Source organism: Pectinophora gossypiella, chromosome 26, assembly GCF_024362695.1.
Source record: "Pectinophora gossypiella chromosome 26, ilPecGoss1.1, whole genome shotgun sequence".
Classification (NCBI taxonomy): Eukaryota; Metazoa; Arthropoda; class Insecta; order Lepidoptera; family Gelechiidae; genus Pectinophora; species Pectinophora gossypiella.
Window position 1 is genome coordinate 7,647,234 of NC_065429.1, and position 144,179 is coordinate 7,791,412.

Consider the following 144,179-nt stretch of genomic DNA (forward strand, 5'->3'; position numbering starts at 1 on the left):
ATTTTGTCTGTGACGCACTTATTTAGGATTTATTTACATTTCACGACATTATGTACAGCGTAGAAGCGCCAATGCGCCGTGTAATTATCCTAATAATATAATTATAATTAAGTATAAATAAGGTAATTTTGTAGTAAGTATATTTATACAAACAGTGAACAATATCAAAACATATTTCACCCATCATTCGTCATCTCGCAGAACCTCGGACACTTACAACACACTCACTCACAAACAGACCACACTCTGGTGCTGATGCAAGGAGTCAGTCAAGCATGTGCACGGCACGGAGGAGTGGCGAGTGTGTCCTTAGGACAGTTGACATTTTTCTCTCGCCATAAATATACAATTGAAAGAAAAAAGAAAATATTTATTATTAGAAGACGCCACTTTTTTTGACGTGACTTATTGTAGATTTTCCGCAAATGTCATGAACTACTTGTCCGGACAAATGGGGAGCGCTGAGGGCTCTCACCCGGTGACGACGCCGCGCTGCAGTACAATAATATCAAAAAATGCACAGAAATGGCGTGACGTAAGCTGAAACACAACAATTATGCAAGATGGCACAATTTTTTATAGGATTTTACCTCTTTTATATAGTTTTTTATTCCTTTATTGTCTTTGTTTTTGATAATGACTTGGTCTTCTTGTAAAATATATTGCTGCTTGCACGAGAACCGTTCGCTAATAACAATAATACTAAGTAGGTACGTAAGTATACCTACAAAGAAGGCATCGATATACTCGTACAAAAACGAGCCAACCCAACGAGCGCCTACAAGCGCCTGTTGTCGTAAATTTTGTACCGCGTAAGAGCCCTCAGCGCTTCCCATTTGTCCGGCCAAGTAGTGAATGTCTTAAACGGCAAATCTAGAGGTACAATAAGTCATGTCAAAAACAAACCAACAAAATACTGAAATAGACGCAAGTGTCTTAACTAAACACAAACATCGTTTAATGTATTCAGTGTTGTTGCGTTGTCTGAGCACTCAGCCGGCGCCGTCAGACAATGGTGCTTGTGTAGCGGGGCGGGCAGGGCGGTCGGGCCTCGGGGAGCACGGGCGCAGCGTCAACACCAACGAATGTAACAAATTATAATGGAAAGGCGGCGTGAAGGGCTGACGCCGCGGCTCACACCGCCGCGACGCGGATACTTGCCACCGAACAGCGTAGGTTTATTTTGCCAAAAGTAAAAATATATTTATATAGCTTTACGCCTGTATCCCCTAAGGGGTAAGCAGAGCTTTATAGTTATAAACCCACTCGTTCCCAGCTATATTTAAGTGCCATGTAATAGGGAACAATAATCGTTTCATGCGGAAAGCCACGGGAGCTCCGTGGTTCCTTCGCAATGAAAATCTGCACATTGACCTAGGTCTGATGAATGCATGGGATTAACTGTCTAAGAACTGATATTAGGCAGCTAAATTACTCAATTGCTATTGTTTTTTTTTTCAAAGGACGTCTAGGGCCCTGTGCCGAGGTTTTTCTTGCAGCTTCTTTTCCCCGGCTATACAGGTTGTGAGAAGCTGCAGTAGTTTTAGGCGGATGAGACGTTCGTTATGTGAAAATCGACGATTCAAAGTGAAACGTAAGTGCGATAGTTTTTGTTACAGTGTGCGTGACGCCCCCCAAAGTGGCCCCCAGGTACTGCCGCCCTCACCTCCGCTCATCTGTTATTTCATTACCTCTCGTGTCCGCCGCCCGCCCCCGCTTGTGTACCGTCACGCTGCAAACATCCTCCACACGCCGCCGGCTGTTGGCTGCTGACAAGATGCGATCTTGTTTGTATTATACTAATATTTGTATCACGATTACTTGTTTGTTGTATGTTTTATTTCTCGTCAAGTGGACGGCGAGTGGGCGGCAGTAATTGTTTACGACAGGATCACAAATATAGTAACGTACACTTCCATAAAAAATCGAAACATCTCCAATTTGGTCAATGTACGGTTAATATGTATATACTTTGAAATCATGTCACATTACTTAACTTTTTTGACAAATTAAACCGTAAGTCTCATTCAATGTCAAATATGGGTAGTATAACGGGTGTTAGTGACATCGTAACGAATACTCAGAGGGATGATTCAGACCATGATTCTGAGTTAATATTAAGTGGAATTTTCCGTCGCACAATTCATGTTATTTTTTTAGTTTTTTTAATTATTTTCAATTCTATACTTTTGCGATGGAAAATTCCACTTGATATTAACTCAGAATTATCAGCTGAATCATCCCTCTCAGTATTCGTTACGATGTCACTTACACCCCATACAAGTACATACAGTAGCCATACAAGTAGATATGGGTGTTAGTGACACTGTAACGAATACTGAAGGGGATGATTCAGACCATGATTCTGAGTCGATATCAAGTGGAATTTCCTGTCGGAGAAGTCATGAAAATTTTAGAGCTTATTTAAATTATTTTCCGTTCCATACTTTTGCGACGGAAAATTCCACTTGATTTCAACTCAGAATCATGGCTTGAATCAACCCTCAAAGTTTTCGTTACGATGTCACTAACACCCTGTATATGATATTGCTCATGACTGTACATCCTAGGCCATTTAATTCATCATCCCCCTAGCATTATCCCGTTTTCGCAGGGTTCGCTTACTTAAAATGAAGATTTGACAGGTCCGGTCTTTTTTTTACCATTGGGGTAGTTAGAGGTACATCCATCTACTACATATATCATCATTTATATCTATTCATCAATATTTTTTTCATTTTTCCTCGCCTTATAGTTGTCTGGAAATGTCTAAGCGATAAGGTCGCCATGCCATGTACCTAGTTTAATAGTCTATTGTAAATATTTCTTTTATTTTGGTGCAATATGGTATATTTATTAGACCACAACTTACGAACATGATTACTAACGAACGAGCTTTATGTTGTTTTTTTAGATTAGCCGTAAATGGCATTTTTAACTACTTGGCCGGACAAATGGGAAGCGCTGAGACTCTCGAACAGCACACGCATTGGTCTACGATAAGAATGCTGGATTTGAACCGTAACGTCTTCGCATTTGAGGGTAGATTATTATTCAGATGACGTCATACTCATAACAAACTCATTTTGGACATTTCGTAACAAAGTACGCTTACGTTATATTCAAATTGTCATGTCGTGTCGCGCCGTGGGGAAGGTCGCTTAGATGCAACGATTGTTTACCTGCATACATCATATGTAAACGGCCTCTGTGGTCCAGTGGATGAGCGTTGGGCTCACGATCCGGAAGCCCCGGGTTCGAATCCCGGTGGGGACATATCACAAAAATCACTTTGTAATCCCTAGTTTGGTTAGGACATTACAGGCTGATCACCCGATTGTCCGAAAGTAAGATGATCCGTGCTTCGGAAGGCACGTTAGCCGTTGATTCCAGTTACTACTTACTGATGTAAGTAATCGTTACATGAGCCATGTCAGGGGCCTTTGGCGGCTCAATCATAACCCTGACTCCAGGGTTGATGAGGCTGGTATTCCACCTCACAACCCACACGATAAGATCATTTGTATAGCATACATGTTTATCACTAAGGGCCGTCAGCGCTCCCCAATTGGCCGACCAAGTAATGAAAACCATTCCAGGTCACATAAAATCAGGAATAGGAAATGAAACGGCATTTGGTATTATATATTTCTTATTGATAAGTATCTATTTGGTTTTGTTTCAGTCAAAATTGTTCTACTTAGATTACAAGTACATTAATAGTAATATCGTAATTTACAGTCGATAAACACCACAGGTCACATAATCGCAATAAATTCATTTATTACATAACTCAACAGCCTCCGTGGTCTAGTGGTAAGAGCGTTAGGCTCACGATCTGGAGGTCCGGGTTCGATTCTGTGGTCTGGAGCTATATGTTAGTGACGCCGAATACTGAGGATGATTCAGTCCATGATTCTGAGTTAATATCAAGTAGAATTTTCCATCGCAAAAGTATGGAAATGAATAAGAACAATGTTAGCCATGACATTGTATTGATTTATTATCTTTTGTCATTTTATATTAATTTATTATCTATTCTTTTGTTATCATTTTCGACGATGATATTAAATTTATGTTGGTACCATTTTATATTGTGTCTAAATGTGTTGCACAACTAAATGTGAAATCATCATCACCAGCCCATTAACGTCCCCACTGCTGGGGCACGGGCCTTCCCTATGGATGGATAGGGAGATCGGGCCTTAAACCATCACGCGGGCCCAGTGCGGATTGATGGTTATTAACGACTGCTAATGCAGCCGGGACCAACGGCTTAACGTGCCTTCCGAAGCACGGGGGAGCTCGAGATGAAAACTTTTTTTTTGTGGTCACCCATCCTATGACCGGCCTTTGCGAAAGTTGCTTAACTTCAACAATCGCAGACCGAGCGCGTTTACCGCTGCGCCACCGAGCTCCTCCGTTTACCTCCGTAAATGTGAAATAAATGAATCTAATTTATTCGTTTTCCGACGGAAACTAATCATGAGCTGAATCATGTCTGTCAGAATTTTGTACGATGCCACTAATTGTATTTTAATAACCGTCCCAATATACATAACTTAAACGGTATATCAACTTATTTACCTATTTACAATATTATTATACACTTCATTTGCGTATAAACTAATGACTCAACATACACACATGCATACAACATAATCACAGATATCACAAGCTATAACCACATATACCGGGTGTTAGTGACATCGTAACGAATACTGAAAGGGATGATTCAGACCATGATTCTGAGTTAATATCTAGTGGAATTTTCCGTCGCAAAATTCATGAAATTTTGAGTTTTGTTTTTAATTATTTTCAATTCCATATTGTGCTTTTAGCTGCATAGAACCCAAATTTCAATAAAAAAAACAATAATGACAAATTATCGAAAATTTTCGATGTAATGGAGACAACAGCTGCTCGAACGGGTCAACGGCCACACGCACCGCGCCGCGCGCCCCGCTCCGCACGCCCCGCTCCGCGCGCCCCGCGCCGCACGCCGGCGGCGCGGCGGCGGCGCGGCCTACAAAGTAGGCACTACGAACCGATCCTATTTCTTTCTCTGTCTATCGTAAATTATAAATTTATTTTATTCTTATTCTTAAATGGACGGATAATCAACAGGCATAAAATTTATGGAATACACGTCAATTTTAAGCAGAAATCTAAAACAACCGACAGAATTAAGTTACCAGCGAGATACCTTTTTGATTCGACCGGGTTATTCATTCATTTACTCATAGGAATCAGGGCCATTATCTACCTAAAACAGTTGAAACAGTAAATAATTGTATTCTTTGTTGTCATTAGAATAACTAACAACCAACTAACACAACCACCACAGATTAGGTAATTAGTTACCTACTATGTCAACCATCCACCAACTTAGTATGTAAGTACCTACGCAAAACCTCGCTACACAAAAATCGAAAATAAATAAATCTTTTAGATCAATACCCATTATTGTTACAAAGCAAGACCTATCGGTACTATCGCTAGTATCGATCTAAATGTACTATCACTACTTTCGATAGTTTAGACAATTTTCAAGTTCAACAATTGATAATCTACCTATCGATAGTTCGGCAACTCCGCCGCGTAGGCAATGTCGGCATGTTCTAAGAAAAAAATTGTCCGAGTGGAGTGATCTTATTTTTCTTGTTACATGTTTGTACCGTACCGAGGTACTAAGTACTAAGTTATTCGTAGTTTTAAATCTCATTGTTAAATCATCAGTAAAGAACTAATTAAACCTATCCTGTTCTGTGTACAATATTCATGTAACGGCTACGTGCTTACATAAGTACCTAGTAGACGGGAGCAACGACTTAACGTACCTTCCGAAGCACGGATCATTTTACTTTCGGACAATCAGGTGATCAGCCTGTAACGTCCCAACCAAAGGCCTTATAAACAGATTTTTGTGATATGTCCCCACCGGAATACGAACCCGGACCCTCCGCATCCCATCGCTCAACCTCTGGACCACATAGGCCAAGAAGGTTATAAGACATAATTAAAGGATCCTGGGACGCAAGACCTCCGAGTTAGGGCTTGTTTGATCTGTCTTGATGGATACTCGGACGTGAATAGCCTCACGGATCAAGGGCAACGCGCGCCAATAAAGTAGGCATTACGAACAGATACTAGGTATTTCTTTGAGTTGATAGGTATCAAGTGAAGTTTCCTGTCGCCAAATTCATAAAAATAATAGATTTTTTTCAGTCCCATATTGTGTTTTAAGCTGCATAGAACGCACATTTAAAATAAACAAATAAAAATTACTAATTATTAAATTTTATCAATGTCATCAATAATAATAATAACGTATCTACAACTTCAGCTATGCGCAGGTGAATAGCCGGCGCACGGGTCAAGGGCAACGCTCGCCAATAAAGTAGGCATACGAACAGATACTATTTCTTTCTCTGTCACTTGCACCATAAACATACTTCTCTCTCTCTCTCTAGTCGTCGGCTCGACTCGGCCGCGGCCGGTGCGTCGTCGGCGCCCTTAGTCGGCGCCTTTGATGCTTTGCGCTAACGCCGCCGCCGCGCGCTTCCGCTCAGTCGAATACTAAGCTTGACCCGAATCGCGTGATGTTTTTCGAGGATATTTTTTTCGTGTTTGTGAGTGTTTGTTTCATTCTGTAAATGAGTAGTGTCGATTATGATGATAGATCATAGACCATTTACTGCGCAAAAGTATGGAAGATTGTTGATGTTTATTAAAGAGCAAGGTGTTGTGTTTGTGAGTGCGTGTGATACCTACCTACCGCGGAGGAAACGCGATGTTGCATACCTACGTGACGTGACATGTTCTAGGGTACCTACCTAGGTACTTCATCCGAAGGAATAACAATTAAGGTAAGGCAAGAGTAGGGTTTTTATTGTTAATAAGTTAGGAACGTTTTAATAACTGGTAGGTAGGTACCGTGCGTGAAAAATCGTGGCAGTAGGTGTTCTACTTCAACAAACAACATTTTTAAACGTTGAACCACTACTAAGCATCTAAATACAAGAGAATGAAAACTCCTACCTAGATATCAACATCGTATCTCACACGCGTAACGTAGCCGCGCGTAAGTTTAGCGTCTGTGTGGCGCGTTGTTCGACTTACATTGCGGCACAGTAAAAATTGAAAATCTTAATTAAACATTTGCGACAAGAAAAACACCCACCATCGTTTTTAGTACAATAAAATAGGCGTTCCATTTTTTTTTTCGTTACGATGTCACTAACACCCTGTAGATGCTAATTCCTGTAAACACCATCTAATTTTATTTTAATTTATATCTGTCATTTTCTTAACCGCCGAAAAGGAAAGGGACGGGTAATCGACAAGCATAAAATTTATGGTACACACGTAATTTTTAAGCACAAATTTAAAACAACCGTCTAAAAATTTTACATTGGCCAATAACCCAACATAATTAAGTTGACAGCACACGTCAAACGGTTTACATACCAGCTAGATACCTTTTTGATTCGCCCGGGTTATTCATTAATTTACTCATGCTTCCTGAAATTAAGAGCTGTCAATCATCCGTCCCTTTCCTTTTCGGCGGATAAGAAAATGACAGGTATAACTTAAAGTAAAATTAGGAGGTGTCTGCAGGAATCGGGGCCATAGTAGAAATAGACTAAACAGCAACTTCAGCACAGCCCGGACACTGCGTACAAAAATCTCGTTCTTATTTCGTGCCGGCTAACGCGTAAGTGCGAGCGAGCCAGAAAGTTCGCGCGCGCTCCCTTACTCTTTAACGGCTTACGGCCACTAGGAAATGTGACTATGTGCCCCAGAGGGGGTGAGGTACGTCTAGCTCGGCACCGGTGCGACTTGGTGTCCGATCTATACTGCTACATGTAAAAGAATCGATCGACTTAATATCGACTGTTACATCACTATGCTAATAAACGTCACAACACTAGCTTACGCACTTTGACAGATCTAATTGTTTGCAGCGCATTGAAGTAGTAAAATGTTATCTTTATTGAAATATAAACACTTATTGTACGGTCACGAGCATTAATATGTATACATTTTGGTACCATGTCACATTAACTTTTTTGACAAATTGAACTGTAAGTCTCACTAAATGTCAAATATGTTAGTGCGACAAGGTTCTAAAGTGGGTACATGATATTGCTCATGACTGTACTGTCGTTTTGTTTAATAATACGTAGTATTTAATTCTATCAAAATTAAAAAAAGCGTTTTGGCAAATATTTCAATAAGAATTTTGATCAAATTTGATTAATAACTTATTTAAAATTAATACAAAATATATATGCGCAAATTATCTTCTGATCGCATGTGGCTCTGTACACCCCATTAGGAATTACAAGTGTGACAATACAGGGTGTTAGTGACATCGTAACCAAAACTTTGAGGGATGATTCAGACCATGATTCTGAGTTCATATCAAGTGGAATTTTCCGTCGCAAAAGTTTTTTTTTTCTGTAGCATAATCAATGTCCCACTGCTGGGACAAAGGCCGGATAAGTATGGTGCTGAAAATAATTAAAAAAAAAAAAAAAACAAAAAATTTCATGAATTTTCCGAACGGAAATTCCACTTGATATCAATGGGTACTGAGGGGAACGATTTAGCTCATTATTCTGAGTTTGATATTAACTCGGAATAAAGTGGAATTTTCCATTGCAAAAGTTTAGAATTGAAAATAATTTTAAAAAACGCAAAAAAATCCTGAATTTTCCGAACGGAAATTCTATTTCATATCAACTCAGAATCATGGTCTGAATCATCCCCCTCAGTATTCGTTACGATGTCACTAACACCCTGTATGTACGTATACAAAAATCACAATTTACACATATCAGATCACAGGTTGACACTAGAATAGTTATGACAGAGGTAGTAGTGGTTATTCCCTCATCAACGCGCTACGCTCCGTCGGGGGTGGGCAGCAGTGACGTCACTCGGAGTCGCTGTCCAGGCAGATCACCGGTTCGTCACTCTTAATCCTGTGAATAGACGAATTGTATTATCATTTGTAATAGTTAATATTTAATTTGTAAAAAGTTCTATCAAAAAGTAAACTAAAATAAATATATAAGATTCGTGGAGGCGACGCCACAGTACTGCCCCGCCGAGACCGTTTCACGGGCGATAGAAGTGAATTTAACTGCCGTACGCACCAGGAGCGCAGCCGGGCGGCGGCGGGCCCCGCCGGCGGCTCCAGCCTGCCCCCCGGCCGCCACACGCGGATGGCCGCCTTGCTGCCCACCAGCCACATGAGCGTGTCTGTGTCCGGCACTGCCGTCCACACCTGCGGGTGTCATCGTCATAATTATGCAAAAACGCCTACGAAATAACGCGAAACACAGCTTTAAAACATCAATTAAACATTTTTTTTTTAAATCACTTTTAGGTGATGACTATTTAGAAGACAGGAATGTTTGGGAATCACCGCCTGGACAAAAATTGGCAACCATTTTTGAAAAACAACTAGGGTTATGTGGTGGTTCTCTATTTTTACTCATAATTTTTTATGTAATAATTTAACATGGCATACTGTTACTTGTCCTATTATTAGTTACGCATAGTATTAATTTGTAATAACCTTTTAAGCATACTTTTGAAACTCATAACTACTATAAGCATAATAATTAATGACAATAATTATATATACTTAAGCATAATTATTATAAGCATAAAAACTATACTCCGAATAAGAAAAGTTTTGACACAACTGAACATTTTCGAAAGTTACTTTTTCCTTAGCTACTTTTGGTTCATGATTGTGACTTTATATATTTTTTGATACTATTTTTTTTTTTATTTCATGTTGTTGGTCATCATTCAGTATATACTTTTCGTGTATAAGATAAACATGCTAGCGGCGTAGCATGCCCGATATCAAAGCAATTCATCTAAAAAAAGCAATATTACAAATATTTTGATTTGATTTGCTTTTTTATACGAATTGCTTCGACGTGGCCCTTTCAACTCTCCTGTTCTGAAAACTGCCAATCTAATCAAGCTATTATAGCTTGATGTGAATCATACCTGGGCGTAAACCAGCGGGTCGTTGCACAACTTCTTGTAGTACTTGTCGGAGAGACATATGTCGCGCGGCGCCACAGCCAGCCCCGCCGGGGCGGCCGCGGGCTGGGCTGGCGGGGTGCTCGGGTTTTGTTTCGCTATAGTCTGTACACCAAAAAGGAATAATTTGTAATACATACACACATAAACTCACGCCTATTTCCCACCGGGGTAAGCAGACTATGGAATTCCACAAACAGAAAATTAAGTCGAAAATTTTTGACTCGGATGGGACTTGAACCCGCACCTCTTGTCAAGCCGGGACGAGCGGGTTGTGTCCTTCTCCTGTCCATTGCTTCCTACGCAACCGTCAAGTTTCTTTTTTAGAAATCCCTTTCTAGAAATTCTTAGTTAGAAACCCCTCACCTGCAGCAGGCTCCCAGTATCACCTCCCGGCTTATCGAGATTATCAGGGAAGGCTATCTGCCTCGTGTTCCCGGGGCTTCCGGGGGCCCAGTACGTAGGGCTGCTGCACGGCAGGCAGGGCTCCGCCACCACCACGCCCCCGCCGTGGCCGGGGACTACAAGCAGGGGGGCGCCGCGGTCCAGCCGTAGCAGGGTGAGGGTGGTAGGGTTGCGGCCCTTCATGAAGTCTGCGACGGATATTGGAGCCCCCGACGACGCGAGGAACTCCTGCCAACTCATGTAGTTTGGGCCTCTGCTTGAAGATGGCGGGGACTCTGCAAAATATAACGTTTATTTTTATTGTAGAATAGCTTCATTAACGGCTGAATGTGCCTTCTGAAGCACGGATCATCTTATTTTCGGACATTCTAGTGATCAGCCTGTAATGTCTTGACGAAACCAGGGATCACAAAGTGATTTTTGTGATATATCCCCACCGGGTTTCGACCCGGGGCTCTCCGGATCCTGAGTCTAACGCTCAACCACTTCTTCTTGTCGTTTCGATGGCATTCAGATTTTTTCAGCCCAATATTTTGCCACCCGGACAGCATTGCAGCCGAGCAGCTCAACCACTGGCCCACAGAGGTCGTTGCTTCAGTGATAATTTCATAGGAAGAAATAATTATAAGATTAAGCTCACTTGTCGCCGCGGCTGGCGGCACCTCCGTGACCGTCACCAGCAGCACGGGCGCTTCACCGCCTGCGCACGATACAAATACATTATATATTTAGATAAATAGATATTTTCATTATAATTTAATTAAATACAGGATGTTAGTCACATCGTAACGAAAACTTTATAGCGATGATTCAGACCATGATTCCGAGTTGATATCAAGTGGAATTTTCTGTCGGAAAATTATTGTTTAGTGTTTTTTTTTTAATTATTTTACGACGGAAAATTCCAATTGATATCAACTCAAAATAATGGCCTGATTCAACCCCCAAAGTTTTCGTTACGGTGTCATTAACACTGTATAATTATTAATAACAATTTTATTCATTTTTTTATAGTTTTTTTTACCATACCAAGCTCAGCGGAATGTATTCGAAAGCCACAATTACTTTATTGTAACCGCAGTAGTGAAGAAGTACTTAACAATAACTAATATTGGATGCAACAATGTTACTCACCACAACTCGTAGTTATCCCGATCGGCTGGACGATGTGGTTTTGATTCAGGGTTTGCGCCTCAGAGCACTTGCCCTGAGTCTGGTCAAAACCCTGAGCGACAGGGATCTGGCTACTAGATCCAGTAGAGTTTAGAAGTGTATTTTCCGAGTCTAGAGTATTCTCAGTGTGTACATAAACGACGGGTGGTTTAGCTCCAGAGTTTGTGGTGACTGAGAGTGGTATCTCGAGTAGACGTGTCGGTGGTATCTGTGGTGCCGCTGTCGCTGGTGGTATCACTGTCGCAGGTTGTGGGGTCACATTGGTTACCCACGGTGGTTCTTTCAGGACAGTTGGCGGGAGTGCTGCTGGTTGATCCAGCTTGGTTGTCTGGTATGGGTTGGCGGGTGGTTGTGCTAGAGACTGCACGGACTGTATTATAGGACACCACGATTCCAGTGGAGGGTCTACCGCGTCAACTGGAGCTTGTTTAAGTGGTGGAAGTGGCGGCAGTTTTGTATCTGGTGGAGATTTTGAGAGGTCTATGTCATTGGAGAATTTACTTGGTATCACCCGAGAAGGGCTTACAATAGGTTTTACGTCTGATGATGTTGCAGGCGGGGCAGCAGCGCGTGGACACACTGGCTTGGAGGGCGACACGGATCGTTGCCATGACAACGGCGAGGGTCTCACCCTGGATTCGTTTACTTTAGATGCCGTCAGATCTTGTGTCAGATTAGTGCCGGGATGTGTCATATTGCTCAGAGATGGCATGACGTTACTAACGGAGTTTGTCAAATTATCGGATTGCATTGGGTTACCAGTGGGTTGTGTTAAGTTACTAGCGGGTTGCGTGATATTGGTAGTGGGTTGCTGGTTGGTGGTGGGTTGTTGGTTCTGCGCGACAGTGACGGTGAGCCGCATGGGCGACTTCTCCCCGGTCCGTGTATCGGCCAGATCCACCAGCAAACATGTGGGGCTCACGTAAGTCCGAGCCGCATTGTTCGTCTCTACTGTGTACGTTGTCTGTGTCGATATCTGCGTGACTGGTTGGTTCTGTGTAACTGGTTCTTTCTGTTGGGTTGATAGTTCCATCGGGTTGTTTTGCTTTAAGATGTTTTTGATGTAGTCCTTTGTTGGTATCATATCCGGTACTGTGATGTACCGAGCCTCGAGGTCATCTATGGATGATATGGTCTGTTGGATCGGTGAATGCTGTTTTACTGGTTTAGGCGGGTGAGGGGTTTTTTTGACAGATGAAGATTTTTTGACCTGTTGACAAGTAAACAGTTTATTTAATCACTGAAATGGAAATAGCCCGGACGTTATGTACTGGTACTGGTCCGGCCTGAAATCATATCAGGCTATCTCCCTTCCACTCATTAGGACGAACGAAATATATTATTGGTGCTAATTTCTGTAAATACCACCTAATTTTAAGTTATATCGTCATTTTCGTATCCGCCGAAAAGGAAAGGGACGGGTAATCGACAAGCATAAAATTTATGGAACACACGTCAACACCTGGTGCGTATGTTTTTTCTTTCAAACATGTCTCTGTCTACAATCACTATACCTGCTGATAATCCGCCGTCCCCGCCGGCAGGGTGAAGTACTTGTGATACTGGTATCTCTGTCGCAGCCACTCCTCGTAGTCGTCGGCCCCGCCGTCGCGGTCCGCCTCTGGGAGGGCCGGCTCCGCGGGGGAGGAGGGCGGGCGGGGGCGAGGCTGCTTCCTCTTCTTCTTGTCATGTTTCGGATCTTCCTTGGATGTTTTCTTATCAGTCGCTGTAGATGATATACCGTCCGATATATATCATTGTGTGTATATTATCATTTTTTTTGTGAGTGGCGTCCTTTTATAATAAACTTTTTCTATTCTATTCTATTCTATCACTCACGACCTACATAAACATGTCTACGCCCATACAATATAGGATAACACTAACGTCTACTTATAGTTCGGTAACTCTCCGCTCCGCACCAATTCGTATCTAATCTACACGAGTATACAGGGTGTTAGTGAGGGGGATAATTCAGACCATTTTCCTGTTGGAAAATTAATGAAAAAAATAAATTTTCCGTTCCATACTTTTGCGACGGAAAATTCCACTTGATATTAACTCATAATCATAGCCTGAATCATCCCTCAAAGTTTTCGTTACGATATCACTAACACCCTGTATATAAACGCGAAAGGTCACTAACTTTCTCCCTCGTCACGAAATCACAGAAAGTACAAGTTCTAGGAGTGTCAAATTGTGCACGGGGGTTCCTTTTAGGTCGTAGGTGTTCATTAAGACGGGATTTTGTGTAATTGAACCCCTGAGGGGGTAGAATAGAAAGTGGTACAGTTTTAATAGTAGGAGTTTCAAGCTAACAAATTGCGGATAACGACTAAGTAATACATTCTTTCTTTTGATTTGCCGCTACAATTTAACGTGATACATTTTTTAAGTGTTATCAAAGCAACTACTCACGCGTGGGTGCTGCGTCAGCGGAGACGGCCCTCGATCTTTTCTGCACAGAATAAACATCATTATTACAATATTATCAACATACTCTCTTCTAATATCTGTGAACACACTGTTATTGTTACAAATACAGTGTTGTATGTGTAAGTGCATGAGTATGACAATGTGCGAGTGTGTGTGTGTGAGTGAGAAAGGGTGAGTAAGACAATGAGAAAATGTGGGTGGCTATGTGAAAGTGTGTAAGTGGCTATGTGGAAGTGTGTAAGTGACTATGTGGAAGTGTGTAAGTGACTATGTGTAAGTGGCTATGTGGAAGTGTGTAAGTGACTATGTGGAAGTGTGTAAGTGGCTATGTGGAAGTGTGTAAGTGACTATGTGGAAGTGTGTAAGTGGCTATGTGGAAGTGTGTAAGTGACTATGTGGAAGTGTGTGAGTGACCATGTGAGTGTATGGCAATAGGGATGTATAAATGATACCGAGGTGTGAGTTTGAGTGTGTATGTAAAAGTGTTTTGTATAAGTGAGTACACACTTTCCTGGCGTCCCTGCGAGTGAGCAGGCCGGCCACGGCGTCCCTCAGCGTCCTGGCGACGGCGGCCAGGCGCGTGGGGCCGGCCGCGGCGGCGGCCAGCGCGGCGCGGCAGCAGCAGTCGCACTCGGCGCCGGCAGGGTGCTTGTAACTGGCGGGCACACAAGGGTATTTACACGTCATAGTCTCCAGGGGGAGTGGTATACGGTCAGCAATCGTCAACGTCAATCAAATTATATCAGACATGAATATTCAGCAAAGTCACAAGTGATCCGAATACGACTTGCGGCCACTTTTGATATAGCGTCCTTAGATAATGTGATGGACCGTCATGGTCCATCATGTTGGAAAGGACACAATCTGGAGTCTCTCTGTCGGTTTGCACGACATGAACGTGTTTTATGTTCTCGTTTGTTCCTGGTTCAGCGTCGAAGCTGACGATGACATAAACGATGATGAAAATGCTGAGTGTTGTATAAAATAGATTTTTTAGCATTAAGATGAACCGTGCTTTGGAAGGCACATAAAGCCTTTGGTCCCGATACGTACTTACTGACGTAAGTACGCAGTGGTTACATGAGCTATGTGAGGCCAGGGCTACCTGTGCAGGTCCCTGGGCGGCTGCGGCGGGCGGCCGCTCCTGGCCCGGGCCCGCGCCCGCGCGGCGTTGACGACGAGGTGCCGCCGCGCCGCGCAGCACGCGCTGCGGCCCGCCGGCGCCGGCGGCGGCTGCTTCTCCTGCGAACGTACCAAAGCCCAACATCTATTTATGTATTTCTAGATATATACATTTCACGACATTACACTGCAGAAGCGCCAATGAAAACTTTCATAATAATATAAGCACGCAGATAGAAATATAAGCACAAATTAGGTAACTTAATTTATTTATTTACTACTACCACACACAATACGGCATTACAGTAAAATACTAATGCGCTGTACAGGTGTCAAAAACAAACTATTATTAAGTAGGTATATAACAAATAATAATAATTGTTTTGAGACAGTTATTTTGTTTGTCAGAAATGAGACACATCTCTATTTTGTAATATAATACCTAAACAAAACGAAACGTTAACATATCTAGCTTCTTCTATCGTTTGCATTGTGAGGTGCTTGACCTGATGGGAGGTTTGTCAGGTTTATTATTGAGCCGCCAAGACCCCTGACATGGCTCATGTAATTTGAATGTTGCTGAGCGTAGTTGCTGTGGAGTACCCCAGGGGAGCATTTTGGGATCAATATTATTCTTATTATTTCTACAATCAAAACCCATAAAGATAAAAATAGAAAATAAAATTCATTTATTTCTGAAAGTACAAGTACAAATTCGTGGAAAGGACTTGCGTGCGTGCGTGCGTGCGTGTGTATGTCTTCTTCACATACGAATAATCTTTATCACATACGTGTCAGTCACAAAGACACCCAAACATCATATAAGGGAAATAAAGAACACAACAGGTAGTCTTATTGTCATAAAAGCAATCACTTCCGGGTAGCATTTGTGTATACAAGACACTTGGACTTACCTTCAATTCCACAAGTATTTCCTCCAACTTCGCTTCAGTCAAAGTAGCTCCCTCCATCTCTGCGGCGGTGTCTGAAACATTCCCGAAACATCACACAAATGTGACAACACAAGAATATGCTTATAATGATTACGCTCCATCGAATAGCGTGTGTAAAGAACTGACATCCTATATTAAACAAAAAAGCAACAGTAACAGTTAGTTAAAAATAACAGTTTTGTTTAAGGTTTTATTATTATTATTGTAAATTAACTCTTCTCATTTTAAACAAATAGACGCACAGTCACTAAGGAGTTTTTTTTAATTAATATAGACTCACGTTTTTCCACAATATTCTTATTTAAAATTAAGTATATCTTCAAACACGTTAGGAAAAAACTGTAAACATCCATATTCATTGTTTAGGTACTTAAGTATATCTATTACCGATTTCTCGAGATATCAACTCTTTTTTAGATAGTATTTTTAAGTCTATTATAATATTTCGTTACATAATAATTAGGTTAAGTCGGGGGTTTTGAGTTATTTTATTCTTTTTCGATGATATTTTTACCGTCGTGGCGTGGGTATTTCTTTTTCAAAATTTTTAAATTGCTTAATTTTAATTTCAAACTTTTTAGAGAGCATATACGAATTATAGTCTATATAATGTGTAGGTAAAACAATAAGTGTGATTCATCCTACCACACAATATTAAGTTCCTTATTAAATATTATACAGTTGCTTTCTGTTGGTTTTTGTTCAGAATTGGTGTCAATACTCTTGAGACTATAATATTTGTGTTTGAACTCTGAATTCAATGATGATATAAGCTGGGAGTACCTCCATGCGGTGAAGGCGGAAACAGTTCCTAAGTAATTCTGGCTAAAACTCCCTAAAACACTATCAGACAATACGTTATAATTTTAATAATATTGCAATATAAACGTTTCACACTAATATAGCAGCGCCCCCTAGTGAGTTAATATCATAAGACTTACCTTAGACCATGCACCAATCAACTACGAACCCATTGCTGAAAACCGCATTGAAATCGGACAATTCGTTCCGTCGTGGGTAAAAAGTGGAAGAGGTACAAGAACTTCATGGACAAAGAACGTAAGAGATGGCTGAAGGTGTACATCACAGACCAACGCGATATTCGCATTCGATGGCACTTGAAGAAGAACCGTGTGTATGTAGAAGACTTACTTGCTCCGGTGGCAGCGGCTTCGGTGGCGACGGCTTCGGTGGCAGCGGCTTCGGTGGCGGCGGCTTCGGTGTCGGCGGCTTCGGTGGCAGTGACTTCGGTGGCGACGACTTCGGTGTCAACGCCTTCGGTGGCAGCGGCTACGGCGAGGGCGGCGAGGGGGCCGCTGCGGACCAGCGGCGCCGGCAGACCCTGCATAGACATTTATTTATTAGCAACCCGCCCCTTGATCGTGGTCGTCATTCTATGCACAAAACACTTCTAGGTAGATTAAGATATTAAAAAAAACTGCTTCGATCCTGACTCACTTCTCTTGCTTCCTCCACATTCATCAACCGTTTCATGCACGCACGCAGATTCAGAGGATATTAAAAAAAGAAATAAAGCAAAGAGGAAACAAGAGGAAGAGAAGAGTTATTAAGATATTGTTTACACCTACCCTCAATTCTTTCAGTATTTTCTCCAACCTCTCCTCAGTCAATGTAACTTCGTCTGTCTCTACAGCAGTATCTGAAACATCACAACATTGAAGATAACAAACATAACATACTAGTCATGTCAGGGGGTGTCAGGGGCAGGGGGGACGGCTCAATAGAACCTCTTGACATATAGATTTGGAGAGCATCGACCATACAACCTACACGAGACAAGGAGCAAACACAAAAAAAAAATGGTAAAATTTTTGTATTGCATAAATCATCATCATCTCCCTAGCGATACGCCGTTCTTCAAAAAAAAAAGTGTTATTATAAATTATTTAATATTAATATTCGCACGCTGTATGGTTGAGTGCTGGACTTTTTTTGATATAATGTATATTTAAGATCTTTTGTACCACTCTAGAGCGAATAAATTTTATTTCATTTCATTTCTTCACGCGGTCCACATACCTAGCCTTTTACGACATTTTTACGGATTTAACGACATGTCACCATGATAACGGTCCACGGGATCAGTGGTCTTTTGGTAACAGAGACCGTTGGTCTCTCGATCGGGAGGTCCCAGGTTCGATTCCCGGTGACATCAGTTTGTCATCCCTAGTTAAGTTAGGACATTGCAGTCACCAACACAATTTTACTGACTTAATCTTTGTAGTTGTTACATGAACCACTTCAGGGGCCTTTGGCGGCTTAATAGTAACCCTGACACCAGGGTTGATGAGGCTGGTAATCCACCTCACAACCCACACGATAGAAGAAGAACCAATCAATCAATCAATAATACTTTATTGCACAACAACATATACAAAGGACATAAACATACGAATAAAACATAAGCACAATAGGCGGCCTTATTGCTAAATAGCAATATAAAAAGAAGAAAAGAAGAAGATATACATATAATCATAAAAAGAAGACTCACTTGCAGCGGTGTCCGTGTGTCTCGTAACTGGCGTGTCACGCGGCGCAGGCGCATGAGCGGGGGCGGGGTGGGGGGACAGCGAGGTGGGGGTGTCCCCGCTCGAGTCGGACGGTATCCACGACGAGTCCGCGCTGTCCGTCGTCTCCCCTCTCTACACACAACATGCGACGAGATGAAATCACTTTCATACAACCCGTGCTTATGGAAACCTCACAAATAAGGATAAGATTCTGAAATTTTAAGTCCAGACGGGATTCGAACCCGCAGCGGTCAGAGGTACATCCATCGCAAACCTCACCGAGCTTTCTGTTAGACCAACGTGATAGGTGGTCAGCCGTATCGCCGTCTATAATGGTCGAGCCTACTGTGTCAGTGAAAATTGCAGTCATTGGTACTAATATGTATACACTTTGAAACCATGTCACATTAACTTTTTTGACAAATTAAAACGTAAGTCTCATTAAATGTCAAATATGATAGTGCGGCGGGGTTCTAAAGTGGGTATATGATATTGCTTATGACTATACAAGTCTGGTCCCGGGGTTCGAACTGACACAAGTTATTACAGAACGACACAAGTTAATAAACAAGAGTGTCCTGCGAGCAACTTACACCATAAGCCGGGGAACGAAACGTTCGCAAACAGCATCTTCCTCACCTCTTCTGACAGCTGCGGGCTCGCCGGGGGGAGACTGGGGGCCTCGGGGGCGGGGGGGCTGGCCCCACTAGGGGGGGACCTGATCCAGCCAATCCCGGGCCTGCGGGGTTGCTTGCTGCGGCGTGTATAATCACGCTTGGCGGGGCGTGAGGCGGTTGATTTCCGAAGAAAAGCTGCGGACATTAAACGGCGTTTAGTTGGTTAGTTTCTTAATTTATGGAATAAACTTATTTTATTCGCACTCAATCCAGAATACCCTCCAATCAATTACTCCCCGGACACTCCATACAAACAACCTCGTTTTACACAGACACTACACATTGACGTTATTGTACACGCGCGTCTGTGTGTGTGACGTCTGACACCATACTATGCAGGTATAAACAAACTATAGACATACCACCTTTGTGTTGCGAGCGAGTAATAATTTCAATAAACTTTTTAAGGAAGTTAATCTTGATTTGTTTAACACTGGTTTTGCAGCGGCGAGGAGATTACTCAGTCAAAGATTTTTTGACACCTAATCTTTTTTTTATGTTCTCTCTTCTAACTTTAATTCGCCTGTGCACAACTCTCAGATATATTAACTAATTTAGGGTTATCCGTAGAAACCTGTAATTAGTTTTCAAATGTAATGTTATAAAATACTACCTTCTGTATTTTATAACTGTTGTAATAAAGTTTTTGATTTGATTTGTTATGCTAAAATGACATACCTGCCATTAAATCGTGGGGTAACCTCTGTACGAGCACGCGCGGCTGCCTGCACAGCTGGATGAGGTGCGCGTTGTGACGCACGAACCGGGCGTTCAAGGCGAGCCTGCTGACGCGGTCCCGGCTGGAGACATTAGCTGTTGCCATATCTACACTATCAACACGCTGACAAGTTGTTAATTCTTTAGCATGAAGGTTAAGTTCCTTCTCGCGAGCATTTACTACTTTTCTCATATCTGCCTCTTTAATTTCTACTTTAGACTCGATAGTTTCGTCTTCCAAGATGTTTGGTTTGATCTCTACATCATCTTTAAGAGTATCAGATTTATCGTCAGTATCTTCAAAGGAAATTCTGAATTTAATGCTTCGTGATGTGCTAACTTCCACTTTAGTTGGTCTTATAGTATCTTCTTCAATAGTTTTTCTTCTCTTATTGTAATCGGTATACTCATCACCATCGACTGTCCCAGCTTTGGTCTTCATTGCGACGTGTAGTTTATTAATTTTACTTTCAGAAGACTCGGCAGTAGATTTACCAGCAGTTTCAGTTGTATCATCTTCGTCTGTTCTACTTTTACTTTTCGTTGGAACGTGTAATTTATTACTTTTACTCTCAATAGAACCTTCTGTGTCTATGTCGGCAGCGGACGCTGCAATGTTTTGGCCACTGTTATCCTGAGACTCACATTTAATACTGTCAATTTGACAAATATCATTTGGAAGTGACACATAATCTTGAGTTTTGTCATTTTGTATGGTAATATTCTGAGCGTTATCACTGTGAACATCATCATTCTCATACAGAGCCTTTTGTGTGTCCTCATTCTGGTGTTGTCCAGCGACATCCATGTCGTCGTCTTCCTCGTCACTGAATATGATCATCGTCTGCACAGTCGCCGGGTCTAAACTTTCTAACACTGCAATACTTTCTGGTAGTACTTCGCTCACATTACTTGCATCACAATTTGCTTCCGTTCTTATGTCTGGGACATCACAAGAACTGTCGGAATCAATTTGTATACTTGGTATAGCTACATGAGGTGGTATAGTTGTTATATCGTTTTGTATTGAGTTCGTCCCGAACATTGCTTTGAAATCTATACTGGATTTTTCAACCTTCAACTGTTGATTTACTTCGGTATTGGATTGTGCTGATTGTGTTCCTATAGTTAGTGCCTTTTGTGTGTTTTCTTGTAACTGTGCTAGCTGTGCGGACTGTCTCCGTTCCTTGATTTCCGTGTCATCTGCTTTTGACGCTGTTTCACTTGTGTTTGTTATTGTATTGTTATCTTGTATCACTGCAGCGTGTATAGCTGAATTTCTACCCGTTGGGTAGTTGCTTTGGTCTCCTATCGTCTCTTTAACCATCTCTTGCTTTATTTCTTTTTCTGCCAAACTCTTCTCTCTATTACTAATTTCACTAATATTTATCTTGTCTATGGGAAGATAATAATATTTTATATTTCTACGTTTCTTTTTAACAGTGTCAGTTGCCGAGTCACCATCGTGTGTTGAGCCTTGTGTCTTCTCTATTTGGTCTAGCTCTTTGATTTGTGAGTCGATCTGTTGTTCCAAGTTCTTGAACAATTGTCCGACCTGTGTTTCGATGTTCGCCTCGCCCGCCGCGGTCGTGGCCGTGTGGCCGCCCGCGTCTCGCAGCTCGTCTATCATCAGCTTGTCATCATCATCGGACTCCATCCCCACCAGGTCTATCGTTTCCACAGCCTTCTCTACTAGGATTAAATCGTCCTCGTTATCTGTAAGTCATAAGCTACTGTAAGTGCCTATCTGGATTGAGAGATTAACTCTTATGCAACATTTTTTAGTATTTATGGAAATTAATACATACAGCATTGTAGAAAATTCTAATGCGCCATATTGCGTGAAATTATAAAGAAGTTATAGAGATGAAAGGCTATTGACCTCTGTCCAGCAGTGGGACGCATGAAGGCTGTCTATGTTATGTGTTGGGTTATTATATTGTTATGTATAATAATCAAACTCAAATCAAAAGTGGCTGCATGTAGCCTTCAGGGGGGCTAAACCACATCTAAAAACCAATATTGTTATTTGACATTTGTTGACATTTTATAAGTGCAAATGTCAAATTGCAACATCGCTTTAATACACAAATTGCATCACTTACCGGTGTGTGTGTGGTTGGTGGCCTCGTCCGCGGCCTCGACGGCGGGGCCGGGCGCCGCCCCCGGCACCTCCGCGTCCATCGCCTGCAGGTACGCGCTCAGCTGACCACAGAGAATCATCACATTATTACTGTTACGTCAAAAATAGTGTATTCAAATTCAAAACTATCTTTATTCAGTGGGTAACATAGTTACGCTTTGAGTCGTAATTTTTTACATAACGAATTTCTCATCCGCCTAAAACTACTGCAGCTTCTCACAACCTGTATAGCCGGGGAAAAGTAGCTGCAAGAAAAACCTCGGCACAGGGCCTTAGACGTTCTTTAAAAAAAGAAACATAAAATATTGGTATACAAACAATTAATCCCATAATCATAAACAGTTAATCCCATGCATTCATATCTTCTAAATAATAACTAACTTTATAATACCTTTTTTTGTAAAGTTATATAGGTTGTGAGTAACACAACCAGTATAGCCGGGGAAAAGCTGCTAGGGCCCTAGACGTTCTTTAAACAAAAAACATAAAATGTATGTGTACTGACCGGAGGCACGTATATCTCTCCCCGCGCGACCAGCTCCCGCCAGCATTGCGGCCGCGTCATCAGCTGCGGATACCTGCACCGACGTACACGCACCGTTACATTAACACTTAGTAGGCCTACCCCTCTACAAATATGAGTGTACAATTAATAACAAATACTTTGTTGCACAGACAGTAAACACAAAATCAACAAAAGAAAATCAAAAGTCAATCAATAACAGACGAATCTTCGGATTGATTTATAACCGATACATACAGCGGAAATAATATTATGTCGGAACCAGTCAACCTAGTAAGACTCGGATTTCCAGACACAATATTAAACAATGTGTTGTAGATTATTACATAAAAAATATGTTTATTTCTCTCACAAGCTTAAATCAAACATAGTACGTGTTAAGAGTGAATAATATACAGGGTGTTAGTGACATCGTAACGAATACTGAGGGGGATGATTCAGACCATGATTCTGAGTTAATATCAAGGGGAATTTTACGTCGCAAAATTCATGTTTTTTTTTTTAAAAAATTATTTATTTTCAATTCTATACTTTTGCTATGGAAAATTCTACTTGATATTAGCTCAGAATAATAAGCTGAATCATCCCCCTCAGTATTTGTTACGATGTCACTTACACCCCACACAAGTACATACAGTAGCCATACAAGTAGGTATGGGTGTTAGTGACACTGTAACGAATACTGAAGGGGATGATTCAGACCATGATTCTGAGTCGATATCAAGTGGAATTTCCTGTCGGAGAAGTCATAAAAATTTTAGAGCTTATTTAAATTATTTTCAGTTCCATACTTTTGCGACGGAAAATTCCACTTGATATCAGCTCAGAATCATGGTCTGAAACATCCCTCAAAGTTTTCGTTACGATGTCACTAACACCCTGTATATTGAATCAGGTGAGATCCTAATGTCTGTGATAGGCGGAAGCCTCAGATCAACATTTTAAAAGGCATCCGGACCTAAATAGGAACAGCGAAACAAAGTTAGAATATTTTAGAAATACCAATAGCCATGCTACTCGTGCGCGATGGTACCTGAGCGTGAGATCCTTCACGAGGGGCGGCAGCACTATCGGGTGTCGGCAGTACTCCGTGAGCGCGCGCCGCGCCGCCGCCAGCAGCTCGTGCCAGCGCCGCTGCAGCACCACCAGCGAGCTGGCGCGGCCTCTACACGCAACACTCGTCACACGTCACAACTCATCAGCGTGGTACGTCCCACTGTCGGGCACAGGTCATACAAGCAAGACATGCCCTCAGCACGAGTCCGCATGTAGCCTGTTACATGTTTCTGGCTTGACCCCTACATCGACTTCCTAACTCATTGCGTAGTAACACAAGCGCTAACAAATATTTTGTTTCAAATGCTATTAAAAATAAGAAAAATAAAAATCATGAATTTACTTCTTCTTTGTAGTTTATGTACGGAATGTTTTCATCCCCTAAGGGGATGAATTTCAAAAACTTAAAAAAGTAATTTAAGTATAATTTAAAAAGTAGGTTTTTTAGTTAGGTGGCCGAGAAATAAACGTTATGGCAAGATAATGCAAAATTTCCGTTTCCATTTAAATAAAAAATATATAACGTAACCACTCACTTGCTAGTATAGTCCTTCAACGCAGTGTACCACCACACCTCGGTGGTCCCGGGCGCGTGCAGCTGGTACTGCTGCACCAGCGAGAACAGCTCCGTCAGCGTCGACAGCTGCGAGTACTCCCGCAGGCTGTCCTGCTCGCACACACACACCGCGTCACTGCCTCGCCGTCCCGTGTGAGTGTATGTGTCATGTGTAGTGTACTGTGTAGCGGGCTCACCTCGGTGACCAGCTGGTCGTCCCCGTAGAGCAGCGCGAGGTCTATGGCCAGCCAGTCGGCGGCCCGCAGCTCGGCGCCGGCGCAGGCCGCAGCCAGCTGGTCCCCGCACGACTGCAGCAGCCGCAGCTTCTCCATGGCCACGCCGCGCACGCTGCCCCTGAGGACGGCGCTGGTCAGTAGCTGTCACGCGTGTGCCATGGTTAGGCGTGTGCCATGAGCCTCACCAGAGCTGCTTGAGCCGCGCGCGGCTGTAGTCGTGTGTGGCGGCCACCGACTCCAGCGCCGCGTCCCACTGCAGCCCGCCGCGCAGCGCCGTGTACAGCCCCGACAGCAGCTGCCGCACCAGCAAACACTGTTGGTTCTTCACCTGCAAGTCATCATTTATATATTCAGCCAGTGCACAGAATATGCACACACACAGACACACACACACAGAGATACACACACACATACACACGCACAGGGTCACGCCTGTAACCCCTAAGGGGTGGGCGGAGAAACACAGAATACATTATTGATTTATTTTCTCTTTTCTACAGATAACTGCAATTCGAATGCAGGTTACTTAATGCAACGGTCTCTGAATGCTTTATAAAAAAATAACACCACACACACAAAATAACATGCATGACTTTGTATCAGAGTCACTGTGGTCCTGTGGATCACCGGCTTGCTTCTCAATCGGGGATCGCGGGTTCGACCCCGGTACCAGACTTCCACCAATGAGTTATTAATTTATCTTAAGTGCAATTTTCACTAACACAGTTGACCATTACAGACGGCGTTACGACTCACCACCTATCACGTTGGGCTAACAGAAGGCTCGGTGAGGTGTGAGTACTTAGTTCATCTTGCGATGGACGTAGGTACTGTTGACGACAGGTCGACATGGCAATCGGGGCATGAGGTGAGCCGCGGAGGCGGGGTCGCCCCGCACACCCGCACAGTCCCCGCGGCGTCTTAGTCTTAGTGTCGCACGAGTCCGCATCGACCGCGTTTATCGATTATAATCTCGCTCACATAATTTATTACTATTGTGTTTTAAAAATGGCTACGGTTGCATCTTCGTCGCGTGTTCAAGCAAAAAAACCAATAATTGAAAATGAAAGATGGAAAATGAAATGGAAGATTTTATTATAAAAGTCGGAGATACCAGTGACGAAGATTCTTTAAGTTTTTGTAGCGATACGTTTGATGATTCAGATGAATAAATATTAACTTAAATGAAAACGTGGTATTATTTTATTCACATTTTGTTACATACATAATAAAAATATATCGATATTGAAAACGTCACGTCACTAGAGAATTGCCATGTCGACCTGTCGTCTACATTAGGTACATCTGTCTATCCCATTTTAGGATATAATCGTGCATTAACTTATCTTGTAAAAATGTGTCCTTACGTGAGCGCGCTTCGTTCCTTTCGGCCCTCCTCCCGCTAGCAGCTATTTATTAAACACCAAACGCCCAGGTAAGGTACGGTATACAAATTATATAATCAGTATATTAACATCATCAGTAACAATTTATTTGCTAAGTAAGCGCCCATCGCTCTGCAAACTATCCCCTTAGGGTATGATTTAAAAAAAATATATGTTATTGGTTGGTAAAAATTTTTTTAAATTGTTTTATATTAAAGTATACCTTTTTGTTCTGTTTTTCCACGATGATCTCGAATACACGGGGCAACTTCTGCAGGCGCGGCTCCACGTCGCGCACCCAGGGCGGCGCGTGCGCCAGCGCCGCGGCTGATATCACGGTGCCGGGGACGCCGCTCCACACCTTCACCTTCGTGGCCGCGCGGTACAACTGACACACACACAGTTATGTTCAAGTAAAGGACACTGCATACGGACTCAACATGAACGGGACGCCTCTGCGGTCCACTGGTTGAGCGTTGGACTCACGATCCGGAGGCCCCGGGTTCGAATCCCGGTGGGGACATATCACAAAAATCACTTTGTGATCCCTAGTTTGGTCAGGACATTACAGGCTGATCACCTGATTGTCCGAAAGTGAGATGATCCGTGCTTCGGAAGGCACGTTAAGCCGTTGGTTCCAGTTACTATTTAACAGTTTTTTGCTACCTCGTCCGCGTGATACTTATTTATCCCCTTAGGGGATGAATTTTAAAAAAATGTTTTTAAAACGGAATCAAGAGATCTTCAGTTCACGTCACTACAGATCGATCATTGCACAGCTGGAACCGTTAAGCCTACAAGCATGAAATTTCCCAAAAAGCTTACATAAGTGAGAACTAAGAAGGGATATTTGGAAATTCATCCCCTAAGGCGGTAAAAAAGCATTAAAGTTTCGGAAGAAATGGCGGGCAGAAAGCTTAGTACTCACGATGCGAACGTAGCTGGCGAAGAACCAGTTGCCGACGACGCTGCCTTGGATCTGGAGCCCCAGCGCCTCCCGCACCGCGCGCCACGCCGCGCTGCGCTCCTTCTTAAACTGGTAGCCAACAATATTTAATAAAAAAAAATATAATAACTATTTTTTTATTAAAAAATGGTTTCAGTTTCACCACAATCTCAATTCATTCTTGATTACTGAATTTTGTGTGATCACAATTCTGCCAGTGTTACACAACAAAACATAACATTGTATCACACCCGTATCCCCAAAGGGGTAGGCAGAGGTGCAGTTCAATAAGGCCACTGATTGTACTTCTTCTAGCTCATCAAATCAAATCTAATATACTTTATTACACAGAAAGAACTCAATTACAACAATCAGTTATGTCTGATTGATGACATGAATACACCTATATCTCATGTGTATTGGGTGGTCTTATCTCATGTGTATTTGAAAATATTTGAACATAGCATGTATGTAGAGCTTTAGGGGTGCAGAAAAAGTGCATGCGTGCTATAAATAATGCTTGGTCCCTACGCAATACGATACGGTTGATAGTTGCAAACCTCTGTTTCAAAAATGTAACGTGTTGTCCTTACCTTGCATGTACATAAAAGATGCCTGCATTTTTGTAAAATCACAAAAACATTATTTCAAAAAATTTAGTTAAGTTGAAGTCTCCAGAATCACACACATACGAACCTTTAGATTTGTCATTCTCGACAATCTTTCCGGGCAAACGAAGCCGCAAGAAGTAGGGACAGGATACAAAGAGGAATTTCTCACCATCTACATCTATCTTAGTATCACCAATATTGGTGTAAGGTGCGTGGATCGTAATGAAAACATGGTTTTCATCCTGGCTCAACTTGAAACGTGGAGTCAACATTTTAGTAGAACAACACGCAACATTTATAACTCTTCCTTCTACTTTAAATTTCTCTTATTTTTTCTCTTGAGTAATTAATTAAATATCGTGTATTTTATTCACAATTTCAGGTTTTTTATGGTTTTTAGGATCGACAAAATCGTGAAGTAAGTACTAGACAACTTAGAAGACAATACGCGAACGTACTATACCAGCCTCCTTGTCGTGCGTACATTTATAAAAAAAATGTTTATAACATGTGTGTCATAATTTTTAACAATTTACCTGAAAATTTAAAGGAATTAAATATGATAGAATTTAAGCATGATTTAACGAAATGGTTATTACATATGTGTTTTTATAGTGTCAACGAATTCTTTAACTATAGGAATAAGTTTTAATAATAATATAATTAGGTATATGTATAAATATTTGCACACCTGCTTGCAGGTTGAATACATGCACTGTTTTACTTAGAATAAGATCTTTAACTTTGTGTTCTTGCAATTAAATGATTGATTGATAGCTGGCGGGGAATGGGTATATAAGGGGTAGGTAGCGTCATTTGCGACATTTGTCTTAACATGGATATGCCTCCCAAATCTTGAAACTCGAAACACAATACTCGAATTTATATTAAACATTTATTTTAGTAATTTGTATGTTACATATTTGTATGGTTTTTTTATGTATTATTATTTATTTATATATTTCTGTCTTAACTGTTTGTCTGCATCAACAAACTTTCACATTTATAATATTAGTAGGACTGTGCTTATGATATCTCAAACAGTTTTATTTTATTTTATAATACAAGAAGTAGACATTATTGATACAGAGGGACTCAAGGGGATAATGTAACATAATCTCACAGCCTCAAAAATCACGTGGTCATATCCACATTAACCACAACATTCAGGGTTACTTACCCAGTGACAGTCACTTCTGTAAAAAACTGGACCTGTCTAATCTTCAAGTTAGGTAAGCGGACCCTGTGGAAAACGGGATAATGCTGGGGGATGATGATTGAGGGTTACTTAGCCCAAATGGCACTCCCTATCCCAATCACAGATAATTGGCGCCTCTGCACTGTAAAGTCGTGAAATGTAAATAAATAAATAAATATACCATACCCCTGCCTACCCCTTCAGCAATACGGCGTGATACTGTGTCATGTTATTTATAAACATTTAAAAATATGCCATACCTTGTAATGGGACAGACTTGCTGGTCTCTTGAAATCACCGCAGAGTACATCGTGTTTGATAACCTCCTGGGCCATCTTCTCCAGAATTTCGGGTGAAAGACTCGGGGTCGACGCATCTGTAAAGTTCGCCAATTTAATATGCATACATAAATTCACGACTATATTGCTAACTGGAGTGGTCAGAAGTAGAACCATCGCTGGATGAACTTTGTGTATTAGCCATTCATGTTTAACAGAGCTGTGAACACCAATGACTTATTTATTACCGACACAATAGTTAAATAATGAAGATTTGACTTCAAAAAAAACTGCAGCATTTACCTACCTACATTGGACTTTAGAAATTTCAGAGCACAGTTTACAATGTTTTAGTGCCATCAACTGCTTCTAAATATGAACTAATCCTTATAAATCTAATAGGAAACTACACTGGCATTAATTAACACAGCTATAACGAAATATACTTTAGTACAAGCGCGATGCATCGAAAAATAATGTACTAACCTTTTAAGGCACACATTGCTCTATCTGGGACCTCGACCTGAGGTCTTTATGGTGAAACTAACTCAGATAACAATGGGCCATATTTGGCATACCGAATAGTATCTATTTCTTCTGTTATTTAGAAAATTAAGCACTTTATCACCGACGTGTCCTTAGTGCAACATAATGTCAATAGTTAACTACATATTTACGTTACTATTAAAACAAAATGTTACAGACAAAGTAGTTCATTATTCTAACAATCATATGAAGTATTAAAAAAAACTGATGTATCTACAAATTTGTAAATAATTTGATTAATAAAACAATATTTGTAGGTGAGTAAATCAGTCAGACTTGTAATATGACATTGACATGTCAACATTGTATTTTTTTTAATTATTTGTTGCCAGTCGCGAAAATAAACATCTACCATGAATTCCGACTTTTCATTAGGTATTCCTATCTCTATGGGTATTCCCGGTTCCCAAATTGATCATCAATGATTGATGAAATGGCTCAACAGCTATCTTAACTAATCTATACAAAGACCAATCTATATTATAAATAGGAATTTATCCAAAATACCGTGTGGATTGCCCATCTATAGGCACAAAAGCCAGGAAGATCATGGCCAAAATAAATGAAAAAAAAAGGAATTTTACATGTTTGACATGTTTCTAATGTTTGTTTTTTTTTTTGCACTCGGCTTTTCACTGGAAAACGTAGTGATTACATTCTTTTTGCAGTTTTGCACTGGATTATAAATTTACCCGCGCTTCTCAGATATTTTATAAATTAATATTTGTGGCTATAACAGTTTTATTAATACTTCATGTGATTCATTGAATAATAAATTAACTTGCGTTTACCATTTTGTTAATTACTGAGAAATGTGCTTAACTGTGGGTTTTTAATAAATAACAAGTTGCATTGAAGAGACACTGTTAACAAAGTCCTTAGTTTTCCAAATTATGTTTATAATTACCTAATACCGTTCGGTATTCTAAATTGTAGATTAGTTTTATTTAAGTTATATCTTTACAAAAAACAAATTGAGAAATGAGCGACTCAACAGGTAATAATTTTTACATTACAGGTATATATATTTTTAACTATTATGTCAGTTTAAGTAATAATGCCCTGTGTTGTTTCCTATTGGAATAAAAATAGGCAAACAGCCAGCCAGCCAGAGTTCACATGTTGAAAATATTCAAAAGTTATGGTTGTGTAAATCCAACAAAACAAAAAATAGATTTTTTGAAGTATGTTGTGCCAGATTTACCAGCCAGCTATGTTTATAGGATGTGATCCCATGGATAGCCAATACTTACGACTCATGCATCCTACTTTGTTTTTCTTTGTTAGAATACATTCTAAAAAAATCTACTAAATCGAAATATCTTGAAACAGTAGAGAATATTATAAACGCGAAAATAACTCTTGTCAAACAATTAAAAACTACTAAACAGATTTTGATGAAATTTTGTACCAACCTTGTATAAGAGATAGATTAGGTATTGGGAAGAATGTAGATTAGTTTTATATTATTTAGGGGTGAAGTAAACATGCAATAACTGATGTCCACATAAACAGAGCTAGAAGGCTAGTATGCCTATAAAACAAAAGTAACTTTAATGACAGTCCAGTACTGATAAAATACCACTACCTACCCTCAAAATCTAATGAGGCTATAATCCCTATATAAATTTTACCATATTGCCATAATATAAAGCTATGGTAGTGCTTAATAGTTGATTTATGTTGATAGTACCGGCAGTACCGGAGTGGTCTCCGAAGTACATGGTGCGCGTGGTACGGGAAGTCATAAAACATGATGTTCTCTGTGGAGACTACAAAAATCCATGCAACTATTCACGGGAAAAGGTTTGTCATATCACTATGAGTTTTTATTTGTACACCGTACCATTGAGTTTTCAACATATTGATTATACATACGTACCTACCTACTTAAGATCATCCCCTATTTGCCACTGTTAAACTAATAGTAAAAAAATATTTTTAAATGATAAAACTATTGTTCTGTCACTAATTATTTTCTGAGAGTATCATGTATAAGTAAAGTGCATAACTTAATAATAGAAAAATGACCCAGCACTTTGCTAACACATTTTTCGAACTGTAAGGGGATGATTGTTGAAACATATATGTTAAAAAAAGTATATGTATACATATAAAACCGAGAGCGATTTTATCTACAAAATGGCAAACTATTTATGTTTTTTCTGGCTTTACTAGTCTGATGTTAGATCTTGTTGCGTGTCAGTTGAGCTCGCTGCGCAGCGCGGCGTGGCGGCAGGTGAGTGCGGCGCTGCGGGCCGACTGCCGCCGCTTCCCGGTCATGTACTGTGCATACGTGAGTACTACACAGCAGTACCTACATACCAATGTCGCTTTAAGCACCGGCTTAAAGCCCATGAACAAGGAGCCATTACTGCAAATGTTGTGGGATTTTGTATGAAACGGCAGACTGCTATATGATGCTACTAATACTAATCCCCTTGCATGGAGCTGGTCTATTTTTTATTCCTGCGAATTATAATTTTTCAACATAAATATAATTTTTATTGAACATCTCTTTCACCTAAAACTACTGCAAGGAATAGTAGCTGCAACAAAAACCCACCTTGACCCATAGAAGCACTTAAAAAAATATTTTATATTACTTAGCGTTCTAATTTTTACCTTTATATTCAATTATTACTTCTTAAAAATATTGAATGTCTTTATATCTTACTTTCATATTTTTTCTGACTTTTTTATTATACTTTTCTATGTTATAATGTAAATTGTAATGTATACTTAACTGGTTCCCCAATATACAGGCACAGCCTATTTTGGGGACCCCTGTTGAACGCCGCTGTTTTTACTTAAATTGTAAAATTGCGCATAATACCTATTGTATAAATTTTAACAAAAATATCTATGTAATGTGTTTGTGCAATAAAGTTATTATTATTATTATAGATATCATAGTACTCAAATTACCTCTTGTTGGTAAACACCTGGATGGTAAGCAGTTAGGCTTCACTCGGACCCTTTTCACTGAGCCCATGATTTTATATTGCATGTAATTTTCCATGTCATTTTCTAACTGAAAGGTAAATAACAACAATATTAGTAGGTACGTGTTTTGTTTGTTGTTTTGGGATACTTAACCTAGTAAACTAATGATAAGTTGTGTAGCGACTGAATAGTACTTACATCAAAGTGATCTTCACAAAAATAAATTGCACTTTCAGGCGACAAAGCATTAAAATCCCTATGAGCGAGCTCCAGCCAGGTGTTCCGCACTTCACGGGGCACTTTGATCCACAACTTGCCTGGGTACTTCAATGACGTGGTCTTGCACTCCCGGACGATACAACAACGATAGCGACGATATTTATCGTGTAACCTAGACATGGCCATTTTTAATAATAAACGCGAGCGAAGTTTTAACTAGACGTAAATTCTCTTTGGATGAACGTTGTTTACAATTTACAATCAAAATTCGTATGTGACAAATCAGGGTTGCCAACCGTAATATTTTTTTACTCGTGGTAGGCTTCGATCATCATCTCGTAGGTGGGTGGATCCTAGGAACAGTCCGCGCTCGAGTACGAGGTTTCATGTTAACATTAGCTAGTGAGACGATCAATTCTCATGTGGAGTTCCGTATGAAAAGACGTTTGAAGATTTACTTAGTTTTTAAAAGTGGCTAACTATTGATCTAAGATATACCTACTCTTTCTAAAATATAAAATGTTAAAGATTCTAGGTTTGTTTGTAGGATTTTTGATTCTAGGTTTGTTTGGAACTGACTTCGAATTTTTTTTTACCCGTAGAAAGCTACATTATACCTATGTGCTATATTTGTCATCCGAAGTCCACGCTGGTGTTTACCAGCTGTTAAGCTAGTTGTATAGTCTATATTGGGAGTAAACGAGTTGGTGTGTGTGTGTCAGCTGTACCGCGCGGGCATGCGGGCGGCCGCGGGCGGGGCGCGCGTGACGTCACGCTCGCTGCTGGCGCATGCGCCGCGCTGGCTGCGTCGCGCCGACACGCGGCTGCAGAGGGCGCCCGCCGTGCTGGCGCACTTCGCGCAGAGGAACCACGTCAGTGCCCTACATTCATTCATACATACATACACGCACGCCTATTTACTACCAGCGTAAACAGAGACTAAGCAATTCCATTTGCTCCGATCCGGTGTGGGTACTTAGTTCATCTTACGATGGATGTAGGTACCTCTGACTACCGCAATCTTCTTCGACAATCGTGTGGGTTGAGAGGTTGGAGTACCAACCTCATCAACCCTGGTGTCAGAGTATTGAGCCGCCAAAGGCCCCTGACATGGCTCATGTAACGACTTCTTACTTACATCAGTAAGTAGTAACCGGGACCAACGGCCTAACGTGCTTTCCGAAGCACGGACCATCTTACTTTTGGACAATCTGGTGAGCAGCCAGTAATGTCCTAACCAAACTAGGGACCACGAAGTAATTTTTGTGATATGCCTCCGGATCGTGAGCCCAACGCTCAACCACTGGACCACAGAGATCGTTACCGCAATACTTCTCCTTCTCTAGGATGTTCAGGAGCGGCGCGACGAGGTGCGCCGTGTGCTGTCGGGGCTGTACACGGCGCTGCGCGGCGGGCTGCAGTGGGACGCGGCGCTGGAGTCGGTGGCCGCCACACACGACTACAGCCGCGCGCGGCTCAAGCAGCTCTGGTGAGGCTCATGGCACACGCCTAACCATGGCACACGCGTGACAGCTACTGACCAGCGCCGTCCTCAGGGGCAGCGTGCGCGGCGTGGCCATGGAGAAGCTGCGGCTGCTGCAGTCGTGCGGGGACCAGCTGGCTGCGGCCTGCGCCGGCGCCGAGCTGCGGGCCGCCGACTGGCTGGCCATAGACCTCGCGCTGCTCTACGGGGACGACCAGCTGGTCACCGAGGTGAGCCCGCTACACAGTACACTACACATGACACATACACTCACACGGGACGGCGAGGCAGTGACGCGGTGTGTGTGTGCGAGCAGGACAGCCTGCGGGAGTACTCGCAGCTGTCGACGCTGACGGAGCTGTTCTCGCTGGTGCAGCAGTACCAGCTGCACGCGCCCGGGACCACCGAGGTGTGGTGGCGCGCCGCCTTGACCGACTACACCAGCAAGTATGTCGAATGTTACCTATTCATTTGCAGCGAAAGACTGTGCATGCATTTATCTTACTGTAATGTTTATCCCACCACCATCGTTTGTTGAACTCGATAACATAATATAATAAATAAAACTAATTATTTTAGTTAGATAAGAAGTTTTTAAAATTCATCCCTTTAGGGGATGAAAATATTTGTATGGAAATTAAATGTTTTTGATAGAAAAAGTTAAAACGCCCCGCTACATTTCTTGATAAATACTTTATAGACCATGATGAACAAAAAAAAATATATTTTTTTATAGCGATTTAAAATAAAAATATTTTGCATGCTCAGCCATTTTTTTTTAAATTCTCCAGGAATTGTCTGTGTAGAATGATCGCCTATTGTTGATGATGGAACATTCGCGAAGGTGCATGCTAATGTGTTGTTGTGGGGCGTGGTGTGCCGCAGAGGCCGCGCCAGCTCGCTGGTGGTGCTGCAGCGGCGCTGGCACGAGCTGCTGGCGGCGGCGCGGCGCGCGCTGGCCGCCTACAGCCGGCGCCGCGGCCGCGCGCCGCCGCCGCTGCTGCGGCACCTGGCCTACAGGTACAGGCTCCTTGACAGTTGCATTTTGGTATCAATTGCTTTCTTGTCATAACATTCGGGAGGGGAAAACAAAAAGCCGTGCTCGCGTCAGTGTTGGTGCGTATTGGCGTCAGTTATTAGCGACATCTGTAAGATTTTTTGGTTACTACGTTACATTTTCAAATATTTTAACGAGGTAAGAACGAACGAAGCTAACTAACCGGTTTCTAAAATATGCGCCAGGTGCGAATTTTATTCAGGCCAATAGGAGCGGCGCATGATATCTACGTGTGTATGTTTGATCGCTGCGGGCGCAATCAATCAATCAATAATACTTTATTCCACAACGACATATACAAAGGATATAAACATACGAATAAACATAAACACTATAGGCGGCCTTATTGCTATACAGCAATTTCTGCCAGGCAACCTCAGGGTGAAATAAGTTTATGCATGGTGCACACTTGCAGATAGTTTAAAATTTACACCCTTAGGGGACGAATTCCTTAAAATTATGTATTACTTAGCCCCGGCGTCGGGTTAATGACGATAGAAGAATTTCGCATGGATAGGAGGAGGACCCGGTAGTGTAATGGTTAACCCGCTCGTCCCGGCTTGACAAGAGCTGCGGGGTCAAGTCCCGTCCGTGTCAGATTTTTTTCAATTTTCTCTTTGTGAGTTTCCCTAAGCACGGGTGAGTGAAGGTATAATTAGCTGGCACAATTAACTTGTTTTATTTAGTACGGTCACGAGCATTAATATGTATACACTTTGGTACCATGTCACATACCATGTCACGTACCATGTCTTTTTTGACAAATTGAACTGTAAGTCTCACTAAACGTCAAATATGTTAGTGCGACAGGGTCTATAGTGGGTACATTATATTGCTTACGACTGTACAGTGTTGCATGTGCCGCAGGTACCCGACGCTGGTGAGGCAGCAGCAGCTGTGGCGGCAGCTGGTCGCGCAGGGCGCCATACACGCGCCGCCGGTCTGTATACTACCAACATACATAACATCACGCCTATCTCCCCTTTGGGGTAGGCAGAGCCCGCGTTGGTCCACTTACAACCAACGTAGCCACTACCGAGGGTTCTCATAAATAAAAAAATAATAAAAAAAAACCACTGAATTCGACTTTATGAGTTTGAAATCATGTTTGGATCATAGATGATTGATATCACGTGGTTTCCAGGATTTGTTTTCCCTCATTCAGCGCTTATGGCTATCGACCCACTAGGGTCGATTAATTCTTTCAAATATTTTTCCTCTCAGACGACGCCCTGAGCCGAGGTTCGCGCCCAACTGGGCACCCTCAGGCCTGTTGTCTTAAACGTTGTACCGGGTGAGAGCCTTCAGCGCTCCCCATTTGTCCGGCCAAGTAGTTAATGCCATCTGCGGCAAATCTACAATAAGTCACGTCAAAAAAAAAACCAGGATTTGTGCCCGGTTAATGGCAGTAGACTCGAGTCGCCCCCTATGGGACTTCAAACATAGCTGGCGACGAGTGGGTGGTATATACTATACACCTCTGCCTACCTCGTCGGTGATATAGGCGTGATACAGTATTGTTGTTTGTCATTTGGAAGAAAAAATGTTTCTGTTATACGCCACACTTATAACTGATGTTTGTCGTGTGATCAGCTAAGCGAGTACCTGCAGGCGATGGACGCTGAGGACCGCGAGGAGTACCGCGACGACACCACCAACCAGCACGGCGGCGCACACGCACGTACGTAGCGCACTCACCCACCACCCTACACACACAAACACACCCACACACACCCACACGCCTGACGTGTGTACAGTCATGAGCAATGTAATGTACCCACTTTAGGACTCTGTCGCACTAACATAACATTTAGTGAGACTTACAGTTCAATTTGTCAAAAAAGTTAATGTGTCATAGTACCAAAGTGTATACATATTAATGCTCGTGACCGTACTAGGGCAGACCTACTAATCACCAACTGACAACCAAACTTAATATTAGTACCTATCTATGAATCATTGATACATAATTAATTATGTTACTATAGTCATCATAGTCGTAGGATTGTCAAGTTGCTGCCGAGTACAAAAATACTTGGATGTGATGCTGACGCGCTGGCGGCCAGCTACGATTCGGCACTTTCAAAAAGCACTTTAAAATATGTTATAGAAAATACTGACCGTTCATTTGAATTACAAAAATCATTAAAAAAATACCAGTATTTCAATCTTGTTTAAATTTACTTACAGACAGCGATGATGAAGACGACCTCATTCTAGTCGAGCAGGCTGTAGAGACAATAGACCTGGCGGGGCCGTCTGATGATGAGGACGACAGTATTTTAGTGCTAGAAACCTCGGACCCGCCGGCTGGGCAGACGATAATCATGATCAGTGAAGATGAAAATGACGTGAAAGACTTTATTCTACAACAAAATGACTTTACTCATCCGCCTGAAAATGTTGACTTTCGAAGTGATACAACTCAGAATATTATAAATCAGAATGAAGCTCAAGTTGGTACTATTAAGATTGAATATACTGAAATTAACAATATAAAAACTGAACCACAGGACGTCAACGCTCAAACAGAAACGTCTGCAAATGGCAACCCAGCTGGCACTTTTGAAAGTAAACCTATTAAAATTAACATAGCAACAAAAAGCAAAGCTAGAACAGTCGAAAATGAAAATACAAATTCCGATAAGAGACGAAAAACTCAAGACAAAGATATAGGTAGCGATAAATTGGATAAAGTTGTTATTAAAACAGAACCTCCAACAACAGATATTAAATTAGAACTTACTTTCAATGAAATTGACGACTCGTCTCAATTAGATACAGAAACAGACAACAAACCAAACCTAAACAAATTCGAAGATGCATTGAAACACGAAGAAGCTATCGTTGTTGAGTTCAAAGTAGACACTGATGAAGTAGACGTGAACACAGTACTACAAGCTCGGGAGCTGAATCGAGTTAAACATGATACTGAAGAATTGAAATCGCCAAAAGCTAAAAAACCTGATGAATTTGTGAAACCAATTGCTGTGGATACTATTGTTGATAGTGGAGTGGTGAGACAGACTGCGAGTGGTGTGGTGGGTGACTGCGATGACGTCAAATCTCGTGACGTGGACGTCTCGCAGCTCGGATTGGACGCACGGTTTGTGCGCAAAAACGCGCATCTGATGCATCTGTGCGCAGACGCGCATGTGCGCCTCGTCAGGCTGCCAGAGGTCGCGCCATCAGGTATATTGTGACCTGTGTACTCAGTGATATGCCGTTCCCGGAAATGTTCAACATAAGCTCACGATTATACCTCAATGGGGTAGCCAGAGGTACATCCATCGCAAGATGAACTAAGTACCCACACGTCAAAGAGCTTTCTGTTAGATCAAAAGTGATAGTTGGTGCCGTATATACAGGGTGTTAGTGACATCGTAACGAATACTGAGGGGATTGATTCAGACCATTATTCTGAGTTGATATCAAGTGGAATTTCCTCTCGGAAAATCCATAAAAATATGTTGCTTTTATTATTTTCAGTTCCATACTTTTGCGACGGAAAATTCCACTTCACCAACTCAGCATCATGGTCTGAATCACCCGCAAAGTTTTCGTTACGATGTCACTAACACGGCGTATAATGGCCGAGCCAACTGAACGTATGTGAATGTGGGAATATTAAAAAAAAAATATTCTTGAAAATTGGCTTACAAAGTCAGCGCTTTATGAACGTCAAAAAGCGCTAACTGTTGTACTTGTCCTGTTGTAAAAACTCTTTAATAGTAACACGACACTGGCTGTTTTTTTTTTTAATTGTTCTTGTACTTTGCTCCTATCGGCCTAGGCTGGGTGATAAAGCTTTTTTTACATAACTTAGTGCGCCTTTTTACTGCCGCGAATGTTCTCACGGGAACGGTCCTTCACTGTGTGTACTCTAATACCTAAGTAGGGTTTTTTTTTAATTTATAAAGGTTGCCGTTTGACCACAGTCTCACCTGAGTAAGGGACGTTGTAGCCTAATACCTCTGTGCCTAATATAGGTTATGATATCTCGGACATCAAAGCTAATGTTTATAGACCTTACAAACAGCACGAGATAATGTTTTTTATGACCCTCTCAGATTGACTGGTGGAAGACCTTTTGTATAATAATAATAAAAAAAAAAACATAAGCTTAAACATAAGATCCAGCTTTTATACCGCAGGGGTTCACCAGGTCACAGACGACCTATCTCCGTAGAGAATTGGATAAAATTGCAGTGGCCACCCATGACCCAACCTGGCGCCAAGGGACCCCCCCCTGGATCTGTAATATGTATACATGTATACACTTTGGTACCATGTCACATTAACTTTTTTGACAAATTGAACTGTAAGTCTCACTAAATGTCAAATATATGTTAGTGCGACAGAGTCCTAAAGTGTCCATCACAAGATGAACAGAGTCCCCACGCCTCACCGAGCTTACTGTTAGACCAACGTGATAGTATCACTAGTGCAAGTCCGGTATCGGTGTACCACAGAACTATACCACAGTGTCTATAATATATATAAAAAAAAAACTATTAACTTACTTTAAGTAATATTTTTCATTATATATGTTTCTGTCCAGCGTATTCAGACTCTGCCAAAGAGAATGAGGAAATGTCATTGACTGAGGAGATGTTTGAAGACATACTCAAGGAGTTGAAGGTAAAATCAGTTCATTACATTTAGTAATTTATCAACCAATAAACAGTACTGACGTATATTATGACTTACATCGACCAAATTGGAGATGTTCTTAGAAAAGGTTTAATACGATCTACTCTGAACCGGCGTGCGTGTATGAAGCGATTGATGAATGTGGAGGAAGCAAGAGAAGTGTGACAGGATCGAAGCAAATGGAATTCTATAGTCTCTGCTCACCGCGGTGGGAAATAGGCGTGAGTTTATGTATGTATGTACGTATATTATGAGTTGCCAACACGCAGTGGAGCAGCATGGTGGAGTATGCTCCATACCACCTCCGGTTTTCACGTATACAGGGCGCTAGTGACGTCGTACGCATGACAGACCATGATTCTGATTTAAAATCAAGTGGAATATTCTATCGCAAAATTAATGGTTTTTTTTATTATTTTCAATGAAAAAATCCACTTGATATTAAGTCAGTCTTTCGCGCTAAGCGATATACTATACTGTCTTTCTAATCACATTACGTTATATTTGTAATTTGCGTGTACGTACACCCAGGCCCTGCCGCTGCCGCAGGCCGGTGCAGCAGGCGAGCTCTGCTGCGCAGCACGGCGCCACCTCGCGTACAACGCGGCCAGGCAGCGCCTCGCGCGGCGCAGGGGGGAGACGGCGCCCATCGTCGACCTGCACAGGTACATACACTCACGCCCGTAATGCCTCATGGGGTGGGCAGAGCCACGGGTAAACAAAGACGCTTACCTGACCTGAAGATTTGACAGGTCCCACTTTACAGAAGCGACTGCCTGTCTGACCTTCCAACCCGCGAAAGGAAAACCAGCCCAATACAGGTTAGGTCACATGTATACATACAGTTTGGCTTACGATCCGGAGTTCCAGGGTACGAGCTCCAGTGACATATCACAAAAATCACTTTGCGAGCCTTGGTTTGTTTAGGACATTACAGGCTGATCACCCGAGTGTCCAAAAGTAAGATGATCCGTGCTTCTCCGTTAATCACGGTTACTACTTGCTGATCTAAGTAAGTAGTCGTTACATGAGCCATGTCAGGGGCCTTTGGTGGTTCAATAGTAACCCTGACACCAAGTTTGGTGAGGTTGATGATCCACCTCACAACCCTGAAGAACAGTCAAGATTACGCCAACCTGTCGTAACCGTATACGTGTGTGGTGCAGCTGGAGCCACGAGGCGGGGGCGGCGTGCACGTGCTGCTGCGGCGGGGCGCTGCGGGGCGGCGCGGGGGGCGCGGCGGGGGCGCAGCGCATGCGCGCGGCCGCCGCCGCCCTCAGGCGCATGATACACGCCGTGTACGCCCCGAGAGGCGGCTCCGACGTACGTATAGACTCCCTGGTTACAATGCAGCCACATCTACTATATAATATAATACACCTATCACGAATAATAATTACTTCCTATTTGTAAAAATCGGTGGTTAAAAATATGATCACAGCGATTTTTTTATATTCCTGATAAGTTTTTACCCTGCTGCTGGCTATTGTGAGCATTTGATAATTGTTATGATGTAAGTATTTTATCAACCGGAGGGGGTATGGAGCATACTCCACCACGCTCCGGTTGATTGAGGGGAGGCCTGTGCCCAGCAGTGGGACGTATATAGGCAGTTTATGAAGTATTTTATATCGTTAGCCGTTAGTCTTCCAATAAAAAAATAAATAAAAATATAATAATCTATTGTTAATGCTGTTGGATATCTAAATAAATAAATAAATAATAATCTATTGTTAAACTCAGCATAAACTTTATAAAATTACTATATTTTATAATATTGTACAAATCCTGTTCAGGGTACACCGACAAAAGCGTCCTCTGCGCCTGCGTCCACTCCTGCGCGTGAGTATCACATTTCCACATACAGAATTAATCACATAAATCTGGTCCTGAAGGCATTATTTTTAAACTATTTTATTGACGTTGATTTATTAATTTGCCATTACTACTTACTTCAAACTTTTTACAATTTTAATTTATCTTAATAACCTGTAGGCTCCGCACGAGAATCGCCTATAACCTCCCCACTCACAGAGGACTCCAAAGACTCACCAAAGAGGAGAGGGCGCCCCCCCATCCACGCACGCCCCGCCACCTCCACCCCCGTGAAGCCTCCTGAGGCGGAGGCGAAGCCCGTTGGCCTGGCGAATGATTACCAGGAGTGGCTGCGGCAGAGGAGCCTGCATCGGAAGTACTTCCACCTCGCGGCACCAATCGACATCCAGGTGAAATAACAAACAAATAACGTAGTTTCTGAACAATAATAGTAGTCGGGTGCTAATTTCTGTAAATACCATCTAATTTTATTTTTAGTTATATTTGTCATTTTCTTATCCGCCGAAAAGGAAAGGGACGGGTAATCGACAAGCATAAAATTTATGGAACACATGTAAATTTTAAGCACAAATCTAAACCAACCGTCTAAAAATTTTACATCCGTCAATAACCCGACACAGTTAAGTAGACAGCACGTCAAACGGATTGCATTCCAGCGACGTACCTTTTGATTCGCCCGGGTTATTCATTCATTTACTCATTCTTCCTAAAATTAAGAGCTGTGAATCATCCGTCCCTTTCCTTTTCGACGGATATGAAAATGACGGATATAACTTAAAATAAAATTAGGCGATGTTTGCAGGAATCGGGGCCAATGAGTTGTTAAATTATCATAAGTGCAGTTTTCAGTAACACAGCTCAACCGTTATAGAAGGCGATATGGCTCACCACCTATCATGTTGGTCTAACTTGTGTGTGGCTACCTACTTAGTCCAACTTGCGATGGATGTACCTCTTTATGTGTATGTGTGTATTCATCTATCTTTCGGTGACTACCCCAATTGGGATATAGTCGTGAGCTTATGTTATGATGTGTAACATACTCTGTATACGTCCCACTGCTGGGCACAGACTTCCCCTCAATCAACTTGAGTATGCAGTATACTGAACCACACTGCTTCACTGCAACTTAAAAGGCCACTTTTTAGTTATAAATATAATGTAAAAAATAACATTTTTCCCTTTATTTTTTATCAAAGTAAGTTCTTCTCATCAACAGGCCACATCACCTACCAAACAGCTGCCGTCATATGCGAAGCCAGAAAAAAGTAAAACTCAACAAAATAGTACAAAAGAGAAGCAACTATTCAAACAGAAACAACCAGTCAGACAGGATCCTCTAACCAAACAGAATGAACCATTTAAAAACAGTTCATCAGAGAAACTGAAACTGCCAACGACGCGTGCCATATCAGCAAGATCTTTCGTCAGTACAAAGCAAAGGGACCCCACACCCGATACACCAACGAAACAGAATGAACCATGCAAACATTCATCTAAGAAAGTGAAATCACCAATACTGCGTACTATATCTGCGAGAGCGTTCATCAGTACGAAGCAAAAGAATCCAATACCCGACTTATCAACCAAACAGGTAGAATTGGCCCAGCAGCAACCACCCAAACAGACGACATTGGCTCAGCAACCAACCAAACAGACAGCATTGGCTCAGCAACCAGCCAAACATAACGCCTCGCATAGTCTGGCGATGGAGCCCAGCACTGCGACCGAGTCGTTGCCGCTCACCGTCGGGTTGAACACTCGCAACCAGCAGCACAAAAATGTAATAGTCAAAAAAACTAGTAACCCAATGCAGTCTAACGGTAAATTGAAACAACCCGACGATAACCGAAAGTTGATACAACCCAGCAGTGATATTACGGAACCCGCGCAAATAGCAGCAAATATAGTAGATCTGAAGCCATCTAAAACAGACATTCTGTCAAAGCCGAAAATACAACCGTTAGACAATACTCGTCTGCCATTCCGCCCGTGGGTATCACCTTCTAAGTCAGTATCTAGTCAACCTGTAGCATTATCAGATGTCAAACCGTCCATAATACCCGACACAGCCCCACTGGAATCGCCACCAGATGTCAAACCCCCACCACTTCCACCACAATTTCCAAAAAAGGATCCTTCAGTAGACGCAGTAGACCCTCCACAAGCATCGTGGTCTCCTATAGTACAGTCTGTGCAGTCTCTAGCACAAAGCTCAGCACCGACTTCTCCCGAAGCTCCACAACTGACAACCCAAACGTCATCAACCTTGGAAGAACCTTCAGTACCAACCTCGTCGACCATCCTGACGGAATCGCACCCGGCAACGGGCATAACACAACCTGAAATCATACCACGAGCCCGGATAAAGACAGAACCTTTTGTGAAACCTTCTAATGGCTGGATTAAGAGGTTCTACACGACCCTCAAGGAGCCACAACCTCCTGTGACACCACTGTCTACCCAAACGACACCACCAACCGCGAAGGTACCACATTTGCCATGCCAAAGGGTTCATAAACCAACCCGCGCCAACCCATATAATACCACAATCTAGAATGACTCTTGCTGGCTGTCGTTTGATGATCTCCCTAGCATTATCCCTTCACGGGATCTTACCTAACCTGAAGATTTGACTAATCCATCTTTTCACAGAAGCGACTGCCTGTCTGACCTTCCAACTAGAAGGGAAAACAGGCTAGGACGTGCCTCCGAAATGTGGGTTTGGATGTGTGATCATTTTCTTTTTAATATTTATTTAAAGATTTTAAGTATTATTATGATAACATTGAAAACTTGTGATGTTAATGTTGTATGTAGATATAAGCATATTTGTCCATTTATTAGTATACGTATAAGTGTAAGGTATAAAAAAGACAATACTGCTCCAAGGCACACTCCGCCCCGCACCGATACGAGATTGGTTTACCTCACCCTTTTGCACTTTAGTGACACAGTGCACGACGTAAGGAGTGAAGGACGGAGGCACGTCGTAAGAAGGGAGCGCACGCAGACTGTCTCCCTCCCACGCACGTGGTAAGGCGACAAACACTGCACCTGTGGAGCGTCTGAAACGAGATTTTTGTATGGAGAATCTTCGGTGTGGTGTAGAGTCAAAATCTGCCTATTCGCATGGCAATACAAGTAACTTTGAAGTTTACACCTGTAAATCGAAAGTTTGATTAGTATAAGTAGACTGCATGTTATTGACTGAAATACAACCAAATTGAAACTGTACTGTCATTTCATTTGATATACCCTTTTAACTACAGACTGACTGAAATATTATATATATGACATACTAGTAGTCCGAGTGAGAGCCCTTAGCGCTCCCCATTTGTGCGGCCAAGTAGTTAATGCCATCTGCGGCAAATCTACAATAACTCGCGTTACAAAAAAATCTAGTAAGTATAATATTTTTTTGTCTTTAGGGACTCCATCAAAGCGGAGATGTGATGTTATCCTAACTTTGATATCTACAATTGCGATAAGTATGCTGGGATTCTGGGAATCGAACCCAAGACCTCCAGATGGTAAGCCGAACTTTCTGCCCAAAATGCCAGGTAATGTTGCAAAAGTCCTAAAAATAATTAAAACATGGTAAACTTTAAAATATAAGTAACAACAATCTCCCTAGCGTTATCCCGTGTTCACAGGACCCGCTTGCCTAACCAGAAGATGAGAGGTCCGTTTTTGTACAGAAGCGACTGCCTGTCTGACCTGCCAACCCGCGAAGGGAAAACCAGCCCAATACAGTTAAGTCGCATACCTCCGAAACTCATTTTTCCTTAAACAAATTCGGAAATCATTGATTTAGGTTTGTGTTGGGGTTCAAACCTGCCACCTCACAGTGCAAGAGAGGAATAACAAACACCAAAACAGCTATATTATACGTCTCACAGCTGGACACAGGCTTCCCCTCAACCGGAGGGGGGGAGCATACTCCGTAATACGGGTTTCCAAATAAATAAAATACTCGTTTCAATAAATAATCCAAGTTTACTGCAATTGTACAGAATGGCGACACCTGCCGTCGGAACATCGATCCACCGCTGCACGCGGGGCTGTCTCCATACACGAGCCATACAAACACAGAGAGTGCATATTCCACACCAGAGGGCCTTAGCCAAGTTGCAAAATGTTTCTATGTATACATAACCCGTCCAAATGATCTTGCATCATCATCTGCGAGGCGAGTTACACGTTAACCAGTAAAAAAATCTTGACAAACATTTCCAGATTGGCTAGGCCACATTGAAGCAATTCATCTAAAAAAAGCAATATTGCTTGGCAATGCACAGTTACTTCTATATGCGCAAATTGCAATATTGATGAGATGAAATGCTTCAAAGTGTAATTTTTGTGCATTATAATAATGTTCTACCAATTTCTTCGTATATCCTGCTACTATAGTACCCGCCATTATGAAGAGAGCCCGCGTGCAACACCTTCCCACTACACAAATAATATCTAAAATAATTACACAAACCGATATCCAGAACAGTCTTGTTGATAGTTGGGTCACGCTCCGCGGGACAGTGACTCCCATTATGTTTTAGTTATGAATGAGTGATGACTTATGTATACAGGGTGTTAGTGACATCGTAATGAAAACTTTGAGTATGTACTTGCACGGCTTGTAAGGGACATCGTAAAGAATACTGAGAGTATAGAATTGAAATTAATTAAAAAAAAAACATGAATTTTGAGACGGAAAATTCCACTTGATATTAACTCAGAATCGTGGTCTGAATCCCCCTGAGTATTCGTTACGATGTCACTAACACCCTGTATACACACCTCTGCTTACCTCTTCGGGGTACATGCGCGATGCTATATTTAGTTATGTTTTATATAATAAAACGACGGAAAATTCCACTTGATATTAACTCAGAATCATGGTCTGAATCATCCCTCTGAGTATTTGTTACGATGTCACTAACACCCTGTATAATGGGGCGAATATTTTTACATACGACTTCATCACTCATTCGTAACGAACAAAACGAAAAAATAATTTAAAAAATCCATTTAAATAATAATTTATAATTTAAACCATACACGAAATCAGTCTAACGTTCCCTTACTTACATCTACGCATGCGCCGGAGTCACTTTATTACTAAAATGCTGATACTTCGAGACCACAGAGACAGTGTAGTAAACACCACGCAAGCGCCTCTTATGGGTTTGTACCCAAGCACCGGGTTTAAACCCCCGTGGATTTCATTACAAATGCAAAATAAAATCAATTCCTTCACACTGGCCGAAGATTCGGTAACAATTAAATATAATCTTGTGACAATCATGTAATATCCCTCAGGCGTCGTGATTGAGCAACAGTTGTACATAAGACGATAAAATTCACAGATTATAAAGTGGTTATCGTAATAAATACAGCGTGCTAGTGGCATCGTAAGGAAAACTTTGATGAGTGATTCAGACTATGATTATGAATTGATATCAAACGGAATTTTAACACTAAAAAGACAGGAAATTCCACTTGATATCGACTCAGTATCATGGTCTCAACCATCCCTTAAAGTTTTCGTTACAATGTCACTAACACCCTGTATAGTCAACCCAAAAAGACTTCGTATCTTGTGATTACTCCTTTGTGACTCTGCCCACCCCGTTAAGGATCACGGGCGTGAGCTTATGTATGTACCTACATATTAATTGTATTTAAACAGACTAATTAGGTTTTATAATCTGTGCATTAATAGTATCTTATTTGAATCATTTTGTACGGTAGATGGCGCTATATAATAATGGAAGTGAAAAACGGAAGATTCGATCAATTGTATCAAGATAAAATAATTATCTACTTACATTGAATTAAGATAAAAACTATGATAAAGGTTTATTTACACGGGGCAAGTATGTGGGTAACGGGAGGATCGCTTGACAGTTGGAACCTCAAGAAAACTTTATCAAAATTGGTCTAGTAGAATGGTAACATCGAAATGAAATGTCAATGCATCAGAAACGCATTTCGATAAAGATTTGATCTTCAATTACTTTTTTTGAGGTTCCAAAACTCGACAGATACAAAATAGTATAACTTCAAAAACTTACCTAGCGCACTTAGTTAATACTAGTTAGTATCATAAAGTATTTACATTATTAATGTAGTAATTGTTCGAATATAATAAATAAGTGCGACGTAACACTATCGTTACTTCATTCGATGGCTTCAGATACGACATTTATAAATGTACAAAAGTTACAAGTTTATCAAAATTTTTAAAGTTGAATTTAGTATAAAGAACATCAATAACTTCTCAAGGTACATAATATAGCTTGACCTTAACCAATTCACTCTTAATAGTTGAAGTAACATTCATGTTCGCAATACTTATCGTAGTCAAGCTATGTGTTTACTAGTAATAGTGCATGAATTCTTTATGTAAATTCATGTTTATTCGTTTTAAATTCGAGTTATTTTTTACATTAAGTCTTTTATAGCAACACTTGTGTTTAAAAATTCAAATTACAGTGTTGCCAATTTACAATGAAGAATATTTAAAAAGATTTCGGCAAAAAATTAAATAATTATTACTTATATGACTTCACATTATTAAAACTATAAAAATAACCTTAAAATTAGTATTAATTAGTTACTGACTATATACACTAGCTATATGTATAGGTATACGCATCACAAATGTATAGTACATTAACTATAATTAATATAGGATATAAAGGGTAGTCGAAAAAAGGCAGTGACAACCGCGAAGGGGCCAGCCGGTATAATGGTGCTCCCACACCAGCAATATAACTTGTTATATAAGTTATAAACTGTGTGGGAACTCCTTAATATCGACTGTAACAAAACCCAACCTACGCAAAAAATCCATACAAAATTATATAGTAAATAATAATATAAAAATAGTATAAGAAAAAATGCGGTTATAGGAAATAGTCTAGAAATTAATTGTTTATAATATTTTCGTTAAAACCGTCTAAAGTTGGGTCCACATGTATAATACTGTGTTCGACTAGGTTACAAGTATTAGAGTAGTTTCCAACTAGTCAAATCAGTTACTTGTTACTAAACGTCCAAACACGAAATTACTATGGAATTTGTATGAAAAAGCACACTGTGACGTTATAGAAAAACGCGACAAAGTGTCGCACTTTTTATTACATTTTTCTTTATTAAAATTCACAAATAAGTTAAATAGAAAAGATAAAACGTTTTTGTCACATTTAGATCTGTCTTTATTTAATAATCAGAATTTTCCAATTTATATTTGACCTAAGAAACTACCCAATTGTTGACATATTTAGTGGATTTTTTAATTTTATTTAAAAGTCGACGCATTATTGTTTTAATAAACAATTAATTTTATAATTACAAGAAAGTTAACAAGAAATAGATTTATTTTCAATTCCCGATATTATATTATTATCGTATCTATGTATTCTATGTCCTCATAAGAATAATTTTGAGCAGACCTCTTGTCATTGCGTTGTGCTTGAACCAAGCGAAACAAACATTGTATAACATTTCAACTACATAAATGCATTATAAATAATAAGTCACTCCAATGTGATGTGTCTGAGATCTGGTTAAGTCTTAAAATGTCTTTTCTTGAAGGAAGCTGAAGGCTCGACCACACTCACTTACATCAATGTTCTATGATTCATTATCCGGGTGAGAGCCTTCAGCGCTCCCCATTTGTCCGGCCAAGTAGTTAATGCCATCTGCAGCAAATCTACAATAAGTCACGTCAAAAAAAAAAATGATTCATTATACATACATACATACATATGGCTGGCGTGGACTTTACACCCTTTATATCGACCCCGCCGGTGTGCTCGATGATTTCCCTCATTCAGCGCTTATCGCTATCGACCCACATCTTGGCTCAGTGCGTCGTTCGCGCCCAACTGAGCACCCTCAGGGCTGTTGTCTTAAACTATGTACCGGGTGAGAGCCCTCAACGCTCCCCATTTGTCCGGCCAAGTAGTTAATGCCATCTACGGCAATTCATTCTCCGCCCAGCTCCGGTTCAATGGAAACGCAGCCTTAGACGGCACACGGTAAGAGTAGCTTTTGTATGGCGTGAGCGTAGGTATGTGTAAAGTTCTGATCGATTTTAGTCAAAGTTGGCGTTCACTATTTGGCCGGACAAACAGATGCCAATGAGTGTGGTTGTGCCTTCATACATATTTTAATATCGTAATACACCTATTCGTTTAAAGTATTCTAAACATAACGTGAGTAGGCTAAGATTGGGCCGCGTACATAAAGTCTTGTCGAAGAAGATGGCACTTACTTTGTAAAAATATCATTGTTCATAAGTTGTTGGTACTTGAGTTTGATAATTCCACAAACTTCGATTGAATTATCTCAAAGAAAGACACTACACCGCTTATCGAGTGGTTATTAATCACGAAGTGCGTTCAATCGATAATATTTAAATTCAATTAGTCGCAATGGCGAGATATTTACCTAGCCTTGACTGGATATTTTCTATGCTTTGTTTATTTATTAGCACGAGTATTAAGCTCGTTTTCACCAATATGTCTTGAAGTGTTCCATAAGGCAGCTCGACCTTGTGATGCGTTTTCGTACGAATTCGAATGTTATGAACAGTTCCTACTAATATTATATAATGCGAAAGTAACTCTGTCCGTCTAGTACACTATATAGCAAATCTACTATACTGATTTCGATGAAATTTGGTATAGAGATAGATTAGACCTTAGGAAAGAACATAGGAGTAATAAACATGTCACAGGCGATAACCGAAGTCGCGGGCGGGGATCTTTTAACGGCCATCTTGCACCCGGTGTGCGCGTCTCCACAGTCCTTGAAAGTTTCAGATTGTTTCACACGAGACGAATTCGTAAAGAAACGAGTCAAAAGTGCGACTTCCTTTAATCTATATGTTACTATAAATGCCCAAAGTACGGTATATCCTAAGATTTACCAATGATGTGTTTTAATCTTTCGAACGCCGGAACGCGGATCTCGACCAGACACAATGTAAAATCTATTGTGTCTGGTATCTCGGCATATGAGAGGTTAAAAGTCTGAGTTGTTTTTCAATAATCGTTAATATCTGACTTTTGATAACAGGCACCTGGTTAATATTATTAGGATTTACCACTGAGTCGTGGTACATCCGTGGTCCAGCAGTTGACCGACACGATTTTGGTGCGACTCCCGGTAGGGAAACACGTAAAAAAAAATACTTTGTCCACACCTGACCCGTGTTACCGTTTTTTCGGGCTTTTGGTGAAATCGATCAATAATTCAGTAACTTTAAAACCTTTGTAGTTTCCTACTGCACTTGTATATCAAAGCTTCCTCCTGTGGGAGTGATGTCTCCCTGGTGGCAGTTACCAGGGACTCCTCCTGTCTCCGTGGTGGTGGCTAGCAGTGGAACTGCTGCTGCGTGATGGCGGAGAGGTCCTTCATGAGTCCCTCTAAGTTCTGCATCTCCCGCTGCAGCCGCTCGGTGGACCGCGAGGGCGTCAGCGGCTCCAGCTCCTCCGAACAGTGCGCCACCGGACCGCCTGCAACATTGTACTGGTTATACACGGACAGACCACATCGACAGTAGACGCGTCTTCTTATCTACGCGTCTTATCGGTGCAGCATTTTCCGAAAAACTCTCCATGCTACTTTTTTAGAGAAAATAGGGCAGTGGTTTCCCTCTTGCCTTCCGCCCAAAACAACATGGCAACACACCTGTATCAGGCAGGTAGGCAGAGGTGCACATCACACCCACTCCTCTTTCTCGTACTCCGTGATTGCTGGTGTACTCACCGAGCTGCAGCCGGTTGGGCAGGTGTCCGGGGGACGAGTTGGCGCTCTTCTTGTACGGGGACGACTCGCGGACGCTGCCTGCACCGAGATGACACATAATGTAGGATGAACGGTACAGATCGTGTGCGAGTGAGATGGCATTAGAGGGGAAGAGAGGGGGTGGGGTGGTGAACAACTTTGTAAAAAAATCAAGAATAACAATAAACTCAGTGAACATCCACGGATTTGATTTGTAATACCCAAGCTCATTTTTATATGTAGTTGTGATGCCAAAGTTAAAATGCTAATTTCTTTATATTTATTTCTAACTGACGTCTTGGATTCCAATTTGTAAATCACCTGAATGTCTCGCTTTTGCAGAACAAATATGCTGTCGACATCTGCAGCATGACCCCACAGCAGGATACCGTACCGGTTATTGATTAACACCGATCAATACAGTATGCGATGTCAGTTGCGATCATACATGGTACTTCCAAAGATTCGATGCAGAAAATGTCATTAATGTAGCTACAGCATTAAAAAAATTGAATGAACAGTGTTTCAACATACAAGTCAACGTACATACATACATAAAATCACGCCAAACTAAACAAAAATACTTGTCATACAACCCTCAGGATTTGAGGTGAGCTATCTTCCATTTAATTGCGACCCATTGTGTCGCGTGTACGTACGGTGCGAGTGTGTGGGCGTGGAGTGGTCGGAGGTGTCGCTGAAGGACAGCAGCGCGGTGTTGCGGCGCGGCAGCGAGCCCCCCGCGCCGGCCCCCGCGCCCGCCGCCGGCTCCGACCCGCCGCCCGTCGAGCTGCCGCCCGAGTCCCGGCTGGCGGGGGAAACAATCACCATTAAGTATGCCAATTGTAGATCATGCGACTTCTCTAAGGCGTTCGACTGCGTTGAACACGAGACTCAGTTTTCAAAATTAAAGCATTATGGATTAAATAATGGAGCTATCAGTTTATTAAATTAATATATAAATGCTAGAATACAAAATGTGAAAATAAATAATAGGACTTTTTTTGGTTCTATTATAGAAAAGGGCGTTCCGCAGGGGTCTATTTTGAGGCTTTTTCTTTGTATAGGTAAAGTGAAAGAAAAGTTGCCACAAAAATGGAAATCCCTAAAAAGACCTAAAATTGTGTAATTTTGTAAGTAAATATGTTACAGCAAAAGAGTACTGACTGTGTATAGTGTCCGAGCGGCTCATACGCCACGTACTGCCCCCGCTCCCGCGCCGCGCACGCGTACACGTCGCTGCCGCCAGACGTGGGCGCGCTGCCCACGCTGACCCCGCCCAATGTGCCCACGCCGCCCAGGCCGCCCACACCGCCCAGGCCGCCGCATGCTGCGCCCAGCGGGCACGAGCCCGACCCGCCTGGAAAAAATACACATAAAAATATAATTTCATTTACTGTTTATTAAGATTTTTTCAAGCACACGAACACTTGAAGATGTTTTTTTCGTAGTATTTTTTGACATAAATTATTATTAAATGTTCATTTCAATTACAAAGAGCCAGCAGATGTTCAATCGGCGACCTTATCGCTGAGCAGCAATATAGCCATTCGCCAGTATCTCTTTTTATAAACATTTCATTTACTTCATATTTTATAAATCCATACCTTTTCTGAGAGTCGGGGCGGGGTTCTACGGGGTTAAGGCCATATTGAAGCAATTCACAAAAGCAATATTGCTTTCATATATGAATAGCTTCAATTTGGTTTTTTTAACGTCCCTGATCGATAGATTTCGGAGGCAGGAGTTATCCCATCCCCCAGGCCGCAGACGATGAATCATCGCGTATTGTACGTATAACAGTGGCGACTCACAGGGCGCAGGTGGCGGGTGCTAGACACGGACGGCGATACTGGCGCCCAAAGCGGGGCCACTAGGAGGCTGCTATCCTGGCCGCATACGACAGATCAGTACATATTGTTACAACAGTGGAGACTCACAGGGCGCGGGCGGCGGGTGCGGCGGGTGGTGCTGGTGGTGGTGCAGCGACGCCAGCGACGACACCGGCGACGCCAGCGGCGCCACGCCCGCCAACAGCGGCGTGCTCTGCAACACACGAGGGGTCACCACGGGCCCGGACATATGGGGAGCTCTCACTCGGTACACAAATATAACAGGGCAGCTGGGCACAGGCTTCAATCAACCGAAGTGGATATGGAACATACTCCACCACGCTGCTCCATTGCGGGTTGGTTACGGCTAATCAATCTCAATAACCAAACCAGGGCTCTCCAAGTGATTTATGTACAGTCATGAGCAATATCATGTACCCACTTTAGAGCCGCTGGAGATTAGAACCGAGGACCTCTGGATCGTGAGCCCAACGCTCTCCGGACAACGGAGGTCGTTCCCTCACCTGGTCGGGATGCATGGGCCGGTACTGGCGCCGCTCGCACGTGGAGGTGCAGCCGGCGCTGCCCAGCGTGCCCATGTTGCCCGCCATCCCCGCCATGCCCATGCCGCCCATGCTGCTCATGCTGCCCACGCCGGTCATCGCTGCAATTATGAGGATCACTTGTAATATTGAACGAAATCTTTCCAGCGGTGGTAGCCCAGTAGAAGGAACGCTCGACTCTCACTGTGAGGTTACAGGTTCGAATCCCGACTCGGGCCTAAACCAATCATACCCCTAGCGTTATCCCGTTTTTCACAGGGTCCGGTAACTTAACCTGACGATTTGACAGGTCCGGTTTCTTACAGAAGCGACTGCCTGTCTGACCTTCCAACCCGCGAAGGGAAAACCAGCCCCATAGAGTTTAGGTCACATGTGTGAGGTTAGGCCTGCGCTGGATTCGAACCTGCGACCTCAAAGTGAGAGGCAAGCATTCTAACAACTGTTTTTCGAATTTGTTTTCGAATTCATGTTTGGACCTTCAATGTTTACCAATCGCTCAGGAGTGAAGTAAATCATCGTGAGGAAACCTGCATTCCCGAGAAATGCGTTCCGGAGGTATGTTGCTATTCTCAGGACCTGGCAGGAAATTCAATCTTTGCGAACAATAAAATAAGACAAAATAATAGAAAATAGCCATAAACCAATTAAAAACAAACTTAAACCAAATAAAAATAATAACTGGGTTAAATCTCACGTGTATACTCCCTGTGGGGTGAGCAGGCGGGCGACGCGCGCAGCAAGCACGTGTCCGCGCTACTGCACGACCCGCCGCACTCTACACCGCGCACGTAACCAAACCAAATAAAAAATAAACAAACAAAATAACTTAAAAAATAAATAGGAAATATAGTCATGCGTGTCAAATTATAACAGAATAAAGGGAAAGTAATGAAAAAAACTATAAATAAGGCAGAATAGAACAAAAACCATGCTCATATCTATTTTAATACATACATAAACTCACGCCTGTAATCCCTAATGGGATGGGCAGAGATACAAGTAATTAAAGACAACTTGCAGTTTCTGCTGATACTTCCGTTATTCGGTTAGCACATTGCAAGCTGGTCACGCGAAAAACCTGTCGATAGTTTTATGAGACGACGTTTCGATTGTAGAATGTTTATTGTTACTTTGAATCGCTACATAGTATAAAACAAAGTCGCTTTTTTCTATCCCTATGTACGCTTAACTCTTTAAAATCCATTAAATATATGTGTTGTCGTAAATAATTTCATTTTTTCCTCAGCATTGCACCCGAGCAAAGCAATTGACCTTTGATAGACTGGAATGGAAAATACTACACCGACAAGAGCGTGGCTCTTAAATTGATGATGATGAATAAATGATAAAAAAAAGAGTAAGGTAAGCCAGCGCCACTGACCGACGTATGTGGGCACGACGTGCCGCCGCTCCAGCGTGGCGGGCGGCGCCGCGTGGCGCGCCGGCTCGTAGTCGGCGCCGCGGGACAGCGTCAGCGTCGACGACATCAGCGCGCCGCCCTCCACGCTGCCCGACACTGGGGGGGGGGACATGTTACATATAAGGTGCCCAAAGGTACATCCATCGCAAGACGAACTAAGTACCCACACGTCACCGAGCTTTCTGTTACACCAACGTGATAGGTGAGCCGTACCGCAACTTTTGTTGCATAGAACCCAAAAATTATAAATTAAGCCCCGTGAAGTATGGAAATTCCATTTATTTATTATACTAAAGCAGACACACTCACTACACCCCCTCACGCACACACTACACACTCTCTCTCACAACCTTACAGACACACACACTAACCCCCCACACGTATACCCACTCGATTATATTAATTCACACACGCTCTCCGACACTAATTTAAAATAAGGGTACATGCGCTTTTAGATAATAAATATTAAAGTATTATTAACACTATACTCCCGAGTTAATATTTAAGAGCTAAACACTTTAAATCTTGTGTTTTGTTTCTGTTTTATGTGTATGTTTTTGTATGTTTTTTTGTGGTGTTGTTTAGGCAACGTTACGCGATCTCGCTTCCACAACAAAAGAGAGAGTGAGTCAGATAGTATGGTGCGTACTCTTACTGTTGGAGCTGTGCAGGCTCTTGTCCATGTGTTTGAGCTCCATCTGGTCGTGGTGGATCCACAGGTCCGGGGGCTTGATGGCCGCTGATGCCGACGATTTCTGGTACGTGCTGGGGCGGGCAAGAACGTTACGTTAACACATTTGGCAAAAAAAAAAAATAGAACAAGTTGTTCGTATATACAGGGTGTTAGTGACATCGTAACGAAAACTTTGAGGGATGTTTCAGGCCATGATTCTGAGTTGATACCAAGTGGATTTTTCCGTCGCAAAAGTATGGAACGGAAAATAATTAAAAACAAAAAAAATCATAAATTTTCCGACAGGAAATTCCACTTATTATTAGTATTCTGAGTTAATATCAAGTGGAATTTTCGATCGCAAAAGTATAGAATTAAAAATAATTAAAAAAGCTAAAAAAAAAAACATGAATTTTGCGACGGAAAATTCCACTTGATATTAACTCAGAATCATGGTCTGAATCATCCCTCTCAGTATTCGTTACGATGTCACTAACACCCTGTATGGTACAGTATACATCATCATCACAGTATGTTCATCATCATCATCTCCAATAGCGATCACGTTTAGTAGATGTGATCACGTGACTCAGTACACAATATATCGGCTTGCGAAATAAAGATAGCGGTTTCAATGCCCGATATTACATTCCTCTAACAAACACGTATTACGCCCCCTATCACATGGGCCTTATATCACAGCCGGCGGCGGGTCACCTGGTGTCGGGCGACAGCGGCGGCGCCGCGCGGCGACAGCACAGCGACAGCGCCAGCGCGGCCGCCAGCGCCAGCACGGCGCAGGCGCCGCCCGCCGACGCCCACAGCCACGCCGACGTGGCGCTGGCCAGCCCGCCGCCCTCGCCGCTCTCTGGGGGCAAGCGGCGTGCACATGATAACTTTTCATTTTAATACACACTCCCTCTCTTCCCGTCGACGTTGCTGTGCCCTACAGGGTCCATGTTATAGTTCCTATGCCTATGTAACACCCCATTGTACTACATGGAATGCAATGAATAAATGAGAATTGAGACATTCAGAAATCTTGTATTACAATTATGAAAAAAGTTACAACTATTTTTTCTTAAAACACTATAGTTATTACCCATTCAAACACTAGTGATTCCCAATCTGGACTCACCAAAAACAACTCATCCTCAGCATCGGTGTAGGTGGTCCAACACTTCATGCATAACAGAAATGTATATGGCCAAAGCTCACCCAAAGCAGTGGTAAGTGTTTCTACACCCATAGCACACCCCGGACACTTCATACAAACCACCTCGTTTTACACAGACACTACACATTGACGTTATCGTACACGCGCATCTGTGTGTGTGACGTCTGACGCCATACAATTGAAGACTAAAGTAAGACCGAGGGGGTGAGGTAAACCTAGCTCAGCCGCTGGTGGGGAGCGGAGAGTTGCCGTTCTATACGTAGAACACACATACACACACGTTATCTCATAAGTATTTCTCTAAAATTATAATTAGTATCGTTAAAAGAAATAAATACATATACGTATAAGTACTATCAAAATTGTAATAGCAATTAGGAAGAGCGGAGCTTCCCGACACTGATCTTTACATGAGGCTTACTAGTGTAAGATGATTATAAAATGATTTCCCAATAACTATAAAATGTACTTCTATTTTCGAATATATAAAAAGTATAAACCTATTTTATTGCTGTAAGTACTTATTATAAAAGTATGAAAATGTCAGACATCGTATTTCCATCCCCACCAAATCCATCATGGCGGCGCGGTGGAAAGGAGGAAATGCGTTGGCGGGCAGTCTTGAACGAGCGGTTGACTAAGCAACTTAGAATCGAATAAACAGACAGTTATTTTTTTAACTTATTTCTGTGTTTCTGTTCAAATACCCTCTGATACCTATTACTAGGACGTCCCAATATCGGTCATATGTTTGATGTATTGTTTAAAGCAAATAAAATATTTTGATTTTGACTATTCTATGTCCATAGCAATAGTATTGTAGCAGAGTACAAACTCTGCACATACTGGCCTTTCGTTCTGACCGTCAATCATTTTAAATTACGAAATTCTCATTCCATTCCCGCATTTCCTTTCATTTTACACTCTTTTGACTCATTGCATCCCCGACCTTCATAAGAACAACATAAAAATATTATACTGTTTAACTCTCACCGAGCTCTCTAATTCTGAATTTGTTTGTGAAGTGTTATTATTAACTGTATATGTTCCTGCTGAAGTTTATAAGTTATTTTGTCATCGTCATCACCCATCATTCCTCTACTCTGCCGGCACGTCGGGATACCATCCTCACCACCCAGCGTGCCGCAGTATATTAGATGGTCCGACGCTCACCCATAGCAGTGGTGTAGGTGTGCGCGGGTGTGAAGGGGCCGAGCCCCTTGCTGTTCCGCGCCTGTATCTTGAAGCTGTAGGTGGTCCGCGGCCGCAGGCGGTCCACCCTGGCCCGGGCCCGCTCGCCCGGCACGGCCACCGCGGTCCACTCCTCGGTGCCCGCCGCGGCCCCGCTGCGGGTTATCGCGTACATTACCACGTAGCCTGCGAACGGAGAATAGAGTTATTACGATTTGAATTTATCTAAATATATAAAAGGAGAAACTGACTGACTGATATATCAAAGCACAGCCTAAACGGCTAAATGTGGGCACTTGAAATTTGGAAGGGACGTAGCTTAGGTACCGCAGAGGTGCACTAAGAAAGGAATTCTCGGAATTCCCACGGGAACGGGAATTAACGGGAAAATCCTTTTGTATGAAAAATCTAAACCGCTTAAGTTAGACGCTTGAAATTTGGCATGCAGGTACCTTGGTTAAATTAAAGCTTAGTTGCAACAGGATATTGCAAAATTCTCACGGAAACGGGAGTTAGCGGGAAGAAACATTTGTATGAAAAAATCGAAACCGCGTAAGATAGATGTTTTCAATCTAGCATGCATGCATACCTTAGTTAATATAAAGTTTAGCGGGGGAAAAAATGGATAAAGAAATCTAAACTGCATTAGTTAGATGCTTGAAATTTGATATGCACTCCCACACACACAAAGATCTCTCTTTTATAACACGCCACGCGGACGAAGTCGCGGGCAAAAGCTAGTTAATAATATTAATAATGATAACAGGGTCCACATAATACCAGCGTCGTGGTTCACGCCACGACTTGTGCTGAGTGAGGCCCTTTTATCTCAGGACGTCCACCACCACCTTATGATCATTGTAACTAACATCCTCCTATGCTTTTTGTAATTGTTTTGTGAATAATTTTAAGTGATGTTATTGTCTTGTCTTTGTGTGTGGCGTCCTTTTATAATAAACAATTTCTATTCTATTCTTCTATTCTAATTTTCAGAATTCTATGGAATTTTGTTTCAAAAACATGCCAAACTCGCGCGAGTTTGACTCGGAGACCCAGACGCTTCAGAACCACCACATTTACTTGAGTTGTAAGGAGAAACTTGTTGAATAGAAGTCAATATTGTAAGAAGTCAACGTTTGGCGAATTTCTCGAATATTACCCCGATAAAAGTCCCCTAACTGATGATAACAAAAATATGTAGGTAGAATTAAAAAATATCATAAAAGATAGTGGTGCTGATTTCAGTACATACCATTTCATTTAAGAAACACACGTAAATTTCGGCCAATAACCCGACAGAAGTAAATTGACAGCACACGTCAAACGGTTTGCATACCAGCGAGACAACTATTTGATTACATCGCTAGCCGCGAAAGCCAGAAGAAAAAAAAACTATTTGATTCTACCGGGTAATTAGTTCATTCATTTTAAAATTAACAGCCGTCAATCATCTGTCCTTTTCCTTTTCAGTGGATATGAAAATGACAGGTATAACTTAAAATAAAATGAGGTGTCTGCAGGTATTGGGGCCAATGTATCTTTCTGATAATAAATGGTTATTATGTTATGTTAGTGGGCTCTGTTTTCCGCATTTAGACTCTAAGATGGCCCATTATGCGTGTAATTGTTGACTACGTAAGCCAACCTAACTCCTTCCAGAAGGTCAGAAGCCTCCTGGGATTCTCACAGGCTTCGCGGAGCGACCCCATTCCTTTGAGGATTTTACCCGTTGTGCTGACACTCCCGTGCATTCCAGGATTACACGGGGGGCAGTTCCTTCTGCGTCCAGATAAATGGTGCATACCAGTGATGATCCCGTTGGGCTTGCTGGGCGGCGCCCAGGTGAGGTCCACGGCCCGGGCGGGGGGCGCGGCTGCGGACACGCGCAGCTCGCGGGGGGCGGAGCCCGGAGCTGCCTCCAGGGTCGTGTTGGACACCAGCATCGACCACGCCGACTCGCGCCCGCCTGGGGACGAGCACAACTGTGTTCATATCTACAGGCAATTTCAACGCGAATAGCAGGTTCCGGTAAATTCAGGAAATCGATTTATTTTTTTGACTTATTGTAGATTTGCCGCAGATGGCATTATCTACTTGGTCAGAAAAAAAACAATTTTTATTCAAAAATATAACTTAAACATAATATAATCAATAGTATACTATATTCGTTCTACTGCTGCGCGCAGGCGTCGCCTCAATCAATTTTTACATAACGAACGTCTCATGCGTCTAAATCTAATGCAGCTTCTCACAACCTGTATAGCCGGGGAAAAGTAGCTGCAAGAAGAACCTCGGCACAGGGACCTAGACGTTCTTGTTAATTTGGCTGCTTAATATCGGTTCCCAGACAGTTAATCCCATTCCTTCATATCTTCTAAATAATCAATAACCTTTTTTCAAAGTTTCTGTTTAAGAACTGTGTTTGTTAAAAGGTAAATAGCGAATTTCAATGGGGCGTTGTCGCCAATGTACCGACCCTTGATGAGCTTGACGGCGAACTCGTAGGTGGTGAAGGGCCGCAGGTCGTCCAGCATGCAGTTGAGGTCGCTGGCGTTGTAGGAGCGCGGCCGCGCGCCCGCCGCCGCCCAGCGGACCACGTAGCGGCGCCCGTCCGTCGCCGTCTGCGCAGCATCACGTATTAGCGAGTGGCGTGTTAGGGGAGCCGTGTAGCCCAGTTGCTACGGTCACGAGCAATAATATGGTACCATGTCACATTAACTTCTTTGACAAATTGAACTGTAAGTCTCACTAAATGTCAAATATGTTAGTGCGACAGAGTCCTAAAGTGGGTACGTTATATTGCTCATGACTGTACAACGCTTCGACCAAATCCAACACAGGCCTAAACAAATAATTGTCGAATTTGTTTTCGAATTCATGTCTGGATCATAAACGATTATCACGTGCTCAGCGGTGAAGGAAAACATCGTGAGGGGTGAAGGAAAACATCGTGAGGAAACCCACCCGATAAATGTATTTTCGGAGGTATGTGACCTAAATTGTATTGAGCTGGTTTTTTTAAATTTATTATTAAATTGGTAAGTTCAATTTTATTTATTACAATTTTAACCCGCCAAACTGTTACGTTTGATGGCGAGATGCGCTTTTTCCCTTCGCGGGTTGGAAGGTCAGACAGGCAGTGGCTTCTGTAAAAAACCAGACCTGTCAAATCTTCAGGTTAGGTAAGCGGACCCTGTGGAAAACGAGATAATGCTAGGAGATGATGATGTCTTGTTAATCGGGGAGCCGGTTCTTACAGAGGCGACTACCAGAGGGTCTAAAAAACCACATTGAAGTAATGTAGGTCTTTCCAAGCTGCGGTCACCAAAAACAATATAGATGGCGTTGTTCGGTTTAAACGTGATAATTACCTTTTTTCTCATTACTCGGGTACATAATTATATCAAAAAACAATATACTGGCAAAAGCATATACAAGGTGATAGTGACATCGTAACGAAAACTTTGAGGGATGATTCAGACCATGATTCTGAGTTGATATCAAGTGGAATTTTCCGGCGTAAAAGTTCGAACTGAAAGTAATAAAACAGCAACTAAATTTTTTATGAATTTTCCGACAGGAAATTCCATCTCACAATCATGGTCTGAATCATCCCCCTCCGTATTACGGTGTCACTAACACCCATACGCACTTGTACGAGGTGTAAGTGACATCGTAACTGATACTGTGGGGAGTGATTCAGCTCATTATTCTGAGTTAATATCAAGTGGAATTTTCCAGGACAAAAGTATATAATTTAAAATAATAAAAATGTCATGAATTTTGCGACGGAAAATTCCACTTGATATCAACTCAGAACCATGGTCTGAATCATCCCCCTCAGTATTCGTTACGATGTCACTAACACCCTGTGTACACTGTACATCCTGGTACTGGGCATAGGCTCCCCTCGCTCAGGGTATGGAGCATACTCCACCACGCTGCTTCACTGCGGGTTGGTGGAGGTCCTAAACTTATTTAAAATATGTACTCGCCTGTCCTTTGGGCAGCGTGGGGTCGGTCCAGTACACCACCGCCGTCGTGCCGCTCAGCATTATCACCTACGACATACGTAATGAATGAATACATAAACAAAACATTTTATTGCATACATAAACACAGACGTCCCACTGCTGGGCACAGGCCTCCCCTCAATCAACCGAAGGGCGTATGGAGCATACTCCACCGCAGATTGGTGGGTTATTATTAATAAAGAATAATAATTGTTGTGGACTATATGTTCAGGATCAGGATCTTGGATCAATTGAAAAATTCGTTTCGAATTCCATGCGCGTTTATTCGGCGCAATCACCCACCTTAAGTACTATTTTTGAATTCGCAACTAGCTAGTCAGTGCGTACATCTACATTTGCTATCCTACTCTAACAGTACTGCCTCGCTCTGTCCCTTTCTAGAGGCGCCGTGTCGCTCTAGCACGACGTCCGCGACAATAAATTGATATCACGTGGTATATTGCTAAAATACCTATATATTTAATAATAAGATTCCATTATGTGTGCTATGTTGGGTATGTAAGCCAACATAACTCCTTCCTGAAGTTCAGGGGGTAAGCTCACAATTAATCTAAAATGGTAAAAAATATTGATTTTTGGATGAACTGCTTTAACCTGGCCTTTTTAACCTTCGTGCAACGACCCCGGTTGATATATACTATCGTCAAGCACGTCGGTCAACCGTCCCCCCACCGCACCTTGAGCCCGACGGGCGGTATGAGCGGCGGCGCGCCCTCCTCCTCGTCCTCCTCATCCTCGTCCCCCTCCCCCTCGTCCTCCTCCTCCTCGTCCCCCTCGGCCGCCGCCGGCTTCGTCCTCACGGTGGCGTACACCGCCGGGCCCAGGCCTAGCGCGTTGCTCGCCCGGAGCGATATCACGTACTCAGAGTTCGATTCTGGAAGGAAATATTTATGTTACGCCACCACACATGGCTCATACATACGTACATATTAAGTAAGTACCTCGTAATTTTTTTACTTAGCGTTTTTTGTCTTGTGTAAATCTAAAACAGTCGTGATGTATTTGTTTTAATGGCGTACGAAAATAATAAAACTTTCTGTCTTCAATGATCTACTCAATACAGCTTGAAACTAACTAATAAACAGACTCACATATTAGTTAACAACACAAATCACTGTGTGTGTGTGTGTGTTTGTGCGTGTGCGTGCGTGTGTGTGTATGAGGGTGTGTGTGTATGAGGGTGTGTGTGTATGAGGGTGTGTGTGTATGAGGGTGTGTGTGTATGAGGGTGTGTGTGTATGAGGGTGTGTGTGTATGAGGGTGTGTGTGTGTGTGTATGAGGGTGTGTGTGTATGAGGGTGTGTGTGTATGAGGGTGTGTGTGTATGAGGGTGTGTGTGTATGAGGGTGTGTGTGTGTGTGTATGAGGGTGTGTGTGTATGAGGGTGTGTGTGTGTGTGTATGAGGGTGTGTGTGTGTGTGTGTGTACGAGGGTGTGTGTGTGTGTGTATGAGGGTGTGTGTGTGTGTGTGTATGAGGGTGTGTGTGTGTATGAGGGTGTGTGTGTGTATGAGGGTGTGTGTGTATGAGGGTGTGTGTGTGTGTATGAGGGTGTGTGTGTGTGTATGAGGGTGTGTGTGTGTATGAGGGTGTGTGTGTATGAGGGTGTGTGTGTGTATGAGGGTGTGTGTGTATGAGGGTGTGTGTGTGTGTATGAGGGTGTGTGTGTATGAGGGTGTGTGTGTGTGTATGAGGGTGTGTGTGTATGAGGGTGTGTGTGTGTGTGTATGAGAGTGTGTGTGTGTGTGTGTGTATGAGGGTGTGTGTGTGTGTATGAGGGTGTGTGTGTGTGTATGAGGGTGTGTGTGTGTATGAGGGTGTGTGTGTGTGTATGAGGGTGTGTGTGTATGAGGGTGTGTGTGTGTGTATGAGGGTGTGTGTGTGTATGAGGGTGTGTGTGTGTATGAGGGTGTGTGTGTGTATGAGGGTGTGTGTGTATGAGGGTGTGTGTGTGTGTGTATGAGGGTGTGTGTGTGTGTATGAGGGTGTGTGTGTGTGTGTGTATGAGGGTGTGTGTGTATGAGGGTGTGTGTGTGTATGAGGGTGTGTGTGTGTGTATGAGGGTGTGTGTGTGTGTATGAGGGTGTGTGTGTATGAGGGTGTGTGTGTATGAGGGTGTGTGTGTGTGTATGAGGGTGTGTGTGTATGAGGGTGTGTGTGTGTATGAGGGTGTGTGTGTGTGTGTATGAGGGTGTGTGTGTATAAGGGTACGTGTCGCTCACCAAGGCCGCGTATGACGTGCGAGTGTATGTGCGCCGGCAGCTGCTTGCTGCGGTCGTCGGGCACGCCGAGCCCCCAGCCGAGCCAGTAGCCGCGCACCAGCACCGCCGCCGACTCCGTCTCCGAGCTCCACCACACCGAGATCCAGTCGCGACCTGCTCGGGCTAACACGGAAATGACGGTTAACATTTTGATAGTTTACAAATGTTGAGGTGAATCACTTTGAGATCCCTAACTTGATTAGGAATAAGTGAATTTGATTTGTTTATTTATTTATGTACTGCTGTTTTTAAGATTAGATAATATTTTTTGATCTTATTTATATTTATTAACCTTACTAGTACTTAAAAGAACATTCACTGCACGTCAGCACACCTCCGATATAGTTGTAAGTTATGGCTGCATTCGCTGCTAAGATCGGTTACGTCAGCCATATAAGAGCGCATCTTAGGCGTTCCTAGATTGGAGACTTGTCGCCATGGCCGAATACGGCTGGATGGATATATATATATATATATATATATATATATATATATATATATATATATATATATATATATATATATATACTTAAAAGAAGATATCGCCATTAATACTCTTATATACTTAGCTTTAGATTCTTAAGTTTTAGTTTACCTCAACTGTAGTGTAGTAAGTGTAGCTATTAAGTATGACTAATAATCTATGTAATGATCTTTCAATAAGACCGAACTAAGATCGGTTGATATCGATAATGTCGGTCAATTATTATTATTTTATCGATTTTATTCTATGACATTGTTTTTCTGTATTGTTTTGTAATGAATGACTTTTTGATTTTGAAAGAATAATTGTTATATTCGTTAATTTGTTTGAGTTTAATAATTTAATATCTTCTTGTCATTATTATTTGCATGTTATAATTTTCATAACTAAAAATGTTGACCTAATGCTAAATGCTGACCATCTGCAAACTGTACCTACCATTTTTAAGGCGAATAATTGAATTATGAATTCAATATAATCAGTATTAATCATGCATTTGCTGGTTTTACTTGCCTCCTCGACGTGCGTCCCTAATATGGCGACCGCTTGCCAGTTTAGGGGTTCGCGCGTGCGGAATTCTTATCCCCCCCTCTCCCCTCCATCCCCTTCTTCTCTCGTATGTGTTGTGACCGATCTCATCAACCCTGGTGTTACTATTGAGCCGCGAAAGGCCCCTGACATGGCTCATGTAACGACTACTTACTTACATCAGTAAGTAGTAACCGGGACCAACAGCTTAACGTGCGTTCCGAAACACAGATCACCTTACTTTTGGAAAATCAGGTGGTCAGCCTGTAATGTCCCAACCAAACTAGAGATCACAAAGCGAGTTTTATGATTTGTCCCCATCGGGATTCAAACTATTTCGAACTCGGGACATCTGGCTCGTAAGCGCAACACTCAGCCATTGGACCACAGGGCATAAGCACGACCGAAGAAGATCATTGTCATCCATGTCTTATCCTCTGACACGAACGACGCTTTCATTAGTTGTCGAGTCGCTGTGGGCGAATACGGTCAGGAAAGGATGGATCCTCTGGCATACGTACTGGTGAGCGGCGGCGGCGGCGGCGGCACCTGCGTCTCGTCCAGCTGCTGCTGCTGCGTGGTGGCCGACACCCACTCGCTGAAGGGGCCCGAGCCGTTGGCGTTGATGGCGCACACTCGGATCTGTAGGAATCATTGCCCGTAAAGATGACAGAGGAATCATGGGGACGGAAGACATTGGAAGTTGTATATATGCGTCTCTCTGTGTAAACTTCGATAGCGCGTTTCAGGACTGCATTATTGGTTGGTGGCGCCATCTGTTGCATGTGGGCGGAACTAGCTGGTAAGCTAGTTGGGTCCGCCACAATTACAATATTAATTTACTGGAAAATCATAACTAAAAATTTATAGTGTAATATAGATAGTGTTGTCGGAGTACTTATTACCTGGCATTTTTATTTTTTATTTTATACCAATCTTATGTGTGTTTACAAGTATGTAGTGTTTGTATTATTCTATTTGTGTGGCGTCCTGAAATAAGACCAAACTATCTTTTACATTACACATTACAGAGAAGGCGAATGTTGTAACTACCTTATTTTTGATCTAAAACAAGTCAAAGAATGAGCTTTAGAGATTCTCTTTATTCATTTTTTTTTTGACCTTGGATGGTCCATGCAGGAACCTGTAACTATCAACACTATGTGCCACATCATAGGAGGGTGTATCTCGTGGGTCATCTCACCTGGTAGGTGGTCCCGGTGTCGAGCCCCCTCAGCTCGGCCCGGCGGGCGTCCGCGGGCGTGGTGAGCGAGTCCGCCTTCCTGCGCCCTCCCGCGCCCCCCGCGGCGGCCCCGCCGGCGGGGGCGGGCAGCGCGCGGTACCGCAGCTTGTACCCGGTGAGGGCGCCGCGGTGCGTGCGGGCGGGGGGCGCCTCCCAGCGGACCAGGATCGACTGGAACCAATTTACATATTTTTAGATGTAATTATTAAAACTGATAAATATATCTGCAATTATAGGTGATCGCAGAGAACACAGTTAACTCGATCATTATAGGCAGCGATACGGCTCACCACCATCAGTCGGCCTGACAGTGAGCACCTGCAAGCGCAAGTAATGCAAGGTATACTGACGCTGGCGCCGCTGGCCACGGCGCTGACGTTCCCGGGCGGCGCGGCGGGCGCGTCGCTGGGCGTGCGCACGCGCAGCTCTTGGCTGGGCGCGCCGCCCGCCGCCGCCACGCGCAGCCAGTACAGCGCGGCGGCGCGCACGCCCGCCACACTGGCGCCCAGCGGCCCAACGCCCGGCTCCGCGTCGATCCACTGCACCTGCTCGCGGCCCGTCTCGGCCTGCCGAAGGTAACAACCAATTCTCATTTAACGGATTTCACTCTCCACAGATTGCGCGAAAACCGAGAGCGTGCTACACTAATAATAACATCCTATAATAACCATAGCCGTCTCTTTCTAGCAGATAGAAATATTACTTTCTGGGAACGGATATTACGCAGCCAAATTACTAAGTTGTATAACAATATTTTATGTCTTTATTATAAAAGTCTAGAGCCCTGTGCCGAGGTTTTTCTTGCAGCTTCTTCTCCCCGGCTATACAGGCTGTGACAAGCTGCAGTAGTTTACGGCGGATGAGACGTTCCTTTTTCGAATTTGTTTACACACCGAGTAAAACACAAATCAGAATCATTTATTCAACGTAATTATCATGGATAAACTTGTTGAGGTCATGTCTCTTTTGTCACGTCGGTCAGAATTCAAAAATGTTCAAAAATATTTATTTTTCAAAATTGGCTTACAAAGTTAGCGCTTTTTGAACGTCAAAAAATTAAATTACATACTATGTAACTAGTTGTAAAACTACTACCACATCGGAATCTGTAACGATGAGGGAAAGACGTGGCCAGAAAACCTCCCAGCACAGGGCCCTAGTCTGTCTGTTTCATGGTTTCTTTTCTTTTTTTCAGCTGGAAGAAATCTCTTTGTTTAGAGATAAGCTGGCCTGTACTATCTGTTTTCTTTGTATATTTCTTGTGTCCGTTTTATTGTGTACAAATAAATAATCGGTGAAGGTCGCGGGAAGCCGCTGGATGCGGGCAGCGCAGGACCGATCGTCGTGGAGATCCTTGGGGGAGGCCTATGCCCAGCAATGGGCGTCATACGGCTGATGATGATGAAATAATCGCCATCGACTCGCAAAAAAGAAGGTCAATGTATTCTCTTGCTGCAAGTGTTCTTTTGCCGCCCCCCCCCCCTCACCTCGGTGTAGTAGACGCTGTACTTGGTGGGCGGGTGCAGGGCGGGCGGCGCGGTCCACGTGACCCGGATGGAGTGCGGCCCGGTGGGCTCGGCGCGGACGTTGCCCGGCGGCCCGTACGTCAGCTCCTCCTCGGGAGTTGTCACCTCCAGCACCTGCCACGGAAGACAATTATATTCACTCGTATGTCAAGGCTTTTTGGCGGGAAACGGGAACGGGACAGTTGCTTTCTTCATTGAATAATCTAAATAATTAATACGAAGTGGTGTTTTGTAGTTAATGATCGCATTAAGTTACTCGGAAGACATTCGCGAGTGTTATTATATCGGAGTATTCAATAAACAAAGTGTACCTGCCTATTTTCGCTTCGTACCAGGAAGCCGCTTCATAACTCGAAAGTTTATGCGGACTTTTGAGTTAATTCGTTTGGGGTTCGGAGTAGGAGTATACTCCGAGGGTGGGAGCTTAGGTTTCATCATCATCACCTTTCATCATTTCATTAGTCATCAAGAAAAAAAATACGTAAGACATGGCTGTATGGGCATAGTTCCCTTTGCCTTACCCTTTGGGGAAAACAAAAAAAAAATCACTCGTGTGTCAAATCACAGAAAACTTCTGACTTCCGGTTCAGACCCCGGTATCGAACTTGCACCAATGCATTCATTTCATTTTGCATTCAGTTTCCACTAACACAGTTGGCTCGACCATTATAGACCACCCATCACGTTGGTCTAACAGAATGCTCAGTGAGATGTGTGTATGTGGCAGCATACATCATCATCATCATCATCGAAGCGTCCTGCGAGCCGATTTGCCTACGACTGCGTGAACACCAACAATGCGCATCATTTTATAGTGTGCGAAACTACCCTCAATATTGTAACTATTTTTCTACCTACCACAGCTAACGTTTTATGTACGAAAATTGTATAAATATGACAAAGGTTTTAATAAAATATTCATTCCTCTCCTCAACATCGATCGTTTCACTTGCACTACCAAGCTGCCACTAGCAAGCCTCCTTACAGGTACTTAGTTCCTCTACCCTGGTACCTCTGACTACGCTGGTTGGGATAAAACCGGGGGCTTATGAATAGTATAGGTTTCTGCCTACCTCCGTGGGCAGCGAGGCGTGGTGCTGCGTGTAGGCCAGCACCTGGAACTGGTAGGTCGTGTTAGGCTGCAGCGAGGGCACGTTCATCTCACGCTTGGCGCCTGCGCCGCGCGACACACGCTCTCTGAAGCACGGAGGAGATACATGGTTAGGTTAGTTATAAGTGTCGTAGTACTTACCGTATTGCGCCTAACGTGTACAGTCATGAGCAATATAATGTACCCACTATAGGACTCTATCGCACTAACATATTTGACATTTAGTGAGACTTACAGTTCAATTTGTCAAAAAAGTTAATGTGACATGGTACCAAAGTGTATATATCGTGGCCATATCATAGAATTGATCATTTCATGAAATGATCGACCATTTCATGAAATGGTCGTATTTCATGAAATAGAACAACATTCGTTGGCCACATCATGATGTGGTTTGGCCAGATCAATGAACACAAAAGGTTTAACGATATGACCAACTAAATGCATGATTACTTCATGATATGGCCAAACGTTAGCGATCATATCGTAAAATAGTAACATTATCCACCGGTAGTGGCGCTGGTGTCGCTTTGTTTATGTTTTGCATAATGGCGGCGGACAATAATTATTCTTGTGTGAACGCGAATAATACGAATAATAATGAGCAAATACAAGATAAAAGTGCATTGAAGCAATGTTTTGACACTAAGGTGAAAAGAAAAACTCGTATTAACAGTAGACAGCAACTTTATTTTTATTATCCTCTTTACTCCTTAGCCAGCTTACGACCATTTAAGAATTGAATATAAGACCCAGAGGGGGTGAGGTCGGTGCCTGATACGAATTAGTGCGGGGCGGGGAGTTACCGTTCTATACGTAGTATTATTCTTTATTATATGTCTAAAGATAACATTGGCATTATGTACACAATAGTTAACGAAAAACCCATCCCCATTTGGGATTACGGGCGTGAGTTTATGTATGTATATTAACTATATTTACAGATTTATATATATACTAGATGTCGCGTGGTTCGCTCGCAGCAAGCTGCTCGCGTGTCTTGTTTTCCCGCCATTTTTTTACCGCGATAGAATTTGACCAAGACTAAAATAGGTCTCGTGAAATCAAAAAGTTCTAGCTGCTATAGTTTTGCCAGGCCGAAGGGTGTCTCCCTGATGCGGAGCAGTTTTCCGAGATGACGTTCCGATCACACCCCTATACATATTTTTTACACCCGAGACATTTTCTGAAAAAACAAAAATTTATATGGCGGCCATCTTGTTTTCGGCCATTTTGTTTTTTTTTTCACCGGCGATAAAATTTGACCAAGATTTAAATAGGTTTCGTGAAAACAGAAATGTTCTAGGTGCGATAGTTTCGCCAGGCCGTAGGGTGTCTGCCTGATGCGGAGCAGTTTTCGAAAACCTTGAAGTATACTCGTACTCTACATGACGTTCCGATCAAAACCTTTATACATATTTTTTATCCCTGACGCATTTTCAGGAAAAACGAAAAATTTGTATGGCGGCCATCTTGATTTTCGGCCATTTTGTTTTTTTTTGACCGGCGATAAAATTTGACAAAGATTTAAATAGGTATCGTGAAAACAAAAATGTTCTAGGTGCGATAGTTTCGCCAGGCCGTAGGGTGTCTCCCTGATGCGGAGCAGTTTTCGAAAACCTTGAAGTATACTCGTACTCAACATGACGTTTCGATCACATTCCTCATACATCATTTTTAACCCCGAGGCATTTTCGGGAAAAACCAAAATTTTGTATGGCGGCCATCTTGTTTTTCCGCCATTTTGACTTTTTTTCGTCGGCGAATAGATTTGACCAAGATTTAAATACATCCTGCGAAAAAAAAATTGATCCAGATGTGATAGTTTCGCCAGGCCGTAGGGTGCCTCCCTGATGCGGAGCAGTTCCTGAAGATCAAGAAGTATTTACATACTCAAAATGACCTTTCGATTACGCTACCATACATTGTTTTTGCTCCCGAGACATTTTCTGGAAAAACAAAATTTAGTATGGCGGCCATCTTGTTTTTCCGCCATTTTGATTTTTTTTGACCCACAATTGAATTTGACCAGGAATTAAATAGGTTTTGCGAAAAAAGAATCGTCCCAGGTGTGATAGTTTCGCCAGACTGTAGGGTGTGTCCCTGATGCGGAGCAGTTTTCCAAGATCTGGAAGTTTTCCCATACTCACCGGGAGGTCCCGATCATACCCCCCATACATCATTTTGACCCCCCGACGCTCCTTCTGGGAGAACAACTATGTCAGTCAGTCAGTCAGTCAGTGGGTTTGTAGCTATATATAATATAATATAATAACTAGATTTCGCGTGGTTCGCTCGCAGCAAGCTGCTCGCGTGTCTTGTTTTCCCGCCATTTTTTTACCGCGATAGAATTTGACCAAGACTTGAATAAGTCTCGTGAAATCAAAAAAGTTCTAGGTGCAATAGTTTTGCCAGGCCGTAGGGTGACCCCTGATGCGGAGCAGTTTTCCAAGATGACGTTCCGATCACACCCCTATACATATTTTTTGACCTTGAGGAATTTTCTAGAAAAACAAAATTATGTATGGCGGCCATCTTGTTTTTCCGCCATTTTGTTTTTTTTTTCACCGGCGATAAAATTTGACGAAGATTTAAATAGTTTTTGTGAAAACAAAAAAGGTCCAGATGCGATAGTTTCGCTAGGCCGTAGGGTGACCCCTGATGCGGAGCAGTTTTCCAAGATGACGTTCCGATCACACCCCTATACATATTTTTTGACCTTGAGGAATTTTCTAGAAAAACAAAATTTTGTATGGCGGCCATCTTGTTTTTCCGCCATTTTGTTTTTTTTTCACCGGTGATAAAATTTGACGAAGATTTAAATAGTTTTTGTGAAAACAAAAAAGGTCCAGATGCGATAGTTTCGCTAGGCCGTAGGGTGACCCCTGATGCGGAGCAGTTTTCCAAGATGACGTTCCGATCACACCCCTATACATATTTTTTGACCTTGAGGAATTTTTTTAGAAAAACAAAATTTTGTATGGCGGCCATCTTGTTTTTCCGCCATTTTGTTTTTTTTTCACCGGTGATAAAATTTGACCAAGATTTAAATATGTTTCGCGAAAGAAAAATTGCTCCAGGTTTTATAGTTTCGCCAGGCCGTAGGGTGTTTCCCTGATGCGGAGCAGCTATCGAAAACCCAGACATATTTTCATACTCGACATGACGTTCCGATCACATTCCTATACATCATTTTTACCCTCGAGGCATTTTCAGGAAAAACGAAAATTTTGTATGGCGGCCATCTTGTTTTTCCGCCATTTTGTTTTTTTTTCACTGCCAATTGAATTTGACCAAGGTTTAAATATGTCTTGTGAAAACCAAAAAGTTCTAGGTGCTATAGTTTTGCCAGGCCGTAGGGTGTCTCCCTGATGCGGAGCAGTTTTTGAAGATTGAGAACATTTTCCGTTCTTGACAAGACACTCCGATTACATCCCCATACACAGTTTTTACCCCCGAGACATTTTCTAGAAAAACAAAATTTTGTATGGCGGCCATCTTGTTTTTCCGCCATTTTGATTTTTTTTCACCCACGATAGAATTTGACCAAGATTTTAATAGGTTTCGTGAAAAAAGAATCGTTCCAGGTGCGATAGTTTTGCCAGACTGTAGGGTGTCTCCCTGATGCGGAGCAGTTTTCCAAGATCTGGAAGTTTTCCCATACTCATCGGAAGATCGTGATCACATCTCCCATACATCATTTTTACCCCCCGGCGCTCCTTCTGGGAGAACAACCCTGTCAGTGAGTCAGTGAGTCAGTCAGTCAGTCAGTCAGTCAGTCAGTGGGTTTGTAGCTTTATATAATATAATAATTTATACATAGGTACATATATATTATACATTTTGTTAACGTGTACACTAAATGTATTATGCATATTTTATTCTGTGGATCATTTATTTATTGCAGGTATATTTATATTTATTTTAATAATATTTAATAATGATGGTTAAAAATGTTTACCTTAAGTTAGGTCTTTTTAATGCAGGCTCCTTAGCGACTAAACAGGACGAGTTTCAGGCTATGTTATTGAGAGAGAAGCCGGACATCCTGGCTATTAATGAAACGTGGTTGAATGGTGACAATGACTTCTGTGCTCCATCTGTAGACGGATATCGCTTGCGTCACTCACCACGTCCACGAGGACTTCTTAGAACACGAGGTGGAGGTGTAGGTTTTTACAGTAGGCTTGATTTATCGATTCGCTCATGCCCACACCCAACAATTAACATCGAAGTCGAGCAGATGTGGATCTCCTTTTCTGTTAATAAAACGCGTTTTCTTGTTGGTACCGCCTATAGACCGCAATGGGTAGGCGTTAGTAAACTTTTGGACTCTTTGACTGACTCGTTATCTTCGTTTAATAACCACGACTACGTAGTGCTCATGGGAGATTTTAACATCGATCTTCTGAAGATATCTGATAGTGACACTGTTGCTTTTAATCAGTTTTTACGCTACTCCGACTTAAAAAACTACGTAAAACACGCTACACATTTTACTGATCATAGCGCGACACTCATAGATTTAATTCTAACAGACGCTGTTACTTTGGATACGAAGGTTAATCATATACCGGAACTTGGAGCCCATGCTACAGTTTTTACTGAATTTAAAATTAAGAGAAAGAAATTGAAACCTCAAATGATTGTACAACGTCCACTTAAATCTATGAATATGGCTTTGTTTGAGTCTGCTTGTAGTCAGGTAGATTGGTCAAGCATATCTCGTCTGGAGGACGTGAATGACATGGTAAGCCAATTCCATAACTGTATCCTACAATTATTTGACGTCTTTGCACCGGAGAGGCGTATGAGTATCTCGGGGAAAAAGTTGCCATGGTTTACTAGTAATATAAGGTACCTCAGGAAACTGCGAGACGAAGCTCATACCAAAGCGAAATCAACAGGCAATGAAAACGATAAAGAATATTATAAATCTTTAAGACATTTAGTTATCACTAACACATTTGCCGAAAAATCTGCATTTTTTAATGAGTTGGTTAATAGGAACGTTAAAAATGGAAAAACTCTCTGGAAAAACTTGAAATCATCTGTTTTACCAAATTTTAAAAATACAACTGATCTGCCGGCTTGTTTTGATAACCCAGATGCCATTAATAGACATTTTCTTAACGTACCAGGTAATGATAGGACTGATATATCTAATATGACATATTATGAGTTTCATAAGCACAGTAATTCCACTTTTAACCTTAGTCCAGTGCATGAAAATGTGGTGGCTAAAGCGATTTTTAAAATTAAGTCTAACGCTACTGGACAAGATGGCATCTCCAAAGATATGTTTATTTTAACTTTACCACATTCGCTCGGTGCAATTACAGCTATCATCAATAAATCAATCTTGAGAGGCATTTTCCCTAATCAATGGAAAAATGCAATAGTTCATCCATTACCCAAAAAATCGAATGTGACAGAAATCAAAGATTTGCGCCCTATCAGTATTTTGCCATTTTTGTCCAAAATTATAGAAAGAATAGTCTACGATCAAGTCTATAAATACTGTATTTCTTCCAAAATTCTTCCAGAGCTTCAGTCTGGGTTTCGATCAAAACGTAGCACCACGACAGCCCTCCTTGATGTAGTCGATAACCTGTTGCATCACCTGGACTCAGGAAAAAGTTCGATCTTGGTACTCCTCGATTTTTCGAGGGCGTTTGATTCAATTAACACGTCGTTATTGATATCGAAACTGGCTTACTATGGTTTCGAGTCCACATCACTCAGGTGGTTTAGCAGCTATTTAGACGAACGTTATCAAAAAGTTGTGGTACGAAAGCCCGATGGTAACTCGTTAACGTCTGTCTCTCAAATCGTTAAACGTGGAGTTCCGCAGGGATCTATTTTGGGCCCGTTACTCTTTATTATTTATAGTTCTGACATTACAGATTGTATTAAAAATAGTAAATACCACATTTACGCGGATGATCTACAAGTTTACATCCCGGTTGGAAGTGATAACGTTGATGGAGCCATTGAATCTCTTAATCAGGATCTGGACAGAATATTTAGTTGGAGCCAAAAAAACTGCCTGGTTTTAAATGCCACCAAGTCCAAATTTATGATTATAGGTACAAAGCAACAAACTAGTATTATAGAAGCTGCAAAGCCTAATGTATCAATAAAGGGTACATCTCTTGATCACGTATCCGAGGCACGCAATCTCGGTTTAAATTTCGATTCACAGTTGAGATTTCATAGTCATGTGGTCGAAGTGGCACGAAATTGTTTTTATAGGCTAAAAGTTTTGTACCAAATCAGACCATTTGTCAACACGGATATAAGAATTATGCTCTGTGAAACACTGATTTTGTCAAAGTTGAACTTCGGTTTCACTGTATACGGGCCTTGTTTATATGGAAAATCTGAAAAAATCATTCAGCGTGTTCAGAATGCCTGTGCACGTTTTTGTTTTCCGATTCCTCCTCGTACTCATATAACGCCTTTTCTCAACAATTCTAATTTGCTAAATATGCATCATCGTTTAAGTTTATATTTTGCTTGTCAACTGCACGATATTATTAAGTTTCAAGAACCTCAATACCTCTTTAAAAAACTCTTGTGGCGCAAATCTGCGAGGTCTTGCTCAATAGTGATGCATCTGCCGCGACATAGGACTGCCGCTTTTCGTGGAGGCTTCAGTTACCGATCTAATAAATGTTGGAACGATATTCCACCGCCCCTTCGGAAGCTTACTTCCAAAATTACTTTTAAGGTGAAATATAAGGAATATCTTCTTAATATTCAGAAAAACGTCGGTAACTGAACTTTATACTTATTTCATAATTATGTTATACACATCTACTTGTCATATATTGTTAATGAATCTCTCTCGTTATCTGTTTATCTATGGCTTTTATTTTACACATCTGTTTATTTGTCGTATCTATTATGTATACTTTAACCCCTTGGCATACTATCTACCTTTGACTAATACTTTCATATTTTTCGTAATCCCTTAAATCATATATTTTTTCATAATTATATTTGCTTATTTTCTTATTTATTGTAAGTAAATCCCGACACTTTTTGTTAGCACGATAGTTCAAAGTATTTATAAGCGTAACTTAGGTACTGGCAGAATATCAGTGTTGCTAAGAGTGGTATTTCTACTATTCTTCGCAACAACATGCTGAGTCAGTCCCTTTTCCCTGGCAGTGTATTTTTGATTTGTATACTTATCTTTATCTTCTCTACTATTGTACTGCACTGTTTTGGGAATAAAGTTATTCTATTCTATTCTATTCTATGTATGTAGTTAACGAAAAATACTTTACAATTTTTTATGTAAGAAGAAAGTAAGTTAATTTTTCAAAAGATAATTAAGTTGTTTTTCAGGATAATCATACATAACATAAACAGCCTATATACGTCCCACTGCTGGGCACAGACCTCCCCTCAATCAACCGGAGGGTATTTCAGGATAATCACAAAACTTTATTGAATATGAAATTAAAATTTACTTCTTATGCCATTTGGAAACCACATTTTGGTAATTTTAGTTCATAGATAAAAAAAAAAACAAAAATCATCATCATCTCCCTAGCATTATCCCGTTTTCCACAGGGTAGCTTACCTAACTTGATGATTTGACAGAAGCGACTGCATGTCTGACTCTCCAACCCGCGAAGGGAAAACCAGCCCAATACAGGTTAGGTCACATACCTCAGAAAATGCATTTCTCGGGAATGTGGGTCTCTTCACGATGTTTTTCTTCACCACGAAAAAAAAAAACAAAAAAAAATGTAAGTAAACTGACCTCTCACTGCCCTTGACTTTATAGATGACAGCATATCCCGTGATGTCCTCCCCCCTATCCTCAGGCTCGTCCCAGCTCAACGTCACGAAGCGATGCTTCACCAGCACCGCCTTCAGCCCCCGCGGCGTCCCCACAGCAGACGTATTCCCCCTCCGGAGCGTGTCCAGGTCCATGTCTTCCGCAGCGTGGAAAGAATCATCCTCATTAAAGTCATAGCTATCATATCCGTCGTACTCCACGTCAGGTCCGGATGTAAACGCCGAGGAGGTCTCCCCTAAAAAGTCCAGGTCTTCAGTGTCGGATTGGTCGAGCAACGGGCCGGTGGAGATGAGGCTGTTGAAAATGTCCTGGGAAGACGTGTTGGTGGGGGGAAAGTGACGGGACGACTGGGAGGGATAAGAGGTGGAGTTAAAGTCGTTCGTGTCCGAATCTGAAAGGAGCGGGTGAAACGAAAACGTAAATAAAAAGAAAGCAAATCAAAATTGGATAATAAGGTAAATGTAAAATGAAAAAAAAAAAGAAAAAATAATTTTGGAAAATAACAAAAAAGGTTTTTACACATCACACATCCAACTAGTCAAATCAGTTACTTTTTACTAAATGCAAAAAACTGGAATTACTGGTTTTTTTTTTTTGACGTGACTTATTGTAGATTTGCCGCAGATGGCATTAACTACTTGGCCGGACAAATGGGGAGCGCTGAAGGCTCTCACCCGGTACAACGTTTAAGACAACAGGCCTGAGGGTGCCCAGTTGGGCGCGAACCTCGGCTCATGGAATTACTGTAGGTACTTAGAATTTCTATGAAAAAGCAACCTGTAACGTCATCGAAAGGTTGGGGGTTGGTTGGTTGGTGGTCGGGGTTGGTAATACACCTCACAATCCACACGATAGAAGAAGATCGAAAAGGTGAACAATGTTTCACTTATTATTACATTTTTCTTTATTAAAATTCATAAATAAGTTAAATAGAAAAGAGAAAACCTTTTTGTCACCTTTAGATCTGTCTTTATTTGGTAATCAGAATTTCATAATTTATGACTGACCTAGGAAAGTATCCGATTCACACAGTATTACCAACATACACTTTAGAATATTCATTTTGTACATAAGTAGTTTTATGTAATAGATAAACAATAGCAACCATCCATCATTATTTTATTGTCATTTGTAATTTTGATGATGATGATGACAATATTAGTCACTTGTGGTACACAGGCTTGCTTCTCAAACGGGGAGCGCCAGTTCGGACCCCAGTAGCGAACTTGCCTTGCATGTATCTCTACTATCTCTGACTACCCCATTGTGATATAGTCGTGAGCATATGCTATGCGACAATATCAGTTATGATGTGGTGTTGTCAATGTGAGTATCAAGCAGCGACAGTACCGGGCGGCGGCGAGGTGACGTGCAGCCGCAGCTCTGCGCAGGCGCAGCCGGCGGGCGAGCGCGCGCAGCACTGGAACATGCCGGCGTCCACCGCCAGCACGCCCTGGATGCGCAGCGACGACCTGACGCAACGCGCGTACATACATTAGCAAAGCCATAGACGCGGTCAATCAGTTCGCGGCAACAAACACATCAAGACAACGATACCAACCCCGCCGGCGTGGTCGACGATTTCCCTCATTCAGCGCTTATCGTTAATTCATTCTTCCAAATATAATCAATCAAATATTATTTATTGCACATACATTTTAAAACGTACACAGGAAGGATTACAGCACAGGCTTGATTGCATTTACAGCAATTTCTTCCAGGCAACCAAAGGCAGATTAATCCTTTCGGACAACGGCCCTAGTGGACTGATAGCGGTAGGTCCTGAATGAGGGTATTCGTGGTCCACGCCGGCGGGGTCGGCGTGGCGATGGCAGTATACTAACTGGTCGAGCAGCGCGATGTCGTGGTTGTTGGGCGTGAGCGTCTCCCCGTCCTTGAGCCAGTAGACCTGCGGCGGCGGGCGGCCGCGCGCCTCGCAGCGCAGCGTCACGTCGCCGCGCGTGCGCGCGCGCACCACGGGCCCGCCCGGCACGTGCGCGCGCGGCGCCGACTGCGGCACGGGGACACGTTACACCACGCTCAAATGTTAAGGCACAGCACAACCTGGACACTGCAAGACCCAGGCTACTCTCCCCTTACTCCTTAGCAGCTTACAACCATTTAAAATAAAAGGGGGACGAGATTGGCGTCCAATACATAGTATTCTTCTTTATTATGTTGAAGTCTATATCTCTTGTCTGAGTTTTTCATAAGTAAAGTTTCCTAAAGTTGACAAATTCCTGGCACTGGGGGCGACTAAAAACAAAGAACACGTTCAGCTGCTTGTCTCCCGAGCGTGTCGTAAAAACCGACAGAGAGATTGTGTCCTTTCTGATCTGAAGGACCATCATATTACAATTTTAGAACTTGTTGGTTAAAACACCACATTGTTGCAATTACATGGATTGTCTCAATGTGGCTCTTGACATTAAAAGTAGCCGCAAGTTGAGATGCAATAGGAGACTACACTTCCCAGAACGTCCACTTCATATAACGTGGATGGATCGCCCCGCTTCGATCATGCACTTACGATAACATGCAGCTGCGTGGTGTGGTCGCAGCTGTCGAGGCGCGAGTGCGCGCGGCACGTGTAGCTGCCCGCGTCCAGCGCACGCGCCGCCTGCACGCGCAGCGAGCCCGACCCCACCAGGTAGAAGCGGGAGTCCAGGTCGCTGGGGGGGGGGATAATTCAACTAATTAATAAACATTCATACACACATTTATTTCGCCGTCCGAGAGACCTCTTGATTTGCCTTGGCTTACCTGGAAAAAAGACTAAATAACCTTCAAATAGACCAGACACTCTAAACTAAACTTCTAAATAGACTTCAGACTCAGGTGGGCCGAAACGACAATTTGTTCAGGTGGGGTTTCTCGGATGGCTCGGCCTTAAAGTGCAAGTGCGGCACTGTTCCCCAAACGATGGAACATCTTACATCGTGTCCTGCGTGCCCGAACACCTGCACGCAGGAGGTTCTGATGAGCGCTGCAGATAGCGCCATACTTGTTGCCAAGTTTTGGGATGATACTATTTAGTTTGCCATCGACACGATAAGAAAAGAACTACACTATCTCTACTCGGATATTTCCTTTTGTGGAACATCTCATATCCTAAATGAAAAATAAAGGAAAATCTCCTTAGCGGTTTACGGCCATTTAGACCCAGAGGGGGTGAAGTAAATCTAGCTCTGCGCCCGATACGAATTGGTGCGGGGCGGAGTATTACCGTTCCATAGATGAAAATAGAACCAGATGAAAATATATTTATTTATTTATTTAATATTTGGGAGACCAACACTCGTCACACAACGACTCTTAACAACTATAGCAAAAATATCATACTAAAAAACTAAGCCAATAACAGGTTTCCAATTATATAAAACAGAATAAAAATATTAAAACTTGAAACTTGAGCGCACTGACAAGGGGGGTTAAAATGGCCACATCAAAGCAATTCATCTAAGAAAGCAATATTGCTATTTGACATTTGTTTGCATTGCGCACTTACTTTTATATGCGCAAATGTCAAATTGCAATATTGCTTTCTTAGATGAATTGCTTCGATGTGGCCATTTTAACCCCCAAGGTCTTAGGACATGCAATGATGCCTAAGACAGTACAAAGACAAAGAATAACGTTATATAACAAAGTGAAACTTCACTAACGATGACAAAATAATTGAATAAAAATATAAATGCAAGTTGCTTATAAAATATTATTAAAAAAAGAACGAGTGACTTCGCGTCTTACCGACTAACAATCAGTGTTGAAGAGGTCAAGGTCAATTTTATATTTTATATTATATTTCAGGCGATATATACCTGAGGTCAATGGCAACACCGTTATTCAGCCAGATCATCTCCGGCTTGGGGTTGCCCACCGCCGCGCAGTCGAAGGTCACCGACGCACCTGGAATTATTACAATATTGTGTTGTAAACATCAAGACAATGCGGGGGTTTAGAACAAAAGAAATACGTTTTTCATGATAGTTCCAAAACAGACAAATTAATAGCCAAATGTAAAAAAGCAGTGTCGAAATTCGTAAAAAATAAATGGCAATAAAAGGGCATTTGCAAATTGAAATTCAAAAATATTCAGTAGGTAACATACCCTCCATGACAGTGACTGGTTGCGGCGTGGCTATGAACCGCGGCGGGTACTCGGCGCTCGCCTCTGAGTTGATACGCAGCTCGATCTCATCACCAGTCCTGTAACGTTTCATCGTGTGGGTTGTGAGGTCAATGACCGACTTCATCAAATCTTGCTGAGAGCATCGGCTTGTTGCCAATAAGTCCAAAAATAATCCAAGGAATAAAACTCCTATACGAGATTCATGCATTTAATCGATTAACTCCAACTATAATACCAACAAAACATCGAGCCTAGCGTTTTTCCGTGTGTACAGCGACATCTATCGAGATTTACGAGGAAAATATGAAACTAATCTCACAAATCTTTTAATAAAAAAAGAACGCATCACTAATTTAAGAGTCACGCTCTTATCGTGTAGTATTCTCCATGCTACTTTTTAGGGAAAAATAGAGCAGTTTCCCTTCACGCCAAAAAATAAAAAAAAAAACGATACAAAAAAAGAATATATGCGACCTAACCTATGAACCTGGTTTCCCTTCGGCTTGGTCGTTCAGATTGGCAGTAGTTTCAATAACCTTCAAGCAAGTGGATCCTGTGAAAATGGGATCCAAACATCATAATAAAAATAAATAAATAATAATAATCCCAATATAAGTAAACTAACACGTATAGGTGCGGCTGGTGCGCGAGCGCCACGCGGCAGCGGTAGAGGCCCGCGTCGTGCGCACGCGCCGGGTCCAGCTCCAGCGCGCCGCTGGGGGACAGGGCCACGCGACCGCCCTCGCCGCGGACCGGGGACCCGTTCTTCAGCCACGTCACCTGAGGCGGGGTACACATTAGTAAGTACATAAATAAATAAATACATAACATAACTGCTTAGCACAGGTCTCGGCCTCCGTGTCGTGTCGTCGGTTTGAGCGTTCGGCTCACGATCGGGAGGTCCAGTGTTCAAATCCCGGTGGGGACATATCACGAAAATCACTTTGTGATCTCTAGCTTGGTTAGGACATTACAGGCTGATCACCTGATTGTCCGAAATTAAGATGATCCGTGCTTCGGAAGGCACGTTAAGCCGTTGGTCCCGGTTACTACCTTACTTACTGATGTAAGTAAGTAGTCGTTACATGAGCCATGTCAGGGGCCTTTGGTAGTTCAATAGTAACCCTGACATCAGGGTTGATGGGGTTGGTTATTCGCCTCACAACCCACACTATAGAAGAAGAAGGAAATTCCACTTGATAAAAACTCAGGATCAGGCGGTGAATCATCCCTCAAACTTTTCGTTACGGTGTCACTAACACCTTGTATACAACAGTAAGCAACTCACGTTGAGTTTGAGCAGCGGCGGCGCGGCGTGCAGCTTGCCGGCGCTGTAGACGCGGCGGTCGGCGCCGACGTGCGCGCCGACCACGCGCAGCGCGACCCGCGGCGGCGCCTGCGCCCCGCACGCCAGCAGCACGGGGCCGCCCACCACGCCCAGCACGCTGCGGGGGCCCGCCACCAGTGTCGGCAACTCTGAAATCATTATTTATTCACAAGGTTTCAACGGGGAAGATACATAACATACTTGTCGTATTGTCACTATACGAAAAATCAAGACCTCCGTGGTCCAGTGGTTGAGCGTTGAGCTCGCGATCCGGAGGTGCTAGGTTCGATTCCCGGTGGGGACATATTATGCAGTTTTGACGAGTATAACACTGTGACGTCATATTTATAACCTTACTGACCTGGTAGGTAAATAAGAAGTAGATTGCAATTGAAGAAGAAAATGGCCGAGTACTAACGCAACGAGGGTGTAATAACGGCCTCCGTGGTCCAGTGGTTGAGCGTTGTGCTCGCGATCCGGAGGTCCCGGGTTCGATTCCCAGTGGGGACATATCACAAAAATCACTTTGTGATCCCTAGTTTCGTTAGGACATGACAGGCTGATCACCTGATTGTCCGAAAATAAAATGATCCGTGCCTCGTATTATTGCTTTCTGTTACTAATATAATTTAGACTAGTTTCCGAAATAAATATTTTGAACATTGTTTTAAGTTTACGCGGTTATTATCATAATTAAAACACATAATAACGGGTTCTTACCGCGTTTAAAATACGGATATGAGACTCCCGATATTGACAGACAGTGTCGAAATATCGGGGGTCTCATATCCCTATTTTAAACACAAAAAGAACCCGTTATTATGTGTTTTAAATATTTTGAATTAAAATTTTGATGGAAAAAATTGGAGATGTCCTTAGAAAAGGTTCAATACGATCTACTCTGAACCGGCGTGCGTGTATGAAGCGATTGATGAATGTGGAGGAAGCAAGAGAAGTGTGTCAGGATCGAAGCAAATGGAATTCTATAGTCTCTGCTTACCCCGGTGGGAAATAGGCGTGAGTTTATGTATGTATGTAAAATTTTACAAAAAATAATAAAAACTAATTCAGACTAAGATTGTCCATAAGATGTTATGTCCATGTTAGTAGTTACACACACTTATAAAAGATATATTGCAGTTGATAAACTACAACTGCAAATACATTTTACAACTCATTTCATCATCATCTTCATCATGCGATGGATGTACCTCTGACTACTCCAATTGGGATATAGTCGTGAGCTTTATCACCAGCCCATTAACGTCCCCACTGCTGGGGCACGGGCCTTCCCTATGGATGGATAGGGAGATCGGGCCTTAAACCATCACGCGGGCCCAGTGCGGATTGGTGGTTATTAACGACTGCTAATGCAGCCGGGACCAACGGCTTAACGTGCCTTCCGAAACACGGAGGAGCTCGAGATGAAAACTATTTTTTTGTGGTCACCCATCCTATGACCGGCCTTTAAGTTGCTTAACTTCAATAATCGCAGACAGAGCGCGTTTACCGCTGCGCCACCGAGCTCCTCAAAGACGCGAGCTTATGTTATGTGAAATAGTGGAACAACAAATTATCGATTTCCGATTTTTTTTTTCGTTAACATGCGTTGTAAGACCCTCCCCTCTTATTGGCATGATGATTCTAACTCTATGAGAAGTAGGGTCTGCATTGTAAACGAGTAGCATTACCAGCCAGGAATACACTCGCCACCCGGGACACGATGGTGCCCGCGTCGCCGGTCACCACGCACTGGTACTGCCCCGCCAGCGAGGCCGACATGCTCTCTATCAGTAGCGATCCATTGGCCAACTGCTTCCTGAAACACGACAACCAGGGACGTTGGTAACATAATTCACTGCTTTGTAAGTCTATACAGGGTGTTAGTGACATCGTTTGTTACGATGTACATAATGATGTATACAAAATGAGGGGGGTGATTCAGCTCATGATTCTGAGTTAATATCAAAATTTCCATCGCAAAATACATGATTTACTTTTTTTAAATTATTTTCAATTCTTAACTTTTGCGACGGAAAATTCCACTTGATATGAACTCAGAAAGTATTCGGTACGGTGTCACTAACACCCTGTATAAGTAGACCCCCATGGTCATATAATGTGAATGGTCGAATATGGTATGTATAAGTCTATACCCATACCGTAGAAATAAATAATAATTGAATTGAATTGAATAGATATAGGATGTAAAAGCGCAAACTGATTTTAATGCCTATATACACTAAATGAACACATATACGTATAGAACGCAAATTAAAAAAAAATGAATTATAGAATACAAATAAATAAAGATTTTATTGTTTTATTTTTTTCTTTTTGACGTGTTTGTCAAGAGTTTCAGAAATATGTCACTGTAATCACGCTACGGGGTATAGTCAGGTGTGAGGTACGTACCTGTACTTGTCCTGCGGCGCCAGCGTGTGCTCCCTGGTGGGCGTGGTGTCGCTGTGCCGCCACGCGACGCCCACTGGCCCGCGAGCGGCGCCCGCGCAGCCCAGCAGCACGGACTCGCCCGCCGCCGCCACCGCGTCAACCGGCTCCACCGTCAGCCGCACGCCCTGCTCCAACTCCTCGCCACCTGTTCACAAATTGAGTAACTTAGCATTGGCCTTTGATAGACAAGAATGAAGAATGCTACACCGACAAGAGCGTGGCTCTTAAATTAATTATTATGATGAAGTTAACAATCTTTGATAGCCCTGTTCGGAGAACGCGTGACTTACAAAGTAGTATCACGGGTTCGAATCCCGACTCGGGACTCTTAAACAGCTAAATAACACTTTGACTTTGAATTAATGAACAAATAACTTTTTGCGGCCCAGATATCCAGGACCTTCTAATAAAGCTATAGGAAATGCGGATAGTTAAGTAATTCATTAAGCGGCGACTGTAATTCAAATGCAAATTCATTCAAATTCAAAAATATCTTTACTCAGTAGGTAACACAGCTACACTTTGAATCTTCATTTTTTACATAACCAACGTGGCATCCGCCAACCTGTATAGCCGGGGAAAATAAACTGCAAGAAAAGGGCCCTAGACGTTCATTAAAAGAAAACATAAACAAAATACTATACAATTTAGTAATTTGACTGCCTAATATCAGTTCCCATGCATTCATGTCTTCTAAATAATCACTTCAATCTTGAACATACCCGTAAGCTTATTAAAAAAAGTACTAGCACAAGAGCTCGATCTCCGACCTTATTTACTTTGACTAAGAAATTAGTCACATTAGGAATTATTATTGGACATAAAAATAATACATTGCCATAACAAAGTTTAGGTCAACATAATTCACCCCAGTTTCCGCTAACTAACACACACTATATAAGTAAGCAAACACGCCACGTTTCGATCAACTACCCGCACAGCATTTTATCGGTGACTACTCGACACGTGCGTCCGTCACCGCAGTCCGTTCGTAACTGACTCGACTTCACTCACTCGACTCGCGCCCCCTCTATCATCGGGGCGTTGCAACTTCATGACAGTTTTTGATTCGGTATTTTGTACAATACTCATGACTACCTTCAACGCATACATTCTTGAACACACGCTATGATCCTTAATGGAGTAGGCAGAGCCGTATGAAATGCGACTGACTTGCAGCCACGATGGATAAGATGAACCGTGTGACAGAAGATTTAATTTTCTTACGCAATTCAAGTAGGCACAAAATAGAAAACATAATAAATTATATTTTATTTAAAAATCAGTTACAATTACAATATTCACATATTTCTAGTAAACAATAAATAATAAATAAATATATAAATATAAAACTTAACCTAACCTGAAGATTTGACAGGTCGACATTTTTACAGAAACGACTGCCTGTCTGATCTTCCAACCCGCGAAGCGAACATCAGCCCAATATAGGTTAGGTCACATACCTCCGGAACGCATTTATCGGGAATGTGGGTTTTCATACGATATTTTCCTTCACCGCTGAGCACGTGATAATCATTTATAACCCAAACATGAATTCGAAAAACGATTTCGAAAATCATACGTTTAGGCCCGTGCTGGATTCGAACCTGAGACCTTACAGTGAGTCAAGCGTTCCTCGAACTGACTATCACGGCTGGATAAATTAATAAATAAATATATATATTTGAATAAATATATTTCATTTCATTACTACGCAACGCAGTAAGTAAATAACAATCAAATTACTCTTGCCTTAAAGTGGCCAAGATAATAAGTACTCAAGAAATACACAGTGCGATACAGAGTCCGAACGGACGAGACACCCCAATAGACGCTTCAATGTTTGTCTATTTTAGTATATAATTTATTTTGACAATTAGCTATAGCAAGGGGGGACGAGGAAAGCGGGACGCTTTGGGGGGTTAAAAAGGCCACATTGAATCAATTCATCTAAAAATCAGTATTGCAATTTGACATTTGCGCATAAAAAAGTAAATGAGTAATGTCAAAAAATGACAAATAGAAGCATTGATTTCTTAGATTGGGGATGAATAGGCCATATTGAAGCAATAACTTGACGTTGGAACAAATGTAGCATCAACTTTTCTTTCTATTTTTGTATTGCTTGCTTACTTAATTTATTTATTGCTTCTGTCTACTTCTCAGTGATGCATGTATTAGTTATAAGTGGAGACTTCATTGGCTAATGTACAAACTATTTGCATTTTTAAATTGTTATTTAAGCTGTTTGTTTCCCGATTTGAAATAAATAAATAAATAAACTTTTCAAGATCTTAAACACATCAAAATTATAACGAATTATGAAAATATCGCGATTGGTCGAAACGTTTCAGTTTCGAGGTGTAACTTTAGAGGCGTCTTATATATTTCGTATTTGTCAGATATGTTGACAGAACCCATGCGTCTGTTATCAGGAGTCTAGCTGTTATATTGTCGATGGCTATTCCAGTCTTTCGAATGCACACTCTACTCTCAATTTAATTGGGCCCTAAAGTGCCAATTTAATTGCAACCAGTAAACCTCGCCGAGACACGAGACAGACGTAACCGTAGCACTACGCGTGAAAGTCCAGAATAATTTATGACGTCATTAAATCCAAATCGCCATTACTATTGACGATTGATTAGCCGTTGAGGTCGTGGTTTGATCCCGGTTGTAGACTAAAGGCACATGTTGGGTTGATGGTGTTTCTTGCAGGAATCACTGTGTATTTCGGAAATTAAACCACTTGATATCACGTTGCGTTGTTTATTTACGAGACCTTGTCAGAATTGCCATAGACAAAAAAAATATGTTGACCTTTCTATTTCAATGGATGATCGATATAATACTAATGTGGGGTATGTTTGTCTGTATGAATTTAATTTCACTTTATTTATTAATTATATTTTTACATATTAGCTTTAAGCAAGAACAGCATAGATTAAAAAAGTAATAGTTAAAGAAGGCCACATTGGAGCAATTCATCTAAAAAAAGCATTATTTCAATTTGACATTTGCGCTTATAAAAAAGTAAGTGCGCAATACCAACAAGTCAAACAACAATATTAATTTGTTAGATGAATTGCTCCAATGTGGCCTCTTTAGACCCCCTGAACGCACCTGATATGTGTTTGAAAATTTCTTCAAAAATTGGCTACATAAGTATACTTATTTTTTTGTTTCGGTAATATAGTTAAATTCCTCCATATCCGTATATTAAATCTTTGTTACGATGCATACTTACCCGGCAAGCGCGTAACACCCGATAATCCGCGTCATAATGAAACCAAACAGCCGTTAGGTACCATCATCTAAACAACGCGATCTCATTGTGATTTAGGGTACTGTATGTAAAATGGATATGTACGGTCACGAGCATTAATATGTATACACTTTGGTACCATGTCACATTAACTTTTTGACAAATTGAACTGTAAGTCAAACTAAATGTCAAATATGTTAGTGCGACAGTGTCCTCAAGTGGGTACGTTATATTGCTCATGACTGTAACTTTTCTGTCCCCACTGGGGCAATTCCTATTCGGCGCGTCCTTGCCGCGGGGATAGGCGTTTCTTCAGAAGGCCGTAGTGAGATGGTGGCTGAGTTTGCAGAGGGATCCTGACCTGCGGGGTATAACGTAGAACCCTTGCCTGGAGATACGGGTGAAGATCTCAACGGCTGCAGAGGCGGAGATGGAAGCCATCAGTACGGCAATGCACGACGGAAGAGGCAAGTTACAGGGACTGTAAACTGGAACCTGACAGAGGGCAACAGTAACTGTCAGTACTATTCAGAGGCGGAGGACAGGAGTCCTTGTACGGCTTTGAAATAGACTACTCTGGGCGCCATCCCACTCGCGTCAGACAGAGTACTGTTGCTAGATAGTTGGCAGTTATCAATTGTGTTTAGTTTGTTTTTTTTTTTAAGTCAGTAGAAGACATCTGATAGCTACTCATAATAGTGAGCTCTACATACATACATACATAAACTCACGCCTATTTCCCACCGGGGTAAGCAGAGACTATAGAATTCCATTTGCTTCGATCCTGACACACTTCTCTTGCCTCCTCCACACTCATCAATCGCTTCATACACGCACGCCGGTTCAGAGTAGATCGTATTGAACCTTTTCTAAGGACATCTCCAATTTGATCATCGTAAGTCCTTCTCGGTCTTCCTCTGCCAGCCCTACCATCAACTTTCGCTTTATATACCGCTTTTGCAATTCTATTATCCTTCATCCGCTCAACGTGTCCAAACCAACCTAACATTCCCTTCTCAATCCTAGTCACTATATCGTCTTTTACACCACATCTCTGTCTTATCACACTGTTTCTCACTCTATCACTCAACTTCACACCGCAGATGCTACGCAAAGACCTCATTTCTACGGCATTGATCCTACTTTCATGCTTCTTCTGCCATACCCAACATTCACTAGTGGGCTCTAGATCGTAGATAATTGATATCACGTGGTTTTCAGGATTTGTGTCCGGTTAATGGTTCGAATCCCGGTGGGGACATATCACAAAAATCAATTTGTGATCCCTAGTTTGGTTAGGACATTACAGGCTGATCACCTGATTGTCCAAAAAGTAAGATGATCCGTGCTTCGGAAGGCACGTTAAGCCGTTGGTCCCGGTTACTACTTACTGATGTAAGTAAGTAGTCGTTACTTGAGCCATGTCAGGGGCCTCTGGCGGCTCAATAGTAACCCTGACACCAGGGTTGATGAGGTTGGTACTCCACCTCAGAACCCACACGATAGAAGAAGAAGAATACGGACATAAACGTTATAGAATTCCTAAATTATATTTTTATTCATTATTATAAATTCAAATTCGAAATATTTATTTCGGAAACTAGTCCTTAATATGTTAGTAACAGAAAGCTTAACCTAATAACTAATGCTGGCTTATAAACTGGCGGTTGTAAAAAACGAATTACACGCAATTAAGAAGATACAATGGTGCTAATTCCTGTAAATACCATCTAATTTTATTTTAAGTTATATCTGTCCTTTTCTTATCCGCCGAAAAGGAAAGGGACGGGTAATCGACAAGCATAAAATTTATGGAACACACGTCAATTTTAAGCACAAATCTAAACCAACCGTCTAAAAATTTTACGTCAGTCAATAACCCGACACATTAATTTACTCATTCTTCCTAAAATTAAGAGCTGTGAATCATCCGTCCCTTTCCTTTTCGACGGATACGAAAATGACGGATATAACCTAAAATAAAATTAGGCGGTGTCTGCAGGAATCGGGGCCAATTTATAAATAAAAATGTCACCCCTGGAACTTAGACATAGCTGGCGACGAGTGGGTGTGTACCTACATTACCTACTCCTGCTTACCCGTTCAGAGACACAGTCGTGATGTTATGTTATGTCGTTAATAATACTCAGGTCTCGTTAATCGACATCCAAACGAAAAATGACGATTAACGTGAAATATCATTTAATTAAGTTTTATAGCTACGGAACCCTTTAACAAATTCCAGCAACACGTGCTTGGCTGTTTTATTTTTTCGTGTTTGCGTATTTGATCCTTAACACAGCTTTTGTTCGGCCATTTTGTTTGCTCCTCTTTATTGGGCCATTGTAGTCACATCCAATAACATTCAAAGAGATTTGATCCTTTTAGCGAAAACCCTTTTTTACCCGCCAGTCTACTTTAGACCTTGTATAAAACGTGATATTTGAAGCTTTACGGGTCGCGTTATTTTGGTCTCATAGTATGTAAGCATGGCCGGTTTAATGTGATCTATTTATCTTGTATTTCGCTCGCGATCACGTTGAATAGATTGTTGATGTCATCTACATGATTGGTCGAATCGATTATATTTTTGTAAAGGACTACCTTTGGGCGATGCGGTGGTGGGGTTTTCATTCAACCTATATCGTATGATTTGGAACGGCTTTTTGCCGTGGCATTTTGTAGAAATAAAAATTCAAAATGCTTCTTTCAAATGCTTCTATGCTGTTCTGGGAGCAAATAAAAAACATAGAACACGTTCAGCTGCTTGTCTTCCCGGGCATGTCGTAAAAACCGACAGAGGGATTGCGTCCTCTAACATGATGGACTGATGTTATGGGCGATAGGCTGATCCCTTATCACCATAAGGTTCATCATATCCATCTTAGGACTTCGTATCAACAGTGGCTGCAAGTTGTCTTTGATTACTTGTGGCTCTGCCCACCCCATTTGGGATTACGGGCGTGAGTTTATGTATGTATGTATGTACAAATTCAAAAATCTATTCCATTGACATAGCCCATAGCCCAGTTGGCAGAATGCTTGACTCCCCCTGTAAGATCGCATTGGTCTAAACTCTGAACGTATGATTTGTCACATCGGTTTTTTTTTTATACGTGATAATAAAAAAAAACCATGTGCTGAGCGCTCAGCGGTGAAGGAAAACATCGTGAGGAAACCTACATACCCAAGCAATGCGTTTCGGGGGTATGTGACCTAACCTGTATTGGGCTGATTTTCCCTTCGCGGGTCGGAAGGTCAGACAGGCAGTCGCTTCTGTAAAAAACCGGTCCTGTCAAATCTTCAGGTTAGGTAAGCGGACACTGTGAGAAACGGGATAATGATGGAAGATAAATGGTTATTCAATGGTATGTAAATTGACAGGTCTAGACAAGCTGGTCCTCTCGGCGTTTAAACAGCGAGTAATTGAGAGGGACCCGCAGGAGGCACCTCTCGAGATTGATATCGCCTCTCAGCGCGCTGATTACTCCGCCACGCCTGCAATATCCGTGAGGACCGTCTCATTAGTTTAGGCTACACTTATTAATATTAAACGCGTTTAACACAACATAGCATCACGCCTGTATCCCCGATGGGGTAGGCAGAGGTGTGTAATATACATATAAATACACACCCACACCTCAGCTATGTTTAATTCCCATGTAATAGGGGGTGAGGTCATGGACAGCCTCCGTGGTCTAGTGGTTAGAGCGTTAGGCTCACGATCTGGAGGTCCGGGTTCAATTCCCGATGGGGACATTGTCGAAATCACTTTGTGAGACTGTCCTTTGTTTGGTAAGGACTTTTCAGGCTTGAATCACCTGATTGTCCGAAAAAGTAAGATGATTCCGTGCTTCGGAGGGCACGTTAAGCCGTTGGTCCCGGCTATTAGCCGTAAAAACACCTCCACCAACCCGCATTGGAGCAGCGTGGTGGAGTATGCTCCATACCCCCTCCGGTCGATTGAGGGGAGGCCTGTGCCCAGCAGTGGGACGTATATAGGCAGTTTATGTAGGGGGTGAACCTGGTAACATTAACCGGAAAGAAATCCTGAAAACCACGTGATTACAATTATCTATGATCCAAACATGAATTCAAACTCGTAAAGTTAAATTCAGCAGTTTAAAGCCCGAGCAGGGATTCAAACCCGTGACACTTCGATGTAAGTCACGCATTCTTCGAACTGGGCTATCACGGATTCACAACATCCCCAGTTATTTACACATTTTACCCGACTGCGGCGAAACAAAAAAGGAGGGTTCTGTGTTTAACCGCTATGTATGTATGTATGTCAATCTGTTCTAAGAGTTTGGTCACCACGGCATGCGATTAAGGATATCTTATAAACATCACTACTCGGAAGAATTTCTGAGTAATGTATCTATTTTCTTAATTCATGTAGTAAGTATATGTAATTTATATTTTTATTAAATACGAAATTATTCTTTGCTTCCCTAAACTCACATATTATAACATAATCTCACGATTATATCCCAATTAGTGCAGTCAGAGGTACATCCATCGCAAGATGAACTAAGTACCCACACGTTACCTTCCCTGAAACGCCATAATTATATTATTTCTACCGAAAAACTGAATCAATACCCTTCAAAGGGTCCACAAATAATCGGTAATTGGCAACAAGGACCATACAAACACCACAATATGCCATCTGCTCATTCTCCATTATACCAACAGCACTCAAACGACCGTAAGTTGACATTAAACACTTCAATAAATAAAGGAAAAACTCCCTACCTGGTCACATCAGCTGCTGCCGATACGTCTGGGCATTATTTGTGCATCGTCTGTCCGTCCGTCTGTCCCATTGTCACGATGAATCAACAAACTGTATAGATATACAAACAGTATACCAAGTGTGACATTGTCCAACAACAGTGTATACATAGTGTAATCATCATCTCCCTAGCATTATCCCGTTTTTTCACAGGATCCACTTACCTAACCTGAAGATTAGACAGGATCGGTTTTTTACAGAAGCGACTGCCTGTCTGACCTTCCAACCCGCGAAGGGAAAACCAGCCCAATACAGGTTAGGTCACATACCTCCGAAAATGCATTTCTCGGGTATGTGGGTTTCTTCACGATGTTCCTCCGAACATGAATTCGAAAACAAATTCGACAATCATTGGTTTAGACCTACGCTGGATTCGAACCTGCGACCTCAAAGTGAGAGGCAAGCGTTCTACTAACTGGACTACCACGGCTCTACGTAGTTTAATGATTAAAAAATATAAATTATTTGTCTTTTATTGTTACGACATGACATAACAAATACTTTGTGGCACACACAGGAATTAAAAAACATATTACACGTATTATAACATTTAGTAATACAGTTTATTCTGGTGTTTATTCCCTAATAATCACAAATTGTAAAATTCAATATATATTTTTTTAATATTCTTTTTTAAATGTTATTTCTGGTAATATTTTAATAATTTTGCGATCTGATAATATACTTCCATGAGGAATTCCCAATTTCAAAATAATAACTTATTTAAAAGTCGCGAGAATAAAAATGGGTTTTAATTTTTTTAAGCCAGATTGTCGAGAGTGCATACATTGAATTAGAGTATCGAAAGCAAACTGAAAAAACTGACAAAGACATTAAAATAACAATAGAACTTAAAAATGATACAATTATATAAAACACTTAATTAATAAAACCAAGGAGGCCGTTGTAACACAGATTACGAAACCTCAAGGAACAAACGAACCTGCCACACTGCTAGTATAATTGATTCTCACTCAACATTATCCTACGACGTCTGCCATTGGCTAGTGCGGAGTGTAATGTTGCGCAGACGCATGCGGGCGGACACTTGGCTAATATCAACACGAGCTTTATTATCTAACATGTTACTGTTTATACAGGCAGCTGGCTGAAGGGCTCTTGATCTGTGGTCTGTGGCAATGGTCTCGTTTTGCACAGTTTTAGACAGATAGCTCTTTATTTTTGTTGCGGACCCAACTAATTGACCTGCTAGTTCCACCCACATGCAACAGATGACAGGCGGCCTAGAACGCGCTAACGAAGTTTGCACAGCGCGAAGCATATAATACAACTTTTAACATGTCACCGTTGGATCGTCGATGCCTAGTTACACCGGCTGGTTGGCTAGCGGGGTACCGTTCAGTACCCAGATAACAAACATCCTTTGGCGGCAGCACACCCTCGCCGCCAAATTGACAAATCTTTAACGACGAATCTCCATGGTCTAGTGGTTAGAGCATCGAGCTCACGATCTGGAAATCCGGCTTCGATTCCCGATGCGAACAAGGTCGAAATCACTTTGTAAGACTGTTCAGACAGTGTAGAGTAATCACGCGATTGTCCGAAAGTAAGGTGATCCATGCTTTCCGAAGCACGCTAAGCAGGTCCCAGCTTGGTAATAATTACTTAAGTACGAAGTATTTACATGACCCATGTCAGGGGCCTTTGGCGGCTCAATAGTAACCATGACACCAGGGTTGATAAAGCGGTCATAGATCTCACAACGCATACGAGAGAAGAGAATAAGAAAGCTAACTTAATCAATCCCGACTAGTCAGTTTTGCTGACTAGTCAAGGCACTGATTGGCCAACCAGTCGGCGTCTAGTCGGTGCATCTCTAAGTCCTATGTTATAATAAGTGAGGACACTGTAAATGTACTGATACTCTTGTAAATTATTTATTTCTTACGTCCTTCGATCGCCACACCGGCCATTATGTAGAAAACTATGCACTTCTATAATTACTTGTACCACAGAGTTCTTATTATAGAGATATGCCATAACCGGTAGAACAGAAATATGTACAAAACGAGCATATTATGTATGAGGCGACGTTCGTATTATAAAACTGTCCACGTCGTTTATTGCTTCTATCTGGGAACTTTAGGCAGCAAAATTACTATACATTGTTGTAAGTTTACGCGGTTATTATCATAATTAAAGCACATAATAACGGGTTCTTACCGCGTTTAAATGGGGATATGAGACTCCCGATATTTCGACACTGTTGCAAGTGCCATGATCACGGGATGACTGATGAGATTGGAGTGGAGTAGGTAGATCCATAATTTTCTACATCGTACATCGGACAAACAAAACGGTCTATTTCTTGCCGGATTAAAGAACATATTAGTGCCATGAAGAAAAACGACGTGCAGAAATCTGCTATAGCTGAGCACGTACTGGAGTCGGGCCCTAACCACTGGATCGAGTTTAACAATCCACAAATATTATCGACAGAACGTCATTACATCCCCAGACTCGTAAAAGAGGCTATTGAAATCAGAAAACATAAAAATTTCAACAGGGAAGACGGGTTCAAGTTGTCGAGTATGTGGAATCCAGTAGTAGGTGTTGTAAAAAGCTTGAAACGGCCTAATGTGGTGAAAAAACGTGAGGACACAGTGAGTGCGGTTTGTCGTAGTGAGATTGGTGCGAGTTCAGATGGTTCCGAACATTCCGGTATCAAAAACATAAACAAGCGGCAGAGAAAGAGGGTAGACAGATATGTCTGCCCGTAGAAAATTATGGATCTACCTACTCCACTCCAATCTCATCAGTCATCCCGTGATCATGGCACTTGCAACAGTGTCGAAATATCGGGAGTCTCATATCCCCATTTAAACGCGGTAAGAACCCGTTATTATGTGCTTTAATTAGCAAAATTACTAGATTTATATTTTACAATATTATTTTAAAGAACGTCTAGGACCCGGTACAACGTTTAAGACAACAGGCCTGAGGGTGCCCAGTTGGGCGCGAACCTCGGCTCAGGGCGTCGTCTGAGAGGAACAATATTTGAAAGAATTAATCGACCCTAGTAGATCGATAGCGATAAGCGCTGATTGAGGGAAATGGTCGACCACGACGGCGGGGTCGGTATCGGGGTCCTGAAGTGTTTGGTGTCGCGAGCTGATTGGCCGCCTCTATGGCTAGAGTAATCGGGTCATCGGGATCGTATATTACGTCTTTCGGAGGCCGATTCTTTTCAATACCGTCCCTAAGCAGGATGTATTCGGAAGCCGCAACTACCGGGGGATTTGGGTGGTGCGGAGCGGAATAGTGCATATCTGCCTTGTTTCTATGATCTGTGAATTATACATTCTTCACTTCGATGCATGATAAATTAACGTGTGTTGTACGCATGCGCGCAATATTACCGATACGACAATAATGTGGCATTCTATAAGTGCCGGTATTATCGGACATGACTATTTATGTTATGTTGTGTTCAAAGGAGTTATTTAAAAAATTGGCATTAATTATTAAAGGGTGTTATTAGCGTAATTGCATATTGGTAATGTAATTAGTTTGTTGTCAACTTCCTTCGAAGTTACTTATCTAAAAGGACGTAAAAAAAAGTTGATTTTATTAGGTATATGATATTTCCTATTTCATTAGCTATGAAAATTGTTTTCCAATACCAGTTACTTTGTACTAGGTATTTTGAAGATCGATATCTCGCATTCATTTAAGAATTCCAAATTCAAATTAGTTTCAATTTAAAGCTCAGTTAATTCATAATTAGAACCAATTGTTCATTTGTTTTACCGTCTTTTGTGTATTTTTTTGGAAGTCGCCGTTGTTTGTGTAAAAAAGGCGCGCTACTTTCTAGTATGAAATCTCAAAACTACAGGAGCTTCTCCTGGTGACAGCCCCATTTGTCCGGCCAAGTAGTTAACGCATATTTCAGGTACCAGATTTTCCGCATACGGCATTAACAACTTGGCCGGACAAATGGGGAGCGCAAGTTAAGAAAGGCATGTCAAAAATAAAAACGAAAAATAATGAACTCAAGATATCTGAAACTGCTCTCGTTGAAGAAATTCAAGAAACAAGTCTGTCTAGCTGTGCTGGTGTGTCTGCTCCTCTCCATCGCTATCCTCCACACCAGGTGGTCCCTGTTCACTGATGAAAACGTCTCCTGTCACTACACGGCGGTAGGTACGTATCATCATCACAAGCCTCAAACAGTCATGTCATGAGCAATAACATGTACCCACTTTAGAATCCTGTCGCACTATCATATTTGACATTTAATGAGACTTACGGTTTAATTTGTCAAAAAAGTAAATGTGACATGGTATCAAAGTGTTACATATTAGTCCTCGTGACGGTACATCTGTTTCAGTCGAGTCATGACTATCATTGTCGCTGTCATACATTTTTCCATACAGTCACACACAAGCCAATTCTGGAGCGGCAAAAGCCACCGACAGATGTAATGTCGTCTGCTTGGTGTCGTTTCATTTTTTTATGACGTGACTTATTGTAGATTTGCCGCAGATGGTATTAACTACTTGGCCGGACAAATGGACAGCGCTGAGTCTCACCATTATTTTTATTTTATATGTTCGAATTTTGAAATTGGACGCCGGAGTTCTTTCGTCTGATTCGAAATTTGGTCTAACAGTAATAGCCGCGCCAGCGCGCACGCAATATTTTTCGTAAGTCTACTTTCATTCATTCTCTTTACGTGTCCGATAATTTTTAGTTTAAAGTATTTGCTAATAACAAATGTTCAGGACCTCCGCGGTACAGGGTTTCCCCAGTGCGGGGTCCGCCAGTAATGTATACAGTCATGAGCAATATAATGTACCCACTTTAGGACTCTGTCGCACTAACATAGTTGACATTTAGTGAGACTTACAGTTCAATTTGTCAAAAAAGTTAATGTGACATGGTACCAAAGTGTATAGGTACATATTAATGCTCGTGACCGTACATGTTTAAGTTTTTTGATAAATAAACATATTCTATTCTATATTCTCGTCACTACATTTTCTCACCTCATTACCTAAAATTTATTTGATTATAATTAAACAGTCCTTGAGGTTGCCATGTTTTGAATGTTATTAATGCTATGTTTAAAAAATATATTCTAAAATGGTGTACGTGTACGCTACTTAGCAATAAGGCCGCCTATTGTACTAATTCTATTTTTCTTTTGTTTTGTATTTTGTTTTTTCCTGTTTGTGCAATAAAGTATTTGTTATGTTATGTTATGTGTACGAAACCTACTACTTCCCACTGCTGGGCGTCCCCTCAATTAAACGAAGGGGGTATGTGCCTTTTGTAACGAAATCATCTTACTTTTCTGGTCAATCAGCTGCTTTAGCCTGCAATGCCATTACCAAAGAAAAAACAGGCTCACAACGTGATTTTGACAATGTTCCCATCGGGAATCGAACCTGGACCTCGAGATCGTGAGCCCAAAACAAACCACTACACCACGGAAGCTGTACTCAATGCACTGTTTTTTCTTTCTATAGAAGACAGCCTGCCACTCTTCGTCGACCTCTCTTCTCCTGTCACCATCTTTCAGTTCCTCGGTTATGAGAAAGTGGACCAGAGGGAAGACAGAGACAGAAGATATATCTTCTTCCATGAGACCTCTTGTAGAGGAGACTTGACGCCAAGACAGGTGAGGTTTACTTGTATGTCATCATCTTCCTGGGGAGATACCACCAGCACACCACATACCTAACACCAGCGTTATCCCATTTTCACAGGGTCCGTTTACTTAACCTAAAGATTTGACAGGTCTGGTTTTCTACAGAAGTTCCCTGTCTGACCTTCCAACCCGCGACGGGAAAACCAGCCCAATACTGGTCACACATCTACAAAACGCATTTCTAGGGCATGTGGGTTTGACGATTCAAAGTGTAATCATGTTATAGGTAACATGATTTTTTATTCAGTAGGCTGAATAAAGATAAATTTGAATTTGATGGGGAAATGCGCCAGGAATGTGAAAAATCCCTGCATAGGTACGAGTGATAAGCTGGTAATCTGTCATAATTCCACATAATCTCTTCAGAAAGAAAAAAAAACGCAAATAATTTCTAGCTATGTTCTTCCAAATCCAATTGCAGGCATGCGCAATAGAGTCGGCGGCGCGCGCGCACCCCAACTGGACGGTCATCGTATTGTTCTCTTCCTCGGTATCTGCTCGGGCGGGGCGCGCCGGCGGGCTGCGGCGGCTGATACTACCTAACGTCAAATATGCTCGAGTGAAGCTGCCCGACTACGTCATGGGGACGCCGCTCCAGGACATAGTGCTCCAGGGGAAACTCAACAGGTAATCATAAAAGATACAAAAGCTATGACTTTGTGGTCGACGGGAATCTTGTGTCAAGATGTAATATGTTCCTCGTATCCACCTGCTCTTAGGCAGCTAAATAAACCCTGGCGTCAGGAGTACCATTGAGCCGCCAAAGGCCCCTGACATGGCTCATGCAACGACTACTTACTTACATCAGTAACTGTTGTAAGCAGTGACCGGGACCGATAGATCGGTGTGGCACGGTTCATCTTACTTTCGGACAATCGGGTGATCAGTCTACAATGTCCTAACCAAAGTGATTTTTGGGATATGTCTCCACCGGGATTCTATTATATCAATGGGATTAGACACACATCTATTGGACAACACAGACACCTTCTGGGCGAGCTCCATCTTAGGCCTCGTCAATGCCTTCGGGCAAGTTTGGGGCCAAGAGCAAACCCATCAAAAGTAAAAAAAACAACAGAGGTCGTTCCTAATCACGAGACCATCACGCTCTTTCTATCTCTCTCTTACCCCTAAAACTTCACATAGTCCCTCCCCCCCTTCAGTTCCAGCTACCCCCACAGCCACACGTCAGACGTGCTCCGCTACACCACGCTCTACAAGCACCCTGGAGTATATCTCGACCTGGACGTGGTGGTAGCCAGGAGCATCGACGAGCTGGGCGGCAGCTTCGTGGTGCGAGAGAGCGACCACGCTGTCGCGGCCGCCGTTATAGCGTTTGACGATGGAGAGGTCGGCAGGAGTGTCGCCAGGGCTGTTGCTTGGTACGTGCCTGTTACATCATCAGCAGTCACCAGTCATGACATCAATCACCTTGGTGCGAGAGTGTGTCAGCGTGGTCGCTACCACGCCGTCGCGGCCGCTGCTCTAAGGCCTCTGCCTCGAATTTTGCGGGCAGCGGGGCGGCGGCGGCGGCGGCGCGGGAGCGGCAGGATCTTATGCGTATCGTCAAATGGACCGGGTCTCGAAAACAGCGGCGCGGGAGCGGCGCGGGGGCGGGCAACGAGCGGTGCACTCCAGTCGAGCGGTGACCGTTGCGCGTCTGCATTGTAGTATAGTGTTGTACCTTTTTTTCGTGACGTAGGTATCAAAATGTCCTCGGACGTGCAAGAGCAAATTATTTCGGCAATCTTTGAGAGGAGACCCATATGGAACAGCAAAGATGTGAACCATAAAAATAGAAGAATAATTAATCGTTTATGGGAAGAAATAAAAAACGAACTGAATATTGAAGGTAGGTGAATATAAAAATTATTTATTATGTTATTTACAATGTTTATTATGGTTTACAAATTAAATAGTAGCTACAGTGCCGCGCGATCTGCCCGCTGGTTTCGAGAACAGGTATGCGTTGCCCGCCCCTCTCCCGCGCCGCCGCCGCTGCCGCTCCGCTGCCCGCAAAATTCGAGACGGAGCGTTGCAGTTGCTACAAGTAATCAGAAGAAAACTTGCACCATCCGTACCTACTATGTCTAACAACGCACGCAGCATTGGCAATCTGCTAACCTACCCTACGCAGATTGACGAATCCATTCTGCAAGATCTTCGGTCTAAGGGTGAACTGTCACATTGACATGATCTTGAGGGCAGTCTTAAAGCTGAGATTGGTTTATTAATATACCACCCTAGGTCCGAGATGCTAAATAGTGGCACACACATAACATTACATACTAAGTTCACGACTATATTCTCAATTGGGGTAGTCAGAAGTACATCCATCGCATGAAGGTAGGTAGGTAGGTTTCTTTTTGTAGACTACTTTTTACAGTATAAGTAACTATTATAGGATGTATTCAGATGTATTCATTGTCAATATTGTATTTGGGGGAGATTAAATTACCAAAACGGTGTGCTTACGTGCCCTCACTGTGCGCGGGAGTTCACTGTAAAGATAGGTACATAAGCCATCTTCGGGCGCATCAGCGTCGTGCCGACTAGGAGTCGAAGTGGTCGCCATGGCCGAAATCGGTCGGAGATCATCATTTGGGGAGACAAGATCTCCGCGCGTCATTCAGCAGGGTCCACAGAATACCAGCGTCGTGGCTCGCGCCGCGGCTTATGCTGAGTAAGGTCCTTTTATAAAGGACACCACCATGGTCGACCAGTCCATACACTCAATGTTTACTGTCTATTTATTTGTACTCTCTTGTGGAAGTTGTTTTTATTCTAAGTTATGCGTTTTGTTTTATATTTGTTGTAAAAAACCGGACCTGTCAAATGTTCAGGTTAGGTAAGTGGACCCTGTTAAAAACGGAATAATGCTAGGGTGATGATGATGATGATGTTTCATATTTGTTACTATGGTGTTCCTGTACAATAACCGTTTCTTTCTTTCTTTAATTTTCTTTCAACTCTGTTTTGTAATAAAAACAAAGTTCTAAAGTTACTTTCCCTTCAAGGGCGCACTTGCAACGTGTCGTCTTCACACGGTTTATTGAAAATCGATATCCATTAGCGTGGTGCATCGTAATTATACGTCCCGACGGAAATATTATGTAGTTTTGATGAGTATAGCACTGTGACGTCATATAACCTTACTGACCTGGTAAGTAACTAAGAAGAGAAGTAGATTGCAATTGAAGAATAATAACGGCCTCCGTGGTCCAGTGGTTGAGCGTTGTGCTCACGATCCGGTGGTCCCGGGTTCGAATCCCGGTGGGGACAAATCACAAAAATCACTTTGTGGTCCCTAGTTTGGTTAGGACATTACAGGCTGATCACTTGATTGTCCGAAAGTAAGATGATCCTTGCTTGCGGAATGCACGTTAAGTCGTTGGTCCCGGTTACTACTTACTGATGTAAGCAAGTAGTCGTTACATGAGCCAAGTCAGGGGCCTTTGGCGGCTCAATGATGGGGTTGGTAATCCACCTCACAACCCACACGATAGAAGAGTGTAAGTCTATTAAAGTTCAACACGACTTGGCATTCGTTCCAGGGAGATGAAGGAGACGTTCCGAGGTGACGAGTTCGGTCACAACGGTCCCGGGGTGATCACGAGGGTGCTGGCGCGCCGCTGCGGGACTGACGACCCCTCCGCCATGAATGCTTTCATGTGCCAGGGTAGGATATACCACATTTTGGACACATGCTGATGTGGTACACCGGCTTGCTCGTCAAACGAGTAGCACCGGTTCAAACCAGGTTCGGTTACAGTTTTCAGTAAGACAGTTGGCTCGTCCGTTATAGACGGCAATACAGCTCACCAAGTTGGTCTATCAGGAAGCTCAGTGAGGTCTGGGTACTTAGTTCATCTTACGATGGATGTACCTTTGACTACCCCATTAGGGATTGCGGGCAAACATACCTGCTCTGCCTATCATCATTTTTGTATAACAACTTTGTAACTAGACTCCAAAGATATAGAAATATCTTCATCTGTTCCAGGCCTGAAGGTGTACGGCCCGGAGCTGGCGTACCCGATACCCTGGCACGAAGCGTACAAGTACTTCTCGGACGCTGGGTCGCAGCCAGTCTTGGCCGACAGTAGCCACTCGCAGCCACTCCTGCCCGCGCGGCTGTTCCACGTGTGGGGCCGTTTCAGCAGCCACTACTCCGCGCACGCAGGCAGCCTCTACCACCACCTCACCAGAAAATACTGCCCCACCATCTACGCAGCATTCCCTCAAGAGTTCGGACGATAGAGACAAGAACTGAATATTTTCTACTAAGGTTGTGGCGTATAAGTTGAACAATGACATTGAATATGAAGAAAAGGTTTATAAAATTGGTAGAATTTAGTTGTTGGTTATATTAAGCGGGACAGATATTGGCCCCGATTCCTGCAGACACCGCCTAATTTTATTTTAAATTATATCAGTCATTTTCATATCCGTCGAAAAGGAAAGGGACGGATGATTCACAGCTCTAAATTTTAGGAAGAATGAGTAAATGAATGAATAACCCGGGCGAATCAAAAGGTACGTCGCTGGTATGCAATCCGTTTGACGTGCTGTCTACTTAACTGTGTCGGGTTATTGACGGATGTAAAATTTTTAGACGGTTGGTTTAGATTTGTGCTTAAAATTGACGTGTGTTCCATAAATTTTATGCTTGTCGATTACCCGTCCCTTTCCTTTTCGGCGGATAAGAAAATGACAGATATAACTTAAAATAAAATTAGATGGTATTTACAGGAATTAGCACCAATAAAAAGTCGTATTAATTTTTAAATATCTTTGACATTGCCACTTGACATCGTAAATGAACTAGTGGTTCACAAAATGTTCGCTAGATGACGCTGACCGTGATATGCGCAGTGACAATTGCGTCGTTTACTAGGTTCAAAATAAATTATGAAATTTTGATTAATAAATAAAGACAAATCTAAAATTACTGAAAAACATTTTCTTTCTTCTATTCAACTTATTTATGAATTTTAATCGAGAAAAACTTGATAATAAGTCCGACATTTTATCACGTTTTTCTATGACGTCACAGTGTGTCATTCAAATTCCATAGTAATTTCGGGTTTTGACGTTTATAAAAAAGTAACTGATTTGACTAGGGTTTCAATCAAAGAGCGGTATGAGGGGCAGCTCGTAACCATGACAACCAGAGAGAATCGACGACCGCGATTCCCGATGGAGACATTGTTGAAATCACTTTGTGAGACTGTCCTTTGTTTGGTAAGGACTTTTCAGACTTGAATCACCTGATTGTCCGATATAGATAATTCCGTGCTTCGGAGGACACGTTAAGCCGTTGGTCCTGGCCATTAGCCGTAAAAACACCACCAACCCGCAGTGGAGCAGCGTGGTGGACGCTCCATACCCTCTCCGGTTGATTGAGGGGAGGCCTGTGCCCAGCAGTGGGACGTATATAGGCAGTTTATGTTATGTTATGTCTCGTATTATACGTAACTTAGTCTTCTCGCAATTTTCCCATACAGTCCACTATCTGTCTATCTCGTTCGCACGCACGAGGAAAGGCGGCGTACCTAAGGTTTGATAAAATATCCCATATGTATTAATGCATTACTCAGTAAAGTGTATTGGAGTCGTTTAGTAAGAGCTCTCACGGGTGAGGTCGTATCGTATAGTATTCACACGACGCTTGATTTCTTTGAAAGCCTGTTAGGGCGCGGGCGCTGTAGTTTTACTCTAGCCATAGAGGCAGCCAATCAGCTCGCGACACCAAACACTTCAGGACCCCGGTGAGAGCCTTCAACGCTCCCCATTTGTCCGGCCAAGTAGTAAGTCACGTCAAAAAAAAAGAAGGGCGCTGTAGTGCAGGGCTATAGAAGATATACAGGGTGTTAGTGACATCGCACCGAATACTGAGGGGGATATTGTTTTTTTTTTTTTATTAAGTTGTGATAACAGAGTTTCGAACAAAATTATCAAATACTGTGTCTCATAAACCGGAGTAGGTTTTTCTGTACACCGCAGGTCGTCTTTTCACTGGCAAGCACTACTTAAAACAAGCGCGTACAAGCGTACAAGTAACAAGTTTTTTTTTAAAAGAACGTCTAAGGCCCTGTGCCGAGGTTTTTCTTGCGGCTTCTTTTCCCCGGCTATACAGGTTGTGAGAAGCTGCAGTAGTTTTAGGCGGATGAGACGTTCGTTATGTAGAAAATGACCTACCTACTGAATAAAAATATTTTTGATTTTTTTTAATATCTCTAAGTATCATCGAATACGCTCACTCACTCAATTCAGACCATGATTCTGAGTTAATATCAAGTGGAATTTTATATCGCAAAAGTCATAACTAATAGAGCCACGCTCTTATCGGTGTAGAGCCGTGGTAGCCTAGTTGGTAGAACGCTTGCCTCTCACTTTGAGGTCGCAGGTTCAAATCCAGCACAGGCCTAAACCAAAGTCGCATTTGTTTTCGAATTCATGTTTGGATCATAAATTATTATCACCTGAAGGAAAACATCGCGAGGAAACCCACATTCCCAAAAAATGCATTTTCGGAGGTATGTGACCTAATCTGTATTGGGCTGGTTTTCCCTTCGCGGGTTAGGTCAGACAGGCAGTCGCTTCTGTAAAAAACCGGACCTGTCAAATCTTCAGGTTAGGTAAGCGGACCCCGTGAAAAACGGGATAACGGAATTAGTCGCAAAAATATAGAACTGAAAATAATTAAAAAAGAACACGAATTTGCCGTCGGAAAATTCCACTTGACATTAACTCTTTAATCATGAGCTGAATCATCCCCCTCAGTATACGGCACGGTGCCACTAACACCGTGTAGGCCATGAAGAAAATGTCGCGGATTCAAATGGAAGCAATTGGCAAGTTACGGGATATGAGCTGATCTCCATGAGGTTCACCATCTACTGGGGACTTCGTATCAACAGTGGCTGCAAGTTGTTCTTGATTATTAATGGCTCTGCCCACCCCATTAGGGATTACGGGCGTGAGTTTATGTATGTGTAATTGTGTATGTAAGTGGTATGTTCGGGAATCGACGGAAAAACAAACGACGTGCACTCAGTTCAAAGGTTAATTTATTACTGACCAATAGAGGGCGCCCGCGAGCGCATGCGCGCCGCGGCGCTTGCACACATGTACATTACACACAGCTTATACCTAACTCTGCATACATATCAGTAAGTCATTAACATACCATAGCATCACGCTTGTATCCCCTAAGGGGTAGGCAGAGGTGAATAGTATACACACTCCTCACCAGCTATGTCTAAGTCCCACGTAATAGGCGGCGAGTCTACTGCCATTAACCAGGTACAATTAAAAAAAAAAAAATTCAAAAATATTTATTTTTCAAAATTGGCTTACAAAGTTAGCGCTTTTTGAACGTCAAACATAATTAAATTACATATTATGTAACTAGCTGTAAAAACTACTACCACATCGGAATCTGTAACGCTGAGGGAAAGACGTGGCCAGAAAACCTCCCAGCACAGGGCCCTAGTCCTACTGTTTCATGTTTTCCTTTCTTTTCTTTTAATCCAGTTTGTATTACATAATTTATAGACTTAAATACAATGGTATTCCAATTACAGTCGGTGGAAGGAAAGTGAAAAATAAAGAGTTTATGTGACTTTATCTCAGAAACAGTGTTTTATATACGCAGCACCCGATCACGAGTTGACGCGAAAGCCAGCCATCGCTCCCTTCGCACATTTTTGAGGGAAAGGTGCGACCCGACTTCCGGACGCCACCGCGTACACGAACATTTCGAGGCAACAAATCTTGGAAACCACGCAATATGAATTACCTATGATCCAAATATGGTTTAGTCTGAGCCGGGATTCAAACCTGTGACACTACGATCGCCAAACTTTAACCAATTAATCACCCGATCAAAACTTGCACCACATACGCCAGCAATGAGGCACACCCGATGACTCAGCAGAGGTCCGCAATTAGGTCAATTAGCGCCCGCCGACACTGAGGACCGACCCCACACGATTACATCAGTGGAACATGGAACGTATTGTTATTTGGTCTGTGAGGCTTTTAACTGGACTGAGGAATGGAATAAATTAAAAAATAAACCCATGAACACACCCCGGATACGCCATAGAACATTAGAATAGTATAGAAATAGTTTATTATATTGGGGTCTTGGGAGAGGTCTTGGGGGAGGCCTATGCCCAGCAGTGGGCGTCGTACGGCTGATGATGATGATGATGAGTTTATTATAAAAGGGCGCCACACACACAAAAAAAAAAACATAACATCTTATCCAATTTCCACTAAACAATTACAAAAAAAAGCAAAACGGATGTTTGTCGAAATGATCATAAGGTGGACGTCCAGTGATAAAATTAAATAAAAAAATTAAAAAAAACCCCGACCAAAAAAGAGTACTCAATTATTATGACAAAAGGTTAAAAATGCTAAACCCTATAAAAAGCAAAAAATAACTTATCCCACTTATGCTTGAAAGCAGACTGAGCGTGTAACATTCCTATCACACTTAACAAACGACCTGATGACCTTGAAGATCTGAACCGATTTCCACCAAACATAGCTAAGAACACTCTCGACTGTTATACCTTTCAAACAAAAAAAAAACCGCATTAAAATCGGATCAGCCGTTTGGGAGCTACGATGCCACAGACTGACATACACATTTACACATACACACAGACACGTCAAACTTATAACACCCCGTCGTTTTTGCGGCGGGGTTTAAAAAGGGCCACACTCAGCACAAGTCGCGGCGTGAACCACGACGCTGATGTTATGTGAACCCTGTTGACCAATCTCATTGTTACCTTTCGCCGCCTGATGCATAAGTGCGAGTGAGGCACAGTCCATGCGCTCAGGACCCCGATACCAACCTCGCCGGCGAGGTCGACGATTTCCCTCAATCACAAGGGTCGATTAATTTTTCCTCTCAGACGACGCCCTGAGCCGAGGTTCGCGCGCAACTGGGCACCCTCAGGCCTGTTGTCTTAAACGTCGTACCGGGTGAGAGCCTTCAGCGTTCCCCATTTGTCCGGCCAAGTAGTGAATGCCACCTGCGGCAAATCTACAATAAGACACGTCAAATTTACATTCGGAAATACAGAAGACGACAGAGAATTCCCCTCCCTAGCAGTGCGCATAAAAAACCGCAGATGTAACACTATATTCTTGTCGTCAATCTGTATTGATGGCTGGCAGACGGCTGTAAAACTACAAAGTATTTTATCTTCCTCTGCGATTGATGGGATGTGCCCAGTAGTGGTATAGAAGCTATTAATGTTTATATACACCGTTAACTACTCGTCTTGTGTACCAAAAAGTTTCCAGCGAAGAGTCCCAATCTGGGCGCCAGTTTTATTTATATTATGGATTTTGTTAAACATAACATAACAAAACCTTTTTTCTTTTTTTTTTTGCAATAGTTTTTTTTTATAATTGTAAATTTTTCTCATGTCAAGATATCGATTACAAAAAGGTATAAGAATGTTATTTTTATTTTCATTATCTTATATAAAGAGGAGGGGAGGAAATCCCCCCCCCCACCCTTATTTAATCCTACATTAACGCCATATTCCAAACTGGGCTAGCTATTAATCGCAAGAATAAATTGAGTGGGAAAAAAGTGCATTCCCGAGAAAAGCTTTTTCTGTGTATAGGGCTGGTTTTCCCTTCGCGGAAGGACAGACAGGCAGTCGCTTCTGTAAAAGACCGGACCTGATAAATCTTCAGGTTAGGTTAAGTTAAGCGATGATGATGATGACCCATAAACAAAGACAGTCGCGTCGTATAGCCACTGGTTATAAAGACACCCGCCGTACCGAAATCGACGTCCGGCGACTCGGTGGCAATGCAAGACAAGGGTTTGGCCTAATAACGATTTTAAATGAGAGATATTGAAAACTGAAGACACGGTTTTGGCCTATTTTGACAGTTAATTTCGAATATAAAATAACTAAATTCAAGGCTGTATGGTCCTCAGATCTTTGCCTGCCTTAAATAAGACGAATTCAACAACAACAATATAATTCGACTAAACTTGTCGATAGTGGCAATAGGCACACAATAGCGTGACAAGACACAAGGCTGACATGTCGGCAGACTTGTCACTTACAATGCAAATGTGTTGGAGTTCAATAATATTGACAGTTAGATCCGTGCGTGGGTGAAGAGCCTTCGATATAACGGCTGTGAATTATGACGCCATAGACTGGCTGAGCGCGTGACGTGACTTATTCTAACACATGTAACCTCACGACTATATCCCAATTGGGGTAGTCAGAGGTACCTCCATCGCAAGATGAACTAAGTACCCACGTCTCACTAAGCTTTCTGTTAGACCAACGTGATAGATGAGCCGTATCGCCGTATATAATGGTCGAGCCAACTGTGTTAGTGCCTAAAAACATAACACAAATAGGCTATATACGTCCCGGGTTGGTGGAGGCGTTAAGGCTAGCTAGCCGAGACTGACGGTGAAAAAGAAGAACAAAATTACAGTAAATTTTTCGTCGGAAAAATGTCGGATATATCCCGGCGACCTACTCCGCCATTTGCAATCATGGCGGCGGTTCGACAGGTGTTTTGTTACCAGTAAGTAGTGTTGCCAGATGATTAAAAGGGTGTCCCGATTTTCTGAAGCGAGAACTTTAGTCTTTTATAATTAACATAAAATCAAGCCTGTATTCGATCGTGCCTGTGCTTCAGGCAGTGTTCGTGAATTCAAAATTCAAATGTGTTTTTGGCTAACCTTTCTCAAAGGAATTAAAATGTAAGGTCCAATAAAACTCAAAATAATGGTCACAGACGTTCGGTGCTACCGATCTATTTTGACGCATCACAACCGCAATGGATTTGTAGTATCATTTTCTTTTTCAAATTCCGAAGCCCATATCCCGCTCTGTTACCACAGCGTCCACATTTGCAATCAAAACTGGCATTTATGCCGGGACTCCACCAAAGCGGCGATGTGGGCTGCGCTCGACCGAAGCTGTGCGGAAATGCGTATTAAAAATTTTGACATAGTAAATTAATGGGAATAGCGAAGTCTTACTATTCAGTAAGTCTATAGGTAAGAAAATTCCCAGTAGTTCAACTGTCATAGTATAAACATTTTAACTTTCGCAGTACCCACGCATCAAAATTATTTTTATTAAGTAATCCAAACAATTATCAATTTTATTATAATAATACAATCTGTCACATAATCAGAAACATACGTAACTTACGCGTTTTTATTAAGTATATTTCTTTCTTTCTACTTTCTTAATTTGACACGATTTTATTGAATGTATACCGGGTGTTAGTGACATCGTAACGAATACTGAAAGGGATGATTCAGACCATGATTCTGAGTTAATATCTAGTGGAATTTTCCGTCGCAAAATTCATGAAATTTTGAGTTTTGTTTTTAATTATTTTCAATTCCATATTGTGCTTTTAGCTGCATAGAACCCAAATTTCAATAAAAAAAACAATAATGACAAATTATCGAAAATTTTCGATGTAATGGAGACAACAGCTGCTCGAACGGGTCAACGGCCACACGCACCGCGCCGCGCGCCCCGCTCCGCACGCCCCGCTCCGCGCGCCCCGCGCCGCACGCCGGCGGCGCGGCGGCGGCGCGGCCTACAAAGTAGGCACTACGAACCGATCCTATTTCTTTCTCTGTCTATCGTAAATTATAAATTTATTTTATTCTTATTCTTAAATGGACGGATAATCAACAGGCATAAAATTTATGGAATACACGTCAATTTTAAGCAGAAATCTAAAACAACCGACAGAATTAATTTACCAGCGAGATACCTTTTTGATTCGACCGGGTTATTCATTCATTTACTCATAGGAATCAGGGCCATTATCTACCTAAAACAGTTGAAACAGTAAATAATTGTATTCTTTGTTGTCATTAGAATAACTAACAACCAACTAACACAACCACCACAGATTAGGTAATTAGTTACCTACTATGTCAACCATCCACCAACTTAGTATGTAAGTACCTACGCAAAACCTCGCTACACAAAAATCGAGCGAGATCGCGTCTAGAATTGGGCGGACACTCCGCCAGAGTGTTGCCTATCGATATTCTATCGATACCTAGTTAAAAAAAAAACAATAGTAGGTACCTATCGATAGATCTTTTAGATCAATACCCATTATTGTTACAAAGCAAGACCTATCGGTACTATCGCTAGTATCGATCTAAATGTACTATCACTACTTTCGATAGTTTAGTTTAGACAATTTTCAAGTTCAACAATTGATAATCTACCTATCGATAGTTCGGCAACTCGGCCGCGTAGGCAATGTCGGCATGTTCAAAGAAAAAAATTGTCCGAGTGGAGTGATCTTATTTTTCTTGTTACATGTTGGTACCGTACCGAGGTACTAAGTACTAAGTTATTCGTAGTTTTAAATCTCATTGTTAAATCATCAGTAAAGAACTAATTAAACCTATCCTGTTCTGTGTACAATATTCATGTAACGGCTACGTGCTTACATAAGTACCTAGTAGACGGGAGCAACGACTTAACGTACCTTCCGAAGCACGGATCATTTTACTTTCGGACAATCAGGTGATCAGCCTGTAACGTCCCAACCAAAGGCCTTATAAACAGATTTTTGTGATATGTCCCCACCGGAATACGAACCCGGACCCTCCGCATCCCATCGCTCAACCACTGGACCACATAGGCCAAGAAGGTTCTAAGACATAATTAAAGGATCCTGGGACGCAAGACCTCCGAGTTAGGGCTTGTTTGATCTGTCTTGATGGATACTCGGACGTGAATAGCCTCACGGATCAAGGGCAACGCGCGCCAATAAAGTAGGCATTACGAACAGATAATAGGTATTTCTTTGAGTTGATAGGTATCAAGTGAAGTTTCCTGTCGCCAAATTCATAAAAAAAATAGATTTTTTCAGTCCCATATTGTGTTTTAAGCTGCATAGAACGCACATTTAAAATAAACAAATAAAAATTACTAATTATTAAATTTTATCAATGTCATCAATAATAATAATAACGTATCTACAACTTCAGCTATGCGCAGGTGAATAGCCGGCGCACGGGTCAAGGGCAACGCTCGCCAATAAAGTAGGCATACGAACAGATACTATTTCTTTCTCTGTCACTTGCACCATAAACATACTTCTCTCTCTCTCTCTAGTCGTCGGCTCGACTCGGCCGCGGCCGGTGCGTCGTCGGCGCCCTTAGTCGGCGCCTTTGATGCTTTGCGCTAACGCCACCGCCGCGCGCTTCCGCTCAGTCGAATACTAAGCTTGACCCGAATCGCGTGATGTTTTTCGAGGATATTTTTTTCGTGTTTGTGAGTGTTTGTTTCATTCTGTAAATGAGTAGTGTCGACTATGATGATAGATCATAGACCATTTACTGCGCAAAAGTATGGAAGATTGTTGATGTTTATTAAAGAGCAAGGTGTTGTGTTTGTGAGTGCGTGTGATACCTACCTACCGCGGAGGAAACGCGATGTTGCATACCTACGTGACGTGACATGTTCTAGGGTACCTACCTAGGTACTTCATCCGAAGGAATAACAAATAAGGTAAGGCAAGAGTAGGGTTTTTATTGTTAATAAGTTAGGAACGTTTTAATAACTGGTAGGTAGGTACCGTGCGTGAAAAATCGTGGCAGTAGGTGTTCTACTTCAACAAACAACATTTTTAAACGTTGAACCACTACTAAGCATCTAAATACAAGAGAATGAAAACTCCTACCTAGATATCAACATCGTATCTCACACGCGTAACGTAGCCGCGCGTAAGTTTAGCGTCTGTGTGGCGCGTTGTTCGACTTACATTGCGGCACAGTAAAAATTGAAAATCTTAATTAAACATTTGCGACAAGAAAAACACCCACCATCGTTTTTAGTACAATAAAATAGGCGTTCCATTTTTTTTTTCGTTACGATGTCACTAACACCCTGTATACCGCTGTGTACGAATGTATAGCTAAACTTGCGCCAAGTTTTCGCTGCATTTTTGTATCAAGCGCTGTATCTACGATGTGTCAATAACTCAATTCTATTGGTTGTTTAAAAAACATCTCCACTCTGGTGGAGTCCAGGCCTTAGCCACAGGCCTCGCATTCATCCTTTGTGATTGTGAGCCAGTGACTTAGCGACACAGATACCGGCATCGCTTTGTTTGCGAAACCTGGATTGTTCGTGTCTTCATTATTTGTGGGATTGCTGGCCTCGAAGCTCTCTTTTGACTTGCGATATTAGTGTTCGTTTGCGAATATAATTGAGATGAGACGTTCTTGAACAAAGCTTAAACATCACACTAGGTATAATAATCCACAAAAACATTACATAAACAGCCTATATTATTTATTTATATTTCACGACATTAAGCGCCAATGCGCCGTGAAACTTTCATAATACTCGTAATATAATTAGACATAAAAAACTTAAGTATAAATAAGACAACTTAACTGTAAACAATATAAAAACAGATTTTTATAGATAGATAGACACAGACACACACACAGATACAGATATGCAAACAGATAGACAGATATTATTTTTTTATATTTTATACAGATTTTTACATAGATTTTTATCTAAGGACGTCCACCACCACCTTATGATCATTCTAATGAACATCCTCCTATGCTTTTTGTAATTGTTTTGTGAAAAAAATTAAGTGATGGTATTGTCTTGTCTTTGTGTGTGGCGTCCTTTTATAATAAAAAAATTCTATTCTATTTATTCTATTCTAATTATCACCCATCATTAATCATCTCGCAGAACTTTAGATACATACGTCCACTCACTCACAAACAGACCACACTCTGGTGCTGATGCAAGGAGTCAGTCAAGCATGTGCACGGCACGGAGGATTGGTGAGTACCTAATATGTACGTCCCACTTTTGGGCACAGGCCTCCCCCCAATCAACCGGTGGGGGTATGGAGCATATTCCACCACGCTGCCCCACTGCGGGTCGGTGGAGCTGTTTTACGGCTAATATCCGGGACCAACTGCTTAACATGCCCTCCGAAGCACGGAACTATCTTACTCCACACAATCACAAGATCCAAACCTGCAATGTCCTTACTAAACAAATGATAGTCTCACAAAGTGATTTCGACAATGTCCCCATCGGGATTTGAACCTGAACCTCCAGATCGTGAGCCAAACGCTCTAACCACTAGACCACAGAGGCTGTTTGTATGTATAATTTTTTTTCGACCCAAGAGATATAAATAACCCGGAGAATGCAAATGCCAGGTTTTTGTACCTTAATTCTTCTATCGTGTGGGTTGTGAGGTGGATGACCAACCCCATCAACCCTGGTGTCAGGGTTATTATTGAGCCGCCATAGGCCCCTGACATGACTTATGTAACGACTACTAACTTACATCAGTAAGTAATAACAGGGATCAACGGCTTAACGTGCCTTCCGAAGCACGGATCATTTTACTTTTGGACAATCAGGTGATCAGCCTGTAATGTCCTAACCGAACTAGGGATCACAAAGTGATTTTTGTGATTTGTCCCCACCGGGATTCGAACTCGAGACCTCCGGATCGTGAGCACAACGCTCAACCACTGGGCCACGGAGGCTGTTAAGGCAAATAAGTAACCGGAGAATGCAAATGTCAGGTTTTTGTACCTTAATAATGAAACGCTAATGAACAATGACATTTCTCAACTTAGAGCGGTTGTCTCCGCACCAGCAATTAGTTACAAAGCGACATTATTGTTCGTAAAAAGTTCATAAAGAGAACGTCTAGACAGTCCTCGATTGGTTCTTTTTTAAGGATATTATGTTGTAATGTTGGCAGTATTGTGAATACTCCTCAAAGAAGAACTTTCCAGGCTACGCTCACCAAAAGATCTTCTTATCGTGTGGGTTGTGAGGTGGAATACCAGCCTCATCAACTCTAGTGTCAGGGTTATGATTGAGCCGCCAAAGGCCCTGACATGGCTCATGTAACGATTACTCACTTACATCAGTAAATAGTAACCGAGACCAACGGCTTAACGCGGCTTCCGAAGCACGGATCATCTTACTTTCGGACAATCAGGAGATCAGCCTGTAATGTCCTAACCAAACTAAGGATTACAAAGTGATTTTCGTGATATGTCCCCACCGGGATAGTAGGACCAAAAGATAACAATAAATAATAAGTCACTCCAATGTGATGTACCAGAGATCACTGGTTAAGTCTTAAAATATCTTTTCTTAAAGCTTAAGGCTCGACCACACTCATATGTACAGCAATATTCTATGATTAAATATACATACATCCGGCGGCCGTGGATGTCACCCCCTCTGGATCTTACTTTAGTCTTAATGAAGGACTTTCTTTAAAAACAATATAGATGGCTTTTTTCTTCTTCTTCTTTTTGATAAATGATAAATGATGAGCAAGAGAAGTGTGTCAGGATCGAAGCAAATGGAATTCTATAGTCTCTGCTTACCCCCGTGGGAAATAGGCGTGAGTTTATGTATGTATGTATGTATATCCTTCTAATTTCATGGATAACAGACATATGCATCTTTTATCTTTGTTTTTGGGTATAAATGATGACCCTTTTTATTACACCCAGGTACAATTACATCATCCACCCATTATTATTCTGGTCAAAATAAAGAGAAGCAATATACATAGGTAGCAACATAATTCTGTACATAATGTGATCCAAATATCAAGCATCAATTATTTTTATATATGCTTCTGCCATTACATTGTATTTTTGCATAGTTATGTACTCGAGTAATGAGAAAATAGGAAATTATCAAGTTAAATCTGTACAGTGCATCTAGGATGCTAGCAGAAGCTGGAGTCGATAGCTTCTCCGCTATAATTAAAAAGCGCATCGCATCCCAGATCCATCGGGTGAGGAGCAGCTCCAACAGCCTCCTGCAGACTGTCGCGGCAAGGCTGGACGTGGACAGTGCTATTATGCAGCACTGGACCCGCGTCCAACTTGCCAAAGACACTAAATTATTTAATTGATCATTTTATTTCAGGCATGTAACCAATTTTTACATTAGCAATTATAAAATTAAAATTATTTTTATTGATTAATTAATTGTTTGCGTCCTCTAACATGATGGACTAATGTTATGGGCGATAGGCTGATCCCTTATCACCATAAGGTTCATCATATCCAGTTTACGACATCGTATCAACAGTGGCTGCAAGTTGTCTTTGATTACTTGTGGCTCTGCCCACCCCATTTGGGATTACGGGCGTGAGTTTATGTATGTATGTAATTAATTGTAATCTTTACTAACATAGATATAAGATTTTTGTTACTAACAATTTAATTGTAATCTTTACTAACATAGATATAAGATTTTTGTTACTAACAATTTAATTGTAATCTTTACTAACACAGATATAAGATTTTTGTTACTAACAATTTCTAAAATTTGGGAAAACATCCGAAATAAATGTTTTTTTTTGTACAGCGCCATCTGTATTATTTTTTAAGGAACATAGTCTGAAAAATCCCTCATTATAAACTTTACTCGTAAACAAGTTTTTCTATATTATAACTTTGGCGGCGGACTTCTACAACAGTTCTTACTTTGATGAGATAAGTTGGTAAATAATGCGTTTAGTTACGGTTCAAGGAGTCTAGATGGTCAGGTCAGGTCGTCACCCAGCCTGGCTAGATATGATGGATAAATACCTACTTTTTTAAATAACCTGAAGATCTGACAGGTCCGGTGTTTTACAGAAACGACTGCCTGTCTGACCTTCCAACCTGCGAAGGGAAAACCAGCCCAATGCAGGTTAGGTCACATACCTCCGAAAATGCATTTCTCGGGAATGTCGGTTTCCTCATGATCTTTTCCTTCACCGCTGAGCACGTGAGTATTTATGATCGAAACATGAATTCTAAAACAAATTCGACAATCACTGATTTAGGCCTGTGCTGGATTCGAACCTGCGACCTCAAAGTGAGAGGCAAGCGGGCTACCACGCCTCCCACCTCACACCCAGCCGTAATTAAAACATTTACATCTTTTTTTGACGTGTCTTGTTGTAAATTTGCCGCATACGACATTAACTACATGACCGGACCAATGGTGAGCGTTGAGGGCTCTCCTCCAACACCGTTTTTTTTTGTGACTTATTGTAGATTTGCCGCAGGTGGCATTAACTACTTGGCCGGACAAATAGGGAGCGCTGAAGCCTCTCACCCGGTACAACGTTTAAGACAACAGGCCTGAGGGTGCCCAATCCTCCAATACCCTACATAACAAGCTAGTACAATTTACAACTATAGTCTCCATGTCTGTCCAAGCAGCACCCTCGTAACAAATGGTCGTTACTCCATCCCGACCTATTTGCTCTCCCGGCTGAGCCCGCCGCCGCCATTTGTCACCACGTGGCCGGACAAATGTGGTTTAAGTGTGTACCCGACACATACGCTGTTGTAACCAACGTGAAGACATATAGTTCTGTGCTGGATTAGTGAAGTAAAACATCTTTTGTTTTCCGCTGCTTTCACTTATCACGTTGGTCTGACAGAAATGTCGATGTTTTATTTCGACTTGACTTATTGTAGCTTTGCCGCAGATGGTATTAACTACTTGGCCGGACAAATGGGGAGCGCTGAAGGCTCTCACCCGGCACAACGTTTAAGACAACAGGCCTGAGGGTGCCCAGTTGAGCGCGAACCTCGGCTCAGGGCGTCATCTGAGAAGAAAAATATTTGAATTAATCGACTCTAGCGGGTCGATAGCGATAAGCGCTGATTAAGGGGAAATCGTCGACCGCCACGCCGGCGGGGTCGGTATCGGGGATTAAATTTCGGTGAGGCGTGGGTACTTAGTTCATGTTCTGACTACTCCAATATAGTCATAAACCTTAGTTTACGTTGTGAATCCTCGCTGTGAATAATGTGAAAGCGTCGTTTGAAATCGCCACGTTTCAACATGTGTCTGGTCGCTCCAGAAGTCGTTGGAAGCGATCGGAAGCGACGCCGGATATTGCCGCCGGTCCACTGACCCACATCCTCCGCTGGTGTATGATGATGGCTCTTTGATTACCTCCTGGCTTCCTTCCGAAGCTATTTCTGTTTCACTGAAACGTTTTATGCTTATACTGAACGGGAACGCAGGTTTGACTATTAACGGACTTACACCAAGGAGATGCATTTTTTAGTAACACAGTCAACGGCTCTATCACGTTAGCCTAAAAGAATTATGATAGATAAATTATGAAATTCTGATTACCAAATAAAGACAGATCTAAAACTGACGAAAAACCATTTTCTTTTTTCTATATGTCGGCGTTAGTTATGAATTAAGAAGAGAAATTGATCAAATCGGAAAATATAATGAAGTTCCATCACTTCCGTTATGAAGTTGCAACGCTCCGACGAAAGGTGGCGTACGGCCAGAGCTGCGTGAAGTCGAGGGAGTCACTACAGAGCCGTCGTGTCGAGCGGACGTGCACTGCCGTACTAGTCTGGCAGTCTACCGTGAACCTTCGTCATGACGGACGTGTCGAATAATTACGATCGGAACGTGGAGTGCTATAGTCGCTCACCTATAACTTGTAGGGACGTCAAGAAAGTGTGATCGGAAAAGAGCACCTAGCAAGTACGTTCACATGTCCCGAGGATTCGGTCCGAATGTTGGAACCATGGGTGGTGGAGGGCCCCTTCGCGCTAACGTCCTTAGGCGCGATAGATTACGAGTGACTGTGTAACCGTTACGAATACCGTGACGTTGCCGTGAATGTGTACCTTATGCTGAGACTTTACCTAATCGTGATACAAAAACTATGTGGAAGTAAATAAAATGATTGTGATACTAATGACGGCCATTATTGTCTTCTAACGCCCACACCCTTCTGACATCACCACTTTTACGACATACTTATAAAATAGATAAAAAAATCTGTCCGTCACGTTGCTACGATTCTACGATGTACCGAAGAAGAACTGTCGACTCACTGTTTGCGACCAGCAGAATGCTTCCATACAAATACTTGGTGATCATCAATTCTATCGAGTGCTAATGTTGCGGTGAACTTATTGAAACTGTCAAGATCCTCCCTACCTCTTAGTAGAATGAATAGAAGGTAATTATTTGAATGAGGAAAAGTAATCGATAAGGCACGGCGTTCTATAACACGACATGATGATGATGTGATCCAGCCGATTTCGGCTACGGCGACTGCTGGGTTCAATCCGACGTTCATCTGCTCGCGTGTGGCTTATATAGCCAATCTTGTTGGAAAAGGTCCTCGCACATAACGGGTATGTTAGCACACCATTTAAATACGTATAATTGATCGCCACGTGGTCGGGCTTTCAATTCATCGCGCTTGGCGTCAAGCTCTAAGCACCGTCGATGTTCAAAGTCATGAACTTTGGTGTGACCCAAAGCTCTCCATTCCGGACGTTTAGCGGTTAGCTGTTCCCACTTACATGGCTCAATGCAGCACTTTTTCATGGGCTGCTTTAGACAGGCTGATCACCTGATTGTCAGAAAGTAAGATGATCAGTGCTTCGGAAGGCACGTTAAGCCGTTGGTCCCGGTTACTACATACTGATATAACAGGAATTCTGAGGGAGATGATTCAGACCATTCTGAGCTGATATCAAGTGGAATTATCCGTCGCAAAATTCATTATTCTTTTGTGTGTTATTTTAAATTATTTTCAATTCTATACTTTTGCGATGGAAAATTCCACTTGATATCAACTCTGAAACGTCACTTACACCCTGTATAGTAATATTCCCATAATAATATTTTTCCAAAGACATTTTCCAGCTAACTAACAAGATGTTCACACTCCGTCACAAGTTTTAATTAGCCCCGTAGGCGGTGTACTTACAGAATGCGCCAGTATAACATGACCCCTGACCTACCACCCCCGCAGACCGCCTGAGGGATCAACTCGTACAATGTGACCTGTAAACCGGCTCCGTGGACCAGTGGTTGAGCGTTACGCTCACGATCCTGAGGTCCTAGGTTCGAATCCCGACGTGTCCCACGAAAAGAAACACTTTGTGAGACTGTCCCTCGTTTCGCCATGACATTGAAACCCGGGTGTCAGGGTTACGGGTTGATGGGGTTGGTCAGCAACCTCAGAACCCACACGATAAATTACCATTATATCATGACCCTTGACATTTCGCCCACGCTTAATTTACTAAAGTTCTTTAAAAATGCAAACATGTCATATACACCTACTTCTCGCCAGCTATGTACCGGGTGAGAGCCTTCAGCGCTCCCCATTTGTCCGGCCAAGTAGTTAATGCCATCTGCGGCAAATCTACAATAAGTCATGTCAAAAAAAAGCCAGCTATGTTTAATCACTCATATGCCGAGATACCAGACACAATAGATTTTACATTGTGTCTGGTCGAGATCCGCGTTCCGGCGTTCGAAAGGTTAAGTCCCATGTAATAAGGCGAGCATATTGCCATTAACCGGACACGAATCCTGGAAACCAAGTGACATCAATTATCTATGATCGAAACATGAATTCAAACTCGTAAAGTCGAATTCAGTAGTTTTGTGTCCTTACTAACATAACGTGGGAAGAGGCACCAGACCTATGTTAGTCCCAGCTAATTTGCTAAAAGTCTGGCTGAAAAACAGCTCCGAATATGAGACCCTAGGGTCCGTCTGGGCTACACAATGTGTACTTAGATGTACTTACAGGAGTTTTGTGATGACGTGGGTGTGTCCAGTGGGAAATTATTAGGAGTAGGTACTTGTTGGCGGCAGTCAATGTTTACGTTACTTTATTTACAGGTTGAAAATGATATTTTTTTCGGTCAAAGTAGAAAGTAGATAGATAAATCTTTATTTAGGTTTAAGACGTAGGCATTTGCCTCATATGTTATCTAACATACAGACAGAAAGAGTTACTATTACGTTACTAATATTAATACGGATGCATATTCATAATATATTTATATGTCATCATCATCATCAACCCATTAACGTCCCCACTGCTGGGGCACGGGCCTTCTCTATGGACTATGGATGGGTAGGGAGATCGAGCCTTAAACCATCACGCGGGCCCAGTGCGGATTGATGGTTATAAACAACTGCTAATGCAGCCGGGAACAACGGCTTAACGTGCCTTCCGAAGCACGGAGGAGCTCGATATGAAAACTTTTTTTTTGTGGTCACCCATCCAATGACCGGCCTTTGCGAAAGTTGCTTTACTTCAACAATCGCAGACCGAGCGCGTTAACCGCTGCGCCACCGAGCTCCTCCGAGCTATTTATATGTATATTTAATTAAGTGATTTGGGTGCGTATGACCATGAAAATCCCCAAAAACATAACATAAGCTCAGGACTACATATCATTGTGGGTAATCAGAGGCACATCCGTCGCAAGATGAACTAAGTACCCACACCTCACCGAGCTTTCTGTTAGACCAACGTGATAGGTGAGCCGTATCGCCGTCTATAATGGTCGAGACAACTGTGTTAGTAAAAACTGCAGTGATAAATTATACATACACTGGTGCTAATTCCTGTAAATACCATCTAATTTTATTTTAAGTTATATCTGTCATTTTCTTATCCGCCGAAAAGGAAAGGGACGGGTAATCGACAAGCATAAAATTTATGGAACACACGTCAATTTTAAGCACAAATCTAAACCAACCGTCTAAAAATTTTACATCCGTCAATAACCCGACACAGTTAAGTAGACAGCACGTCAAACGGATTGCATACCAGCGACGTACCTTTTGATTCGCCCGGGTTATTCATTCATTTACTCATTCTTCCTAAAATTAAGAGCTGTGAATCATCCGTCCCTTTCCTTTTCGACGGTTATGAAAATGACGGATATAACTTAAAATAAAATTAGGCGGTGTCTGCAGGAATCGGGGCCATTGTTTTTATAAGAAAAAATTAAGTCATTAGTTTGTACTAATCCGGTCCGAACTATATCCGATCCGGTCCGGCGCTCCCTGTTCCAGAAGCTGGTGTACCAGAGGACCACAGTGATGGGGTATGCATGAGCCCTAAATGTGGTATAATACCCTACCCAGGCACATGACAGCATTTGTTGCGTTGCGGTACTGATATTAAGCAGCTAAATTGCTCAATTGTATAAAAATATTTTATATTTATTTTTTTAAAAGAACGTCTAGGGCCCTGTGCCGAGGTTTTTCTTGTAGCTTCTCTTCCCCGGCTATACAGGTTGTGAGAAGCTGCAGTAGTTTTAGGCGGATGAGACGTTCGTTATGTAAAAATTGACGATTCAAAGTGTAACTATGTTACCTACTGAATAAAGATATTTTTGAATTTTGAATTTGAATTTTGTGAATTGTGTTAGTGAAATTCATGTACATAAAATATACTTTTTCATCAAATTAATAAAGTTTTTTATAAATAACAGATGCAAACGATATTTCAATGAAAACAAAACGTTTAAAGATGTGAGCAACTAAATGCATGATTACTTCATGATATGGCCAAACGTTGGCAATCATATCGTAAAATTAGTAACATCATCCACCGGTAGTGGCGCTGGTGTCGATCAATGTAAAGAAATAGGAATAAATAAATAAATAATTTCCAAGCTGCCGCCGTCGCGAAGGTTGATAACAACCGTCGTTACAAACTTGTCGCAAACAATTATTGTTATCTTGAACAAGAGTCACGCTAACGAAAAAGTCGAGAATTGATAAGGGTATATTTTCTAAAAAGTTTAGTTAAGTTGGTAATCAAATCGTATAATCTTGATTTTGTCGTAATGTCCCGTAGATTCCAACCCGATAGGACTATAAACATAAACAGCCTATATACGTCCCACTGCTGGGCACATGCCTCCTCTCAATCAACCGGAGGGAGTATGGAGCATACTCCACCACGCTGATCCACTGCGGGTTGGCAAGGGACCCGATGGGAAATCCACCCTAAAACAGGTTAGGTCACGTACCTCCGAAACGCATTTCTCGAGTATATGGTTTTTTAAAAAAACATCTTCTTAATTCACTTTCACTAACAAGATCGTGTTTGACAGCAATACCATCAATATCCTCATAATGCGCGGGAGTTCGGATAATTTGTCTTTTTAAAACATGCCGTGGACGCGTGTAATTAATGAAGTGCATTACGACCAGGGACGGACTAAGGTGAACAATATAATGTGGGCCCCACAGTTGTAAACATTGAACATAAGGCGTAAAACTCACGACTATATCTCAATTGGGGTAGTCAGAGGTACATCCATCGCAAGATGAACTAAGCACCCACACCTCACCGAGGTTTCATAATTCATTTATTCGCCTTAAAAATGGTGGGTACAGTTTGCAGATGGTCAGCATTTAGCATTAGGTCAACATTTTTAGTTATGAAAATTATAACATGCAAATAATAATGACAAGAAGATATTTTTTTTTCTGTAGCCTATTCAATGTCCCACTGCTGGGCAAAGGCCTCCCCCTTCTCTTTCCAACCCTCCCTGTCCCGGGCATCGTTCCGCCACGACGGTGGAGGGACAAGCTGGACGCCTTCCGGCACACCTGGCGGATATTAAATTATTAAACTAAAATAAATTAACGAATATAACAATTATTCTTTCCAAATTAAAGTCATTAATTACAAAACAACTTGCAGCCACTGTTGATACGAAGTCCAAAGATGGATATGATGAACCTTATGGTGATAAGGGATCAGCCTATCGCCCATAACATTAGTCCATCATGTTAGAGGACCCAGTGGCTGCAAGTTGTCTTTGATTACTTGTGGCTCTGCCCACCCCATTAGGGATTACGGGCGTGAGTTTATGTATGTATGTATGTAATTACAAAACAATACAGAAAAACAATGTCATAGAATAAAATCGATAAAATAATAATAATTGACCGGCATTATCGATATCAACCGATTTTCTGTTAGACCAACGTGATAGGTGAGCCGTATCGCCGTCCTATAATGGTCGAGCCAACTGTATAAATTAAAAACTCATTGGTGCAAGTCCGATACCGGAGTAAAATCTGACCCCTCAACGATATTTTGGACCCTGGTCCCTGCTCTACCTGATACCTGAAGTAAACGTATTATAAAGTAGCGCTATGAGAGTTTTTGAGGAACATGTCTGCCCTATTTTTCCTTAAAAAGTAGCACGGAGGATACTACACCGACAAAAGCGTGGTTCTTAAATTAGTGATGTGATTTGCATAACAAAGTGTGATGTATATTTGAAACAAGTGCGGGTGCGCGCGCATATCAGATTCTTGTTACTACCTTTTATGGATTATGTCCGAATTATTTTTTTATTATATCTTCGAAGTCACTGTGGCCCTGTGGTACACGGGCTTGCTTCTCAAACGGGGAGCGCCGGTTCGAACCCTTGACTGCACCAATGAGTTATTAATTTGTCTTAAGTGCAGTTTTCACTAACACAGTCGCTCGACCATTATAGACGGCGATACGGCTCACCTATCACGTTACTCTAACAGAAAGCTCGGTGTGCTGTGGGTACTTAGTTCATCTTGCGATCTGGGTTTTGCCCCGGGGCGACGTCCTCAATCCGACCCTGGCTGGCGTCAATTGGCCCCCAAACCCAGGGGCCTGACGGCTGTCAGCTTGTCTGCAACTTTGTGGATATTTTTCACCCCTCTGTTTTCTAAGGGGAACTCCTGACAAGTGATGCAAGTTTCAACGTGTTTTTTTGTGTAAAATTAATGGCCTCGATTCAATATGTATTTTTATTGAAGCTCTTTTGGAATAATTAATATGATTTCATTTAAAAACATGTTATTAGGTATTTAGTTAGCTAAATAGTTTTAAACAGAACGACCAGTTTAGTGCAATTAGTGATTAAACATCAATAAAGTAATTTAACATAACATAAACTGCCTATATATACGTCCCACTGCTGGGCACAGGCCTCCCCTCAATCAACCGGAGGGGGTATGGAGCATATTCCACCATGCTGCTTCACTGCGGGTTGGTGGAAGTGTTTTTACGGCTAATAGCCGGGACCAACGGCTTAACGTGCCCTCTGAAGCACGGAATCATCTTACTTTTACGGACAATCAGGTGAAAGCCTGAAAAGTCCTTACCAAACAAAGGACAGTCTCACAAAGTGATTTGAAGTCTGTTTATTTTTTTTCTTATTAAGACTCTCAAAAGTCAGTAAACGTTCTGAAGACCTCCCCCCCTGCCTACTCCAATAGCGTATCCAGACGTGACACAGCATGCCGGCTGGTGCAGCGCCTGAGCAACAAATTGATTGAAGTAAAACGTATTACGGGCAAAATTGCCTAATTTGCATTGTAAAGACAAAATTAAACTTTGAAGCAAAGGGATAGAGTGCTAATTGGTTTAGAGGCTTGTTAGATAGTTGGCAGTTGAAATTGATTAGAAAGTTACGTTATCAATTGTGTTTAATTAGTTTTGATTGCTGCGTCCCTGCGGGGTAGGCAGGCAAGTCAGTAGGAGACAGCTGATAGCTACTCATAGCAGTGGGCTCTAAACCACAAATCTACAATACAACTCTATATAGAATAACACATTCAAAAACTAACCTAAACAACTACCATACAAACAAGAAATCAGAATCATTTATTCAACGTAATTATCATGGATAAACTTGTTGAAGGTCAATGTAACATTTTTGAATTTACGTCATTTCGCAACGTGTTATGTCTGAGGAGAAGAAATGACAAGAAACTGCAACAGCAACACATCTTTTAAATCAATGAGGATACATTAGAAGTTATTTAATAACTAGAGGAACATATTCAATACAGACATTTTTATCATTTAGGTAGTCATTAATCTTATAATAAGCTTTTTTACGGATATGGATATGTTAATCTGGAATAAATGAATTTATTATTATTATTTACATAAAGTAAGCTTCACGTGAGCATTAAATTTATTTTCTGATAAATTCAAGATATTATCTGGCATTTTATTGTAAAAACGTATACCTACAAAATATAAAAAAATCAACTATTTCACGTGGCACCATTTTTTTTTACTTGCCTGTTAGCCCTCAGGTGATAAATCTTCCTTACACGTCCCAGCGGGGCGCGCAGGCGCAGAGAATGTATTATGAAAGCTTAAAACACCATCCGTTTTGTTTATGACATTATTTTCTTCCGCTAATTAAGTTTTATGCGGTAAACTGTTAAGTGAAATTAAATATGGTTGGAGTCGGTGCGTTTTTTTCATGTTTCATTTGTCCACACTTACCAACCTCTTTAAGATAAAGAATGCTGTCAAAACCCATACGATTTAAAAAAAAGTGTCTCATGAAAGCACAGTTAACGCCGGTTATTTTTTTATGTCATAAATGCAATGTAGGTATATCAAATCTTTACACAAATTCTTTGTGTATAATTTTCTTTTTTTTTATATATCTTTTTTTTTATCTTTTCTTTTTTTTTCTTTTTTTTTTGTGGAGCAGCGTGGTGGAGTATGCTCCATACCCACCCCGGTTGATTGAGAGGAGGCCTGTGCCCAGCAGTGGGACGTATATTAGGCTATTTATGTTTATGTATGTATGTTATATATCTATCCTTTTGTAGGGAGCGCTGGTAATTGTAATAAAACCCCACACAAATAATTGAATGAACTGTATTACTTAGGACATTAAATTAAATTACAAGATCCAGACATTGAGACGCTTTTGCTCGCGCTAGAGATGTAACTGACCATAAATGGTAGACTATTAGGTATGTCCCATACACCTTTTAGAACTTAGGTGCTTACTAAGGATTCTGAGAAAATCAACCCATAAGGCGGTAAAAAGGTGAACGAAACTTCTATAGTTTTAAAAGTAGAGTTTCCAAATACGCATTTAATTATTTTTCTAAACCTTTACAAAGGGGTGTAGGTTTGTATGGAGAATAATTGATTTTGAAGCTATCGCAACTACTCGTGTGAAGCTGGGGCGGGTCGCTAGTATAATATACAGGGTGTTAGTAACACCGCACTGACTACAGAGGGATGATTCTGAGTCAATATCAAGTTGAATTTACAGGCACAATTTTTTTTTTATATCTTCAATCAGTCGCAAGACTTTAATCAGATTTAATGTGTGATTATTGATTAGTTAGAAGTAAAGCAACCAATGCCACCATCTTCCATAGTACTCAGCGCCCATGAACATCCTTTCCTTTGAGCCTCTTCACCCTGTTGCTAGCTTCTAACAGCATAGTTGCCAAGGGATTTGGATGGTTACTCAACCGTTCCTCATGGCTTTTGTTGTAGTTTTCAATTTCATCTGTGATCGTTGGCATGTCTAGGTGTTGATGTACCTGTGAGTTACGAATAAATCAGGGCGCCGCGTAGTCTTCATGATATTGTTCTGAACTCTCTGAAGACTTTGTATATTGGATTTTCTGGCGGTAGACCATAGGGCGATTCCATAGAGCCAGATTGGTTTCAATATTGCGGTGTAAATCATTAGTTTATTGTTCAAAGATAAAGGCACAAAATTCATGATATTTTTGTGTTTTTTTTTTTCAAATTATTTTCAATTCGACGTATACTTTTGCGACGGAATCATGAGCTGAATCATCGCCCCCAGTATTAGGTACGGGTTCTGACACCCTGTATGTTTGCCCTATCGATAGAGTATCGACCGGCGAGGCCCTACACTCGGCCCCCAACCAACCTGAGCGCCAGCGGCCCCCTGCCACATTGGCACACTTATATTATGCAGTTAAGTCTTTATTATAAAGTCGCCGCCGGCCAGAGAGGGTTCCGCACAGTAATTGGATATTTTTGGGACGTCACATCATAGTATACGGAGATCAGTAGGTACACAGTAAGCACCTGCAATGAGATCTGGGGGGTTAAAAAGGCCACATGAAAGCAATTCATCTAAAAAAAGCAATATTGCAATTTGACATTTGCTCATATAGGAAGTGCGCAATGCAAACAAATGTCAAATTGCAATATTGCTTATTTTAATGAATTGTTTTATAGTGGCTATTTTAACCAGCTATTTTATTTTTGAGTATGACATGGAGATGGCGGCTCAATAGTGACCTTTTCACCAGGGTTGATGAGGTTGGTACTTCATCTCACAACCTACACGATAGAAGAAGACCAAAAGTTATAAATTTATCTACTTCATCGCCAAAATTACCAGTGGCACTTGTATTGTACTGTTTCCATTCTGCTGTGGTCTCAGCCCGAGGCGCTAGGCCTGTGATGTTTGACAGCTCGTGTCGAGGCTAATTATACTGGACAAGCTTTGGACAAGTCAAGGATCATTAGATGAAGCTTTGTTTTGGGTGCTCGTTAGTTTTGATGACATATACCTGAGATCTCAGCACCACTTTTTTTTTAAAGAACGTCTAGGGCCCTGTGCCGAGGTTTTTCTTGCAGCTTCTTTTCCCCGGCTATACAGGTTGTGAGAAGCTGCAGTAGTTTTAGGCGGATGAGACGTTCGTTATGTAAAAATTGACTATTCAAAGTGTAACTATGTTACCTACTGAATAAAGATATTTTTGAATTTGAATTTAAACTTCGTCGATTCCACTTTGGAATCTTCTAGAAAGTTCGTTCGTACATGACGTTAGTGGCATCGTACTAATCTATTGCGGGAGCCAGTAGCATTGTAAAACTACAAACTAGTGTTGTGTAAACAGGGAAGAACATAAAATGGCGTTAAATCAACATGAGGTTAAAGATAGTGAGGGGAACCTAAATCATTGTATTTTGAAGTTATATTCGGATTCAATGTTACGCAACAGTTTCACATAAACCCACGTCCGTAATCCCTAATGGGGTGGGCAGAGTCACAACTATCATCCTGTAACTAAATATTCAAAAGTAATTTTTAAGGTTGTTAACGTTGTAAATTCCGGGGGAAAGCCTGGTGTCCTTTATTACAAGTTTACTTAGTTTAGGCATCAGCCTTACACAAAAAGAAAAAAAAAAAACAGCTTGTAGCTATTAGATAAGTTAAGTTAAGTTTCTTTGTAATTTATTTTTTGTGGTGTGGATTTTTTTTGTTATTTATTATTATTAACAACATACAATCAACATCAACAATCAACAACAATCTTCGTATCAACAGTGGCTGCAAGTTGTCTTTGATTACTTGTGGCTCTGCCCACCCCATTTGGGATTACGGGCGTGAGTTTATGTATGTATGTATGTGTATTAACAACATAACATAAGCTCACGACTATATCCCAAATGGAGTAGTCAGACGTACAGTCATGTGCAATATAATGTACCCACTTTAGGACTCTGTCGCACTAACATATTTGACACTTAGTGAGATTAACAGTTCAATTTGTCAAAAAGTTAATGTGACATGGTACCAAAGTGTACATCCAAAATGAACTAAGTACCCACACCTCACCGAGCTTTCTGTTAGACCAACGTGATAGGTGAGCCGTATCGCCGTTTATAATGGTCGAGTCAACTGTGTTAGTGAAAACTGCATTTATGATTTCGCCCACCGGGCGTCGAACCAGCGCTCCCCGTTTAAGAAGCACGCCGATGTACCACAGTGACTTAACTTACTAGATTATGTTTGTAGGAATATGATTACTGTATACTTCGCAAGCAAGCAAGGGGATTTAACAGGTTTAATACCACATTGTAATATAATCCCTCAATGTAGAGACTCTGATTAGAATATTAGGTTGAATATCTCAAATTCTCAATATACACGCCGTGTCTAAACGACGTAAGGATTTGTACAGCTTAGTGGTATGTGCTTAAGACGTGACAGAACGCTTGCCTCTCACTTTGAGGTCGCAGGTTCGAATCCAGCACAGGCCTAAACCAATGATTGTCGAATTTGTTTTCCAATTCATGTTTGGATCATAAACGATTATCACGTGCTCAGCGGTGAAGGAAAACATCGTGGAGGTATGTGACAATATTAATAATAACGGGTTCTTACCCCGTTTAAATCAGGGATATGAGACTCCCGATATTTCGACACTGTTGCAAGTGCCATGATCACGGGATGACTGATGAGATTGGAGTGGATCCATAATTTTCTACGGGCAGACATATCTGTCTACTTAAAACAATGTATGTGACAATATTGCTATCTGACATTTGTTTGCATTGCGCACTTACTTTTATATGCGCAAATGATAAATTGCAATATTGCTTTTTTAGATGAATTGCTTCGATGTGGCCATTTCAACCCCTTTGTTGACATTATGAATAACTAATCTCGTCATTAATACTGATTAAACAGACTAGACACTTAAAAAGCAGTTTCAATATTGGCGCCCAGCACGGGGCCGTTTGACACAAGCACGCGCTTGCCACGTGTCTGGTTGGTTCCACTTTGATGTCCAGACAAAAACGGTAGTTGGAACAACAATGGGATGTACTTACTTGGTAAATGCACTGGAGCATCGTAACCATGGCAACGGGAGGAGGGAAGCGAAGGTATTGTTTACGTACGATAAGCTGAAAAAGTCCAATCAGTTTCTTGCAAAGTAATAGATTAACTGGTTACACTTAAGACCTCCTGGTTACATGTCGTTTCTGTAATAGACCAGAAACACCTACAAGAACATAATTTTTATAATTATGACGACTAATGATTCATAATGCTGCTTCTATGCTGTTCTGGGAGCAAATAAAAAACATAGAAAACGTTCAGCTGCTTGTCTTCCCGGGCATGTCGTAAAAACCGACAGAGAGATTGTGTCCTCCAACATGATGGACTAATGTTATGGGCGATAGGCTGATCCCTTATCACCATAAGGTTCATCATATCCAGCTTACGACATCGTATCAACAGTGGCTGCAAGTTGTCTTTGATTACTTGTGGCTCTGCCCACCCCAGTAGGGATTACGGGCGTGAGTTTATGTGTGTATGTATGATTCATAATTTCTCCACTGTTTACAAATAATTCGCTGCCTCAGTGACTGAACTTTTTCTCTTTGATTGTATTGTATTAACTTGCACTGTTGATGCGAATTCTTAAGATAGATATGATGAACCGTGTGGTGAACCTTCCTTGTAGCTTCCCTTCTATGATTTTTTTAATAAATTCGCCGTGTCTTATTAAGTGTCCAATCATCTTGCCTCTTTTGTCCTCAATAACTCAATGTTTGCCTTTTTTCCCTTATTCTTACTAGCACATCCTTACCAGTAATGACCCCTTCTGTCCAACTTATTCTTTCCATCCTCCTCCAACACCACATAAAAATAAGTAAAATCATTTCAGTAAGTTTATTTAAAAGGAAGTTTATGTTTCATTACGATTTAATTTTCACTTGTTTACGTTTCATTTTCGCGCGTTCACTAGATATAAACTGTTGTATTTTTTTTTTTCGTTGAAACGCGATTTTTTCGGAGGAAAAACTTTGTCACGAAACAACCGCTTGATGTATAATGTATTGTGTAGTTTACTCGTACAAACAACAGTAATATCGTTGTCATGTAAATCGCTGCCTCTGGCTACGAATGCGGGGTGAGGGGTGCGGGGATCATTGCTGGCGGGATGGCGATCTTCTATCGTGTGGATCACCAACCCTGCTATTCAGCCGCCCAATTCCTCTGACATGACTCATGTAAGACTACTTTATAATAGGGCAGGGGGGTTAAAATGGCAAATTGAAAGCAATATTGCTATTTGACATTTGTTTGGCATTGCGCACTTACTTTTATATGCGCAAATGTCAAATTGCAATATTGATTTCTTAGATAAATTGCTTCGATGTGGCCATTTTAACCCCCCAGTAAGTAGTAACCGGGACCAACGGCTTAATATGCCTTTTGAAGCACGGATCATCTTACTTATGAACAATCAGGTGATCAGCCTGCAATGTCCTAACCAACCTAGGGCTCTCAAAGTGATTTTTTTTAGTAACCGGGACCAACGGGTTTACTTGCCTTGCGAAGGATCATCTTCGAACAATCAGGTAATATACCAAACTAGAGATCACAAAGTAATTTTTGTGATATTTCCCCACCGGGATTCGAACCCGGGACCTCCGGATCGTGGGCCTAACGCACAACCACTAGACCGAAGTCACGGACTAAATGAAATAAAACTGAATTAAAGCATTGGAAATACAACGCCCTCTCTATTCTCATCTTACAGATAAGTACAAGATGTTCGTATAATCATTAGATTAAGTTTAGTTTTTAGATCTTTAATATTATTATTTTATTTATTTAATTTATTAACTTTGGCTTAATTGTATTCTTTTGAAATTAGTTTTCCCTTATGCATAATAAACTCAACATATCTTTTATTGTGTTTCATCATTAACCCATACTGAGAATTATTGAGGACAGAAGAGGCAATATGATTGGACACCTAATAAGACACGACGAATTCATTAAAAACATCATAGAAGGAAAGCTAGAAGGAAAGAGAGGAAGGGGAAGACCAAGAAGAGCTTACATGGAACAGATTAAAGAAAAGGTTAACGTCGTATCTTATAAGGAAGTCAAGGAATTGGCCTTTGATAGACTGGAATGGAAAATGCTACACCGACAAGAGCGTGGCTCTTAAATTGATGATGATGATCATTAACCCACCTTAACCCATTACACGCTGCACGCCTCCACTGGGACATCAATTTAGGGGGTTGGTTGGGAAACGGTGTTCCCCGCATTCCGGCAACAAAGCATATTATAATGGCGGCGGTCGCCGTCACCCACGGTTATAGAGTCTAGTTTAAACGGACGCTTTACTTGTTTGCCCCGGCCATGAATACATTTAAATATATTTGTTGAATCTACGAAAAGTTGCAAATAATCTGTATATGTCTGCAAAAGTATCAGACTATTAAAATTACAACAACATTTTAAGTACTGTTGGCAATCAACATCCCGAGGAAACCCACATTCCCGAGAAATGCATTTTCGTATGTGACCTAACCTGAATTGGGCTGGTTTTCCCGTCGCGGGTTGGAAGGTCAGACAGGCAGCCGCTTCGCGCACACACGTAAATACGTAAACGTATTTACGTGTGTGTTATGTATAACGTGTACGAGTAGTGTATGTTAAAATTATACAGGGTGTTAGTAAAAACAAACATGGACAAACATAAATAACAACCAAACAAACTGATGGAGATATAATCAACGTCGGGCAGCCATTAGCCGCGGTTTGGACATTAATATTCAAACACACTCGGCCATGATAACCTGGCTGCCTCGATGACTGCCTAAATGTTTTAAAACTCATTTGTTCTTCTGTCGTGCGGGTTTTCAGGTCAATGACCGACTTCACCAACCCTGGTGTAAGGGTTACTACTGAGCCGCCAAAGGCCCCTGACATGGCTCATGTAACAACTACTTACTTACATCAGTAAGTAGTAACCGGGACCAATGGCTGTTAAGCCATGAAGGATCATCTTACTTTCGAACGATCATGTGATGTCCTAACCAAACTAGAGATCACAAAGTAATTTTTGTGATATTTCCCCACCGGGATTCGAACCCGGGACCTCCGGATCGTGAGCTTAACGCTCAACCACTGGGCCACGGAGGCGTCACTAATCCCTATGACCAAACATAAGACGTCCAAAATGAGTATTTAGTTATAACACAGAGCGACAAGCCACCAGAAACCAGCTTTCATTGCCACAAGAAACTTAAACCTCTGAAACCAAGCCAGCTGCTAAATCACCGGCAGATAACAAGTAATGTGCTACTTGATAAGTGTGAACGTTCGTTTGAATACCAACGAGGCTCCGCTCTCCTAATGAGGATAAAAACTACAAGCTCAAATGTAGGTGGCAACACTGTTGAATGTTCCTAAATGACAGTTCTCCATACTGTCCAGCTAAAATACGTGATAAACTGCAATAAAATGTCGAGCAACCTGGAGTGTATCCCGTCTGAAGGATGAGTTACGAAAAACAAGCAGCCATCAGTTGGAAAAAAGCAGTCTTGATTGAAAAAAAGTTTTTTCTAGTTTTCGATCTTTGCAAATTGTTGCAAGCTTTTTTCTTTTCCTTTTATTTAGGAGCTTTTCACAAAGTTTATTGTGCCAGCCTCATCAATCAAGACTGTCCAGAACTGATAAAAAAACATATTTTTCCTAGCTGGTGATGCAGTAACAATCATCATCGTTAACTTAAGAGCCACGCTCTTGTCGGTGTAGCATTCTCTATTCTTGTCTATCAAAAGCCAATTCCTTCACTTCCTTATAAGACTTCTCTTTAATCTGTTCCATCTAAGCTCTTCTTGGTCTTCCCCTTCCTCTCTTTCCTTGTAGCTTCCCTTCCATGATGTTTTTATTAAATTCGTCGTGTCTTATTAAGTGTCCAATACACTTGCCTCTTCTGTTCTCAATAACTCTCAATATTGGTACGAATTATATTTGGTAAATGTTTATTTAACCCACCCAAAACATAGCTTGCAAATAGTTGAATTGCGATCAGACAGATAGGCAGATAGGTAATTACAACAGAGTTCTTATTATAGAGAGATGCCGCGGGAGCATAGTCGGTAGGACCTAAATATGCACAAAACGAAATGTTTGACTGAGTCAACGACCGTATTGTAAAACTTTCCACGCCATTCATTGCTTCTTTGGTCTCGCGCAACCACAACTAGCGCTTGTGTTACTGCGCAATGAACGGCGGGTAGACCGATGTAGCCGTCCAGTCAGACGTGTGTTGGTGCGGCCACGTCACACGCCCACGTGGGGTGACAGGCGACATGCGGACTCGTGGCATTCAGTGCTGAGGGCATATCTCCCTTGTTTCTATGGTCTGTGGTAATGAAATAGCGTGTCAGCAAGTGCTGAACAGCTCGTAAACATGTTCGTCTGTGTACAAACGAGGCTCTCCTAATTACTGCACTCGACTCGTCTGCAAACGTGCACCGTGGCTAGAAACGCTTGATGTTTTCACCACGTTCTGACGTCGAAGAGGCAAATGTGAAATATTTTTTTTTAACATTTGCTTCTAGTAGGGTTGCCTGATACGATACAAATAAACTTTATTCAAAAATTACAATATTGTTTATTGTATCCGACATAGTTCTTAATTAGGTAAACATAGAGAGAATATAGTTATTTAAACTTAGACCTAAATAACAGTTAGGTTAGGAACCAAATTACAGTTAGGTTGCTGAGTTTTCTCAAATTAACAGATTTTTTTTTTTTCCAAAAATTGTTATATAACTTATTTTAGTCAAATTAACTTAAATTAGTCAACTGGAGGAGGTCGGTGGCGCAGCGGTAAACGCGCTCGGTCTGCGATTGTTGAAGTTAAGCGACTTTCGCAAAGGCCGGTCATAGGATGGGTGACCACAGAAAAAAAAAAGTTTTCATCTCGAGCTCCTCCGTGCTTCGGAAGGCACGTTAAGTCGTTGGTCCCGGCTGCATTGGCAGTCGTTAATAACCACCAATCCGCACTGGGCCCGCGTGGTGGTTTAAGGCCCGATCTCCCTATCCATCCATAGGGAAGGCCCGTGCCCCAGCAGTGGGGACGTTAATGGGCTGGTGATGAGTCAACTGGCCATTTACCATTTGCCTGCACTTAAGATAAATTAATAACTCATTGGTGCAAGTCCGGTACCGGGGTTCGAACCGACGCTCTCCGTTTGAGAAACAAGCCGGTCTACCACAGGATCACAGTGACAAATATTTAGTTATTTTTTTTTGCATTTTTTAAATATAATATTTTTTATTGTGGCAACCCTAGTGGGTAAAATGCTGAACCGTACAATACTGTCTGGATGGACTTTTACAAATTATCTTATGGCACAAAGAAGCAAGTCATCTGCTACACAATTCATAAAAAAAAACATATTTTTTCGACGTGGCTTATTGTTGATTTGTCTTGTGTTGGGTATTCAATAGTCGATTGACAAATGGGGAGGTTTGAGGGCACTCACAGCATTAGCTCCAAATAAAAGAACTATTTTCATAAAAAAAAGATAGAATGAATAAAACAGTATAGTGGACGAATAAATAGCTAACCACTTCCTACATTGTTTGAGGTTTACGCGGTTATTATCATAATTATGTAACACGTTTTTTTTACACTTCCCACTTGGCTGTATGGCATACAGGTGTGTGCCTACGCGCCGGGAAAAAGTTATGTCCGTTTGACATTTCGTTTACGCGATGACGATGGCAATTTAGTCCCGTCGCGATTATTTCTTTAAAGTGGTGTATAAGCCACATATATTATGATGAAAGGATGGTGAAGTCTTCTGGTGAGTGTTTAGATGGTTATTATCGTGGAACGTTGGCAATTATGAGTGTCATATGTTCATGACAATGACCTAACCTCACGTTCTTTCTTTCAGTATAAAAACAATGGTTTAGTCCATCGACTAGGGGGAATGCTGTTATAATATCGTCCCACGTGATGTGGTGAGTGTTTTTACCTTTAATTCCGCGTCGTAACGGGGTTGACAGAGCTGTAACACGTCATTTTGTTACAGGGGTCAAAGTCCACCGGCAGAGTCCAGTGTTAAAGTTCTACTAAAATGATCAACTGTAAAGACTAACTTCAAAAATCAACTTCAAGGTCTTCCTTCAGGGTCTAGCTCCCCAGCCATGACTACCATTTGTGTTCATTATCTGCTTTTGCCGTCAGGGTCAGTTCCTGCTACGGTCATTAATGTACATAATTCCAGTTTGGTGTTAAAATCTCTGGATACCATCTAGATATCTCTTCTTCATGATTAATTTAACTTATTATGGATAGTGCCATTCTCTCAATGTGTTATTCAACTAATACATGGAGTATTTATCCTCAATACATACTCCATGCCTTTTGTCAGGACCTGCCGTCCTGACACTTTACTTATCCTCATAGGTATAAAACCTAGTTGTTTAGGAATAATACTAAGTTAAGATACCATGTTATAGTAATAGATTTATTTCTTAATTTACATTAGGATGGTTTGTAATCGACTGACTGCATATTGTTATATTGTGAAATTGTTGAATCAATTACACCATTGTTAAAAGTGAAATCTTTATTATTTCCAACACCTTGGCTTTGTTTGCAATAGGAGGAGATCTTCTATACGGCGCCCAACATTTTAATCTTTTTCTCCCCCTATTCTCTGAGCTAGGTGCCTATTTCCACGCCCTGGGAAACTAATATCTCATTATAAGACAACATCTATAGGGGCAACTCACCCCAACATTCACTGTCTTACAATTATCACACATAATACCGGGTTCTTACCGTGTTAATAAGGGATATTAGACTCCCGATATTTCAACACCGTTGCAAGTGCCATGATCATTGCAAAAGTGTTGAAATATCGGGACTCCATATCCCTGATTAACGCGGTAAGAACGGTTTTATGTATTTTAATTATAACCTCTTTCTGTGTAAATTTGAAATCAAACGAAAATTCTGGTAGTCACTGGATGGCATCCGAATTCTTCTTTACAAAACAAAAATCGACAATCTAATTATAATTCCATATATAACTAAAAATTCTGACCACGCGTACAGTGCCATAGGTTAATATATTTTGAATTTGTCAGAAAATTAATATAAAGCGCATGTTAAGCTTATTATAAGATTCAAGATTACCTAAACGATAAAAATGCCTGCCATTAAATGTGTTCCTTTAGTTATTAAATAACTTGTAATGTATACCTACATTGCATAGTATGCTCCATACCCCCTCCGGTTGATCGAGGGGAGGCCTGTGCCCAGCAGTGGGACGTATATAGGCTGTTACGTTAGGTATACCTACATTGATTTAAAAGATGTGTTGCTGTTGCAGTTTCTTGTCATTTCTTTTCCTCAGCCATAACACAATTGCAAAATGACGTAATCATCATCAATTTAAGAGCCATAATTAAGTTGAAAAAATGAATTTGATTTACGATTATAGTTGCCTGAAACAATGGATTATTACCATTTACCCGGTAATCCGGATTGACTTCCAGAAGGCATTAGTGCCATACATTTTGTCTGAACAAACGAATGGCTTCCTATATTCATTATCATTATTTCCAATCGCCAAATGCTATAAAACTCAAAAGACATCACTGTATATAATCATTGGCCATCGCCATTATAAAGTTTCTCAGCGAATATCAAACACAAATCGTGTTTATTCAAACCTCAAACAGTTAGAGTCAACATTTGCCCAAGTATTCTGAAGCCAATCTTTTAGTTGGGTTGCGAAGTGTTCGCTGTTATTACGTTCCGTCGGCGAGCGCTCGTTGGACGCCCCGAGGGACTCGTCCGGGTCACCGTGGGGAGGGTTTACGACTTAGACGCAGTAAAGAGAACAGTGGGTTTTATCCCTACGAGCGCCTGGGCACGCACACACACGAGCCAGCGTCAACCGAGCGTTTAGATACATTCTCATCTAAATGTAAACTGCCTGACTGATATCTAAGTACATTATCACGAAATATGAAAGCAGTATACAAAGCGAATCTAGAGCTGGCAGAGGAAGACCTATATCGACGTACATTGACCAAATTGGAGATGTCCTTAGAAAAGGTTCGTACGATCTACGCTGAATCGGCGTGCGTGTGTGAAACGATTGATGAATGTGGAGGAAACAAGACTAGTGTATCAGGAGCCGATATTATGTGTTTTAATAATATAAAGTTATCAGTTTCACAAAGCTTCCTCTAGTATAAGTAAGCACTAAACATTAGGTAATCCATAAAAAGGGTGAAAGAAATTACTCGCGCACGAACTCGCGGATAACAACCGGCCCACTATAAATTTCGTAGCAAAGCACTCGGATAGCATACTCTAATATGCGTGCAGTATACGTGCCTTTGTGAAGATAATCCATTAATGTTCTCTTTCTACCATGACTTGGCCCCTTGTTGGGCGCCACTATAAGGCGAAGTTGAACAAGTTTATTTTATTCTTTTGTACATACATACATAAACTCACGCCCGTAATCCCTAATGGGGTGGGCAGAGCCACAAGTAATCAAAGACAACTTGCAGCCACTGTTAATACGATGTTTTAAGTTTACGCGGTTATTAATTATCATAATTAAAGCACATAATAACGGGTTCTTACCGCGTTTAAATGGAGGGAGTCTCATATCCCCATTTAAACGCGGTAAGAACCCGTTATTATGTGCTTTAATTATGTTAATACGATGTCGTAAGCTGGATATGATAAACCTTATGGTGATAAGGGATCAGCCTATCGCCCATAACATTAGTCCATCATGTTAGAGGACACAATCCCTCTGTCGGTTTTTACGACATGCCCGGGAAGACAAGCTGCTGAACGTTTTCTATGTTTTTTATTTGCTCCCAGAACAGCATAGAAGCATTTTATTCTATTGTCTGCCTCATCGAATAATTTCCATTATGTCGAACCTATAATGTTATGTAGGAATTATTCATTAGACACAGACGAGGATTATGAGAATATTTGTTGTCAGATTGGACTGATATTCAATATACACTGAGTTAGCGGAAAAAGAAGATGTTGACTTTATCCATAGTCCCACTAACATTATTCACTTTATTATAAATCTGTTTGTATGTTACGATCACGACATATTTATCGTACAAGTATTTACTAACATTATACTTATTATTTTATACTTACTGTATTTTTAAACTTCAAATTACTTGAAATTTGTCTCGCTATGATCTAGAGACTTTACCTGAAACAATACATAAAACATTAGAAGTTAATCATTTAGAGATCCTAATTTGTACATCTAGATCTATGACTATTACTTACATACATAAACTCACGCCCGTAATCCCTAATGGGGTGGGCAGAGCCACAAGTTATCAAGGACAACTTGCAGCCACTGTTGATACGACGTCGTAAGCTGGATATGATAAACCTTATGGTGATAAGGGATCAGCCTACTACTATTAACTATTATTTCGGGTAAATGCTGCTGGTTTCAATAATCTAAGGATTTTACGTACTAAAGTAACCTTTGTCGTATTTTGTATCAACAAAATAATTACCAGACGTTATTTTAGTAAATCTGCTTATCGTGTGGGTTGTGAGGTGGAATACTAACCTCATCAACCCTGGTGTCAGGGTTATTACAAGAGCCTTAGGCCCCCTGACATGGCTCATGTAACGGCAACATACAACGGCTTAACGGGCCTTGCGAAGCCTGTAATGTCCTAACCAAACTAGGGATCATAGAGTGATTTTTGTGATATGTCCCCACCGGGATTCGAACCCGGGGCCTCCGGATAGCGAGCCCAACGCTCAACTGGACCATGGAGGCCGTTACTTTAGTAAATGAAATGTATGGAAAGATAGATGAAATACTTTATTGAGCACAATGGACACAAAATACAGAGATAAGGACAACATATACAGAAAAGCACAACAGGCGGCCTTATTAGATAGATAAGATTATTGAAAACGGACATTAGTCAATACGAAAAGCTTTACCACATTATTCTAATTCAATACAAACTGCTGGAGAATAGACATTTGTAAAATTTTAATACATTCCCTGCTAGCAGGGTATGGCAGGTCCCGCGAGAGTTATTTGCAACCACAACGGGGAGATTTTACGACGCGGCCCCACGTAGGGCGCCACTAAACTTTGATAATGTTGCGCACAGGTAAAATTATTACTATTGTTTTCAGTATAATATAATAATAAGATCCTGTGAATCCTGTGATGGCGGGTCTACATTACCGGGATATGGCGAATATTCACGAAGTTTTTATAACAATGCGCAGAAACATAAATTCCTAGACTGTATATCGTTATTATAGTTGGTATATTATCTTGATCGATTTGTCTACAATGTCGAACAGACGGACGCAACCCACGCCTACACAGTTTCTCAGAGTATGTGGGTGGAACACCTGATATTCAAGTCTGATTTTAGATTCGACGAAACAAACAGTACAATACTCGAACTATCTAACAGAACCACGGGGAAAGAGGGACAATTTACTCTGCTAAAAAAGTCAAATCAAATCAAATATACTTTATTGCACAGGACTAGAATTTCAACAATCAGACATAACACATGAATACAAAATAAAATAAAAAAGTAATAAAAAAGTGAACATTGATAACAAATAAAAAATAAAAATAGTTTTTTTTCCAAATCAACATAACAATATGTGAATAAGTCTTCCCATTAAGTACTAAAAATACTTGTGTCAGGAATGACTTGCTTGCTTCTATCCTTATTTCTATAAGTAAATGAATGATTTAGTACACTAATGAACTTAACCATATGTATTATACATAATTGAATGAAAGAAAAACAAATTAAACAAATACAATGGAGTAAGTTAGTAGTCCTTAATGTATTACTAATGTAAACTTATCTATGAACTGTGTATTTGCCAAAATAAGAACGTTTTAGAACTCCCTCGATATTAAAACTTACAACCTCTACACTTTGTCATTTACCACTGAATAGAAAGCTCAATGTTCTTCACTATCGTCTGAATCAGAGGGTCTCGTCCCTCTAGGGAGTGTGTACTAACCACAACATAGCACTAGGGAGGCTTCAACGCGGCCCCATGTCGGGCGCCACTGTGCGATGTTGGCATCGCGTGTTAGTGTAAACAGTGCATGGAGACGTAATCACTTACATGACATTTGTTACTGTCGGTACTTTAGTATTCTTCTTCTTCTATCGTGTGGATTGTGAAGTGAATTCAACCCCATGAACCAGGGGTGTCAGAGTTATTACTGAGCCGCCAAAGGTCCCTGACATTACTCATGTAACGACTACGTACTTACATTAGTAAGTAATAACCGGGACCAACGGGTTAACGTGCCTTGCGAAGCACAAGAATTTAAAGTGTTAACGCGTCAAAATCCAATCACCATTAATTGTGTCTTAAAACTGTTTCACACAAAGTAAATAGTATGTAAGATCAATATAAATTAAAAATTATCCTGCCGTCCATACCATAAACCTGTACTCATATATGTAAAGAAAGCATAGAATTCTTTACAATCGTCTGAATCAAGAGGGTTCCGTCCCTCGAGAGTAGAGTGTGGACTAACTACATCGCGGCCCCATGTCGGGCGCCAGTTCGCAATGCCTCCATTCAGAAAGCGTCGCGTGTTAGTGATTACATGACATTTGTTACGGTCATTTGAACGCGATCTTTACTGAGCTTGATGCCAATGAAACGTCCCTCTGTCAGAGAATATAGCCATATAGCAGTTACTGCCTGTGTTTAGTTTAAAAATGAGATTTTGAATTGTGTAGGATTATCAATGTGATATAAATAAATGTTTTATATCAAAACGAAACTGTTGCTCGTAATGCCTATGAAGGTAAGCGAAATTACAAACTACGAGAAGACAACTTGCAGCTACTTTTGGTATTAATCGAAGTTCTAAGATGGCCATAATGACCGTACAGTTTCAGGATGCTGGTTCGTCTGTGACATTATTTTTTTATGCAGGGTGTTAGTGACATCGTAACGAATACTGAGGGGAATGATTCAGACCATGATTCTGAATTAACATCAAGTGGAATTTTGCGTCGCAAAATTCATGAAAATTTTAGTGGTAAGTATTGTTTTTTAATTATTTTTAGTTCCATCCTTTTGCGACGAAAAACTCCACTTGATGTTAACTCAGAGTCATGGTCTGAATCATCCCCTTCAGTATTCGTTACGATGTCACTAACACCCTGTATATTTTCTTCACTACTACTTATTTTTGTTTCCATTTAATTTTCTTTTCAATACAATATTCGTTTATTTTATTTTTTTCTAAAAGCATTATAACACCTCACAAATCATTATAAACATACGTTTACCTACAGCCGCCATTGCCGTGGAAATGTTATTCGTTCATTGTATTACTGTGGGGCAGGTGCCTCTGGGGAGCCATTGGGAGGGTCCGGGTTATTGTCCCGACTGCGTACCCCATAAGGGTAGCATTAGACTGTGGATGTTATAACTTGTCTTTGCTGGACGGTATACTCCCTGAGGAGATTTAAAAGGTTACAAAAATATTTGTTAATGGCGTCGTTACATGGGGCCTTTGGCGGCTCAATAATAACCCTGACACCAGGGCTGATGAGGTTGGTATTCCACCTCACAACCCGCACGATACGAAGACGACGAATGGCGACGTTATTACTTCTCCACTAACACCAACGTAGTAGAGCAGCGTAGTGGAGTATGCTCCATACCCCCTCCGGTTGATTGAGGGGAGGCCTGTGCCCAGCAGTGGGACGTATATAGACTGTTTATGTTATGTATTATCTCAGTATTGGGTACGGTGCCATTAACACCTTGTATATGTAAATTTAAAAAAACCTAGAAAACTTAAGGCAAACATCTAGTTTGACCTCTGCCCTAGACCCTTAGCACTTTCAGTAATCACTTTCGAGCGATTGAATTTCTTTTACGATATCTAAAGATTGATTAGAGACTCGAGGCGAAACTTTCGTTTAATCCATTAAAAGTTAGTGCTACAAGATTGCAAGCACTTACTACAAATAATGACTTTACGGCGTTATATCCATTAGCCAGTAAATATAAAGTGCTCATACTTTTTAACAGGAATTTTAAAGCAACCTTTTAAGGTTATAGGCTTATAAATTCAGTATGATTAATATGATTATACACATTCGTCAACAGTATATATAGGTGTTCATTATTTTCGCTGGACTCGAAGAAGGGAAAGTTCGCTGGACTCGAAGGGGTTTAGTTACAGAATGATGTTGGCATCACCAACAAAATTATATTTTAATATTTAAGTGTGGCAATACTTGCCTTCTTTTTCTTCTAGAATCTGCGTAACGTGTATCGTGTGTTAAAACTTTAAAATATAAAATTAATAAAAGTGCCGTTAATAACACTGTCCAGCTGTATTATTCATCGCATCGCCAACACCTAGATGCCCACAATGAAAAGATGAGCGAGTGATTGAAATGAAAAAATTAGATTTTTCAGATTCTGGGGGGCTAAAAAGGCCACAATGTAGTCATATTTTGACATGTTATATTTGATATTTTGATGTGTGTAGATCTTTTTTAAATATTTGCATGCTATATTCAATAGCTGACTAGCAGGAACTAATTTTAATGACGATCAACAATATAATGTACCCTTCTCAATGGCAAGTAAATGATTATAATTAACAAGCAATATTGATATTTGACATTTGTTGACATTGCGCACAATCACAATATCAAATAGCAATTTTGTTTTTTAGATGAATAGCTTCGATGTGGCTTTTTTTAACCCCCTGTATAAAAAATAGCATAAAAACAT

At 41.6% G+C, this 144,179-nt stretch overlaps 5 protein-coding genes across 8 annotated transcripts; 3 read left to right on the forward strand and 2 right to left on the reverse strand.

Annotated features, from left to right (window-relative positions):
- Positions 1–6,427: 6,427 nt before the first annotated feature.
- LOC126378319 (uncharacterized) lies at positions 6,428–33,005 on the reverse strand. Its single transcript, XM_050026511.1, has 27 exons — positions 32,708–33,005; positions 32,492–32,597; positions 29,000–29,115; positions 26,913–27,020; positions 26,208–26,372; positions 24,785–24,927; positions 24,561–24,717; positions 24,344–24,474; positions 23,785–23,916; positions 22,734–22,806; positions 22,191–22,290; positions 20,047–21,801; positions 19,331–19,503; positions 18,673–18,823; positions 17,750–17,820; positions 17,313–17,502; positions 16,122–16,192; positions 15,191–15,327; positions 14,593–14,740; positions 14,068–14,107; positions 13,164–13,375; positions 11,611–12,859; positions 11,117–11,176; positions 10,438–10,751; positions 10,036–10,176; positions 9,165–9,295; positions 6,428–8,990 (listed from the first exon to the last, which is right to left on the reverse strand). Exons 1-27 carry the CDS (start codon positions 32,912–32,914, stop codon positions 8,942–8,944), a joined length of 6,330 nt encoding a protein of 2,109 aa, XP_049882468.1. The 5' UTR covers positions 32,915–33,005; the 3' UTR covers positions 6,428–8,941.
- On the forward strand, positions 30,188–32,147 carry LOC126378553 (uncharacterized). The gene is made up of 3 exons (XM_050026994.1): positions 30,188–30,560; positions 31,254–31,369; positions 31,770–32,147. The coding sequence occupies exons 1-3, from the start codon at positions 30,545–30,547 to the stop codon at positions 31,962–31,964; spliced, it is 327 nt and encodes a 108-aa protein (XP_049882951.1). The 5' UTR covers positions 30,188–30,544; the 3' UTR covers positions 31,965–32,147.
- Positions 33,006–33,465: 460 nt separating the features above from the next.
- On the forward strand, positions 33,466–44,992 carry LOC126378320 (uncharacterized). Its single transcript, XM_050026512.1, has 14 exons — positions 33,466–33,600; positions 34,075–34,217; positions 34,285–34,441; positions 34,528–34,658; positions 35,097–35,231; positions 36,136–36,208; positions 36,862–36,949; positions 37,459–38,460; positions 39,830–39,909; positions 40,453–40,586; positions 41,088–41,244; positions 41,718–41,763; positions 41,917–42,146; positions 42,977–44,992. Exons 1-14 carry the CDS (start codon positions 33,466–33,468, stop codon positions 44,312–44,314), a joined length of 3,849 nt encoding a protein of 1,282 aa, XP_049882469.1. The 3' UTR covers positions 44,315–44,992.
- Positions 44,993–45,742: 750 nt separating this feature from the next.
- LOC126378321 (neogenin) lies at positions 45,743–95,326 on the reverse strand. The gene is made up of 32 exons (XM_050026513.1): positions 95,302–95,326; positions 85,291–85,474; positions 84,567–84,694; positions 82,837–83,024; positions 82,174–82,328; positions 81,528–81,625; positions 81,238–81,325; positions 79,947–80,088; positions 79,261–79,427; positions 78,767–78,888; positions 77,378–77,807; positions 69,563–69,686; positions 68,451–68,603; positions 67,314–67,529; positions 66,925–67,134; positions 66,242–66,362; positions 64,670–64,831; positions 63,126–63,322; positions 62,410–62,475; positions 60,891–61,035; positions 60,219–60,380; positions 58,397–58,600; positions 56,764–56,914; positions 56,023–56,138; positions 55,335–55,469; positions 54,648–54,728; positions 53,915–54,054; positions 53,499–53,604; positions 52,726–52,918; positions 52,218–52,366; positions 51,541–51,618; positions 45,743–51,287 (listed from the first exon to the last, which is right to left on the reverse strand). Exons 1-32 carry the CDS (start codon positions 95,324–95,326, stop codon positions 51,145–51,147), a joined length of 4,779 nt encoding a protein of 1,592 aa, XP_049882470.1. The 3' UTR covers positions 45,743–51,144.
- A 1,507-nt stretch (positions 95,327–96,833) lies between these two features.
- Positions 96,834–103,357, forward strand: LOC126378460 (lactosylceramide 4-alpha-galactosyltransferase-like). 4 transcript variants are annotated; one of them, XM_050026835.1, is made up of 7 exons: positions 96,834–96,987; positions 97,306–97,556; positions 98,885–99,036; positions 99,488–99,693; positions 100,230–100,448; positions 102,621–102,745; positions 103,070–103,357. In XM_050026835.1, the coding sequence occupies exons 2-7, from the start codon at positions 97,400–97,402 to the stop codon at positions 103,324–103,326; spliced, it is 1,116 nt and encodes a 371-aa protein (XP_049882792.1). In that variant the 5' UTR covers positions 96,834–96,987; positions 97,306–97,399; the 3' UTR covers positions 103,327–103,357. The 4 variants fall into 4 exon arrangements, with proteins under 4 accessions (XP_049882792.1, XP_049882794.1, XP_049882793.1 ...); XM_050026837.1 differs by having other exon boundaries at positions 96,899–96,987; positions 97,249–97,556; XM_050026836.1 differs by having other exon boundaries at positions 96,921–96,987; positions 97,290–97,556.
- The last annotated feature ends 40,822 nt before the right edge of the window (positions 103,358–144,179 follow it).

Coding starts and splice junctions, on each gene's coding strand:
- LOC126378553 (XM_050026994.1), top strand. Junction 31,370..31,769: donor GCAACTATTCACGGGAAAAG/GTTTGTCATATC, acceptor GTTGCGTGTCAG/TTGAGCTCGCTGCGCAGCGC.
- LOC126378319 (XM_050026511.1), bottom strand. CDS start 32,914: ATGGCCATGTCTAGGTTACACGATAAATATCGTCGCTATCGTTGTTGT. Junction 24,718..24,784: donor GCGCGGCTCAAGCAGCTCTG/GTGAGGCTCATG, acceptor CGCCGTCCTCAG/GGGCAGCGTGCGCGGCGTGG. Junction 18,824..19,330: donor GCCCGCAGCTGTCAGAAGAG/GTGAGGAAGATG, acceptor TGTTGTGTGTAG/AGAGGGGAGACGACGGACAG.
- LOC126378320 (XM_050026512.1), top strand. CDS start 33,466: ATGCGGGCGGCCGCGGGCGGGGCGCGCGTGACGTCACGCTCGCTGCTG. Junction 36,209..36,861: donor GCGCCATACACGCGCCGCCG/GTCTGTATACTA, acceptor TCGTGTGATCAG/CTAAGCGAGTACCTGCAGGC. Junction 39,910..40,452: donor ACATACTCAAGGAGTTGAAG/GTAAAATCAGTT, acceptor ACGTACACCCAG/GCCCTGCCGCTGCCGCAGGC.
- LOC126378321 (XM_050026513.1), bottom strand. CDS start 95,326: ATGGCCGGTGTGGCGATCGAAGGAC. Junction 84,695..85,290: donor GCGCCGCAGGACAAGTACAG/GTACGTACCTCA, acceptor GTCGTGTTTCAG/GAAGCAGTTGGCCAATGGAT. Junction 83,025..84,566: donor GGCGAGTGTATTCCTGGCTG/GTAATGCTACTC, acceptor TAATGATTTCAG/AGTTGCCGACACTGGTGGCG.
- LOC126378460 (XM_050026835.1), top strand. CDS start 97,400: ATGAACTCAAGATATCTGAAACTGCTCTCGTTGAAGAAATTCAAGAAA. Junction 97,557..98,884: donor CTGTCACTACACGGCGGTAG/GTACGTATCATC, acceptor TTCTTTCTATAG/AAGACAGCCTGCCACTCTTC. Junction 102,746..103,069: donor GAATGCTTTCATGTGCCAGG/GTAGGATATACC, acceptor CATCTGTTCCAG/GCCTGAAGGTGTACGGCCCG.